Source organism: Anopheles maculipalpis, chromosome 2RL (genome assembly GCF_943734695.1).
Source record: "Anopheles maculipalpis chromosome 2RL, idAnoMacuDA_375_x, whole genome shotgun sequence".
NCBI classification, from domain to species: Eukaryota; Metazoa; Arthropoda; class Insecta; order Diptera; family Culicidae; genus Anopheles; species Anopheles maculipalpis.
In genome coordinates this window covers 10291772-10435950 of record NC_064871.1, presented here as the reverse complement: position 1 = coordinate 10435950, position 144179 = coordinate 10291772, and the positions used below count along the sequence as shown (strand labels likewise).

Here is a 144179-nt window from a genome sequence, read left to right as displayed (position 1 = left end):
AAAATTCTTATTCATTGTAACATTCTGGAAGAACTACCCATGTGAAATACAAATGTTGACCGCTGTATGTTGTCAGTTATTCCCCTGACTGATCATTTAAAAAACTGAACGAGTAAAGTTTCAACGAGTAATCATCTGATGAGAATATAATACAGTATGCAGAGAACATAGTTCTCTCTTTTCTTGTCCTAACGACCTCTAAGGTCATGCCGGCGATCAAAAATGGCTGCCGATACCATGTAGTAGGTTAGACAGTCCTCCCTACGACGGAACGGTCCGGATGCCGTTTTAAGACCGCGAGAGAAAATAAGAAGTGTTCGTCAACTTTAAAATACTGAGCCAAAGAGTTCTTCAGACTAGTCCTTTAATCATGTATCGCAACAGGTGTTTACTGGCCTAACTCGGAAGCAATTTTCTGGACTGACTCGAAACGGGATGACAGTTGTTTCACAACACTTTTAAATGAATTCACTGAACACTAAAGATTCTATCGCAGACGTTTAAGAAAGCTTCCCTTTAAGAAGGGAACGATCACAAGCTCCAACTCCTTTCAATAAATACATGTTCTGGAGCATGCTTAACAAAATCAGCGTAAAGTTTCAAAACAATATCTTACACAATCTTTCGAGTAATTCGATTTGCAAGTTATCCTTTCTACCGCTTTCTCTCCTAACTGAAGTATAATATTTATTAGTTTACGGAGTACGCCGTGGAAAATAAACACCGCCAGCAGTATAAGTTTACGAAAACAATTTTAATACGAACTATAAACAACAACTCCCGGTATCCAATATTGGACTGCGAGCTATTTCAAAACAAGCCCAATGACGTCCTTTTCCTTCACCGGCGTGTACAACTTTATTCCCTTATATTTACAAGTACAAAACCGTTTAGCACAAGCGGCATTCGCCGTCAACGACAGGCCGCAGACGGAATACCGAAAGGAAGTGTCACGAGCAAAAACACCCCACCCAAACAACAGACCCGGTAGCATGTCAGCCAAAGTAGGCCTCATCAAAAGTTCCACCAAACCTACCAAAAAAAAAAATCCAGCCAACTTTCTCCAAACCTACAACGGCCACGGCAGTCTATTGAATTGGTTTGGATTAGAAAGAATAACAACGTGCGTTACAGTGGGCAAACTTGGCGCTCGGCACACATGCTTGCTCGGAAAAAGGCGAGCCAATTTTCCTACCCATATTCGGTTAACGATTTGACATGAACAACCTTCAGCCGTACGAAGACGTACGACGGCAAAGGCCTCTCGGTACGTATGCAAAAGCGATGAGCGTTAGTTTTCAATTTTGCCAGTTTTTCCTCACCAAAACCATTCCCAGCTTTCGCAGTATTCTTCCGGACACGTCAAGCGACACACAAGAGCCACACAAACACACACACATCAACGAGGAAAAAAGCAACGCTCCTGTCTGCCTGTCTGCATTGCAATACCCGAAGTTGCTGAGATCCGGTTGAATTGCCAATTTTTTGTCTTGCCCTCCGTTCGCTTTCCCGTCCCGAAAAGTGCTTAGTCGCTGTGCAGAAGGGTCGTGAGCATCCTTTCGCCTGTGTAGTTGACGACTTGCCGTACGCGAAACTTGCGTCTTTGGCGTTATTGGTGGAATGTAAAGCGGATTTGCCCGATAACCCAATATTGCTTATTTGTGTTGATTTACTCAAGGCTCATCCGGTGTTGTGGCTGTGGTTCGGCGTTTGTTGAATTTCGCTGCCGACGATGGTTGGTCGCCCGCACACACATACGTATTGTCCCGTGGCTGTTACGGAACCGAGTCGTCCAATTGATTCCTGATTTCCGAATTTATTCATTTATATGCATATTTGTCTCACGGTGATTCCGACGCTGATGAATGAGCTACATGAATGGGGATTGTTGCCGTGGTTTGAGCGTGTATTGCTGTTGCTTGTCATCGTTCATCATCGACTTCCATTACATTTACGGTGCCCAATCAAACGAAGCCACCTTTCGGAATGATTCTTCGCAATAACTTTATTAAATATGGAACAATCAATTGGCTTTTTTCCCGTTGTTCCGCAGGCGATGATAAATTGAAGCATCATGTTCCAAGAAAAAGAAAACCCGTGGAAAAAATATTAACAGCACGGTGTACCTGTGATTGATTTAATTTAAATCATGGAATAAAATTTAAACACACTTCGGATAGCTTTAGTTCAACAAATTGGAGCGTAAAACAACGATAATGAATTTTGTGGGAAATGTTTCATGAATTTTTTCTTACAATTGTGCTTCAGGTATAATGCTCAAATTGTTCTTCTTGTGTTTTAGCCATTTTCATATTAAAACTAACATCCAACAACCTTTAAATCAATTGTAAACTGAAATTCCCTTTACGCCATCTAAATTTCTTAAAGAAATCTTAACAGCAATGGTTGCCGAATACAACACCAATAAGATCGCATCGAATCCATCTAATTTGAGTGGAATCGCTGGCTAATTCCTCTTCAATTATTTTTACTAAACATCTCCAGGGCAACAGATTAACTCACACAGTAGAAAACACTCCAGATAAGACTCACAGTCTAGCCGTAAGTGTTTGAAACACATTCATAAATTAAACTGACGCCTTCAAACCTGTCGATATTTGTCACCCTCTCTACCCGACCCGAAAGAAAAAAAAACAAACATACAAGCTCACACACACACACACAAACTGGAAAGAAAAACGTGGAAAAATCGAAAGACAATGCCGTACTCCGAAATTAAGATCGTACCATAAATCTTCTCACCACAATGCTCCAGCTGGGCGATTGTTTTCTGTTTCATTTCAAACAAAAGTGAAACATTCCGTATACAAACATGGGGATCATCTTATGTGTACATCTCCTCTCTCCTTCCTTCCAACCCCTCGACCTCCTCTCCCTCAACCCACTTTCCTCACCAGTACGATCGCCGGTACGAGTCAGATTATCGTCATCATCGTTTGGCACCGGTTGTGTCTGACAGAGCGTGTAGAGCATTGGCTACGGTCGCACACATGTATATTTCCAGTTTTCCTCTCGAGAGCTATAGGATTGTGGATACACACTACCGTGCAGGAGGGAAAAATATAATCCTGCTAAATGTGATCGATTGTGTCTGCTCTAATCACACGTTCGTGAGCAGAATGATGATATTAAATCCATTAAAAGTCTATTTCCGTGGCGCTGTATCATCGCTCTAAGCAAAGCGGACACCCTACGCAGAAAGGTGAGATCTCGGATATCCACCAGCCTGTTACGATAAAGACCCATCCATCCCATACGCAAAGGCAGGAGAGAAAAAAAGCCATGGCGCGAAGAAAAGAAGACGCAATTGAGATAACATGTCATGTGTCTGCGTGTGTGTGTGGCATGAAAAGTGGAAAACCAAATTCAAAAACAACGCTGTCGAGGGGTTTTGGCAAGGGAGGGTAAAATCCATTTTCATGCGTCTTCTGCGTGAAACCGTGAACAGCTCTACCTCTACACACCCATAAAAGAGGGAAAAGAGCAGAAGTGATCGCATCCCATGCCATTCATGCCCTAAGAAAATAAAATAACAAATGAAGTTGAGTGAATGGCCACGTGGAAAACTAAGTAAGGCTAAGAGGAGGCGGCGAAGTGTGGCGTGAGGAATTGGGCAAGGAAAAGGCTAAACCCAGCTCAGCATAAATCATCCCGTGGTAGCCGGAAGGGAAGTGGAGAAGCAAAGATTCTTCTCCCGCCCCGACCCTGTACAGAGCTCAACCTTCAGCGTAAAATGACTGGTTGGAAAACCACCGTGAAAACGATGTGTTTCCATCCATTTTCCGTGGTCTTTGTTTTACGTCAAACGCCTTCATTTTCGCTTCAATTTTCCCTGTTCCTTGCACCCATTCTCATCGGTTCGTCATTGCTGGAGGGCGTAATATGGGTGTAGCAGTGGCCCATGCAGTTCCAGAGAGGTCCCTAATGCACTTCAGCCTCTCCCGCCCGGACCGATCGTTGCCCATTTCCCTTCACGCATCGCTTGCATCGCATCGTAACGGCGCGGTAGGTCAAACCAAAAACACAACACTGTACAGCACCAGCTGATGATGATGATGATGGTTTCGCTTCCAATCACCAATCCACGGATAAGAGTGCTGCAGGGTATCAACAAGCTAGTAGCAAGCAACCAACAACAAGAAACTCATAACAATGACGTTGACGAGCATTTATTTATTTGTCTTTCGCCTTCGTTCGCCTTCCCTAGCTGCAGTTTCGTTTTAATCTATTCAGTCACTAATTTATTATCTCTCTTCGCGCCCGGAATCGGGTCGTACCGATCTTCCAAACCATCGTTCAGACGTGTATAGCAGTGAGCGTGCTAACTCGGTTTCAATTTACGATCATAATCATTACTGTCACGATGGCACAATCGAAATTGCCGAAATTTTTCTCGAATCTTAATTCTTGGCGTTGGGAAAATCACGCACCAGGCGAGTTGAATTCTTGGCGATTTTTGGGCAGTCAACAAACGAAGTAAAAACCCCCATCAAAACTGATGAACTGATGGCAACAGGCAACAGCACAGCAACTATAAACGGGGCCCCCGTTTTTGTGTCGGTTTTCGCTTCTCGAATTCTCAGCTCAGCTCGCCGAGAAGAAAAAGTTGTTTGCCAGTTGTTGCAACACATAAAACTCGCCGATTTATCGATTCAAGCTGGGAAACGGGCTTCGCCCTGTGAGGGTGAGATTTTATTTGAAACAAATTTAGCTTTGATGATGCATCGAAATGTGCCGGATGTGGATGTGCGGTTCGAAGGTGTAAAGTACAAACAACAGCAGAGTAACATAAATAATCGCTTGTTCTGGATGATTGTGTGTACGATGCGCTTCCATCCATCCATCCATCCAGAGGAATCTGGACGCTGGAAGCGCATTAGTGGCTGACTTTTTTTATGGAGTTGTTAATTGTATCGTTTTGTAGGTCGCTTCCCAACGAATTGATGCGATGTGTCTGTCAGCAGCTATTTATGTTGTACCTGTACCGGCGATAATGCTAGAACTGTGGTTTTGCGTTATCCCGAGCGAAGCATTGATTCGTTTAAAATTGCTTATTATATCCACAGGCTTCAATCATGACGTTTATGGTGCTTTGTGCTCGTCGCCGTGCGCCAACGCTTTTACAGCAAGGTCGTACGCTCGGAGCGTACCTGCAGGGCTTTTATTTTGCAAATGACACTTGAAGGCAAGCGGCGAGGTTAAAATCATCTCGACGTGCTGCTGGGTGTACGAAGGCTTCTGCCCGTACTATCAGCGTGGTTCAATTTTTCCAGCAGCTTCAGTGGTGAGCGCATTGTGCAATGCCGGCGTCACGAGTTTCCATGGCATGTGAAGATCGGTGGTCACATGTGGGCACCAGGGCACCACTTATGATGGGTGACTGACAGGACTTGCATTCTGTCAGTTCCAGGAGAGCGCCAAGTACGCGCCGTACGGTTTCGGTAAGTGTTCTGTTGCTATCGCACCGCCTGTCTATGTCTTGCTTCTCCGTCCTTCCTTCGGGGTGTCAAGCGTGTACGATGCACATTGCACGACTAGAGTTAGACAGGGTTTAGTCAGACAACGGGACTCAAAACATACACGCGTACACACACACACACGCGCGTTGCTTTACATGTGCTCCAACACTTCACTGGACGGTTGGATCATGGTACTGCATCCTCCGATTATGTTACGAGTGGAGGTCTCGTCTTCTCATCTGTCATTCCCACTCATCCCGGACACTAGCTCACCCGCTCCATAAAAAAAAATATTGCACAATGGGTATGAGTAGGAATGAAATTAAAATAAAATCAAGCTTTGATATTTTAAGTTTATCGTTGTTTTTGAGTGAATTTTTATTGTCTCAAGGTTTTATAACAGTGGAATTTCGTATCGGATCAAAGCATGGAGGCGGTCCTTTACTCATCATGAGGTCGTAGTTGTGATATATTTGTGTCTCTTAGCAATTCGTCGAACGTAGGTAGTCCCAACAAACCTCAACAAGAGATCTTTCGGACATACATCGAGCGGTGAAGGCGAAGTAGCAATTGATCTCAAAGGTTCAGAGAAGGCGGAAAAATAAAAATGCTAATTTTTAAGACAGCTTAAGACAAAATAAAAGTGAAATGTGTCTTTACAATGCTTCTTTAGACGGTGGAAGCCTTTCACCATCCATGGTAATTATATTTTTCAATCTTCAATCTCTAGGCGCCATTTTGTGCAAACATTTGCAAGAGCATTTGATCCCAACATTTGTTCCACGCACTGCCCACCATGCAGTGTTACGCTGGTGATGCAGCAAAGACGAGACAATATTTAAATTTCCAACGATAATAATGCCCCGACCGACACAGCTTCTGGTGCAACAGTGAAACGACAAGCAAGCGAGCTCCCTTCGGTGAAAAACACAACAAACGAGATCTATACACCAACGCAGGAAGAAAGAAAAAAGAAGGAGAAAACCTTTAAAAGGGGGGATGCACACATAAACCAAACGCTCCAAATTGTGTTACTCACGTTTTGCCGATACCTGTGCTGTGTTGTAGCTTTTATGTTTGTGTGTGTGTGTGTGTGTGTGCTTTTATGCGCCTCGGTTGGGAGAGATGATAAATAATTCAGTAGCCAGTAGCTGCATCGCGTACGCGTCGTTCCCGATGCTTGGGATGCAAATGGTACCCGCAAGCCGTTTAACAGTTCCCGGTAAGCCAAAAGAGGGGAAAGGATGAGAACGGCAAAGAGCGAATGCCGACACGCCCGAGACCGAGTCGTCAGAATGGAGCCAACTGGTGACTATCCCGCCCGCTTCAGCTAAGCTTGCCGTCGTTCTCGCTCTTGGCTTTGGCGCCAGTTGTCGGAACATATTGAGTGATGTTTTAATTGAAGCTGCTCGATTGTGCGTTTGTGCACTGTGCTAATCCACAAACCGACACTGTTTTTGACTGACTGACTGACTGACTGGCTGACTGGTGCTCTAGCACCAACACTAGCCACCACCACCTCCTTCGTCTCACCGAAAACCCCATCCGGGCTGTCTTGGTGGACCACTTAAGCGCACACTCAAACCACACTCAGGAAAGGATCACTTACGGATGATGGACGGGGCTTCCAAACTGGCCGAGCTTGGAAATCAACCCCCTGTTCCGGGAAATCGCACACCTCTCGAGACGGGCGAACGCGCCCGGACTGAAGTGGTCACTGTCTTTCATCTCGACACAGCAGACCTCCTCCACCAGTGCGACCGGGGTTTGCGAGGTAAGAGATCCTACTAATTAGGCACCGCTGTGCACCCGTCTTCAAAATCATGCCACCGTCACCCCTTCTTCGGTATGCCGTGACTTTAACTCTAGCTGCATCAAGTGGGACGTTCTATTAAGCACGTTGGATCAGTCGTGTGCAAAGCAAAACATAATTTAATAAATTATTTCCCTACGATTAGCCACACGGTACCGAAAGGGATGTGAAATGATTGAATTGCTGCAAATTGCACCTTATCATGCGAAACTGTCTACAGCCAACACGTTAGGGTAGGAACATGAATGCGGTGATGTGACGTGAAAATTGAAGAAAAATTTTGATTTACCAATGATAAAATTCAGAGTTATGCTTGGATTCGGTCGAGCCTAGAATCGATCGTAAAGAATCGACAGTCGAGTCGAATGGCCTGATATGATGCATTACCTACTATATAATATTTGCCACAGTCTTATTTGGAATACGCTTCAGTTGTTTGGTGACCATCCGCTGCTCGTCCGCTGGCCCGGCTGGAATCCATCCAGCGTAAAGTTACGTAAAGTAGAGTCGTTAAAACAGCGAAACTGCAACGACCGGAGGCTGTTTATTGCGGGACCCTTGGACAACAGGATTGATTCGCCGGGGCTACTATCTGGCCTTAGCCTATAGTTCCCGCCGAGATCGCTCCGCGCAAGATCGATGCTCGACGTAGAGGATCGCGGTACCCAATTCGCGGCGCCTCTGATTCGTTTTTATGTACGTGCCGTGAATCCTATATCGTCTGTAATCGTCACCATCCGGACAAGGCGCGCCCTGTGTTTTTAAATTATATTTGCGGTGTGCGACCCACTCTATGTTAACTTATCTCGTCCACGTTTATTCATTTATTGTGCACTTTTTGTATCGTTCCGCTTCAAGGGGTTCTCTTGCGATCCGTTGAAAATAAACCAAATATAATTTTTGCTATAAAAAAGGAGTAGACAATACGACGCAAGCCGTCAAATTTAAAATAAAATAAAAATAAATAAAAAAGGAGTACACGAAATACTTGAACGTCTTGACAATACATGGTAGTATCGCTTTTTTCGCAAGTCCAGCTAAAACATCCAATTTTACTAAAGTTTTATACCAAAATCTGCTATTGACAATTGTAAAAATAAACCTAGTCAAACGCTCCCTAAACTCTCGAATCCCTGAATAGTTAAGAATAACATGCGGCTAACGACCACTGGAAAGCTAAATGTAAATTAGATCTACAACCATATGATTTGTACAATTGCTGACTGCATTGCAAACGTAACCTCACGAGTAGTTTACATCACGCAACGCCCAACACAAATCGTTCCGTTCGAATTAAAAAACAAACAACTGCTGCACGTGGTTGTACGATTTGGAGTTCCTCTAAGTAAACACCGAATTAAACAAATTGCTCCTCTCCTGCTTCGGTGCGGAAATTTGAAAGTACCAGACGTACTGTACCTTCCTTCTCAATATCCATTCTTTAAACTCTTGAATGAAAATAGGTCACTGCCCGATTTGTACGACTTCTTATTGACGAGCTGTTTCACCAACACACACGCACACGTCGTGGCAAATTATTGCATGTGTAACATCACTAAACAATGGTTAATGATAACGGATGCAAAACAAGACTTCTTCCCGTGTCCTCAATCTCCATTATTCGTTACCTATCGCGACGACATTTTTGTTACCAGCTTCTTGTCCGCTCGACGGAACGCCGATTGTTGCGTAGTGAAAGGTCCTTCTCCGACAGGAAAACTGTCCCGATTAAGTGACGAGAGTGACAACAACAAAAAACAGAAACAACTTCTTCCATTAACGAAATGAAGGTTCCATTTTGTCATCAAATGATTCACGGAATTGTACTCGTTTTGTTGTCTGGGAGGTTTTTTCTTTTTTGTGGAATTAATATTGTATCTTTTGTGCGTTTATATTTTTTCTTCTGCTACATGAATAGAGAGACATTTCAACTCGCATCGCAGTACATAAACGAGCGATGAAAAGGAAAAAAAAATCTCGACATTAACCCTTCGGGAGTTCGGTCTCGGCGACCCACAATTCGTGCCCAATCGCTCCGAGGCTGCCTCGATATTGTTCGAAAACAAAAAACGCTGGCCAATTAGATAAGAAATAAATTCCAATTTTATATCGACCAATTAGAGCGATTCGAAGCGATCAAGCAATGCGGCGGCTACTGCTTGTAATATCGGGCACATCGTATACATCGGAAGCAATTAAACCCCTATCTTCATCGCCAGCAAACGTGATAGAATGAAAAACGTGCAGCTTTACCAGGCGTTTACCACCCTTGTCGCGTCACTATCGTCCTGTTCCGGTGCCGAGCGAAGAGGCATCCGGATGTGCGCCTTTAACCAAACGCGTTTTGTGGAAAAGCTTTCACCGTGTGAGTGTGTTTCTATTGGATTTTTCTTTACCCCTTGGTGTTTGGGTGGTGATGGCGTTCGGGTACGCCAATTCAATTCTTGTTCGACGCTCGCACTGCATGCGGTTCTTATGCAATGGTAAGCATTTCATCGCATGCGAATCCACATGACACAGTGCGCGCAGTCGGACCGGAAAACCACCACGTTCAACCAGGCGGACGCAGTGAAGGAATATCCGAGAAATGCTATCGGGACGAGAACGGCGAAAATTGCGCCAAAGGTCACCACCGTACTGTCGCATGCGAATAAGCGATAATCCAAAGTCTATAATAAAATGGAATTTAATCTAATGTAAATGTTATCGGGACCGAAAATGAAAACGCAGCACATACTGCAGCGAGCCGGCCAGACCATTCGTATCGCTTATCGGATAGCATAAAAGTCAGCGGGATTAAGAGAGGGTGCAAAAAGAGACAGAGAGAGAGAGAGAAGCAAAAAAAAAGCACGGGCTCGGATGGAGCGGACCTATCTGCGTGATGGTAAGCGCACGATATCGGTGCGGTGAGCCACCTGCCAATATCGAAATCCTTGCCCTGATGTTCTTCCACACGCATTTGCGCGCACCAAGATAAAAAAGCACACATATCGAACAGGATATGAACGAATGATTGGTAAGGGGTTAGAAACCTTTTGTGAAATATTTTGTCCCACCCACCAAACCATTCACGTTTGGCGATTTTTTTTTTTTTTTGCTGCTCTATCCACCCGGACTTTGCAGAATATGATCTCTCTTTCTCCCAGGGCAAGTGTTTCGTTGAAAGGTGAATTTGCAAAAATGGCCATAATGCTGGCAATAAAACAAATGTTCCCGGTTGCCCGATTCCGACAACTACTAAACCCCCGTTTTGTGGAAAGGGAGGGAGAGGGGGATGGGAGACTCCCGTTAGCATATCGTAAAACACGAACCTGCATTTAACTTGCGCAGTCAGGGTTGGGTAAGGGTATTTTTGGGTGAAAATCCTTTACCGTAATCTGTTGCACGTTTTGCTTGTAACGAAAGAGCGTTCCACTGTGTTGGCTGCAATTGGGGTCGTCCCCTGCTAATGTATTTTTCTTCTCCCCCAAAACAAGAAGCAGAAAAGAAAACGGCGAAAAAGAACATTCAAATGAAAAGGTCCTTTTTTATGCTACCGATAAATCCCGTCCCAGAATTGCTTTCATGCGTGCTTAGTGAGCTTTTAAATCATTTTTGTCGCTAGTCGCTTGTGGAAACGTTTTGCACCTGTTTGTTGTTGCGGTTAATACATTGTGTTACATGATCTTATCATTTATTGCCTGTTTTTTATACGCTCAGTTATGAACTAAAGAAAATAGTCTTTAAACAGGTCACGTATATAGTTTTATTTATTACTTTTCTGTTCATTTTGCTCCTTGTCTCAGTTTTTTTCCAAGACAACGAAAGCACCATTCTTAATAAATATGATAATGAGCAAAGTATGTCGTCATCGTGACATGAAACGAGTACTGGCTAATTGAAAAGACAAAACAGGTTGGACGGCAAACAAAGAGAAGAACACACACATACAAAACGGTGTAATTAATGAGATAACTTTCCATTAGTGTAAGCTTTTCGGTGCATATTTTTCCATTTTATGTTTTCATTTTTCTACTTTGCTTTGAAGTGCTCAGCGTTGACCAGCGTAGTGGAAGTAAATTATTCCTTCTGCACAAAGTCCTTCCCGGTGACTTGCTCTGTTCGTTTGTTCGCCTCCTTCCTTATTTTAGTGATCGTGAGCAATTATTTTCGCTAAATTTATAATTCCTTCTACATTGAGCTCGAGGCTTCGAAGCGCAGGGAGGACAAGAGTAAGGAAAGGCATCGATTTCCACTCCGTTATCTACCACAGAAGAAAATTGTCATGTAAGAAGCTGTGGAGAGGTAGCATCAATACTCAATAAAAGAAAAAAAAGCTATGCTAAACGCCTTCCCTAAGAGTTTCCTAGTCGATCATTGGGTTTGCTCGACTGTTTTTGTACTTCCTGCTTGGACCAAGACAAGACTTCACTTGGGTGGAAAAACTTTGCAGAAAATCAAAGGAGTCTCTTTCAAGTTTTTCTTTCCCGGCTCTTTTTTTCTCTCTCTCTTTCTCTCTCTCTTCCTCTCTCTTTCTTTTCTGTTCTCCTTTACCGAATGGTAATTATCCCTTTTTTTCTCTTCCTCTTCGTTATCACTTTCAGTTTTGTGCTGATCCTTAGAACGCAAACGCTGGCCAAGACAGCACCACTCGATGTAAAGTATTATTAATTATGCTTCCTGGATGGCTTCGGAATATTTCATCCGCAGGCATACCGAGGATGTAATCGGATGTCCGTGCTATCCCGGTTTCGAGCTGCATTCGCTCGTTGTTCCGATTGAGAAATCGTACTGGTGCAGGAATTTGAAGGGTTTGTCTCATTTTCTCCATGCCCTAATCCAACCTTGCAGTGGCCCGTTCACCTGGTTGAGTATTAAAATTTCGAACAATGGATCTTGCTGTCCCAGGGATTCTTCACTCAATTAACCTTCAACAAGCCAAACCGATTGAACTAGTTTAGCGCAGGGATGGGAAGGAAGGAAACCCTTCCTATTTTGGCTGCCTGAGCAAAACTCTGGACTTATTCGCTACCTTTATTCCTGTCCATTCATCACCACTGGACCAGCCGTAAGGTGTGCCCGTACATGCTTCTGCTCCTTTTTTTTCCTGGTGATGGGGACAGCTCAGGTTTTCCGGACACATTTGCGGAACTACAGCTGGCACCTTGTTCCGGGCACACCGCACACCGTGCGATGTAAAACAGCTCAGGCATGAAACCAAACCTTTTACCGATTTCGTTCTTCATTTGCTCAACCAAAAACCATCTGGGAACTATTTCCGAAAAATCCCCTTTCAATTTACAACACTCGAACCATTTGTTCTACAGCATCTAATTTGGTATTCAATTCCCATCGGACGGGCTTCAAACCGTCGTCTCCTGGCAAAACAACCGAAAAAAATCCTCCTCGGTGGTAGATGTAGGTTTTTGGGAAGAAGATGTCACACTTGCCACGTGAGCCCGTCGTACCATTTCCCATTTCACTGGTCGAAAGAATCCTGATCAAGCAAAACCTCCTCGTACACGTGCACACACACACACACAAACAGGACTCTGGTGGTGATCCTCGAATGCCTTCCGAGCAACATCAAACAATGTGCTGGTAGCGTTGTGTATGTGGGTTTTTTTCGAACCAGAATTTCATTCCAATTTTTGCTGGCCAACTCTTGTCGGTTTTGTAGTACAACGCTACAGGTTCCGTTGGTGAAGGATGCGCCTCACCAATCTATCTGCTCTCTATCGGTTCATATGTTGCGAGGGTTGTTATGTTACCTCTCCTTCACTCCAAACTTACCCGTTCAATTGATGAATTCCACCTCAACGTCTTTCTTATTATGCTACGACTTAAGGAACTCTTCACTTCTTGTGTTCCTTCTTGAGTGACGACGAACAGAAAAAAGGCGAAAGAAATGGGAACGGTAAAATCCATCATGGATCGAAATGTTTGTTTAGGAAAGCTTTTTCCCTTCCTTATTCCCACACACACATACACACACAATCATCTTCGGTCGAAAAGTTTCATTGGTTTGTTTTTTTTTTTTGTGTAAGCATCAGGAAAGGTAGAAATAGTCGTTACGTTACATTGTAAGGTCCATTCTTGTGCTGCTTGCTATGTGTACAGGTGGTCCAGTTCCCGAAGAATGTGTTTAGGAATCTTCTTTTTAATTTCCATCATAGATAATATTAAGAGAAAAATCATTTTTGGTGTCTATGAGGCACTTGAGCAAGAGTTTATTTAAATTCTAGACATTCTGAACCTAGGATTTGGCTCTAAGAGGCTTTAGGGAGACTATTTAGCAAAGAAATTGCCGTAATTAATTGTTTATTTCCCTCCCAGGAAACTTAGGCCTGATTTATATGCATTATTGAAGGCTCAAAGTTTATTTAGACACGATTAGATTAAATACAACTCTTTAAGCCAGAAATTTTTATCCAGTGTTGCGTGTTTGTCAGAAACATCAATCGCAAATCTGTAAGCTAGAATTTAGACAAAGCTTTATATTTAAACCGTTAACAAATTATCTGCCACGGTTAGATCTTTGAAAGAATGTTTTCGTTAGATTTCTATTCAAAAACTTCTCCCAATTATTATTTTTTGTCAAGCATTCTAGTATAAAACCACAAAATTCGACAATATCAACTCTCCTGGCAAGTAATCTTACGAAAAATCTCTAGAAAACCTACAGACCAATACTGCCATCGACAATCAGACCAACTTCCATCCTGTCTCGAGTGCTGTTGAGGTGCTTCTAAGTCCATTCTTTCCGAACGATTCAATTGATTCGAGAATTTTACTTCACCACACCAACACGATCGAATCATCATGACCTCTCATACCACGGGGACAACCTAGTCCTCGAAATCAGATCAATATTTGGTAATAACGTTATGATTTCATTTACCTTAAGCGCTACGTGAGTTTTATATTTGATAGACTTCTTAAGATTGCAATTTCGGCTGAACTCCTTCGGAAGCATCAACATTTTACTCGGTTCGCTGGTAACACTCACTCTTTCGTGGAAAGGAGAGCAAAAGACATGAGAAAAAAAAAACCCTCCGAAGCCCAGAACGACACAACTCGATTGCAATGTGGCCAATTACTACCGAACAGCTCACCATCATGTGCTTTAATCAGTTTAAGAACTTTCCTCTACCTAGGTGACTTCCATCTTCTATCGGCAACCGGTAACGGCAGCCATTCTTATGGCTGAATAACTAGTCCAAACTTTAGTCATCTGCCGGCACGGTAAGGCCGATCCCTTCCTACCAGGCCCTTCCTTCCCCCCGTTCCACCCGATCGATGGATGGGCATCTTGAGATTTGAATTAATTAAACTTTTACGCCACGACAGATAAGCACTTCGCATTCACAAGTGGTTGAAACTTTTGCTTCCGGTAGCGTCGTGGACTACCACCACCACCTGGGCGACATGCTACGGTATTGCCGGACGCCGGAGTCTGACATCATAAGTTCGCTTGCCGATGATGGCGCTGGAACCGGTTGTGCACGGTGCTTTAATAACGTTTTAATAACAATTACCAATTCCACTTTGGGGCGGTTCTTTTTTGTTTTTTGCAAACGCAGTATGGAAACGGTGCAAAGAAGCAAACAACACATGTCGTTTGGAAAGGCAAACAAATTTCTAATTTATTCAAACACACGCGTGAAGCACCTAGCCAAAAAAGAGGAGTTGAACAGTTTGTTTTTATTTTTGTTCAAAATTTGATTGCATTTCAATTTTGTTTGAGTCAACCGCAAGTGGCATGCAGAACTGCAACATTTCTTTTGCTTGTTTCCTTTTCCTCACAAAGTTTACTCGCCATTGTATTCTGCAACATTCTGTGACGAGCTTGCTCGGGGCGATTGGTCGTTTTCTTTGATAAGCCGGTGAGCATTGTTAGTTAGTTAGAAGAAAATGGCGAGAGACGTACAGTTAGTTATAAACCATTTTCGATTTGAAATGCTTTCTGTAGGATGCAGCGTGAATAGGATTTAAGACTCTTATTCATTTTAGTCTCATAATACACTCTTTCATAGTTCAAAACAACATGGTCTAGAAATTGAAAACCACCATGCGTCTCCATTGCAATTATAAAGGAATATTTTTAATATTTTTTTTTAATTTTTTGACGATCCACTAAACAAAATTATCAACGAGATTTGTTCCTTAATATCAAATGATATCTATGTCTATTTGTTAACTTCAATTCCCATTTGTTTACATGAATTTTTGGCGCATCTCACTATTTTCAAGACGTGCCAACACTGGTTGCATGCATAAACAATCTTATCAAAACACCAAATCCAACCGCTCATGAACCCTTTCTATATAAAGCCATTACTTACACTTACTCACCATCTGCTAGTTGGCGTTGTACGTTGAATTATCATACGTTCCTTCCCCCCACGAAACGGGCAATGTAATAGGCGCGACACTGTCTAATGGATTTTACATGTTAAAGCTACTCTAAGATTTCGCCGTCTTGTAAGACCGTAACCCCTACACCAACAGCAGCAGAGCTTATACGGCACGTAAGAACGGAATGATAACAAATTGCTTGCATTAGTAAAATGTATGATATTTCCACCAATTTAAACCTTTCTTTTCCAAATCTACAACACTTTACACTAGCGTAATTCACAAAACAGCAAAGTGTTTCTCCAGCTAAAAGCTACAAAAAATAACAAATTTGTCAAAATCCATGCAAATATGCTGCTTGCTCGATCCGGATCATCGCCTCACTATAAGCTGCTAACAAGATACACAAATCTCGTTGTAAATCAAATATCCTTGCGCCTGACAACGCCACACTAAAACCAATAACTATTAATCAACACAGATAGATAAAGCAAACAAAAAAATACCAACACACCCACATACATACACACCAATTCCCATCCAATTCGACACGAATGTACGCTTAACAAAACACAACAATTTATCTAACTTTGCAATCTCGCTAGTCAGCCAGCGAGACGCGGCGCAAAGGCGAAAACAAATACAAGCGAGAAGACGAAAAACGGAGCCGAAAAGTGAGAGAGAACAACAACGAAAAAAAAAGAAGCACGCAACAGCAAGTTTTCATAAGTGTTTTTCCCTGAAAGCGATACAAGCTCGGCATCCCAAACCCCCGTTGAATCATATCAGTCATCATCAGCGTCACTTTCACCAGCGGCAGTAACATCAGTTGCCTCCTCCGACACGCCGCACACGGGGTTGTCATCTTATCTGATTACAGTGGGAAAGCCGGTTCCGTCGAGTTGTACGACACTTTCAACGCTGCCATGCCTGACTGACACCACCACTTCCCGGGCTGTGGATAGAATTGTGGAGGCAGTGTTGGAAGGGTTTGTTCACGCGGTTTCCACTACGATTTGATCCGCACGATGCGTTCTTTCACTCTCGAGTGACATGATATCTGTGCTTTGCGTGGTACGGCAACTCTGGGCTGGGAAGCAGAATATGTATGTGCGGTGTATTAGCATTGTAGATGAATTTACAAAATCCCTTGTCAGCTTCTGCTGAGCCACTAACTGTGTTGGGCTGTAGCTGAGACACACTCGCACTACTCGATCGTATCCCACGCTAGGCGGACACGTTGTTAGAGACAGCAATCGTTTCTTCCCGAGCGATTCCTAGTTCAATCTTACCTAATTGCTGCCTTAAGCTTTAGATTTGCGAAAACTTGTGTTTTAAGCGGCAAACAAACATACGTAGAAACTCAATACGATTAGCAGTGACATAAGGAGATTTCAGTTTTCGTTTCATAAATGTAAACATGCAAGTGTCACACCGTTAGTGGAGCATGCTCAAGCGCATCAATTGAGCTATTTTGCTCCTTAGACTTCATGACATTTATACTTATCTACCATCCCTACACAATACACACCAGTAGACATGCATTATTCAGCATCGTTGTAATGACAGTAAGCCAACAGAGGATAATTATTCCATTGCAGCCTAACTTAACTCGTTTCATTGCTCAGCTGAGTATAAGAGAGAGATAATGAGAGCAAGAAAAAGGATAGCAGGATTGTAGGAAGGACATTTTCCCCTCAAAAGCACCAATTCGAAGGGACCCATTATTCTCCTATCAACCGCGTTTCGACTGGACGCACACATGCCCGCGCCTAATGTCTGAGAACTTATCTTTCGTGTGTTGTGAGGTTTGCTTTTAAAATTTAGTTACCAAAACTCTGCACCCCTCCATCCCCGAAAGACTCTCAGACATGATAAAGCTTATTTATGAAAAACTTCCCCTGGTCTGTCGAGCTGCCATATCGAGCAAATGCTTATTTCTGCTCATTGTACACGCAGAAAACTACTGGCAGGAGGACAATTCTTGCCTTTTTGCGAGATAGCCAGTTTGATGTTTACCATCGTTTCGAGCAAAATATGCCATTTCTTTCCCCTTCTTGTGAGCTGTTTGGCTGGAGAAGGAAAGGGTTTGCTAAAAGTTTGCCCCAAAATTTTGGCTCCTTCCCTCTTACTGAGCTGCTTTAGTTGGGCTCCTCGCATAAGGTCCAGGAGTGACCTCGCTTTCATTGAAGATACCAGAAGTCTTCCCATATTCACAGCATGTGTGTGTGTGTGTGGCTGTATCAGTACTGCGAACTGTTTTCATCACATCGTAGTTGAGACACTTGCAGAGCAGAACCACCCTGCTACACCTCACAGCAAATGCTCACTCGGCACTCGACATTCGCCATCTTTTTCGGTATGTCGATTTCATAAGTTTTAAGTGCTTTTCAAAGTGATTTTAAAAGCTTCCGGGAGTTTATGCACTCCAACTTTCCTTACCCATATGCATGTGTGTGTGTGTCTGTGTGTGCCCGTAAGCTAATAGAATAGTTTTATCAGTTTTCTAATCTGCCAACCGACCGGTTGGTTTTGTCCAATGTGACACACACACACACACACACACACACACACACACACACACACACACACACACACACACACGCATGTATACGCACAATAGAAAACGGGGTGACTGCATCATCATCATTTCGACAACACCGATCCACAAGGATTCGCTGTGCTCGAGTGCGATCAAGAGTGCCGACTATTTTCGGATGGGAGCGTCCAAAGAAATCATGGTGCCTTGGTGTTGTGCGCTTACTGTTGTGTTATCTTCATACCGCTCGCCGGATGGAAAGCACTTCTGGATCAGGGAGTTTCGTATAATATACTCGTATTAAATGCTATTGCTCATTAGCTAATGGATAATTTCGGTTTCCCGATTTTGTGTGTAAGCGTACACTCTCGTACATACACACACAGACAGAGAGATACATTCGTATGGATCCTCTAAAATTCTAGTGCACCTTTTGTATGTATGTGTGTGTGGGGGTATTTATTGGCAAGTGTGGTGGAAATACACATTTCATTAGCAATGCTATGGCAACTAGCGCGCCACAAAATCCAAGCTGCTGTGTACCATGTGCGGTCGGTCGTTATCATCAGCATTCGCGGCATAAAAGAAGCTTTTGGCCCCCACCGCACCGCACCAAATGGCCGCTAGGCAAAACGCAATATTCAAAATTAATTTCACTCACACTTTTCGCTACCCCCTCAGGGAGGACCTTCTCCCCGTTTTTTTTTTTTTTTTACTTCCCTTCATTATTTGCTCAGTTTGCCCGAGCGAAGCCCGAGGGTGAGGATTCATCCCGTAATCGAAAGAAGGTAAGAGGTGAGAAAGAGTGAGAGTGAGAGTGAGATAATTCCATAAATGATGCTTTTTGCAAACGCCGTATAGAAAGTTCGCCATTTTGCCGGGCAAATTATTGTCCCCTCCATACATAAAGCTCTTCGAATAATTGTGCCCGCTCAGCTGTTATGGCGGGGATGTGCCACGTGGCCCCGCCGTAGCCATTTTTATTTTCGTACACGATCTTTCTAATGAATTTATGTTGAGTGAGTAATAATCCAAATGCCTAGCTGATAAGGAATATTGCATCCGCTTGGTACAACAAAATGATTGTTAGTTGTAACATACCCACCCACCCAGCATCCCTTTGCGCCCATTTCCCACTGTTCCCGTAGTGCGTCACATCGTCTCACAGTGTGATGATCGTAAACAATTTCACCAAGGTAATTGTGTTATCTTGATATGCTTCCCCCATTTTCGCAAAGCAAAGGCTCTCCCTCGGATGTTCAACACACTCACACACCTCTGCTAAGCGCCAACGTACAAGCGAGCTGTTTGTTAAGTCCACATTATTGCTGCATACTCCTATGCTGCACGTGCGTACAAATGTCCATCGTCTGGACCGAAACATTCTTATCAACCAGCTACCAAAACCCGTGCTCCCTGTGTTCTAGTTGGAAAAGCGAAACATGCTCGCAACCCGTGCTGTGCGATGTAATCTGAATACGCCCGGTACGCCCTTACCGTGACGAGAACCTGTGTGTGTGTGTGTGTGTGTGTGTGTGAGTGTGTGTGTGTACAGGACGAAGCACGTGTTCATGTTCTTTGCCTATCTAACCATTCGCAGCCATGTTCTCCGCCACCGGTACAAGCATTTCAAACTTTAGCATTGGTCCTGTCCTGAGCTGTGCTGCCTCTCATTCACTAACCGGGGAGCGAACCGTGTTCCCAGCGTCACATCGCAAGACGTCAGTCGTCGAGCCTTGGCTGGACCGGTCCATTTGGTGCTACACTCGACAGACTGTGTTACTTTGCTTCACAGTTCCATTTTCCCTCCATTCTAGGACCAACTCAGTGCCAGTGTCGACTTCTTAGCCGACCTTGATGCAGATTGGGGAAGGAAACCTCAAGAGGCGAGAGCAGCAGGAACAAAGAGTGTTAAGAAAAATAGCACCACATACATCTAATAATTTATAATAGAAAGAGTTTAAAAGCTTTATCTTGTTATCCAACAGCGGGAATGGATGTTGCTCTAGCAAACAAAGTTTAATTTTTATTTCATCGATCTTTTTTTCTTTTGGCTCGTTTTTTTTTTTGCTGTCCATTTTCCGACAAACAGCACTACCGTAACTACTAGCTCGTAGCTGCCTCGGGCCACTCAACCCAATGCAGCCAGCGAAAGCGGTGAGAACTTTCCCCGTTTTGCGATTTTCGAATCGCTCCGAGGGTAACCAGTTCCGTCGACCAGACCAGAAGAGTGTACACACAAACCGTACACGTTTCCCACCCGGTACCGCTTATCGTGCTGCCTTCCATCGCCTCACTTTCCCCCCCTTATCATTACCGGATCGGAAGCGGAGAATTTTCCGACTCGTCTTACGGTTTACCGACTTTGCTGCTGCGTTCTGTTTTTTTTGTTTTGTCTTGTTTCACTCTTCACCTTCATTTTGGTTCCTATTTTCTCACGATTTGTTCCGGGTTTGCGCCTGACGGTAAAAACTTTTCTTAATCCTTGCATCCCAAGGAACTGCTCGCTGATTGGGGGCGGTTGAGGAGAAGGAGGGTGAAAATGAGGAAGGGTATAAATCCCCTCCAATAAGTGAAACGGGTAAAAGAGTAAGACAATAACGGATTACAATTTTTCAACAGCTTTCGCTTGTCGATTCTGGAGCTTTTCGGTTTTTTTTTTGCTTTTTATTTTCCTGACGAACTTAACAGGAATGGTGCAGTTTCCCTATTGATGCACTCGGCGGCAAGAACAACGAGGGGAAAAGAGGATTTCGAAAACAAAACACCGAAAGTCATAAAAGCATTCTCTTACATTGCCGTTTTCTTGATTGCATGTCATCGATGGGATTGAGGTTTTTTGTTCCAGGTGGCGAGTTAAGCGATGGAAAATTGCTAGAAACACATACACACTTGCAAACATATCGAAGATGTTTAGTGTTTTTTTATCTTCTTCCCAGATGTTTATAAATTCTACAAAACATGAAATTTGAGGGGAAATCCAAATACAAACACCAATCGGTTTTAATTAGCATCGTGATAGACGTTTAACAACGAATCTTTAATTATTTTTCCAAACTCCTGTTTAGCGTTGTACTGGTTAGAGATTTTTTTTAATGCTTAGGTTGTACACCTTCCCGGAAGGAAAGGTTCAGTTTGATAGACTTTAATTCCGAGAAGAATGTATGGAGTAGGGACTTTAGATGGGAACACTACACAAGTATTTGGAAGTCATTAAATACCTATAAATCATCTTGTTTTCCTTTGTTATAGCTTACTTTTGTAAAGATTCCAATCTTATTCAGCCTCTACAACTTGATTGCGTGATTGCGAATTGTTGGATCAATTTGAAGAGTAGCATATATCTTTAAAAAGTTTGAAGCTAAAATCACGGTTTAAATATGTTATCAATCGATAAAATATAAAGCTTAACGTTTAACTGAATAAAAGACAGGAGCGGAGCTGTGTAGAGAAGCTGTCCTTGCATTCAGTTCTTTTTAGAGGATTGAATGTCCCCCTACCCAAGGTAAGGCCTCAAACCTCCAACATGCCTGTAAGGGATATTCCTTCTGAATGTCCAAAGTCGCCTGGCCGACTTGCTCCGCCGATGAACATCGTAAGTCTTCCTACCAAAGGTAGGGTCTCGATGTCTCCAGCGTCTCCAACCTGGGAGGAAGATGCCTGGACAGTCTAACAAAAGAAAGATATTGGTTCTCGTTGCGATTATAAAGCCGAAATTCCGAAAGCCCGAAACACGTCCAAAAACTTCTTCTTCTTCTAGACAGCTTTGACCGAATAAAAGACAACTGCTTTATAGAGATATCTTTATATGCTCATGTAGATCAAATACTGATTTAATTGCCACAGCCACCTACTGTCTGTATCAACATTTCGAATTTCAAATCTACGCTCATTAGGCTGTGAATGAAGGCTTTTGAAATACATTTACTGCAAACCAATCCAGACATGAAAGGAGATAAATTCATTAAACAAATTGCTTGCAACACATGTGCGCTATCATCATTAATAATTTTTTCACTCAATTTACCCCGTTTTCCTGGCCGTTGACATCATAAGTATTTGACTGCTATTAGCATCATCACGCGCACAATATTTATTTGTCTTGCAGTGAGGCGTTGTAAAGCGATTTCGCGGTACTTGACAAAAAAAAAAATTATACAACAACATTTTCCCGCAAAACTCTAATTATGAAATCATGTTTTTCTAACCCTCACACACACACACACACACACACACTCTCTCGTGTGTACCACTCATCATCCCAAGCAGTGAGGAACAAGCGTCATAGTCATCTGCGTAAATTTGCAACCATTAAAGCGATCGCTCGACACGCCGGCAATTCATAATGTCAGATGAGGTAGCGTATGTGCGTGCGTTGCCATCGCACCTCGTCAGCACATTCGAAGACGTCAGCTTCCGCGGGCACATCACCTTCAACCACAAACACGGCGAGTGCGAGGAACCAATTTAATCGTACGCCCGTACATCCCTTTCCGACCCCGTTTTTCTTTGCCACCGTAAACCCGGACCCGACCGGGAAGCGAAGGGCTTTTCATCATTGTCACACATAAAACGAAACATGCGTTCAACCGGAAAACTCATAAAATATTCAAACAACATCAATCAACCAGTAAACACACTAAATCAAATCGATATACCGAAAACCTGGCAGGCTGGCTGGCTGACTCGATGGCTGAAGAAGCACACAACCAGCATGCTTCTCCACCCAGGATGGTGGGTTGGCTTTGCTTCACTTCATTATAAAACATGCCCACCCGTTTTACCACTATGCCTCCTGCCCACCCTCTAGAACCCTTGAGGTTCGCTCCTGTTGCTCCGGCGTATCGCTCAAGGTACTAGTCGTTGACTTTGCTTCTTTTGAAAAGTTCATCCCATCGCGCTCTCCCCAAGGGGGTGCACTGAGCCATATCAGAAGACGCAGACACAGTGCGTGTGCCTGTGAGTGTGCAGAGCGGGGGAAAGATTTCTCGGCCCACCCACACAACCATTCCATCGAGCTAGAGATTGCTCTTGCCCTCAAGTACTGGAGTTTGTTGTACCGTGTGTGACGAAGTAAAAACGGATTCCTTTTGTTTGCTCGTTCTACACTCCTTCACCGAGTGAAGAGTGAACGAATCAATCGAAGGAATGTAAATTATTGATCTTATCCTTAAGGGAATGCGGAGGGAGGATTGAGAAATCGGTGGGTGGAGAAATCAGGAGTGAAGAATAAAGCAAATGCCACACAACACACAAATTAAAATGCCTCCTCCCTGGGAAGCGTTTTTCTCTCTGGCGCGTATATTAAAAGTTCAACCACACTTGAAACCAATTAAGAAGCACCACATATGCGTCATTGGTTCTTTTTCTTGTGTGTCTGGTGGAGGTGGGAGAAATTAATTCCACCATAGGATATATAAGTAGGCACATAGACACACACACAGTGAGCATAAGCAGACACATGCCACACGTGCGTAACGATACCGTGAATGGGTACGAATTTTAATCAAATCAATTAATCAGTTCAAAGTGAAACTGACTTTAATATTTAAGGAAGGGTTTATTCAAATACATGGGAAAAGATTCTTCACATTCTTAGCATTTTCAAGACGCATTCTACAAAAATATTGCAAGCCGGGTCTGAGTGGCTTTACACATTATTTTATATTCTTTGATCTCTTTCAGGGCCTTCACGACCAGTTGCTACATCGTATCTCCGCTACAGATTGATTTAACAAGGTCTTCCGGTAGAGATTTAATAAGTTGTTTCTGTAGGTTACTGTTTAAATCTCTTTAAAGTCTCTTAGATTGACACACATTGACAGCAAACCGACCGATTCTAATAGCTTACAGAATATTTTTCACGGATGTCTTGACACCTGGTTTGGACAAGATTAGCTACGACAAAACCTGCAGACAGAAAAGTCGATGATATCGATGACAATATTTGCTTCTCTAGAAGGTCCTATCAAGCACTCCAAGCTATTATAAGTGATCAACAGGACGTGTCAAAATATTTCGAAATTCTACCCTCAAGAATAGAATGCATAGTGAAGTAATATATCCAATTGGAGTTCCTCGACTATTTTCACTAGGTATGGTCTTTCCGGTTCGAACCGGTTCATGAAAAAAGGGAGGAGACAGTACTGCTCCCTTTGTTAATTTTTTTTTTTCTTCAAAGTAGTCTGAGTACTTTATTATATTTAGCGTTCTTCTTAGATTCATCACTCGAATAACACAGTAATTTCTCCTTCTTCTTCTTCTTGGCTTTAACGACCTCTAAGGTCATGCCGGCCATTGAAATGTCTTACTAGACTGCCGATACCACGTAGTTGCGCGGGGAAGGTCTGGATGGGATTTGAACCCCTTTCCTGCCGTTTTGAAGACCGGCGCCGCTGTCGCCTGGACCACCGAGCCGCCTCAACACGGCGATGTCAAGAGGGGTTTTAAAGGATTTCAACGATATTACACTGTCACAAATATTATATTACAGGTATTTCTAAATTTTAGAGATATTTCACTCGAGTCTCTCATAAATGCGTCTATAGCTCTACACCGTTGCTGTCGTATGACTCAAGACGACTTCTGTTTGGTCTTGGCTCATAAAGAGCTTTCGTTGGAGATTTCTTTATCTTGCTTATGATCCGTCTGGCTTTGGAAACGCGACATACTGTGCTCAGTAATAATGGTTTACTTCTCTTGTGTTTCAGATAGTTCAGTCCCGTTAATTTTCCTTCGATTTGAATTCCTCTTCATCTGGCAATACGGCCAGGCCGTCTTACAGGCAACCAAAAAAAATCCTCTTTATCCTCCTATCCCTCCAGTTTTTGTTCTTTATCTCAGGTGCCTCTTTTCTTAATTCTTCTGTCCGCATTCTCACACTCTACACAGCAATAGGAACATCCAAAACGCAAGGAGAACAAGTCACTAAGGTTAAAATTCACAACGGATCGACGGGCCAATCAATGATACCGTCCCCAAATATCAAGTGGTTGAGATTGCAGACCGGATAGACGCGCCGCCAATGACACCGTTTCCGACGAATCGAGCCGGAACCAATTTTAATTCCAATTCATGAAATTAATTTCCTTTTCAACCACCAATTATAATGCAATTTTTCTTTAAAAAGTCCTCGTGGAAAAGGGATTCATAATTTCCATTGGTCTTATGTCTTCTGTACATGAAAGTTTCAAAACTGAAAGGATTCTAGTTGTAGCTATAGCTTTTGAATGTATTATTTTTACAAAGCTTGAGCCCCACATCAGAAACCTGATGGAAAATTTCCATCAATATTTTCTGCTGCAGCTCAAAAAACTAACTTTGTTTCAGATATCTAATTTTCATCCATTTCAAGCGGTAACAACGAATATTAATGTAAAACCAGGAACCAGGAAACGTGTCCACATCACATTATTGACAGGTATTTCTCCTCATTTTAAAATAGCTTCTGCTATAATAGATGTAAAACAGCTACTAAAACGGAAGGATATGCTGTGCGAGCTGCACCATCCCACCGCTGCCCAACACCCAGTAAGCCAATCCAACTTTTATGCGGCCATTTTGCAACTCCAAACCCATTGCTGGGAAAATTAAAATCAATTCACTTTGAATTCTTTCCCCGTACCGGTGGCAGCCAATCTCCTTCTTGTTCGGCACAGTCACCATCGCCCAACACATAATTGTCCATTAGGCATCGTTAAAAGATGGAGTTGAAAATTGTTCTGCCAACCATGGCAGCAAGCGGATGGGAAATATCCATCCCGGCATAATGATACCGTATCCAACCGCTCGCCCAACACATTGTATGTTGCCGTATTCACCAAACTGCTGGCTGCAGCTACGGCTACACACATTTATTCAAATCGTATTCATTTTATACTGCCGAGAAGACAATATGCTCTGCCCCGAAGGTAAAAGCATCGCATCGGCATCCGAAAGCAGCATAATGTTTTAAGGAGGACATTTGAAATGGAAAAAATGTGCGCTAGCAACGCTCCGTATCGGATAGCTGCCGGTGCGCGTTTCGCTGCGTGTGAAGAAAAGTCCTCCGGCGCTTTCGCTAGTGATTTCCACCTCAAGTAGCCACCGATGAAGGCATCAAGAGTCGTCGGTGCGCTCCAGTGTGAAGCGGAGAAGCGAAGAAACAGAACGATCCACTAGCTACTAGGTGCCAAGGGTTTCGGGAACCGTTTTTCGTTGGTTCTAGGATGATGGCGATGATGATGACGGCAATACTTGGGCCATCGTTGTATCGTATTCGTTCGTTTGCTTTTTTTTGCCCCGATTGCCCGAAAGACCCACCAGGGAAAGATTGGCAAGCAATAACTGCTTTTTCCACACATACACACACACATACACATAAGTCGTGGTGCGGGACACTGGGAAAGAAACGGGCTTTATCCCTGTCTCCCATTATCTTCTCATTTCTCAATAGCCGATGTGTTGCCCTGGTGGATGAAGCTCCGAGCTGGGAGCTATCAGTTTCCCTGCACCGAGTGTGAAGTTGAGCGTGTGGCCTACATCGTTTGCTGGTACTACCGATCTTTGTACGTTTTATAGCCGGGTACTCGGGGCAAAGCATTCGTTCTTTTTTATGTTGTGTTCACCGCTTTCTAGGGCGAATGAGAATAGGCACTACCTAGCGGTAGAACCAAGCCGGAACTGGTGCGGCCAACCAGGATGTGGAAAAAGGAAAAAAAATGTTTATCGGAACCAACTGCATCTACTGCCCGGGCACACAAACAATGTCGATGTCGCACGGGAATGCTTTCGTAACCTTCATCACAGACACACACAGCCGTGCTAAGCAGGTACGGTAGAGGGTTAAAGAGAGTCTTGTTTATATGAAAATAACGATGGATGTTAATAATAATGTCATGTTCGTTGGGAAGGCCAGCGACGTCACCGAGATTCCCGATCACCTTGCAGTAAAGCAAGGAAATGACATCAGTTTCAACCGGTTTTTTTGACTCCATTTTCTCGTTGGTGTATGTTCAATTGCTAGTACTACGCCTAAATTACAATGTGATGGATGTAATAAAAATGCAAACGCTTGTTTTGTGGCAATGAAAATATCGATTAATGTACAAATGTTAACTAAAACACATCCATTAGCAGTCTCATGACCTAGTCAAGTCACTGAAGATTCGCAGATCCAATTCACTGAACTTTGAGGAGCCTAAAGATTGTAGAACTCGTCATTGTTCTTCAACACAACCGTGGGCAAAAATCGTCTTGAAGCTAATTAAGGAGGCGTAAGAAGTACCAAGTACCAAGACTATGTTCTAAGATGTTCTACTTAGTTTTGGCTTCATCTTTTGTGACAGGTGACTCTTCATCTTTGTGGTTGTCAATACTAACGTCACTAAGGACACCTGCATGAACATGAAGTAAAGATTTGGTCAATCCGATGTTTCGATATCGCTTCCCCATTCTTGTGGAAAGCTTGTGTTACACAGCAGAAGTTCAAACTAATGATGGCGATGTCCGATTCACCTTGTCAGATGACCAACACATACTAGTTATTTAAAGTCCCGTAGAATGCCCGGACGGAAGGAATAACTAGCCGCTCCTAACATGGAAAATAGACCCTAGCTATCATCAAACCGCTCAACTGTCCTCTAAGTATTGTATGGCATCTCTCTAGTATCAGGACAAAGAGAACCATGGCAATAATTGCTTACTTACGTACTGAAATATCAGGCGCTACAAACAGACCGCTTTGCGGTCTTTACCTGCCGCTGTAGAATCCGCTCACGGTCCCGCGCCGTCGTCCACCAATCCGTTATCCCGGCCTTGATGGCGGATGATTCAACGCCATTCTCCCACCTCAATCTGGGCCTGTCACGCCTCTTCTGTCCGTGTGGACGTTCAACAGGACTTTCTGAGCTGGGTCGCCCGGTGCCATGCGTATAACATGGCCAGCCCATCGGAGCCTGGCGAGCCTAATTCGCTGCACGACGGTGAGGTCGTCATAAAGTGCGTACAGCTCGTCATTGTAGCGGCTCCTCCATTGTCCTTCCATACATACGGGACCAACGATCCTTTTGAGCATCTTACTCTCGAACGCGGCTAAGACGCGGTTTTGGACAGGGTCCACGTCTCAAAGGCGTATGGGAGTAATGTGACTATAAAGGTACGATACAGTCCCAGCTTCGACCATTGCGACGGATTTTTTTAGGTGAGATGTTTTCTCAGGCTGTAGAATTACCGGCTGGCCGCCAGCATCCTAGCGCGCAACTCCGTCTCTATGCTGTTTTCGATTTGACTTTTGATCCGAGATAGGTAAAGTTTTGGACGGCTTCAAATTTGCGGTCACCTATCAGTATATCACCCCGACGTAGTACCGGATTTCTTATTAGGGTCGCTGATGGTGCCGCCTTCAATTTCTTCGATTAACGAGGTCTTTGCTTCGTTAATCTGCAACCCGAGGTTTTCTGCCGTCTGCTCAATCCTTTTGTAGGCCTCTGCTAGCTGGGAGAGCCGTAAACCAATGATGTCTATATCATCAGTGTATGCCAGAATCTTTGTTGACTTATAGAAGATGGTTCCTGGTAGATGATGGTTGGCAATAATTACTCTCAGAAATTCAAAACTTTGATGGAATAATTAATTATTTACCTCTTCTAAAATGACTTATTGTAAATTACAATTCAATTCAAAATTCAATTGAATTCAATTCAAATCCTTCTACTCTCTGCTCGGATTTGGAAAAGTGTTGAAAAGATTGGACTTTGCATAATAAAAATATAAAACTAAATAGCAAAACCCCTTACTTTTTCATCCAACTTTTGACTTGTTCCTATCACTTCGATCAAAACAAAATAATAGACTCTACCGAACAGTCCCAACTTTTCCCTTTTCTTTTCCCTATTCTCACATTCTCATCCCTTTTAATTCGAAATTTCGCTTTACCAAAAACAAAAACGACCACATGTGTTTAATAGGCCCACTACTTTGCTTTGGGTAACACAACTTTCATCCCAGCTGTCCCAAAGGCGGAAACCGAACGAACCCTTTAACCCGTCCCCCTTTTGTCTTTTCGATCTATATTTGAGGTTTTAAATGTTCGTTGCTGGAAAATGCTTTCTGCCCCTCCAAAAAAAAAACCCAAGTTGACACACATGCACGAATGAGTGTATGTGTGCTCGAGAGACAAACTTATAAACATATTAACAACCTCATTTCCAGCAGCATAATGGCGGTGACTAAGTGGGATGTTGGATCTTTCGGTTCCGTTCGGTTTGTTTTTGTTTCCCTAAGCACTCGGGGATGTTTGGAACGAATAGATGAACAGTTTGATACTCTTTGCTAAGGTAGCTTAACATCAGCTTCATACAGTATGTTGCGAGACGATCGCGAATTAGCTGTCAGAAGAGTGCTGACAGAACGGAAATGAAACATACGGCACAGGATTTGCCGAGTCACTATCCGTGCCTTCGTCTTCTAAATGACTACTTATAGTCCGCGCTTTTAAGAAGTCTTGCTTTTCAAACACTTCATAAGCCAATGAACAAGACAAATCTCGTTTTTCTCTCTCTCTCTCTCTCTCTCACAAGATGCAACAATTTATCATCCGGATTTTGCAGCTGTGCTCATCTAACTTATGATGTGCCAAATGGCCGTAACTGTGGCGGATGGTTATTGCAACGCTTGCACGAATTCACAAACACACACAGACACATGCAAACACACTCATACAAATCTAGGACTATTATTCCCAGCTAATTGCTTCATCAAAAGTAAACAAATTATGCTAATCGTTTCTCCCTAAGTCGGTACATTGCTTCACTTTTGTGTGATGGATTTGCATTCAAAGTGGGTACCTGTCTCTTTGTGTGAGTGTTTTAGGTTTGTTTCATATAACTGTAAGCGATTTATACATTTTTAAAACGCACAACTTTAATCGAACTTCTCTACCGTACTGTACGTACGCTCATTAAAGTTTACCCCACTGGCCCACAGTTATTGACGATCTGCAATCGACAGCATGTACGGACACCCACCACCTTTCAAACCCATTATTCATGCCTTTGATTTATCCTCATCAATTAAGTTTTTCCCGGTGCAAAAGTCCGTGCATTTGTGGGAGCTTTACCACCGGTAAGCCACTACCGTTGACTGGCGGTAAATGCACCCATGCACTGGGGCAAAACTGTGAAAATTGAACCCGAATCGCGTACGCATATTTCGCCAAATTGTCAGCATAAAGTTTAACCCAGCGCCGGGTGGAATGGAATCCAAGGTTGAAGGGGAAGGGAGCTGGAAACGAGCGGGGCACGTAAGCTGAAACTTTCTTACCCATTAATTTATTCCATGTCATATTTAAACTTATCTCGTATTTCAATCGTGAAAATCAGCATGTATTATTCATTCCCACCACGAGCACGTGCTCGTCCGCTGTGCGAGATTCATTCTTCAAACTCCACATACGTGCGCCAAGCCAGTTGCGAGCGAGGAAGAATGAGGTGAAACGAGAATACCACCAAACGGGCGGCCGGTAACAAACAACAACCAACCAACAACAGCAACAAAAAAAAAGCACAGGATTTTCCCGAAAAGCCGAAAAACTTTTTGATTCGTGTAATTATTGTTTAAATAATTTAAGTTGATTTCTGAACATCACGCGAAATCTACCCAAACCCCAGAAGGAGAGAAGGAGTGAAGCAAAAAAAAACAACCATGGGTAAAAAACGAAATCTGTGTGAAAAACCTGTCCTGGGTTGTACGTGAAACGAGAAACAAATTTCATAAATCTGGCATGAAAAAAAGGATACGAAATTCGACAGTAAAGGTACAGGAGAAAGAATGAAAAAATTATGATCAATGCACAGTGGGCAATAGCCGTGAAAATGCGGAGATAAAACTCGGATACAAGTTTGATTATGTGTAACAATGGAGAGTGGTTGAATTCTTGCAAATTCAAACTTCAAGTTTTTCAAAACTACTTCATGTGGTTCTTTGTAAAATACTGAAAATAAAATAAAAACAAAATTGATAAATTATGTTTTGAATTGGTTCTTTTTTTACCATCTGTCAAAGTGTTTGAAGGTACTGGCTCAGCGCTGCCTTCGTATCCGTCACGTTGTCGGCTGCTGGATCTATTACCTTTAGAAACCCATGCCGCACTCTTGCCCAAGCCAGCTTCATAGCCTCCCTTCTCCTCTTCTCCGTCGATGGCCTTTACTTCTTCCTCAGACCTATTTGACTTTTCCCTCTCCTCTGCCGCTATCCGTGCTCTTCTTCACTCCGCATCCTTTAGTCTACTTAACTCCTCTTGACCTTTTTTCCTTTAGCGTTTAGTTATTTAGCTAGTTTTTTAAGAAAATTTGTGTATCCTTTGGTAGCCAAATGGTACAGTGAAATAAATACAAATAGAAATACATATTTTTACTCAGAAAAAATCTCTTATTTCACAGAATTCATGTAAATAATTCCTCAGTTACAGGGGTTTGTTTTTTTCCAAACATGTTTTGTCATTTTTAAACACTATTTCAAAGTGTTTTAATAAAATTCGTTGATGTTTTGGCCTTGCATTTATTTAAGTATTTGCTTTCAGAAAATGCATTTGAATTTTTATAATTATTAATCTGTAAATAAAGAAGTTTATTATACAATTAATGTGCCCACTGTGTATGGCCCAACGCGGTACGTTGGTGGCTGGGAGTTTTCATTCCGATTTTCCCCACAAAACTGTGTGTGTGTGTGTGTGTGTGTGTGTGTGTGTGTGTGTGTGTATGTGCATGAGTGAATTTTACACTTTTTAATATATATATTTTGTGACATTTTTTTTTGCAGCTTTTGGTTTCTATTTCTTCTTTCACTACTTTTAAGTTTTGGTTTTTTTTTATTTTGCTGTTGTTAATAGGCTTCATTCACCTCATCTCACTGCACGTGCTGTACGTCGGAGCGCATTATTTATTGGAAATTAAATGTTTCATAATTGACTTATAATATGTGTCGCTTTTATTTTATGCTTTCTCCCGATGTGTGTGTGTGTGTGTGTGTGTGTGTGTGCGGGTGTGGGTGTGCTTGCCATCATTTTCATTGTCGGGCGTCGGTACGTCCTTCTTTTCGTCGAGCGCCACGATGCGCTGGTAAATCCACTCATCCATCCTTGGTGGGCTGGTTTTTTTTATTGTACGTATTGCTCATATTTCACTCCCGAATTTTCTGCCACCCATTAACCTCATCCCCAACCACACCAGTTGGAGTGGGCTTGTTGCATTTTTATGTCTGTTATTTTTCCTCCCTCTTTCTGTGCGTGGAAAACCCGTCTCTGTCTCTCTCGCTCCCGCTGTTTTGCTGCACTTTACCAGATGTACTTCATGATTATTTTTGTTTCGTTGTTCTGTTCGTGTTTTCACATTTCCTTTTTAATAAGCTGCACAAGTGAAGCACGGTGTTGACTACATTTGTGCCCAATCGGGGGAAAAAAACGGGGGAACACATTTTTCTGTTTTTCTCGCTGAAATGCCCATTCGTTCATTTACAGCTATTGTGGGAAAAGATTTTTTTGTTCACCGTGCTTTGCATGTTCATTACAGCGTTTTCATAATGCCCTTTTTTTCTCTCTTTCGTACGTTCACTCACAAAACGGTTGGGAAGCAAATAGGTGCAATAGTTTTCGGAATGATTTCCTTCCGCCAGTTGATCATCGGCTTCGGTTCGAGCATTGGATTGAACATTTGTGACAAACGCCATCCTGTTTGGTTGACGTGCTGGTGGTTGTTGTATATCAAAGCCGTCTGATCGACGGTATGTCTGGAAAATGTGTCTTCTGCATTGCTTTTTCTTTGTCCCTTTTCCAATATTTTAGCAGTGAAAATGCTTCTTTTTGGTACATTTATTTTAAACCATGACGACTGTTTGCTGGCACTGCAATATGATACAGTTTTTTTCTTATTGCTTTACTGATACACACACACACATTTCCAATCATCACGGCACGCTCATGGACCGTAACGGAGTGGACTACACAAACACCACAAAAAAACCGGGCACGACGAAATGGGTGCCACACATCGAAATGAAAGTTATTTATTATTAAAAATTTATATTTATTGCTAGCTCAATGATTCACAAATTAATTCGATTCAAATAATGCTCATAAAAGAGTAGTATCGGGGCGTTTTCATTTTTATTCTTTTGCCCGTTCAGTACTCAGATGTTCGGATTTTTTTCGTCCCTTTTTTGTCACCGCGGAAAGGAATGTATTTGAAATTTTTATTTTAACCTCTTACTGGGTACCTTTTTTTAGCAGACCTGTATTTTTTCGCTTTTTTATGACACATCAAACCTTTGCCGGTGTGTGGAAGTGTCGCTTCATAATGGAGTTGATTTAATTATGATTTTATCATTATTTTCATTGCATGAAACAATTTAAATTGTTAAAGCTGTGCCGTGCAGGCAGAAAATAAAATTGGAAAATGTTTGAACAGCATCGAGGCAGTTTTTTTTATTGTACATTATTAAAGCATTTTTTGATCAATTAGATTATTGGGGAATTCTTTGTTGCACTGAATTCTTTATACTTGGAATAGTAAAATATTTAGTAGGCCTCATGTGGTTTATTACGGTACAGCAATATGTATAGACTAACTGCAATTTTGCATGTGTTGTTTTGCTAAAAAAAATAGCTCAAAATGCTTACACCAAAACATTCGTTCACGACAATACGGCGCAAGCCGTCAAACTCAAAACAAACTAATAAGTTATTCGTTAAAAAATATTGTAAAGAAAACTTTTGCTTGCTAATGGAGACGCCCAGTGCTTTACAGTCTTCTCGTGGCTGTTTACTTATGGAGACGCCCAGTACTTTACAGTCTTGTTTGGTTAGGTCATACTAATTTTAGTCATTTAATAATAGGAAAAAATTATTCCTAATTGTTATGTTCGATGAGCTATTGGCAACGGAAATGCGCCTATTAATTTCGAAGAAATTGTTCTATTTTTATCTGCTCTATTTCGATTAACGATAATAAAAACTCATTATTTAATTCCTGAGAGTTCATTCCAGATAAAAACTATGGCATCGTCCAAAGTAACTATGTATCTGTAAATCAAATCACTCATAATATGGCCAAAATAACCATGCAAGACTTGATCAAGTAGAAAAGATCTAAAGTAAGAGATTAAATTACAATTAACAACACTTCAAACCGATACTACACTTGGCCCCTTCAAAAATTTCAAAAATCACAAAACTTCTATTAAACCAACTTCAAAGCATCAGATTCGTCGTACCGGCACAGCAGCTTTAAAAGTGAAGACCCATTTGCTAGCTATTCTGTAACCAATGCTGCATATTTCATAAACAAAGAACACCCCTGTTTGCGGTACACTATACGCCCTGTTAGAATGATTGCTTTTCAAACGAAAGGACAAACTACAACGCTTCAAACACCCAAACCAGCCCAGTGTTGCCTATTTTTGAGCACATTTTTCTTGCGTGAAGAGCGGCAACCGAGCTCACAATGGTTGGCATATATTTTCATTTCAGACACACCATTTGCAAAAAAAAACCCTTTTTTGTACTATCCGGGATAAAAGAAGAAAGAAATAAAGGCTTCTTTAACATTCACTATACCTCAACCTTAAACCCAGACGGTGCGTACTGATTCTACGGTCGACTAGTGTGATGGCAGCCGGTTGTCGGTTTGAGGTAGGACGGATATGTTGAACGAAAAAGAGTATCAATAGAGTTTTATTTATTAATTTTACAATACCGGCTCCCGGGCTGGTAGAGCGAATCGTAATTCAATCGTACTAACAAACAAACAAACACAAAAAAAAAAAAACTTCACCGGCTGTACCGAGTTCGGGGAGATGTGGCAAAACGGCATCCCGGTCGATTCTGGCCAGCACGATTCCATGTTAACGGGAGGCACGTCCAGAGAGGCACTGAGCGCATGGCGGCAAGGGTAAGGATACGAGCAGGCGACACCATGGTGACATTTCAAAACGATCGTTGTTACCTTTGTCGTCCACACTGTTGTCACCGCCATTGTCGATGTAGCTCGGTATCATTCCGGCACTATGTTTGCGTCAAACGTTGCCCCTGCATCCAGGCCGATGCGAACAGGAGGTTTGGGGATGAGTTGAGGTTGATGTGTACAACCGAGGAAATACAATCATGGCACAAATGCTACCATACACGCACACACACACACACATGGAGAAGGCAGACAGAGGACTGTAGCTGTAGCATGGATAGAGGCATGTTGTTGGAAGGTTGTTTTGCGCACCGAGTCCTTGTAGTGGTGACACCGTCCGCGCGACATCGTCCACACACCCAACTGCCAACAGTTCACTGCACAAACACTCAACTAACCGTAAAAGTACGCGCTCACACAACAAACACATGAGAGGTGCAATCCAGTAAAAAGGCTTCGGGCAGCGTTCGGGTCTCGGTTGTTCCGGGATCCGGAGGCGGGGTTCCGGAGTTCCGAGATTGCAGGACAAAGTAGACAGTAATGCTGCAAAATCGAAGACACATCAGGCCGGTAAACTTCAAGGAATGCGGTGCTACAAATAGCGAAGCAATGGAAACTCCAACCCTCCAACCACGGGGACCACACACTCCCCATCCCAGGATTCCCGGGGAAAACAACCCCATCGAGTAGTATGTTTAAGGAACGAATCGACAGCTTTCAATAAACAGAAACCGTGAATGCAAATTTCAATTTCATCCATTCGGGAGTGTTCCTCCTCCCCGTTCAAGCCGTTCCTCTTTGCTGAGCTATTCTTCCATTGTTTGTGTTTCCCTTTTACCAACATTGTTTGCACACCAGCGGACACAAAGCAGGAGGTACGAACTGATGCTTTGCCAAGTGCGCGGATTGTTCCCCACCGTAGCAACAAATGGTCTGAGCTGAACCTGAGCACTGTACCGTACAAATCAACGACCACCACACTCCAACAAGCACCCCTAGTCGGCTACTCTTATGGGACAAGAAAGGCATGAAATTTGCATCCCAAGCCGGACGGTATGGTATTCGATCTTCGTTTCTCTAAACACACACACACACACACATACAGCACACAAAACGCTTTCGGCCTTGAGTCAACAGCTAATGATGGGGAGGAGAAAATTCAATCATCCCAATGAACACAACCAGGTATTCTTCTCCGTCACAAGAGAGTGAAATTGGGCACAGTGATTGTGAAAGTGGGAATGATCGAGTTCTTGCCACATCAACGTACAGCCCGAAAAATAAAACTCCTTTGATCGCCGTACAGTGCAAGTCAATTGTGCTAATTGTGAATCAGTTTCATAGAATCAGTTTTGTGCAATGAGGCATCACATTTGAGCAAACGCGACCGAATCGAAACACGGTGATATAAGCTCTTTGCAGCAGTAGGTCACACAAGTCACGCAAAACCTTGCTGTGTTGTTTGTCTGCTAATGTTCGTTGTTCAAAACACTTTTAGATATCGTTTGACTGCATGTGATGTGTTCTTGAAGTTTTGTTTTAAAATCAGCGTACTCCGAAACATCTCCCTTTTTCGGCCAATTCTTGCCTAAATTCATTGCTAACTAAATATTGATTTAACTAATAAAAACTCGATCCTGCCGATTGAAGACCGTTGTTATCTACACCATTATTCAGCCCCATACAGGGAATCCCAAGGATATTTGATGTCCTTTGAGAAACCGTCAAAAAACCTTGGGACAACATAACAATTATTCGAATAATCGATCATCAACCATTGGAAAAGCGTCACTAATCCTCAGGATACTCTTTAAAGTGATCTTCGGGATACTCTGTGGGCAGACCGATAGTGACGCGACGTAGTTATCATTGACGTAGTTATATTTTTGGCAGTTTTAATTAGAACACTGTGAACTGGTATTGCTAGAAGATGTCAACGAGATCTTAATACCTTTTCCCGAATTTTACTTTGTTGTTACAGGATGTTGTGGTCCTCGTATCGTATCCTTTCAAACTTCACCTTGTGTCCAACATCCGCCATACTAGAGAACTAGAGCGAGCATATTAATTGGTGATGTACCGTGCATTGCTATTCGTCCGGATTATAGTTTAGATAGCTCAAAGCACTTCCCGGCACTTCACTACAAAAATTCTCTTTCGAATCTCATTGATGGTTTCAGTCCAAATCATAGCATCGTACATTTCATCGGACCAAGGTATCACAAGCATCTGTGAAATCTATATCTCTGTATATCTGTATGGTTGGATATTTGGAAAGGTTTTCACTTTTTGGTCAACACTTTATCCCGAACTTTATGCCCTCAACACTTCCCAGCAGTCCTACAAACTTGGCTAGACATAACGAATTCCAAGCAATTAACCTTGTCTGCAATAGTTCAAAAGATTGGACTCAAATATTACGAATCGAATCCAAACCGAGATTCTGTGCGATGTGTGCGAAAAGGACTTCCAACCTTCACTGTACCCATGCACGCAAGTAAGCAAACAGCATATCGATTTCGATTAATAATTTCACCATCTTTGTAGGAGATTTGCAACATTTCCACTCTCGATACAGGCACCATGCGCTGCAAGTAAACGTTCGTTCTTGATAAATTCTTTAGCTTAATCGATTCCAGACAACTGCACTGGCACAACGTCCTGCCCCGCGTCCCTTTAAACGGGATCAGGTTCAGGCGTCGGTTGATTGCTTTCATTTAAGATAAATTCTGTGCCCAGAATCTCGCTTTGAAGCGAGCGGTTCTACATTTGATATCGCGAATACCGCTCACAATCGCACACCTTCATTACAGTGCGATACAGTGGAGGATGAGAGAGCCTCGAAATGGCTCGAAGCGTTTTACCTTGAGCCCGCCTGCCGGAATATTGGCAAAATTAATGAAAATACATTTTCAAATCGAATGAAGCACGAAAGTGAGTGGGATGAGAAGCCATCCTCCTCCTACCCAGCTACCTCCTCCCCTATACATTATTCTTTACCTTCAATTCCCGGCCCCTGGATGGTTCCGTTTCCGCGTAAATTAAGCACCGAACGTTTAGAAAGATATCAGCAGGAGTAAGTTACCTCAGCCCTGCTCAGCAGGGTATGGCGAGCTAAATAGGAAGGAAGTACAGAAGAGCAAAAAAAACCTTTTAATCCCTATCAGTGCGCCGTTTTCTCCACGGATCCTCCAAGCTTTCAATTCCGTGGAAATTTTTTTCCCCCTTCTTTTCTTTTAGAAACCCGTTTTATCTTCCCTGTTGCCTTCACATTTTGGATGCTATTTGATGAAGCTGCTTGCTTGCTCTTTTTGTTGGTTATCTACTGTCGCATGCCCACTCACCAGACAGTATTGTCCGCCGAGGTGTGTGAGATTTTGATTTCTCCTTCCTGTTTCTTTATTTTCGCCAAGGACGATGTAACACGAGATTCGCCTAAAAGCCTCATCTCTCGCCTAGACGGTGTGCTCGGTAAGAGAGCTCATTTAAGGACACTATTGTCAATCGACACGAGCGTCCTTTCGCGTTCGGGGGCAAAGCACACCAAATTGGAGCCAAATTTGGCCCACGGCCTTCGTCAAACTCAAAGCGAGAATCGAAGCGACGAAGATTATTTGCCGAAGATACACAATAACATAATGGAAGACAGCGAGTACATGCAACAGGGAAAATAAACTCCAACCACCATCCACGCTTACACTCGTCCCAAATTTTGATTCAAAATAAAACAAAATAAAATAAAAAGTTCTTCAATACGGCTTTGCGCACGATTGTGAGTATCATCCCGTCGTCTTGCTTTCGACTGCTGCTTTCAACAGTTGTCAGGGCCGGGAACAGGGTGCTGGGAACTTAAGAAACTCATTCATTACATCGTTTTCCGTTCCCATCCGGGGCAGAAACCAAGACGCTTCAATTACGTTTGCTTTTTCATTTAAATAATATTAAGCCAAGCTCATCTGGCCGTGTATCATTCCGGATTCATTTCGACGCACATTTCGGGAGCTTCTGCTAATGGTATCCCCCGATCGCATCCGGAAGAGGCAACCAAACGGAACGCGAGCATATCGTCGTCGTCACGTGCCGGTGGCAAAGTTTATTTATAATGCAACACTGAGAAGCCGGAGCGAGCAAATCGCTGACGATTGCCTGGAATGACGCCTTTGCCGTAAAACTTCAACCGTCAGAGTGCTTTAGAGAAATTCTGGGAAACGTTTACAAGCTCGAATGTTTTTCGCGAAATGGTATAAATAGTAACATATGCGAAATACCTCTTCTCTTCTGGAATCAATTACTGACCATTCCATTTCCATAAGTCGAATACGAAATATTGAAAGCATTTTTAGGGAATCTAAAGAGTTTCTGCATTTACAATCCTGCTATTTCCTGTAAGCTCATCAATTTGTCACAATTAATACGTGTTTAATTTAAACTTTGGCGTCCGCCGAAAGAGTTTATCATTACCATCGCAGTTGGTTGTTTCCTTCCGAAATTTCGGCACTGTAAGCTTAAAACCAAGTAAAGTCAAAAACAGACACTAGCAAAAGAACTCCCTTCCATCGAGAAAATGGCCAATAGAGGAAAAGGAGTTAACAGTTGCAACAATTTTGTTGAGTTTCCAAAAATTTCCCAAAAATTGTGATGAGCTAAGGACAAAACAAATAGCCAAAGTATCTCGACTTTCACGGAATGGAACTAATCCCAAACTTACGGCGCGCAATAATAGAAGTGACAGCAGAAAAAAAACAGGGACCGAAAATTCGCGAACCGCACGAGAGTATTAAACCGATATCCATTACGTTATAAAATCAGCAACGAACAAAACGTTCATCTTCGGGGGGTTAATTTGCATGCTCATGCCCTTGCTGAACAGCGAAGAAAAAAAAATCCTCCAGATCCCTTTATCGCGTTTCGCGTCCCAGGGTGCCAACCGAAACTGATCTGAAATCATTATGAATTAGACGCCGTTCCTGCTTAAGTAGCCCTCTAATTTGTTGCCCTTGTGTCCTCTCTCGAGTTGGGCGTGAGGGTAAGAGGAATTGTGGGCTTTTTTTTTTCTCCCACTCCAAACTAATAATCAAGGATTTGCCATCCTCTCCCAAAAAGGAAAACGAGTGAAAGGATATCAGTATTTGTGGATTTGTGTGCGTGTTTCTCTCTCTCGCTCGTACTTATTCCCACCGTGAACGTGATTAAACGATAAGAAGGGTGGGCGCCCACCAGCTCCGGACGGTGAAGGTGGTACTATAAATGGTTCCTTCGAGTCCTTCCGGAAAGAAGATGATGAACCGTACCGTAATCGGTCGCCCCATTTCACACTAATACTTCTTCCGATGGGAAAAACTCCATTTTCTGCGCGTGGCACAGTGGCATGAACGAAACACACCACCGTCAACCACTTATCGGACCACTCGCGATGCTACCGAGTCTTCCGAGTATTGGGAGCATTTTCCTTTTCTTTCTGGTTTCTTTTTTTTTTCGAAGATGATACCTCACCACCTCACCAGGACATTTTCCGTTCGGTGTCATCGCCCTTTCAGAATTTTGCTTTCCCCCAGGCGATAGTACACACCGTTCTGATTTAATTTGTTTCCCACTCCGTGCACTGCCAGAACCAACGCCACCACCGTCGCTACTCTCAGAATCCCGGGGTGACGTAGTGCCACTGTCTCGGTGTCCTTATAAGCACAACCAATCGAACCGGCACCGTCTCTTCACCGGGCGGAGGACTAAATAAAAATGAGTTTTAATTAAAACGCTCCTGCATCCGTTCCCACCTGGTGGCTACTATGCTAAATGATCACTGTTACTGGCATCGTTCGGGAAACCACCTTCCGGTTGAGTGCTGAAGAGCGGTGGCATATCATGTCACCTGAATGGGATTCTCGCCCCAGATGCGGAAGTTGGGCACAGTGAACTTGAAACGGTGAAAGAACGTCTCCACCATCTTATCGATAACCTTACCACCTTGTCTGCCTGTTTGGCGCTGTGCAACAAAATCACAATGCAACCGTCGGTGGTAGTTCGTAAGATCCCGAAACAACAGACCCGTACCCGTTGCACCCGGGTTGAGCTCTTTTGCTATCGCTAGCTACCATTGTAATTCTTCGGTCTCTTCTTTGAACTTGATTGTTGGTGCAGTCTTTGCCATTTGGTGGTCTGGTTTGATATGCAAAGGTGCTACGGGTTACATGTAGGTGAAAACTAATTAATTTGTCATGGAGAGAGAGAGCAAAGAAGACAGAAAACTGGATTGTGTAACCGTTTCTATGGGATGTTTAAGGATTTTTACGATAAGCAGAGGGTGGAGATGTAATTTATTTTTTTCTCGAATTTAGTACATGGAAGGTATCTGTGCGATCGACCCGCAATGGATCATCTGTTAACAGCGCATTTTTGGAGAATCAATGATCCTACTAAGAATACGATGTGTGGATGTGATCATTTATAGTTACGCGATGAGAAATTTTATTTTATTAATGTCGAAAAAGACCGTATACCGACGGCAAATGCAAAAAGGAAAGAAACTTACAGATTTTTTTTAAATTTGCTTCAAAATTTTGAAACGATTCAAACCATTGTAGAATTACTACGCATGGCTACTACTCAAGAGATGGCGCTGTAAGTCATGTAATGCTAACCGTTTTGCCAGTATAAATCTAGCTTGTCTGAAGCTACTGAGGACCTATAGAAAACATCAACAATGTTCAGGTAAGTGTAAAATGTTTCTCTTATTATTGTGTGTCGTTAAATATAATAATTACTCTTGCGATTTGTTGCTTTCTACCAAACAACACGACGAAACAACACAAATGTTATTTGACATTTGTAGGGTTCAACGCTATACGTTTGCAAAAATACATTTTTAGCATTGTGTGCCTTGTAAATCAATTAAATACACACATGTTTGCACATTGCAAGGCATCAACGTCACTTGACTTTGGTTTTCAATAGTTTTTAACCAATAAACTCGTCATTTAAAGTTTTTAAAAATTAATTCCTTCGACGGATTCGCTCCCAACTGTCGATCGCTGAGCAACGGAAATGACAGCCCGTCTGCCGTTCATGCGCTTCGTGCTGTCACCAACACAACCATCGCACACGCTGCTGACAGTTCAAAAGTTGCTTTTTCGCGGACCAAACCAGGCAGTGTTTCCGTGCACCGCAGGTTGTGTTTTTTCTCACTTGATGCGTAGTTAAAGTTGCACGGTTACAATCATGAGCGTGAGTAAAACAATCACCGAAACGGTTACCAGCAGCAAAACGGCATCGGCTGTGATCGCGGCCCAGGCACCAGGTGCTGCAGCTAGCACCTCACTGCCCGTGCAGCGCCCATATGGGAAGATAGTGCTTACACTCGAAAACTGTCTGCTTCCGGAAGTGAAGCTCGATCAAACCCCGTCCCAGAACGATGGGCTCGATCGGGAGACGGAAACGGATCTGCGTATCCTTGGCTGTGAGTTGATCCAGACGGCTGGGATTCTGCTCAAATTGCCCCAGGTAAGATACAGAGGGGTGATTAAGTTTCATAAGCGCTTCCGACGCCATCTTGTCGCGTGCGTGCGTGTGTGTGTGTATGTGTATACGGTTGTGTGAGTCAGTCAATGTTGCACACATGAATGAATGTCAATTTCGTCATAAATATGTTATATTTGTTTTATGAAAATCCTTGACGCCGTACAGCATTAATTAGTTGAATAATTCACTTTCCTGGAGCGTTTCGCATGCGAAAGACCCTAACCACCACTCTTGTTCGAAGAAGAGTTTGCTACCATTGTTTGCATGTCATTGAAAGTGTCCTCCAGCTGCTTTGTTCCGAATCACGTTCGATGGTGGTGATCCGATGGAAAGCTACAACCAGTTTTAACAAAATTTATTTTCCTTTTAGGTTGCCATGGCGACTGGGCAGGTTCTGTTCCAGAGATTCTTCTACTCGAAATCGTTCGTGCGCCACAGCATGGAGGCTACGGCGATGAGCTGCATCTGTCTGGCGTCCAAGATCGAGGAAGCCCCACGACGGATACGGGACGTGATAAACGTCTTTCATCATATCAAACAGGTCCGCAGCCAAAAGTAAGTATCCTGGGGGCCGATCCGTACGATTCGGTACCGTCATCTGTTCCGCAAGCAACACATTTGCTGCTGCTGCTCGTTTCGCTAAGCGACTTCTATTAACTTATTTCACTTATAGTTTTGTAGGTAAGACGCAATCTTACTCAAAACTCTGTCTCCATTCTAAAAGCTAAGCCAAGCCAAGCTTTAGAAACAAAACAAAAAAAAAAACAAAAAAAAACAAAACCTAAAAAACAAAACCATACAAAACTACGGTCTGAACAGAACAAAACAAAACCAAACCTCCCTCTCTGAAACATGCGTATCCGGGGGGCGCTGGGCAGCGACGAGTACCCAAGCCGGCCATTGCCATTGTAAGCGAGCGCTACCGACTGCGAGCCAGCGGCCAGGTTAGTTAACGAGAGTGTGTATGTGCGCACGTAAGTGTCCTTAGCTCGAGCCAGCACCATCGTTGAAGCACCAGCCTGCTACATCACGTTCGGTGCAAGAGCAGAAGGAAATTCGCCGTATATCCCACCTGGCACAACGTGGCGTGAGGCAGGTAAAAAGCCTCGTGTAAAGAGGTCACCACCGAAACTGGGAGCTGGAAATATTGATCCATATTCGATGACCATACACGGTCCTTGCCTTCACATCCATCCATCCACCATCGGTTCGGAACGGTCGTCAGCGTCGTGGGCAGCTCGAATCGAATCACGTCACGGAAGGCGGCCAAAAGATCCCCTTGCACTCCGGCACGGTGTAATGCAATGGTGCGAGCGCGTACAATGTCCAATTGAAGAATGGGAAGAACAGGAAGAGCAAAGAAACAAAAACCAACCAACCCAACGGATGCGCAACACCTGCTGGGGGGAAGGGTGCGACAAATAGTAGCAGATTCCTACTACTACTACTGTGTGGCCACTTGATCTTGTTTTGTGTTTCTTTCTAACTTCTCTCTTTCCCAATCTCGAAGCATAGTATGTTCTCTCTCTCTTTTTTTCTTTATGTTTTTTTTCTTATTACTGAGCCGAATCACTACCCCCGTAAGTAAGAGAAATGCTGGTGTGTGTGTGTGTGTGTAGCGCCACCGGAAGAGGGAACGATCTAGCGGCTGACTGGGTACCTCTCGTGTGGACAAATGATTCGGCGCCCGACCATGGACAGTGACCCGAGCAGTGACCGAAGCGTGTGGCGTATGGAAATGGGAGGAAAATTGGCTGGAAGAATTAGATCGATATTTTCAGCACCGGAAGTGTACAGTCAGTGTACGGCCAACGCCAACGCCGACCTGGCCAGAATACAGAGAGCTACAAGATCGCCAAATACGGGAGTAATGGTCGACAGAACAAAAACTAACGTATGAGTCGCAGATGCGACTATTAATGTGGTTTAATAATAAGCTTTTTAAGATATTTTTTAGTCCTGTTTGGTTTCAACAAGACTCCAACTGGAAGATGATCGGAAATGGGGAAATAGTGTTGTGGGTGTGTATGTGGAGAGAGCTGTTGGTAAGTTGGCAGGTAATTAGGCCTTCTCGATGGGCCACCGAGCAACGCGATACTCACTGATTTACACATATGAAGGATGAACTGGAAGGTTATGTAAAATCTACATTTTTGTTGTTGTTTTTAAATAGTTACACAAAAAAAAAACAATATTTCTTACTTTGGAAATTTTTATTAACATCTACAAAATTCATCAATTTTGGACGAGAACAAGTTTTGCAAGCACTGAATGAACTAAACCGAGAAGAAACCCCGAAACATATAAAGCTGGATCCATGTCCGGTTTGGTAAAAGAAGAAAAGCCGTTGCGACTGGAAAAGCGCGTGCAATGAGATGCGTTTTTGTTTTGTTTTGTTTTGTTCATGCAAATTTCGGGAACCACTTGACGAACGTGGTTCCCGTTTGAAATAGTTACAACCAAACTAGCCTATTTGGCGCGAACTAAAACGCGCGTATAGCGCGTTGTGTTTTGTCTTGCTTTTCGTTTTTCTTTCTCTCCTTACCCGTTTGTTTTTGCTATTTTTCTTCTGCTTTTCCTAAAAAAAAAAAAAAAACACCGTATAGGCCCATGATACCGATGATACTGGACCAGCACTACATCAATCTAAAATCGCAGGTCATCAAGGCGGAACGGCGTGTACTGAAGGAGCTCGGCTTCTGCGTGCACGTTAAGCATCCGCACAAGCTGATCGTGATGTACCTGAAATATCTCGAGCTGGAAAAGCACCAGAACATGATGCAGATGGCGTGGAACTTTATGAACGATTCGTTCCGAACGGACGTGTTTGTGCGCTACCAGCCGGAAACGATCGCGTGCGCGTGCATTTATCTGACCGCGCGCAAGCACAACATTCCACTGCCGAACAGTCCACCGTGGTTTGTGATATTTCGCGTCAGCGAGGACGACATGCTGGACGTTTGCTTCCGCATTATGGCACTGTACAAGCGGGGCAAACCGAACGCGGAGCAGCTGGAGGAAGCGGTTGAAGCTTTAAAGAAGAAGTACCAGGAACAGCGCAAAAAGGATCGCCCGGAGACTAATGCGGCGGCGGCAGCGGTGACAGCACCGACCGTCATAACGGTCGATCGGAACAATGGATCGCACAACGCTTGGGGAGGTTTCATTCAAAGAGCTATGCCATTGCCGTTGAACTCTTCGGGTAATGCGGGCACAACAAACAGCTCCGGTAGCAATGCGGCAGCAGGAACAGGTGGCGTTGCTAATAGTGGAAGTAATGCAAATAGTAGCACCACCGGTATAAATAACAATGAATCCGATGCAGGACAGTTGGCCGATGGGAAAAAGTCACGTTCTCGATCGAAATCGCTATCAAAATCATCCCGTTCGAAGTCCCGCTCACGCTCGGGATCGCGTTCCGTGTCACGGTCCCGGTCTCCCGGTACGCGGTCCCGTTCGCGCACGTCCCATTCACGCTCAAGGTCCAAAACGCGCACATCGAGATCGAGATCGCGTAGCATTGCATCACGGTCACGGTCGCGATCACGATCGCCCCGCTCGCCTCACTATACCACCGAAAAGAGTGGCTCTAGACGGACGTCTAAAAAGTCGCGCCATCGCTCAAGGACACCGGTGAAGGTGTCTTCGTCTGCCAAAAAGAAATCATCACGCCACTACACATCCCGTTCTCCTTCGCCTGATACGCCTCAGGAGTACAAAAAGAGGTAAGTGTACATAAAGTTGTTAATAGATAGAAGAATTCTCATAAAAATCTCTTTCTCTTGCTAGTTCTAGTGATAAAAAATACGATCGTCGGTCTGGCAGAGAGGACAGAAGCAACGAAAATCGGTACACCAACGGTTCCGATCGCGATCGTGACCGTTCGAAAGGAATGAGCAACTCAATGGATCACACAAGAAACCGTGACCGGGATAGAGACCGGATGCGATCCGACAGTGGCAAGGTAGGTGGTAGTGGCGGTGGATACGATCGGGACGATTACCGGCGTAGCGAGAAAGATTATCGAGGCAATGGGAAGCATGATAAGTATGGCTCTAGTCGCCATAGTGATAGCAGCGGTCGGCATCGTTCGTCCAAGCATGAACGCGAACGATCGCGAGATCGTGATCGGGATCGCCGTCGATAGGAACGCCAAGAGCGTGTAGGACGATTTCGATCATACCACAATCGGTACGAACTTATGCTGCCATGTATGTACAATAAGTAATTTCATCATTTCGTTCTACTATTTCCCAATAACCGTTACAATAAGTTTTAAAAGCATCCAACAATACACACACCCTTTACATCAGAACATCCACATACAATAGGCCTCTCACGTAAGACTCAATTGCGGTTCGATCGGAGTCGACAAGAGAATTGTGTCGAATTTTAGCTTTAATTTTATTGACACTCGTTAGCCCACTTACATTACCGGTATTCCAATAATGTGTGCGATTTTTTCAAACCATTTTTTTTTATTTTTTTACAATTGTGAAACCGTGTGCGACACACACACACACACACACACACACACACACACACACACACACACACACACAGAGATGATAAGCATAGGAAAAATGATTCGTTCACTCGTAAACGTTTACGCTAGAACTGAAAATGGAAAGCGTTTAAAGGTGAGAGATGAGCGGCAATAAGGAGATTGATCTAGCACGAAGGAAGAAACTTGTAAAAAATAGATTAATAAGAAAAACAATAGATTAATGCAAAACAAAAGGGTTGCAGAGAAGTTAGTACATTGGAAGTGTAAATCTAAGAACAAACCAGGTCCTCATACTCAGCAGAACGAGGACCAATGAAAGAGGGTTCAAATAAAATAAAAAAAAGTTAAAAATGTTATTTACAATCTTACATACACATGTAATAATAATAATCATTCGCTGTTTACGAATCCGAATTTAGAGTTTAGCAAAGTTAATAGCTAGAAGGTATGGCGTCATCTTTTATGACTTTTGAGACTGCTTAGAACAGAAGATGCCTTGGAAGGTGTCATACGAAGCGCGGGGCCAGACAACGACATCTGTGGCACGATTCTCTACCGGTCTCTTCAATTTATTGGCTTCGCGGATGATATTGATATCGTTGGCATGGCGACAGCGAAGGTGCGTGAGGTGTACATCCGACTGAAACGTAAAGCAGCAAAAATTGGATTGATGATCAATGCGACGAAGACGAAATACCTGCTTGCCTGAGGCTCTGATCGCGTGATAGAGCCCGAGTGGGAAGCAGCGTGTTAGTCGACGGCGACAAGCTCGAGGAGGTAAAGGAGTTCTGCTTTCTTGGGATTTTCATAACTTCGAATAACGATATCTGCAGCGAAATCCGGAGACGCATTGTGACTACTACGGCCTTTACCGTCTGCTGAGTTCCAGAAGACTTCGAGACGGCACGAAATGTGAGATATATCGCACACTGATTCGCCCGGCGGTCCTATATGGCCACGAGTCTTGGACCATCCGTGCAGAGAATCCAAACGCTCTGTTTGAGCGACGCATCCTCCGGACCAACTTTGGCGGTGTGTTCGAGCGTGATGTGTGGAGGAGAAGAATGAACCACGAGCATGTTGAGCCATACGGAGAACCGGACATCCTGACGGTAGCAAAGACCGGCAGGATACGATGGCTGGGGCATGTTATGAAGATTAGGTGAAGAAGATCGGGTGCCTACATGGATGGGAAGCTGACGCGCTCTTTAAAAGAGCAGGTCAACATGATGGTGATGCATAGTTGCACAATAAGAAATCCTACGGAGCATGATTGAACAGTTATCGATGGAATAGTATCCGAAAAGATAAAAGCAAAATTTTGCGATTGAAGAAAACAGACGGCTTTAAGAATTATGTGTGCATTTTTGTAGGATTTTTGGAGTATTCTAAAATAGTTCCACATTCCTTTGGAGAAATTATGGCCTACTGGATGCTTTGCTTCTTGAGTCTTGCCTACATAATGTTCTACAAAAAAAAAAAAAAAATAACCAATTGGCTAATGATGACCAAAAAGAGGCAACCTCCTTGAAACATGCAGAAAACGCTAATGGCCGTTAAAAACAGCGTTGCCCAAGCGGTTGCATTCCATCCCAACAATTCATTGCAATTCTTGGTAAAGGTGGATTTGTTTTGCTACCATACAGGACGTCTTCTTCTTGGCTTTACTACACCTGATAGGTCACACCGGCGATCAATCGGCTTACTAGAATGTGATGTAGAAGATTACGGAGATCTTCGCTAAAACCAAATTAGGTTCTTCTTACCAACTCCGATTTTATCAGACAGACAGAAGTTCAGAAACGCATAAAAGCACGGTTGTGAGGGATGATGTTTCAACCCCAGATGAAACTCTTTTAGACGAGTTCAAGAAGAAGATTCTCGGAAGGATTTTTGGTCCTATCTGGATTGGGAAAGTAATAGGTAGACTGATCCTGTCATTAGAATGGAAGACTCTGCTTATTGAATCATTTTAGGTCCATTTATAATCTTCCGGCATGTTGTTGAGATTGTTGATATTAATGAACGTCTACAACTAAGCGCTCTTTGATATTGAATTGAATTGAAGATATTGAAAAATATCTAAAGGATTGCAGCGTACGATAATTCGATAAGTTTTATGTATTTTTCTTCTACCTAACAATATTATAGAATATCAAGAAAATCGGAAAAAAGACACAACCGTTCGCTGTTCGTAGTGATTGTTTATTATTTCATGAAATTCACTGTAACTATATACAATTTTTTTGTGTTATTAATCGAATCATGCATGTACTTTTCCCATATGTGGTTAATAGTGATGATTGTTGTTGTGAGTAAGAACGCTCCGAATGCTCCACCGGCTGTGCCTCGCATACATGTGCGTGTCCAAGCTTACTTTTTGTACGAAAAGACAAAAATCGATAACACATCCTATTGCGATAGAATAATTTAAGTCACTACATCAGAAATAATTTAAAAACTGAAGAGAAGTACAGTCAAATAATAGAGTAATAATAATAGATCGTTTTGTTGTGCTTTTAACTAAACGAAACAAAAATATAAAAATCATCTGTGTTGTGCGTTAATTTTTACTGCTTGGCATAATTTTTGTTACGTTTCGATAGCTTTCTCTCGTCTTACACTTTCTAACAACGACTAGTAGTGTTTTCTTCGCGTTTTCATTTTCCATTTCTACTTACTTTTGCTTAGTTTTTTGTTTAATTTGTTCAAATTTTTGCTTAAACGTGCCGTGGAGAAAGGAGAAACCTTTTGAAAGATTCTATTCTGCTGGTTAGTAAAAATGCAAAACCATTTCCTACGTTTGAGGTTACATGTTTGTCCTGCTTCAATGTGTACGTGTACGTGCTTCACAATGTGAGGTTGATATTTTGATATAAATTTTCATAACTCTTTTTTGTTTTATTGCTGTTTTTACTTAATCTCACTGGATCATCGTGTTGCATCGTATGGCTTTCGATGAGGCACGCGCGGGTTTCATTTTTGTTTTGTTTTTATTTTTAACTGACCTTTTATTTGTTGTTGTCCATAATACTTTCATACTTCTACACGATAGTAGTACAATTCAATTTAAATGGTACTGTTTCCAAGAGTGTGTTAGCTTCGGTTCGGTTCAGTTTTCGTTAACAATCATCGTTAAGTGCAACGCGGTAAAATGTTATTTCAGCTACGCGCGTTGCACTTAGTCGTTCGTTTTTTTTTTTTTTTGTAATGCAAACAAAAGAAAAGAAAATAATTTATTTCTATTAACAACGTCCTTCTTTTTCCTACCTTTGCCAGCGAAAAGCACGCAAAGCGAAAAAAAAATCATACAACTATACGCGTCTGTATGTGTGTTAAACAAGGATTTGCTTACTTTTGCAAAATATATATCTTTCGCTTCCGAAAAGAAATAATTAAATTAAAAAAAAAACCTTTTTTTCGTCGAATTTAAGAACACCAATTGAGGAAAAAGGAAACCAATTTTCCAAACGGCTTTTTGTGCTAAACACTTAAGGCAAGAAGAGGGCACCGAACACGTTTTCGACAATGTTCGTTGCGTTGTTAATAAAAGCGTGTTTGTTTTAGTGCTAATTGTTTCGTTAGTTTTTTGTTTTCTTTTTAAGGCATACGCATGCTGCAACAGTAGTTGAACGTTTAGAAAGGCTCGACATCCACGACACTTTCGGATATGCGAATGATCGTACGCAGTAGAAAAGGAAAATTCAAACCAACTTTGCTTCCGGTTTTGTAGCAGAAAAGTGTGAGTGTGTTTTGCATATGTGGGCGGCCTGCGAACATTAAAAATGCTTTTGCCCGGGGTTGTTTTCCTTTTTCTCTCACGTTTCTATATTTCACACAACTATCAAACAATGTTTTAGTTCCTGCCGTGGGCTTTTTACTCGAAGGCGCCCCCTTTCTGTGGTGGAAGGTTAGTGTTTTCCACGAGCTACGGACAAAATCAAAAGCCCTCGATCGCGTTCTAGTCGCCGAGACCCGTTCTAGAAGAAATAGTGTATACAACGAGCTGATTGTGCGTGATAGACGTTAGACGGGTAAGCTGATGTGACTGTTTTTGCTTCCAGGATTTCTTTGTTTTCAAACACATACTTGTAAAACATGCACGACGAAACTAGGGTTATTACACACCAACGGGGACTGTGTTATCTTCATCCCCAGGCCGTCACTACGCTGTATGGCTAAATTATAATAAGTAATAATTACACAATTACACAATAAAATTATGGTAGTTGGCGGTTGTTTTGCTAGTGTTAACGTGTGTGGCGCGCGCAGACAGAAACCGAGAGCAAAAATAATTTTACCATCCCGGTCCATTTTCTTGCGTTTTAAAACAACGAATTAAGTATTTTAGTATCCTTTCTTTATAATTATTGCACCTGTGCGCATTTTACTCTGTGCATGTTAAAACGCGTCCTGATCTGGGGTTTTAATAATGCGGCGTATGTGTGCGTGTGTGTATATATTTTCGCTTTCTTTTATTAGTAAAATTTACTTCTTCGTGACGCACTTGTTATTGCTTTTTTTTCCTTTTCTTATAAACGCTTCCGTTCATGCTTAGACAGCGATAGCGATGTGTGTATGCGGCCTATTAGATTGCTCTGGTAACTGCTGGCTGTTGGCTGGTACCGGTGAGCACCTTGTTGGCGAACTGTATGATGGCCGCCGCCGGTTGCGTTGGTTCCAGCTCGCAGAACACGTGACACTGGTTGTCTGCCGACGAGGGCGATCGCTTCGCAACGAACGCGAACATGCGCCTAAAAGGAAGAGAAAGAAGTGATTTTATAAAAGTGATCTTGAGAAGAACGCTAAAAGGATTGCTTACTTTGAAGCGGGAATATCCCCGGTGGTCGACTGAATGCTCCATCGACGGTCGTCTGGATCGAGCGCACAGAATGACACATTGTTCGATGGATAGTGCCGTCTGTATGGAAGAAAGAAAGGACATGAGTGTTAGTGGATCACTATTTTTGCAAGGCATTACTCGATAACTGTACCTAAAGAACAACTGTCGCGTGTTGTCGGTCAGTGTAATTCCCTGCAGAGAGGCCTTGAAGTGCACTTGCGTTGGTTTCGGAAGCGGTCGTAGCGCAAGCAACGAGCTGACTGCCTTCCTTATTGCTTGTGGTCCTGTTTTTGAGGGAAAAAAGAGCTTTTTCTTAGTACACGATGATATACGTAAGCAAGCTATAGAGGAATGTACCAACCTGTGAGTGACTCTGTGTCGCAGGTGAACAAATATAGCACATTGCAGGCTGCACCTTGCTGAAGCAATTGCTGCTGCGCCGGTGTCTGATGCTCCATTTGTTGAAGGTCCTGTAAAAACGAGCGAAAAACAACGGTTAGAAACCATTTTTGCCTGCTCCCACAGAAGGCGCAAGAGCTGCTAACGAAAGCAATACACTAAATTGCATACTTTTAGGCGTGTTATGAAAATGAATTATTTTTTGCTCTAATTTTTAACTACCGGTGTTCGTATTTTCACCGCCACAATCACTTACCATATCGGGGATGATCAACCGACACGGCAGGGCTAGGGGCGTTATCGAATGCTGATACACCAGCGCAGACAGTGAGGTGAACACGGGCTCATTGGCACAGCCCTTCAACCGGACGCCGCGGATCGTTGGCTCCACCAGGAAGTGTCGCACCAGCTCCTCACTGTTCGGTCCGGTGTACTGGACGCCGGGTGGTGGATGATTTACCTTCACCACCAAACCGTACGCGTTCGCGAACGTGGTCGAATCGCGCACAATAAACGTGCCGGGTGCGGCATTGCGCAGTAGGGCGATCGCTTCCTCGCGGCTAATATTTGGCTTGTACCAGTATTTGGATGAGTCGCGGGCAAACTTGACAAACTGCGGGGCCACCTCCTGCGGTTCGCTGTTCGCGTTCGAGGTGGTTGAATTGCGGCGCGATGTGTAGCAGGAGAGGGTTTCGTTCTGGTTGACGATCTCTTGCGTTCGCTGGTTGCCAGCACTGAACAGGTCCTTGCTGGAATTGGAGTGAATTCGTTTACTATTGGACTGTATTTCCATACCGAGACAGAAGAGGATTCCCACATGTACGAAACAACATTGAACAAGACCATACATACAAACACACACACACATGACATTGGGAGAGTTAACTTGTTTTTAGTTGCATTGCTTTGTGGAAACGATAAATCCTTGTTAAGGGTTAGGTACTGGCGCACAAGACTCCTACTACTGCTACTACTCACTCATAGTAAAACGTACATCCCTTGGCCCGTTTCTCAAGGACCGGTGCAACGCACTGAAAGAGGGATGCTTTGGCAAGCGCAAGCTTTTCGAGATGTTTGTATAGCACATTTTTTCTGCAATCTCCCAAGGAATTCCCCGAGGCAAGGTAACGGTTCGAATCGGAAAGGAATCGGTTAATATTCGAAGGCCAACTCTGTACGTCTACACCCCCTCCACATGCTTGTGTTGATCGTGTGTTATTGGATGTTTGTTTTGTTTAGCGCATGAGCAAGTGTGTTAGTCGAGTGATATTGGCAACGATCCAATATGCAGAATGGGTCCTCCCACTGATCAGTTGATGGGGGATTCGTCGTGCAACGCCCATCCGATGGCTAGAATGTTAGCGAGAGTGTGAGTCTGTCTCAGAAGAACATAGAATTCTCGAAACCGGAACACCCAAGAGTTCCGAGAGTGCACAACACAACTAACGAACGCAAGGGCGTGGGCACGAATTGCGCCCCGCTCTACTACTAATGTGCAGCAGCAATGGATAAGTTAAAGGCCTAACCTCACGTCGTAGGTCGAAACACTGGATTTCTGGCTTCGTAGCGACCAAGCGGAGTTATATCGTCTGGAAAAAGCCCAAAGACCCGCACACCCACCAAACCGCAGAGAGGAAAAAAGAGAGAGAAGTAGTTGTGTGGTGAGGTGTCGTCGTCTGGTGTGGTTTTTTCTCTGTGTCTGACTGACTGATACCGCTGGCCGGGGACACACTATATCCCACTCGTCCACCTTGTACTTACCGTTGTGATGTCGGACTCTTGGGCGGTAGAGCGGGACTGGAGGTACCATTGCTCAGCCCGTACGGTGTGCGTGGCGTTACAGGGAAGGCCGGCGTTTCAGGGCGCGGTGATCCACCCATCGGTGAGTTGTCCGGTTCCGTTTCCGAGCGGTACGATGAGAAAGATTCTTCGCGTGCCTACAACCAGACAGAGAGAAAATCACATTACACAATGGCCTACGAATTTCTTCTCCGATTTTTGGATCTGATTCCCAAATTGATGTGCTTCTTCATGTCGCTCGCGTTCTTAAGTTTAATGGGGTGCACTGTTAAACATTGACATTAGTGAGCTTTTGGTATGGTGTGATAACAGTTGGCAAGAGAAATCCAAACAAAAAAAACGATGTTTTTACTAAAAGAGCGTAAAACATGGAAAGCATGCTACACAGGCCCAAGATGGAGATGTACGGAGATTCGCAATCAAACAGCCGCGTAACGCTCGCCAACAGGCTAACAGGAAGAGTGATATAATCGTAGAGCGTTTTGTTGAACGTTACCTGATCGCACCAAGAGATCGCATTGCTGCGTTCGGATAAGCTAGGCGAAATGGATGAGATGGTACTGTCGGTTTCGGAAGCAATGCGTCGCACATGGTTATTCATTAGTAACGGATGATGGGGATGATGATGGTGATGTTGCTGCTGTTGCTGTATGTTTGGAGAGCCGTTCTGTGACTGTTGCTGCGACGACTGCTGAGCAACTCCTGTCTCGTTGCTACTTCGACTGGTACTGCGCTGTACTTGGCCGGGCTGTTGGTGGTGACCATTGCTTAGCGTGTAACCACCGTTCACCAACTCTAGCCCGTGGGTCGGATACAGACGATAATTGCCGTTCGCGGTATCAGCGGACGAGGAGGCGTTCTGATGTTGCTGATAGTGGTACAGGTTGCCATTGCGCTGCGTTTCGCTCAGATCGTACTCGGCCAGATTTGCCAACACGTCTGAAAGTTCGCGCGAAGGATGAAAGTGAACCGTGGGCCGCTGTTCCGGATAGCACCCGTTGGTGGTGTTGGTGTTACTGTGACCATCGATCTTGGCCAAATGCTCCTCCGTAACGTCACTCTCCAGTGCTAGTGAGGCGAGCAGCTTGTCCAGCGCAAGCTGCCCATGCCCCATCACATTCGCGGTGGAGGCGTCGTTCGCATGACCATTCCTTCGCTCAATGCCGGCTGCCGGTGGTTGAGTGACCGGTTTCTCATCTACACTACCGTCCGGCGAGGACAGTTCCATCGGTTCCTGTTCTCGCGGTGCTTTGTGCCCATTTCGGTGACAGTAGTCCGACGTTTGATGAAGTTTATGATGGTGGTGATGATGGTACGAGTCGATTACATGATGGGTGTTGTTGTGATTAGTGAGACTTGGAGCACTATTAGCGGACATGGAGGATGAAGACGAGCTGTTGGTAGTTACACTGGAAGTAGTAGTGTTAGGGCTAATGCATGCTTGGCTTTCCACGGTTTGGGTCGGCGGTTCCGACGACGCAACGGACGCCACAGCCGCCGCACTGTTGGTTATTTCGTTTAGCAGGTTATTGAGCTTTTCGCAGTTATCGAGATTATTCAGACTGTTTATGTTACTGAATATTATCTGTTCGGACTCCTAAAAGAGGCGCATGGGAGACACAGAGAAAGAGAAAGAAAAACAAAAAAAAAAACAAAATGGCGTAATGGAATAAAAAGTCAATGATGAAGTAGCGATTTTGAGGGTAAAGAGGTGGTATGAATAGAAAAGGAAAAATAAAACGGGGACACACAAAATTAAAGCACACAATTTTTTGTTAGTATCAAACCTAAGCACAACATACAGCTTTAGTTAGTAGACTCACACAAACAAAAACATTATATAAATGAGAAAAATGTAATAACAGTCGTTAGGGGAATTGGAAAAGAAGTTAAATGAAGATAGAGTCATACAAGTAAGACGAATAAAGATAAAGAAAAAAAGGTTGGTAGATGTTGGAGAGAAGTTTCTCATTGGCACAGCTACAGCAACGATGGAAGTAGAAAATCGTCGAGAAAGAGCGAACCACAACCGAAGAACAGGTACGTTGGTGTTAGCAGAGGTTTGTGGAGTTACGTAGTAAGGTTGGACGGATGCCACGGGCACTGCTGGGTTCACAAAATTCTACACAAAACCTACCAATCGAACCTGTCCGTGTTTCGGAGTTGAATGATCCTGCTCGGCTAGGGACAGCAGTCCACTGCTACCGTTCAGGCTGCTGTTGAGCTGCTGCTGCTGCGACTGATAGTGAGCGCCATTGCCGTTGGTGTGCCGATGCTGTTGCGGTGGTGTCGCCGCATGTTGCTGATCATTGACTGGGCTACTGGCCGCACTACTACTTCCATTGACCGTCTGATGATGATGATGATGATGATGGTGCGTGATCGATACCGAGTTGCCTGTCGACGGTGGTGCCGGTGACGGGGACGATACCGTCGTGTGCGTAGACGACGGCGATGGTGAGGATGCTGTTTGTGCTTGTGCAATGTGACCGTGCGGTGAGGCATTCAAAATGGACATTGGTGCATTCTGAGCATACCATGGTAGGTGGGGTGCAGATTGTAGTTTTCGTGGGTTACGAACGAGTCATACATGTGTGTGATGGATAAGATATTATGGTTGAATTGAAAATCATAACTCATAAGACTAACTGCTAAGTTGCGTAAGATCAGTCAAAGCAAACCAAAAAAGTACAAAATCATTCGCTCCAAAAGGGCAAGCCATCTTAGTCTATAAAAAAAATCGGTGCACATACGCACACACCACTCGACACAAGTGTTACTAAAATTTCGAATTTCAAATCCCAAATTTTTGGCAACCCATTTTTAAACTACTTTCCCCCCCTCCCGATAGTACTCACCCCAATTGTCTGGAGCTTCGCATTTTCGTGTGCTCGCTGTACCGCCACAAACGGACGCTCCGTCGAATGGGTCCTGGTGGTCGTCAGGGTGTGATAGTTCCGATCGTTTCGTACCGGCGACAGTGTTTGGCTGCGCCGATGCGTTGTGCTGTAGACGTTTTCGCCGGTCGGGAATGCCGGACTGCCGTAGTTGTAACTATGTGTCGAAAAAATGGCGGATTTAGTCGAGCAGGAAAAAGGCTCTCGCACTCAACCTTACCTAAAACTATTCGAATGTTCTCGCCGCTGCTGCTCCCGGCGGGCTCGTAGCTTTTGCTGCTGAAGTTGCAGCCATGACTGACCGGATATGCTGCGAAGGAAGGATATGAATGGATAGTTTCGGATTAGAATTAGCACCAGCAATCCCTATTAAAATCACATTATGTCAGCAGCTCAAAGCCTCAAATCCATTTCAGACATCGAATGAGAAAACTCTCTCCACAGTTGGATGTATTCCAAAAAATGTCTTGCAAACGTACATGAAATTGGAACCCATTGCACACAAGCAGTATTATGCGGAGAGAATTCTTTTTTTGGCACTCATCCAGATTAGTTTTTTTTTTTTTCAGATACCCTGCTTTGATTTACACACATTCCAAAAATGAAAAACCACCCTTCAACATGAAAAACCTTAAATTCGTTGTGGAATTTTTGAGGACAAGTAACAATAACATCCATATTAAGACAAAATTATTGTAGGGAACTTATTTGACAGATCATTTTGCTTTGCGGAATGCATACCTTCTGGAGAAATAATAAATTTGTAGGTTTTCGTTTGTTGTTCTCATTGACAGTCTATTGGAATGTGTCTGATGAGCGAAAAATTTGCTCAACATCCCCAAATGGGACGTAGCATTGATTTCACATTCACAGTACGCGGCTCAGGCACATTTTTATGTTTCGAAAATCAGCTCCAAATCAGCCCCCGGTCGGCCGGTTTTCATCTTTTGGCAATAAGAAAGTTGTGCAGCACTTACACGTACACATTCCGTGCGTTCGGAAAATCTCGGTCCGTGCAAATGTGGAACGTACCGATACCGCGCCTTGCACAACATAAAATAAAAAGAGAGTAATGTAAGGTAAAAACGGAACAAACTCCCTCCGACGGCAGGCCACCGTAAACGGCAATTGATGTCAACCGGATCGGAGTCGATGCACGAGATGCTCTGCTCCAAACTGGGCAGCAAGCAGCAGTACGATATCGGACGATGATGGACAATCCGGACCACAAGAGAGGTCTTATTGCCTTTAGGAATAAAAAGGACAACATGGCATCCGTTATGATTCGATCCGTCGAGTCTTGTGGAGTGAACCTCGGTATGGGGATAGGAATGTGGGTACTTGTTCACCTTCTCCTTGTCTTGCCGATTGGCATGATCCCGTGATTATCGGCCTCTTTCTCTGTTTTGCTCTTTGGAGAGGAATTTCACATCCACAACAACCGTTCGGAACGCTCCTCCGAAGGTCATCTATTTCCCTGTGGGAAAAGTGACCGCGCCACATCCGGGGCCGGGATGTTTGCGCACATCGTTGAAGCAACAGGATCTTTCGTCTAGCACCCAACCATACCCAACAGTGTGTGTAAGCCTCTACTGTGAGGCGTAGAGAAAATAGAAGGAAAGTACAAACAAAAGCAAGAACTCTTAATGCAAAAAAGCGAGAGCAATAGGGCATTGGGGCACATTCTACAGGTTACGCAGGTTAACTGCCTGCGATCGTGATTCATTCATGCCGCTCCTATGAGGTTCTTGAGAGGGAAGACGAGGTTGAAGGATTGGACGGGTGATTTGCACTAATTTTAGCGAATACAAAACCATAAAACGAGCACAACGCGAGTGGTCCGCCGCGTCCTACTGGCGCATGTGTAATTGTGATCGGATTAATCATCCGGTACGCGTATGTGGAGCGACACTTGGGAAAAGGCAGACGCGCTCGTCTGACGACTAGTTTACAGATGTTGGGACGCGTACTGATTGCCATCAATTTATTTACAAGCAAAACCATCAGCTGCAGCAGGAAGAATAGGAGTTCCAAGAAATCTGCTAGCAACCGGAATCTGATGCTCTGTAAGTGTTTAGGAAGACACAGAACCTCCCCACGGAGCAGCCAATGAAGTACGAGGACCAACGCGTAGCGCCTCAAGAACGATCGAATAAATTTATCATTCTCAGGGTGAAACGTGGTGAAAACGTTGGTGTAACATAAGTTTTGCCCACACCTACATCACTCGATTGTGGCGGCACTGGGGCGTAAACAAGACGGAAAACAGTAAACCCACGCGAATTCTCTTATATCCACCATCCAATACACTCGCGCTGGGGAGGAGTACGGATAAGTCAGCGGAAACGGTAAAAACGGATGAGATTTCTTCGGTGCGTCTATCAACCGACCTGACCGACCGTCCGATCGAGATCACTTCCGAAAGGTGGAGGTGACTGTAAAGTACAGATCGTGGAATAGTATATCTTTTACGCGATCGTCGCCCACCAATGTCCGGTGGCCCTCAGTGACCCATCCTTTCGGATGATTGCGCGTTCTGGCCGGTTTTAGAGGCAACTGCGGATGACGATGGTCATCGCTGGGTTTGTTTACATTTTGAGGGGTTGGAAAAAGGAAGAGGGAAAATGGAGTTAAAAATAGTAGAATAGCGCCCCCATTCGGACGGTTCATTTGCGTGTCCTATCTGTCTGTCGTGTGGTCTCATTACGTTTGACGCGACAACAACATTTCGTCATTCGACCAACTCTTTATTCCAATGTTCGAACGGTCAATGACAAGACATCCTTCTTTACGGCCAGTGGTTGGCAACTTGTGATCACATCACAAGATCAGAAGTTTTGACGATTCATTCCCCAAAATATGGATGACCTAAATTCTTTGTAGAGTATCCACAAAATTGATATCAAGAATTATTTGATGGATCCGCCTCACTCTTCTTTACACGTTTCTTTCGCAATCCTTGTAGTATTAATCACCCCAGGGACGCTACACCTTGCGCGGATCACTGACACGCGTGTGAGGTCAAACCAGGTACGTACGTTCATGGTTAAAACGTTATTATTTTTACCTCGCGCAGTTACCGTTGCATCGTTTTTAAAATAACCTTTTGCGCAACCAGTAAATAAAGCACACGCGAGATGGATTATGTGTGCGGGTGGAGTACGCACGCAGCAACACAACACGTTTGTGCTCCTGTTATACGGGTGTGGGATGTACGGTTGGAACCTGGATCGCGTCCAACGCACCACAAATCTATGCAATTTGCCCACACACTCCATCCCAGTGTACTACCATACCGGGAACAATGGTATGTGTGCAAGGGTGGATTTATTGGGCAGCTTGTGATTTTTGCTGTTGCTACGATCGATTGGATCTTCGATCGATGGCATTGTACGGGCATAAAAGATGGATGCAATAAATTTGAATCGTTTATAAGTGGGACAACGATTTCTTAGCGATCAAAAGCATTGGATGGGTGAGAAGAAGCACATCATGATTAAATGAAGGAAGGTTCAAATACACTCAAAATGGCGCGGAGTGAAGATGGTCAATTATCTATTTTAAAACAATTTGATGAATGACAATGACAAAATGAGTTTTTTAAATAGGCGTCCCACGCGTTTTCTTCTGACATTCTTCTCTAAGAAGAAGAAATGTCTTCGCAATTTCTTAAGTTTCCGACCACTGCCTTAAACGGTCTAGTTTTGTATCAGAAAATATACGAAAAATATTAAATCAAACACATTATTCGCCAACAAGATTGCAGAAACCAATGAATCACGTTCCCGATCAGTCAACGTCCTTCGAGTTCGTTACGATCGCCCACCTCATCAAGGACTCTTGCGCGGTGTGTGAGCACGAGCTGAGAATCACTTGGTGTCATTTCCGCTTTATAGGGGTTTTTTTTTCTTCTTCTCCACCTCGCGCTCCACGCAGAGGTAGAAGATTGTTGCAAAGCAGGTCTTTACCTAATTTGGGCTGGTCTGGAGGTGAACCGGAACAAGGTGCTGTGAAGCAGCAAGTGCGCTCGTCCGTAATCTAATCAAGGGCGCACAGTGAGCTCCCAGTTTGTTGCTGCAAGTGCTTAAGTTTTTCGCTTTCGTTGACGTTCAAGGATGTTCAATGACCGGTACCGGTAAGGAGTGCAGCAATGTGCGGTACAGGGGAAAAAGTCGAAGGTCGGACCGAATGTTGCGGCGATGGTTGGCGCCAGGCAGATGTGATTCTATAATTAAATGACCATAAAGCATTCATGATACACGGGGATTATTCACCCAGAATGAGGTGTTTCCCTTAAATGTGATCGTATTACATGGGTCGTTGGGTGTAATGTAAGCCGACTTGAAGTCGATCGATGAAGTTACCATATAGAGAGTGAGAGATAAGTTGAGCGGTATGAAATGCAATTGATGATCAATAGAGACTTCGCCTCGTACAGTTTATCTGGCTATTAAACGTTATTGCTACTTGACGTAATAATGTGTCCCACTAGCGACTACGCTACGTCTTACGCTGGTCAAATCAACCATTACAAAATGCCAAACACACTGGACATGCATCCACTTGCGCTGACCACAATCCAGTAGCCCTGCGCTGTATATTAGCATTTACCATTTAATTGGCCACTTGAACGCACCGATAAATCGTCAATTGATCCCATTATGTTGTGATCGACGTCGACTGTACGCAATCCAAACCTTTCATCCATGATTGGTATGAGCGCGCTCTTGTTTATAGAGGGATTTATTTTAATTTAACATACTAATTTCGACACACCAGTACGCGATAAATAATTCGCGTCCCATTGTGTTTCATCCACAGCTTCGTTTCCTGGAGACCTTGGGGTAAATACCAGTTTCACGGCGATATAGGAGCAAATTAGTCGCTTCTTTAATCCGAACGTGCACAGCAGCAGCAGCAGCAGCAGGTTAAAAACTTGACGAACAGGCCATTCTCAATGTCAACCCTGCGGGACTGTGTGTGATCGTTGAACTGTTGTCTGGACCGGACGACATTAAAGAGGACCCATTTTCTCTGCTACTGGAACCCTGCTTTACTCTACCGACGGTACCAAGGAATAGTTTTCCGCTGTGTCTACTGATGGGCTTAGTCGAACGGGACCTAGCAGGACCCGTTTGGCTACGGGAGCGACATTTGATGACAGATGGCGCCTGATCCGATCCGATAGCAGTCACCGTCATACAGACGAACGAATCAAGCATTTCGTTACGTCCATCACCCCCGTGTTCGCCCTCGTTGCATGTGTGCCAATCCACCACAACCACCAGTTGGAACGATTGACGACCGGTGTGTATGCCGCTAAGCCGTCAAACACGGTGGAGAAGGGCGGTTGTGATATAATGTTGCTGCGGCGGCTCAGTAGTTCCCGCGCACTCGCCTAAACGCGGCATCTCACGTGAGTATTATGGGTGCTACACACAGCAACGATATCGCACTAACCGAAACCATCTCTTGATTCTATTTGTTTTTGGTGTGCCTGCTACAACCTCCCCCTCCCCTTCATCGTGCACAAAAGATGCCCATAAATAATGGCGCATGTGGCCCCTGCGCGGTTTTCCCTTTTTGTATTTGCAAGGGAAGCTGGCGGAGGAAAAGAATACAAAATGGCAAACCGAAAGGGGTTAATGCCGACGCAAACTCGACGGCTGGTAGGATGGATGGGTGAGCGCTCGAGATCGAATTAATATCCGAAATCCATTTTTGGGCAAACCCCGGAGGGTGGTTCGTTTGTGACGGAGAGCGAAAGAGCGCTCGGAATGCCCTAGTCTAGGCCACCCGGGGCACGATCTCGGTCTCGATCCGCGAGAACAGGCTAAACGGACCAGCGCTCTTCTGCTCGATAGTAACGCCTGTAGAGAGTTCGCAAAAGTCCCAACAGAGTTCAGCGGGATGATTTACGTCTGTTTGACGTTTCGCTTAGCGTACGCATTGGAGCATTGGTTACACATGAGCAGACAAAATCCTGATACTTCGGAAGCGAAATTGGCTGCTGGAAATTATCTTGCCAGGGTTATTTTCGATAAGAAAACAACAACACAGGACACAATGTAACGACAGGAGTGGATGCGTTGAGTGCAGTAATGGTTTGTTTGTCATACACTTTGACGCTTGTGATGCAACGAATGCATTGGATAAACTTGCTGATACAAAGTATGCTATTTGTGGGATGCTTACTCTTGACAGGGTACTGAAATATGCCGTAGTATACCTGTTATCTCTCAGACGAAATCAGGTTGTACAATGTGGCACACTTGTGGGCTTGTTGGTGAAGAGGTCGTCGTTTGAAGAGTAATTATTGGTAAAGCCTTTTTTAAACCCTTCTGAAACAGGTACGCCACTCTGCACCATGTACGTGACCTTGCCATCTCATAGCTTGTAGCTTAGGGACCGCCAAAAAATTACATTCCAGAGATTATAATACGTTGCTCACACCTTGCGAGTTAACAAGTCAAAATGGTCTAAGCAAATTTCAATACAAGATTACCGAACATACCGAGGTGTTATCTGGCAACTGATAAGCCATGCAAACAACCAAAGGTGATCTAAAAACGCAAATGCCGCCTTACGTGAACCGTTTATCAGCGTCCGGAAAGGCAAAAAGAAGTAACAAAAAAGCACCACAGCGTGTCTAACAAAGGAAGGATTTGTTTGTGCATTAAATCCGCTTCCTGTCTCCGAACATACCTGTCACAAATAAACGTTCCAAATTTATGGATTCTTCTATATGAGGTGCTGTTAGTATTGAAAAGTTGTCCCATAACTTCATCCCCGAGGGGGTTAATGACGAAAGGCGCCTAAAGAGCTGTAAAAATGCTAAGCTCGCGTCATTTTTCGGTGTTCGGTTTGCTGTGTAAAGTTCATCAACCGGTTTGTGAGGGTTTTTACTACTTTTTTTTTGCGAACGTCGTATCACGTCCACTTAGACATCGTGCAAAGTGCCCTGTGGAGGCGTCACTGTCAACTACTAACAGTACGGGACAACCTACACAATAGCGTGCGCGTTCTCTACATAACCTGTGTGCGGTTAGCAGCTTCTGCTGCTGCTTCTAATGGCGTCTGCTTCAGTATAGAAAAAAACTCCTCTCATGATCAGCAGCAGATGATATCGTCGGAGATTGGTTACCGATTTGGCGATGATGTTTTGGTCTGTTTTTTGACGAACCCCATCGTATGCCAGTGGGTTACGCGAAACCAGCTGATAGGTAGGTGCGTTTGCGTGCGCACAACAAAACAAGGCACGTCATCGTTACCGATTCCTATCGAATCTATGATGCTCGATCTATATATCGGTGCCGAACTGCGTGGGATATCCGCCGTGCTTGGGACAAGAATTATCGATGGACATATTTAGAATTTTTATGAATGAATTCCCGCAACCGCCAATGCCAAGGTGAAATGACGGTTAAGCATTGGTTCGGTGGCGCGTGTGGGACGATGAGCGTCGTCAACGTGTAAGTCCATTGCTGCCCATTTCCGGACAGATCGAGGCGTCAATCTTTTTGGGTCGAAAATCGAACACTACCCATCGCCGATGACAACGCCGTCGACGTGCGCTTTGAGCTGTCTAATTAAGCAAAAAAGAACCTGTTTTTCGGACGATCGGCATCGTTTGGTGTGTTTGTTCGGAACGGTTCGATCGTAAATGCATTCCGAGTGCAGCCGTGTTTCGTGCACCAAACAACAAAGAAACGCCCCAACAGCGTTGTTGGGTGATGCTGATGGGGATGCAAATATTTCTTTGGGTGCACTTGATCGCGGGTTCGATCGCGCCTACAGGTTTGCCGCCGCAAGCGGTCAGGTTCGTTCAACTTGCTGCCTTTTGCGCTGCCTTTCGCTAATGAGCCGATTTCGACAGCTATTTCGACGGGCAAGCGGCGAGCCATGGCCAGAAGGCTGTTCTTGGCTTTCTGGGACCGGTCCAGCAGGATTGTGTTGGAGAGTGAGTAGGCGCGAATGAGTCGAAAGTCGAACAGTTGGACAGTATGATGTCATGCGCAAAAGGTGACATTGTGTAGTGTTTGAGGCTGAGGCTTTTATCTGCTTTCTGGAGCTGAGTGTTTCTTGAAAAGAAACACATTTTTAAGTGGCCAAAGTTAAAGAATTCTTTACAAAACTCACAAGTAATTTAAAAAGAAAACAAACAAGGTGATCTTCAAAATCAATCACTCAATAAAATCATCCGCGCACAAAAACACACCTTTTTAGGTACGTTCGCTCCCCCACCACACACGTGTTTTGATATGTGGCCAAAAAACGTCGGCTCGCAGCCCACGGTTGCGGTTTTCATGCGCATGTCACACTCTGCGCTACTTCTTCTGCTTGCCCTTAAACGTCCCGCCCACGCACATACACATAAAGACGCTATGTGCGGCCATACTTGATCCGCACAAAAGGTACCAAAGTCGCGCCGCCCAACCAAGCAAATGTTTATTCTTCATCATCGTCATCATCATCGTCCAAACCTCCATCAGCTCTATCGCTACCCTCTAGGGGAGCTTCCGGTCGGGAGGTAAGAGAAGAAAAAGTGTGGTAAAACGTTTGCCTAACCTTGAATTTAACGAAAGCAGAAAATTTGAAAACTAGCGCACTCAGGGTTCCTCTATTTATAAATTCGGCTTTTTCCCAAACCCTCTCCCGATCCCCAAAACTCATGGTCTGGCTGCCGTACTCATTGGAAGACGATGATGGGGGTCTGTTAAAAGGGATCACAGGGTGCGGCAACTAGAGATGGGATCGTAAATAGTTTACCTCACTGCAGCACTTCCCTCGCAAGTTGCTTGGTGCTTATCTCGCGCTTGACGCAATTCGCGTGTGCCGTTAGGACGATTCAATCAAAACGTTTGGCAAACATAGAAGCGGACAGCATTTGGAGCCCTTGAGACCAAGCAGGCAACATTCCAGATGTGAACACTAGGGTTGAGTTGAAAGTGAAATTTCTATCAATTATCCTAGGGCTCGACCAAAACGGACGTTGGACGCCATGTCGTAACTAAGCGACGCAGACTTCCAACATCCTCCCAGGTCATGGGCGTTATGTGGTGCTCTGTACTCGTCTGGATGGAATGGTACGTATTTTTGGAACACGTCGTGATGACGGTGTGTCCTCTCAGCAGGGAGAGTTCACATGGCCAAGGACGCAAAAACACACCGCGCAGGCAGCAACGATTCGCCGCGGTATTTCCGCTTCGCTGGGCCGATCGAATTGCTTGTGGCGCACACCTGTGTCGTTCCCCGAAAAGTGTACCTAGCCATTACTCATGCCACACGTGAAGGTGCGAATCTTGCTGTTCCACCCTGGTGCGAGTGTGTCCTTCCGTGAGGGTCTCTCGAACCGTTTGCTCGGTTTACTGAAGCTTCTGCTTTTTACTTCACATCTCACTGTTGAAGATGAAGAGGTGGTCACACTGCTTGATCGTCTTTTTGTTGACATTGTATGGCGCACGCATAAATTAATGAACTCTCCACTCCCCAGCACACATACAACACACACACACAAACACACGTATCCCCCACAGATTTATCCACTGTTTACAAACGCCAATCGTGAATGCAATGAAAACGGTTCCTTCTGCTATTCGGTTCACATTGGCCCACTGCACGTTGAATATTCTTCCACCCTTGAGACACACACACACACACACACACACCCCGATCAGAGGAAGGCGTACGTGTGGACCCCATGAAGGTCGCTTTTTAATTTCACTCGAATTTAATTATAGGATCACACAAGTTTTTCTTCGTTTCCCGGGGTTCAATGTTCTAAGTTCACAAATGCTTCAACCGTTCGTGAGTCTTGATCACCGATTCAAGGATGAAAAAAGGGATGTCACTTTTAGTGGCGGATGTTGGATACTTACCCTTCGTTGGAGAACTGACGCCCGAAGCTACCGTCCATGGTGTTGGACCGCTTGAGCGGTTCGTGGGCCGGATATCCGTTGGCCGCTGGGGCCGCACCCTGCGTGGTGACCGTTTTCACCGTGTGATGCTGCTGATACGTCCACCGGCCATCACCACCGTTACTGTTGTTGTTGATGGTGTCGCTGACCATGATACCGCCCGTGCCCCCACCCGGCGACTGATCGCCGATCGTGTACTTTTCACTGAGCACTTTTTCGCGCCGTTCGCGCAACATTTCCTCGAACTCGTTGCGCGGCAGGGTGGCCGTTTTCCGGCCGGCCGTTGGCGTCCCGAGCGCCTTCCGCACCATCGACGGGCTCGACAGGCCCGACTGCATCTTGATCATGGTGGCGGCCGGCGGATGCTGCGGTGCACCGCTGGCCGGTATGTTGCCGTACGTGAACGGGCGCGAGTCTTCCCGCGCGTGGTACGGTATCTGGCCGCCGCTTCCGCCACCGAGCAGATCGTCGTCGTCGTCCGAGGTAAACCGTTCCGATGCTCCCGTGGTCGACCGTGCCGGTCGAGGATACGCAAGCGACTGATGCTGATGGCGCTGCACGCTCATGATGAGCTCGCGCTCCGCTGGCGTCAGATTATTGTTATTTATATTTTGCAGGTCGCGTTCGCGAATCGTGCCGCCCGATGCGTACGCACTCAGCAGTGGCGTTTCGCGACCGCTCTCGCTTGGGGGTGGCGTGAGTGTTGTCGTCGTGCTGGACGTTTCGTACATCAGGAGCTCGCGCTCTTTCGCGGCGGCTGATGCTGCTGCTGCAGATGGTGAGTAGTCACTCACCGTTAAGGGCGTACGTGAGCGGTTGTCCTCGCGCGCTGCTGTTACCGGCGGCAGCTGGGCCGAATGCGAGCGCTTGATCGTGTCGGTGTTGGTATTGACGAAGTGATCGTTGGGATTCTGGTGATGATGATGGTGATGATGATGATGCTGCTGCTGCTGCTGGGGTTGGTGATGGTCTGTTTGGTCTGCTTTTTGGCCAACGTCCGGAATGCCCTGCACAGTAAGCATCATATCGGACAGCAGGTCGTCCAGCTCCCGATGACGATCATCTGGAAAATTGACGCAATAAAAATAAACAGCGTAAGTGGGAGAAATGTCAGTCAAAGACTTCAAATGAGAAGTTCTTAGGAATCTGTTGACTCAAATGATTCGGAATTAGACTTCAAAGACATTCTCGTAGTAGAGTTTTGTGTGAACGAAATATGCCTTTTTTCGCTTTTTATCACGCAACCTATCGCCTGCCGGATTTTTTTTTTTTTTCATAACGTAATATCTTTCTTTGCAGATACAAGAATGCTGCAAAAACAACTAACACACTTCAGCAATTTCGATACAATTCCTCCACCCCCATACCCATATCCCAACTATAAACTCTGCACACCGATATATAGTTTTTGCCGTCAGAAATTCAAATTGAAGTTGACAGGTTAATTGGACGGTCGGTTACATGGGGGAGCACCTAGCAATGCGCGGGAGCCACTAGTTATTTTTTGTAGTGACAATAATCCGGCACGTAACGTGTGGGCAGCCGATGGAAAATGAGACACCATTTGCTCTGCCTCACTCGCAATTTCAAATATCTCCATTGCACAGAGCCGCCGAAAGCAGGGTGACTCCAAAGGCTTACGAAACCGGAGTACGGTATCGGAATCAGGTCCTGCGTCACCTAAAAGGGCGCACTGTATGAGCAGCCACTTTTCGCACAACCACCACGGAGCACGGGATGTGATCACCAAAATGTGAATCTAAACGATACGAAAAGCGCAGTGTCAACCGTAAACGCGCCTGCGAAAGGGTGCAATCTACGGGACAGGTCGCAGTCGAGACGCCCCAAAAATGGGTGAAAAAAAAATGGAAAAATCAAGTAGAGCTGTGAACACACCATTTCGATGGCAATACCCATTTACACCGCAAAGCTAGCGAAAACCCGGGTTGGTGGCGGTGGAGCGCTTTCGAAACACGGTACATGTAATTAAAAATCGTGAAATTATTCCAAATATGTGGCTGCGAGTGGCGTGCACGAAACGGGACGAAAACATCACCATCCCATCCTGGTGGTTCACATAATCGATGTGAAGCCAGTCAGAGTTACGGTGCACGAAGAAATAGAAAATTGTATCTTGCTAAAACGACACCCGGATCTCGTGGCGTGCTGCAAAAAGGTGAGAAACTATGCGCGAGAAAACTCCCCAAGCCGCGCGTGTGTGTTGATTCGCTCGTCAAAACTTCATTCCAGTGGTGCCGCCGATGTGCACGCAGCAGGATGAATTAATTTATGCATTCTGTCCAAGCGATCCTTAAACGGGGCTCAAGCTTTATGGATGTGCGGCTGGCAGCCTTGAGGATTATGGTGGCAGGCGATGAAAAGCGATGATTAGTTGCAGTTATGATTAGTATCAGTTGTACTCTAGGTGTAGTATCAGTTCTGTAGACTCAGGAAAAATGATTTTTGAGGTTAAATTTTGGAAGAATTTCGTTTGATGAACTTCAGCTATTACTGAGAATTCTTAAGATCGTTGGCCTGGATCAACTACAAGGCTCAAGCCCTTGGTAGAAATATGTCTTTAGAGTAAGCTTATATCTGGCCGGTACGATCTAATCGGCTGGTCGTTAAGTCAAAACTGAAGTACTCAGTAAAAAAATGGTCCAGATAAAAGAGACCCAACACCCTACGATTTATTAGGCATCGTTAAGTTTAAAATTGCAAAATGATAATAACGTCAACGCCATTTTAGAACTCCCGACAGAAAAAACTAAACCTTATTTCTTCAAAATTTAATAATTCATGAAACTGGGGACCATGCCCTCTACGTAAAGTTGCAGAAAAGTATGATTTATGTTATATCGCACTAAGGTACTGATAGAAAAAGTACGCTAAATATCACCAACAGTCTGGTATGTGTAGTTCGATGTGGCAGCAGTCAAACGGTGAACCCTTTTCTAATAGAGATTTCACTTTCTTCCACTTCCATCCAGATATAGATTGCGTCCCTTTTGCACCGTTCACGAATGCATCCACCAATATCACTCAATCTGGCCGTACCCTCTACCGCACCGAGGACAGTCTCATGAGGGACAATGCGCTTCACAAAGGTGTTTATCGGGTGGCAATGATCGACACCCGGACACATACCCACACACACACACACACAAACCAAACCAACAACCGAACAAGGTACACCCGTACGTCCGAAACGTATGCAAAAGAAAAGTGGTGAGGAAAAAATGAAAGCCCTGGGATCCGAACCGGTACCACCAAACAACGGTATGGGAGAACAAGGGGGCGACCGGGCGTGCGAGTAAGAGAGCCCGTACCGTACACATTCCATTCCATTTGGCAAAAATGTGCCCAGGTCCACCGGACCACCATTTCCAAGAATCGATGAAAATCACCACGCGGAAATAGGTGACATCTTTTTTCCGAGCGCGCAGCATGGAATGGAAATAAGGACAAGAAGGCAGGACTGTAAGGCAGCAACCGTTCCCGCCTGTGTCGAAACTGTATCGGCACAGTTAATCTGTAAAAGGTGTGCTGACTTCTTTCACTCCCGATGCCCGTTCCATCATGCGTTCCACCCAACGAAGCATTGGCGCGAGATTGATTTCTCTTATCGAATTGGCCCGGCAGCCGAGCGGCAGCGAGCGAGATGGATCCACGATCATGGAAAGGTAGTTACATAAATGGACGTGCGAGATCATCGATCGGTTTGCAGTGTTTGCCAAAGGTGCATTTGATTGTGTGGCCTCCCGGTGAGAATACGAGTGTAGCTTGTGACGAGTACCACCGCGGTGGTACTAGACAAGCTCCCATAAACGGACAACACACGGGAAGGATACATCCTGCACACGCTTGGACGCTGCTGGTGCCTGAAAGTCTTTCACCGCTCATGCACTCAGCGTAGCCCAAGCGCATACTGTTCCCTTCCGTAGTGTCTTTCGCGTGGGGAACACACTCTCTTTTCAATGCCGGAAAATGGAAGCTTGACTTTGGTGTGGAGCTTGCGGTAGCGTACCCTACGATAACCACATTCAGGCGTCCTTTTACGGTGCGGACCAGCTTTCAGGCCGTCACTACACCCTCTCCCCCACTACCTACTGGAATCTCCCAACCCCAGGCAGAAGAGCACGGAGCAACGCAGCTGGCTGGCGGAAAGTATGCACGGTGCACCTACCTTGCGGACTAGCTTGCGGACTCGGAAAACTTGACGGCGAAACGCTCGATCCCTGTATGCGACCTGAATTGCCCGAAATGTCCGAAAACGATACAGAGAAAAGAAGACAGAAGAACGATGTGTATGTCAGTACGCCGCATGAGCATGTCGAACGAGCGATCGAAACTTACGATTAACTGGGCCACTGCTCGAGATGCCCGAGTCCATGGACACCGTCAGCGGACTGCGCACCGACTCGCGCCCATCAACCTGCGTAGCGGAAGGCCGAACCTTGCCACCAGCATCAGGCGCACCCGGACTTTGATACGAGCTGTAGCTGCTGTTCGCACTGGTGGACACGGCCCGTACGCTGTTCGCCGTACTCTTGCTCTCGTTCCCGAACGCGGGACTTGCCGGTGGCGGTGGTGCCACGGCGAACGGTACGGGCGTACTGCGGGGCGTTCCGTTGTGACTGAGATAGATCGAGTTCGGTGTCTTCGAACGTTCCGGCACGGGTGGTGGACCGGTGCCGTTCAGCAGTGGCGCTTTGCCGTTGCTAAACTCGGCCGGCGGTGAGATGAGATGCGGTGCGGTCGGAGACTTTGGGCTCTTCAGTATGGTCGCGTACAGTGATCCATCCAGCGGACCCTGCGTATGGCCGGACTCATCTGGTGAATATAGAACGAAGGCGAAAATGTTTTTTTCACTACACGCTTGTCAGATTGTTTCGGGAAAAGCACGCATACACAAATATAAACACACACACACACACACACACACACACACACACACACACACACACACACACACATATATACAGAGAAAGAGAGAAAACACGCGCTAAATCTATGTTAATTGAAAGCTCTGCGGTGGCTTAAACGAGAAGGAACCTGCCAGCGGAACCCACCGACGAACACTGACCCGACGAACGCCGACACCGAGCGACGACCATCGTACACCATTCCAGGGAAACACGAGCCCACAGATGGCCACAGATCAAACACATAACAAGCATCATTATTGTTATACCCGGCGACCTTCTGGTGCGTGTGCGTTTTTCCCTCCACGGATTCGAAATCGGTCCTACTTCCAAATTTGGTCTACACGGAGATCTTGATTACCTTCCTCCCTTGTGCGGCTGGGTGGTGACGGTGGTGCGAGCGAGAATCAAGGGTTGGAGGACGCTAGTGAGGAACGCAGCACAAGCTGAGAAGAGTAGGGCGAGCGCAAGAGGAGCCAAAGCAACAACAAAAAACATAAGTCAAAGTGTGGGATAGCATTGCCAACAGTCCGAGTCAAGTAGTAGTAGCTGGGAGGATCGCAAAGAGAAAACTGTCCGGACATTACGAACATCACACGCTTTTGAGACGATACGTAGTGCGGATTATGATCGGCGCCGGAGAGTTATAGTATATTTAAATAGAGTACTCGGGATCTGAGATGAGATCGCACTTCGCCGGTAATCAGAGACGAGCGTGACAAGACAAATACGGGTACTGTTGTTCCTGTTCCAATTCCTGACACATTCAGCATAAAGAGAACCTCGAACCAAAAAATTTAACCTTCCCAAAAACGAGTTTAAGGTTGGAGGAGCTTCTCTCTGGGTAAAAGAAACATGGGATGGCGCATAACTAAAACACACAAACACGCAAAAATCAAATCAAGTGTCAACAGCAGGCATCTCAGTTGTTGCCGCACCGTTGTCGGTACGCATCCCGACGAAAGTGGACATAATTGAGAATGATTAAGTCGATTATCGATGACAGAAAAGGAATAAAAGCTAGCAAGTTGTGAAGCTTTAGGAGAAGAGAGATTGCAGACAGCCCCTTTAAATCGTCGTTCGAGACTTTCGTTTGATGTGTGCGACATTCAAAAACACCAAGCACGATCGATGCAAAAGCTCATCAAAGCCGTACTTGAGGTTGAAGAACAGTATCAGCTTACGATCGTCTTGAAACGTCAAAACATTCTGTACGTCTGTACGGCGCACTTGATGCGATTCCACTCGAACATGGATCGTCTTGGGAGGCCTTCGCTTATGAAACTGTCGATCCGAGCGTGTGTTGGGACGCCATTTTATCGGCAAGAATCGATTCTTTTGAGATTGAGTCTGTCAAGCGATTGATTAATTACGGAACGGATCGTTCTAATTACACCTTTTAACATGGCATGGCGGATGATTTATAGCGCTGTTGACTGCTGTTGATGCATTTCTTCTTTACGCGGTACTAATAATGAAACTTTTGCGTTATTAAAGGCGTGGAATGGTAAGCTCGCTGTATCGAAACAGGTGCTCTTGTGAGATAGGCAAAACAGAGTGCAAATAATGTAAGCGAAACGATATTATTAAGCGGAGTATTTGGTTTTTTCTTCCAAATTTTCTCCATTGGACGCGGGACAGTGCGTACAAGTTTGCTGCAGCAGAAGGGACCGTGCGAATGCAGTGATGGTAATTAAGCATCCAAGCGAGCAATATATTAATCAATTTACCTTGTTTGGACCAACCTAGGACGATATTGTGATGAAGTTTTGTCGCAACGCGAAACACACGCACACGAAATATCAGGTAAAAGACGGTACGAGTTTAGGTCGAGCCCACCAACGATGTTCGCCGTGCCAGTTGATCGTTCCACCGTTACGGATACAGGGCCGGAACAGCAGCGAGAGGCAGAAAATTTAAGTTAGAAAATTTTGATCGAAATTTTGTGCGTTCTTGTGGAAATGCGTTGCGAAAAGGAATCATCCACTTCCCGGTGGGTTGATGGGAATTTATAGTTGATTTTAACTTATTAGAAGCGCCTATTAAGATTTGATTATTTGAATTTCAAAATGCAATCACTTGACGTGAGAGACTTGAGGATACAGACGCACCGAGCTGAACCGTATAAACGCACAAATAAGACTCTTTTAATGGAGCAAAGTGTGATCATCTGAGAGGTAGTTTTTCACTAGTTGTCACTAGAGTCAGCCCTCCTACCCTTTTACCGAACCATTAAAGCCACCAAACGTGTCCGAGATGTTCGTTTGCAGATTGGTCAGAGGGACACGAGCCTTTAAACTCCTGCCTCTCTCGCTATGAGCCTGCTGGTGGGTTAAGATCAGCAAAACGAACGGTGCTTGCATGTTTGCGCGAATTGTCACCTGGTGTCTGGTGCGACCTTTTCCGATTCGGAGTCAGCCCCAATCAGTGCACCAGGGATTCGTGCAAAGTACACACACACAAACACACGCTCTCTTTCTTGTACTCTTGACACCATCGTGGTCGGTGGATATCTTGGACGGAATATCTTGGGCGACAACTTCCAACGTGCGGCCAAGCAGGCTAACAGACGCGTGGTGCGACTTTTACACGGCGCACTAGTACACGGCGCGTAGGTGTGACTGGACTTTCGCCTGAGCTACCACAGCGCACCCAACTTCCAGTGATTCGGAGTGCACAGTGGTTCGCATGGTTCTGCGGTACCGAAATAGAATACCTTCTTCCTACGAGGGTTTTGTTGGTGCCTTTCAATAAACGGATTGAACCAGGCTGTACAACTCTTTGAAACATTTATTTGCGTTTAAGCAGTATTGAAAGTGTTAAAGGCAGATTGTAAGCGAAAGGTAGCCAAAATTGGATTCAAAAACAGCTTAAACCATTCCCTCTACATGAGCTCTACGGAGTGTGGAATGTATCCGCAAATTATTCAACCATTGCACATTGCTCAACAATAACAAATCACATCCTGGCGTAATAACAAGCGAACCTTTTGTTCATACTGTTATTTATAGAATATTGATCCGTGCGTCGACCATTAAAGCCGGCCAAATGTTCCACACATGGTACAATATGGATGCCTAATGAAATCATCAGTCCACGCAATGGCTAATATTAACTCTAAGTAGATATTCTTTTTTTTAATTTGGTTACCTTTTTCTTGAGAAAATTATTAAATTTCTAGGCTTAGCTTATCCACTCTCAAGAATTGGTTTCCTTACAGCGAAGCGCTAGCTAAAAATTTATCGTGATAACCAACTGTTTTCCCGAATCGACAAGTGGTTTGACGTCACAACCTCACAACACGGAAAGTGTTCGTGTTGTCGCAACATAAAATTTTGATTCTGTCCCTATTCCGGCTACTGAAAATAGACACTCACGCAGCATAAACGATTCCTATTGCTGCTTCTACCTCACCGTGTTGCTCTGTTGAGCAGGGCGAGATTTCACTTCAAAGTTCACCAAATCAATGACCAACAACATTTACTGACCTTTACACTAGGCACGAAAAATGTGTATGATCGATAAGAATCTTTACAGTTATCTTAAAAAAAGGGTGTGAATAGAACACTTACACCGTAGCATTTTATCGTCGTTCACCACAAATGGCACTCACGCTCCCTTTTACTGTGCTACACTTTACCGATCGAAAAGCAACCCCACCGTCCACGAATGAATCACTACCATTGGTTTGCACTCCTGCGTTATCGATAGCAAAACGGTGCTCCGTTTTCACTTAACCAGACATTTCAGAAAACCCGTTCGTATAAAACAACTGATGACACATTTGGATAGTCCCCTTGTCACACACGCAACGAGACTGGCTGTCTGTGGCATTATCTACACCGGCTTCCTTCACGTTACCGTCACATTCACAACGATCGCACCACGTTAGACCATTTTGCCCATTGTACACCGTATCGTATACCCCCGCTAAGGCAGACCGGGAGCGGATGACACACTTTCGAATGATACAAGCCGTACCGCAACCAGAACGCGACTAGGGAGCTACTCCCGAAAGAAGAATTGTGCAGCAACGCAGCGAACACCGGCTGCGAGTGTCAGCTGTGTGCGCACACACTAGACGAGCGGGAGTTTTCCTCATGCGCACGATCATGCCGGCCTCTGGATTGCGTACAAAGCGCATCATCGGTTCGGGCACGAAAATGGGAGAGTCAACGCACGAGTTTTCCCTAACGCATGGCGTTGCGTGTGCCGTGGGGTTTTGTGTTTACAAGGCGAAGCATGTGTGCGCTAGCCTTCCTGATTGTTCCTGCCTTATGTAGTAGTTGTGTGTGTAAACATTGGGGGTGAACAGATTAGAAAATCTTAAGTCGGTATGTAGATTATTTAAAGTGTATTAATTCGCATAAGGATCTATGCGAAATTGTATTACAAACATCTGCGCCTAAAGGTATGCAATTTCATATTTTAGTACAGAGATTCAGATAATCATCATTTTCAAATGAACGTGACGCTGAAAATCAATTTAGCTTAATCGTGGAAAAGTTTAAAAGCCATCTTTAGCTAATCAGAATCAAACCCGGCCTTACAAAACTTAACTGTTTGTTTTGTAAAGCATGAAAATAATAAACACCTGCTATGAATTATTAATAACACTAAACAACAGACAAGCAACGAACCGAACCAACACAAAGCGCCGGTGAAATGTGTTTGAAAACATCCACACAAGCCGCATTCTAAATCTAACCTATTTGGTGGGCGTTTCCAACGTTTATGATCGCAAAAAAAAACCATCAAAATCCATGATGCCTAACATCATCTTCCTTAGACCCGCTTGTATGTGGTGTACGGATCACGATGAAGCAATCGACAATTCGTTCTAATCTTGGCATTCGGGAGACGATGTAAAAGAGCAGAGGAGAAGCTTCGGGGCCAGTAACTGGAGCGTAACATAAATGTGGCGCGGAACTTCCAACGATGCACTGCTTCGCTGTTTATTTGTCTATATGCTTTACGGAATACCTTGTTGTGCATGAAATCGATGAAGAAATATGAATGTTTTTGCAAAATATTGCTTCGATACATTATAAAGCTGCCTTCTCGATGCAAGGTGTCCGCTTGCCTAACTGATGTTTACAGATACGATAAAACTAACCTATCGATAACCCGGAAATCGCGTGCAGAGAGAAAAGGGAAATAAGCTTTTATCGATTTCTAAGTCAAACTGATGGCATAGATAAAAGTCAACAAGAACCCACCGTAACGCATCGGGAGCCGCCACGTTCACCACACCCCTGCTGTGTTTTTTTACGTACTCCCAACAGTGCATGAAGGTTATGCTCGCTAAACGGTCCAAGGCCGTACGAGCGATAATCTTCTTCGCCATCATCATCATCATCACCATGGTCTACGCTACTGCTGTCGCCACACCTACACGATGCGATCATAAAACAATCAATCAATAAATTAACCTTTTTCGCGCACAAACACTAGCATTACCGCCGCAGTGTTAACCTTTCGCGCTATTTAGTGCTCCAATAAATCGATCGTAATCATCGGAACACCGCAACGCAAGCTGTTGTTTTTTTTTAAAGAGCAGCTTACTAAATTGTTGTTTGTGGTATGCATCCAATGCCTGGAGTATTGGAAAACTAGTCGCTGGTAGTGTGTTATTACCCATTTAAGCATAAAACTGCAGCGTCAAACGAAGAGAAATTACACTGCCTTCTGCTACTATAAGCTAATTCAACGCACCGTTGGGTCAATCTTTCATCTTTCGCTAGACACAACATACTAGTTACTTTAAAAATATATTCTGTTGTGATTATGATATGTCAACTACCGAAAAACTCTGCTACGCTGTGTAAATTTATGGCACAGAGAGTCTTAGACGGAAGAACCATTTCTACGATACGATCATAATCTGTAAACAAGCAAAACGCCTGCCATTAATGTCGCTCGGACTACTTTTCGGTTTGCGGTGACGGAAGCACACCCATCCAAACGCACTAGTTTTTTTGATCACATTGCAAACACCAGCTGTTTTAGGTGCCTACAAAGAAGTATCACGTAGAAAAGAGTTTATCAGACGCACACACGCACTAAACGAAATGGTTAAAGTATGTGGCGACGATTGATGAATCACCGTCAGGCCCGTACGTATCAGGAGCCGCACAGGAAGACGCGGACACCCAAAATAGCGCCCTTTTTCACGGGGTTTCTCGGACGAAGCATGGGTGAAACGTGATGGTTTTCGGGTGACAAAAATAACTCCCTTTTTGCGTACACCACTAATAAATCAAACGTTTGTTAAATAAATTAGAGTGAATTCATTGTGCGCACGCTTGTGTGTGTGTGTGTGTGTTTTTCAAACTTTTCTCCCCAAAAACGGTGGGCGTCTTAAACGATGATTTGCTGCATGACACAGTCAAAAGATCAGATTTCACTCTTTGCATCCATACCCTCGCAACACAATAAAACAACAATAATTGCTGTAATTGTATCGTGTCCATTCGGCGCTGTAAAGTGCTTAAAACAATGTCACCCACCGGATCAGATGTTGAACTCAGGTGAATCACACAATGCCGTTGAGATGGGACCGGCGCGGTTTTTTAAATGGTTGCGATCAAGCGATCTAATCGTACACTGATGGATGAAAGCTATTAATGTTGCCTTTGTTTATATGTTGTTTTCGTGAGCCAAACTGCTCTAGCTGCCAACCGGCTGTGGGAAGTTGACAGGACATCGGAGCGATGAAACAAATAGGATGTTTATTCTAGTAGCATTATGAAACAAGTGTTGGGTACTACGCAAATTGTTTTTGTGCTTTTTTATTGTGTGGGAGTAGTCAGATGTAAGCATCGTTTACTTGTACAAGAGATGAGAGAACTAAGCAAGGGTTGCAAATGTTAACACACTGTTCTAACTACATTGAGAATAAAAAAAAAGTAACAACATACTAACATACTAACAAAACTATATAAATTACGCAATATTATTATACACAATACATCAAATCCTTTTGCAACTAAGCGCTAATCAGTTAATCGAAACATTATTAGCACATAGTGTAGCGTTTTGTTTCGAACATGACGCCGGCATGAATGATTGTTGTAGCGTTTAAAAAACGATGTACGTATTTAAAAGCAATTAAAAGCAGCTGTTTGAAATGCAACGATTTATCTGTAAATATTTTGTTTGTAACAAATTGAAAAAATATGTTTCAAAACTGTATACGAGTAAACGAAGGGCTTTCCCTATTGCTACATCACACACTGTACAATTTATCCGCCGGAAAGTATGCAATGCGCATTGCATACACCAATGTCGACTTTTAGTACTACAAATCGTTCGAAGGGGGAAAAATATAAGCGAAAAACACACACTCACCCTCGTTAATCGTTTCCAGATGATCGCCATTCTCCGCGATCGGTTCTATCCTGACGAGTGGATCCTGGAAAACGAGAATCATGGGCCGTTCGTTTGGTACGGTGTCGAAACAGAACGTCATCGTATGTTCCGCCGAGAAGCGCTCATCTACAGAAAGAATGGTGAGTAGAAACGGTTACAGTTTTAATTCTCTTGCGTCCAAAAATTATCCTCCCTTAATCCTCCCCACCGGCTTACCTTCGCACGCCCAGTCTAGATCTCCCTTTTTGAATTGTACTTCCTTTTCGGTTATGGCACATGTGTGAAATTGCACGGACGCGATCAGCTCCTTCTCGTACGTCGCCTTGTTGTTATTTGGTATGATCTGGTAGCACCGCACCAGGATGTCACCGCGCAACCGTAGCGGGTGCTTTATCTCGTAGATAAAGTGCCGCGTCGTGATCGGTATGACGTAGATGTCGGACGTGAAAAGACACCGGACGCCTTCGAAAATTTTAATGAAGCTGCGCCACTCGCTGTTGACGGTTATGGCACGATAGTGCAAACATGGCGGAGATTCGACCCGTATCGCTTTCAGGAAGAAGGAGGACGAATTCAACTTGATCACACCCGACAGCAGTCCGGAGAAGTATTGAATGTATCTGTACCAGGGTAAGGAATGCGAATGGTTAGCTAATACTCTTCCGCGAATCCGCGCCAGTCATTGTTACCTTTTGTGGGAAGGAATGCGCAGAGGGTTGGCAAACGATTCGAGAAACTTTTGCATCGAGAAGATGTCCAAATCCAACCAGGTGGGTGTTTTGCGACCACTATCCGTGCTGCCACCGGGCGAAAGGGAATTCTTCGAGTGACCGCCAGCCTGCGGAATGTTCGAGCCGCAGATTTTTTGATACTGCAGGTAAGCGGCGATCGCCGTCCCGAGCCGATGTTTATCTTCCCTGTAAGGATGAGGTATCGAACAAAAGTGAAACACGTTAAAGAGTGTCCAACCTCTTAATGGTGGTTTGCTAATCCTATCGAATGAGTGGCGCTTTTTTCGACGTTAGACTTTTAAAGCGGGACACGAGAAAATGCAACTCATGCTATAACCGTGTCCATTGCTTTTTCGTACGAAGCAACAAAGTGCATCAAAGAGAACTGCAGAACTGCAGATCTGGGCGCGTTTCGGTGTGTTATAAATTTTGACACGTCAATTTGCGATACGTTTCGCTCCATCGATGTGTGCTGTGCAAAGAAGATTTCCGTTGGAAAGATCGTTATTAGGATAATTATTATTTACTGATAATGAAAGCACAGTGCGACGGCCATTCACGCGAAACGCATCATTAAGAAATCGATTTAGGCGTTCAGCTAAAGTTATCGGAAAACGGAATGCACCAAAAGGGGAGTTTAATAACTATCAACTTGCCGAATGACCCGACAGTGCTTGTTCGAGTTCCAAACACTCGCTGACAAGTGAAACCAAAACCATGAAAAACGGTTTCCTGTTGTGTTATTAAACGCAGCAGCATGGTTATGGGTGGAGAGAGTACTTGGGGTTTTTTTTGAATTTTTGCAACTTTAAGATAAGTGCAAATTAAAACGTTTCGCAACTCGTTGGGTGAGAATTGGATGCTCAAATTACACACTGCTTTCAACGTGGACAGTGAAGTTTAATGTGCGATTTCCTGTTCACATATCGTTTCACAGTTTTATCACACCGTTCAACTGGGTGTTATCTTTTTTGACATAAATTTTTTGGCTTAAGTTTCGGTATGCAATCTGGAGTTTAAAATCAATTTTAAAATATCGAAGGATTCATCTACTAAATAAAACAATTCAACATTGTGGCGATTGCATACATTCAGGCAACCTAAATTCAATTCACATGCAGGCAAGAAAGGGGGTTAATTAATTTGCAATATAATTAACAATCTGCATTTAAAAAAATTAAATTAATTTAATAATACCCCTCACGAGTTAAGCCAAACGCGGCCAAAACTCTATTATTATAGCATACGAAAAATTACAGCCCAAACACGTCTACCGTTAATCATAACTCACGTACACGTGAGTGTTTACTCTGCTGCCAAAAATACAATTCCACGCTGCACATTTCCTAACACAACTACACACACACATAACACCGAATCGTTTGAATATGATTATAAAAATCATACGCCCATTTCCGCCCCAAGTTTTACGGTCTTCGAGCCTTTTTCGCAACCGCAAGTAATGTTTCTTTTCGCCTCAAGGGCCGTACCAATCAAACACGCTGGGAAGGTTGGTTTTGTGCACCGACACTAGCTTATCACTTTTCCCGCTCCGGCAAACAGTTTACAAATGCATGCCGGGAAATTGATTGGTAGTGTAAAAATAACATCCCATCGAAAAGATTTTGCTTTAAAAAATCTATGCTCATGCATTATTTATGCCGCCACAAGATCGCAAACGGATTTTGCGAAAGTTTTGGCTGTACGCTGAGACATCATCCCACCGTTGCCGTTGCCGATCGATAAACATCGCACCGAAAGCGCCAGGTCGAGTGTGTTTTGCATGTTGCATACGTTTTCTCGGCGGTGGAAAACGGCGGCAGAAGAGACAATACACGCAGGGCCAACAAATTGCCGTGTTGTTTCTCGTTTTGTACCATCGCCGACGCGCTTGACGATCGGATGACCAGAAGCCATCCAAAGTTTCAAGCAAGAGAAAGAGTTTCTGTTGTTGGCGATGGAAGAGCGCAGGGGGCATTGATTGACCGGCCAGCCCCGCACAACCGATGTTAATATTCGGACACTGGCACGTTTTCCCGATTCGGAGATTTGATTGTTGTACACTGGCAAATACCATCATCATCATCATGATCGGCGGGACCCGCCGATCGTACGGAACGGTACGCACGAAGCGCCAGTCAGTGTTCGTGCGGCGGCATACCGATACGTCGCGGTATGGTTGACTTTTCGCGGACGGAGCAGGAAGAGCTAATGTTGCCAACGGGGCCCACAACAACAGCAACGAAAATAACAGTTGAAAGGAAACAGATGTAAGCCAATAAGCCGGCATAATGCACCGCTGCTGCTGCCGTTGCTGCTGCTGGGTGCATCGGGCGGTACAAGCACGCATAAATACGTTGGTGCCTTTAGTTGTGCGGCTTTTGAATTGGCAGTAAATATTCAAATATGACACTCCGGGGCCATTTTATGCTAATCGTTGTTCGTGGTGTTTGTTTGGCGTTTGGGTTTTGTAAATTTTTGCTTTACATTGTCCCGCCGTGTACTTCAGACTTATCGCTTGTCGAGTGGGTCCGTCACAGAAGTTTGTCCATCAAAATGCGCAGAGCTAAGAGCACGACAAAAGCCCGTTCTGTGTTTTGAAAACTTTTCTTTGACAAACTAATCAAAGCGACAATATTGAATTAACATTTTATTGTAATTTAACGAGCTTCTGAGATATGGAAATGTTGGTTCTAAACCTCTCAAGAATTAGCTTCATTCCATCTATTTTCATTGATAGATTATTAAAGGCAGTTGACCACCAGCTTCGGGCAAAAGCCTTGCTAAGCGGCTTTCAAATTAAATTCCGGTGGCTTGGGTAAGCATTACTCTTCCCCGACGGGGGGAAAACGGTTCTTGGCCTCATCCAGGAGGTTAAGCACTTTAGACAAGTCTAAGATGATAAGAAAAAAATAAATAGATAATATGATGGAAAGGGCATCCACGATCGGTCGTTCTGTTTGTAGAGAAAACACACCACACGCACCCAGGTTCGTGCGTTCTTTCATTTTCAATATTTTTTTTTTTTGCTTTCTCTCCGTCTCTCGATTGCTTCAGGTTGAAGGGTTCGAACCAGTCCACAGCAAACCGATCGACATTGCTCGCCATGGTGGTCCTTCTCAAGTGGACAACGTGAGGAACGGAACCCTTTCACGTCGTGCCGTCACGCAATCGCTTTCCCATCGAAGTTGACGCACACAGTACGTGAGTGTAGGATTACCATTCGATTACCTTTAAACTCTGCCGAACAACGGTCAGAAACGGCCAGGTAGAACTGCCCTTACCCAGCACAAACACACAGTTAGCTCACCTGTCCTGCAGTACGACGATCTTTTCCTTGCCGCTGCCCAGCCAGGAATCGATGTATTTGCACAGCTCGCACAGCTTCTCGAGCGTAATGTTGACGAGACGCGACTCCAGATCCAGTATCCGGTAGTTCTGGAAGTGAACAAGGGCATGAAAATTTAGAAGCGGCCCACAACGAGCACAAAGATGTTAGGCAGGGTGTTAGCTTCAGAATCAGACAAACTTTCGGAACGCAACCATACACAAGAAGCTTAAGCCTGCCGCTTCCTGTCAAGTGTCTTACAAACAGCGAGCGCGAAACGAAAGAACGTTAAGCTGGTGGCATTTAATTCAATTTACTGCTTACCTGCTTATGCTTCTGTTCCAGCATGCTGATGAGTTCGCGCTCGTGCTCGTCGGCCGGCAGCGAACCGTTGGAGGCGTGCGGTGACGATGATCCATTCTGAAGCCGCCGGGCCGGTAAGGTTGACGCGAGTATCCGCTCGGTGACGTAGTTGAGCCGCAGCGTTTGGGGTTCTTCCGCGATCCGTGTGACAGGATACGAGTGATGCTGATGTGGCGATTGATGCTGCTGTTGCTGCTGTGGCGGCCGGTTGTAGTACGGTTGAAGCGAATAATTGTGGTAGTGGTTGTTATTTACATGGTTCAGGTTGGTGGTTGGCCTAGGTTGTTGCTGTTGCTGCTGATGCTGCTGACCGTTGATCGCATGCAATGGTAGCTGAAAGGGGAGAGGATGTGCGAATAGAAGAACAAGGTCAGAGACAGTTGAAAATGCCGAAAACCTGTGGATGAGCGTGGCGCCCTAAAGTTTGGAACACAAAACGTTTTAGATAACGATCTTTATGCCCTTGAGGGCGCTCGTATTCCAGTCCAGCGTTGCTGTTGTTGAAGTCTGGCTAGAATAAGTGCTTTTAGCATCGGAACCCTATCTCCAAGATACAGATACCGTGACGCATCGTAATATTTTCCATTTTTATAGATTTATGACCCACTCCATCATCATCATCAGCTGCGGAGATTGGGTTTTTCCGATCGTACATCGAGATCTCACAGGCCCGTCGTAAAATGTCACGTATGCGAGCGACGCGAGTTTGAGAATCAGAAAGAACCCGAACCATATCTTCATCGAATGTCGGGGTTGAGCTATATCCGATCCGTATTCCGAAGTCGGTTCTTTTAAATGCCAATCATAGAAACTGTAGCCATATCGCTGGGTGCGTAAGACTGCTTTCCTAAATTGAGCATCCTGACCGATGCTCCATTAAAGAGAAACCAAACCACAGCCCTCAGTTAAAACGATTTGCTTGCGATTATAGATTTGTAGTACAGAAACTCGGAAGACAAGCTCGGACTAACGGATCATTATCCCAGTGTCTATGTTATGGTCGAAACCGAGCATGACCCCAAAATAATGATCGATTGTGCCTGGAGTGTTGTGTCTTCGAGTAGGACGACTAACGCACAACGATGAGCGTTGCCTTCCTCCACCGCGCCGCCTTCCAAAAGCGAAAGGAAGCGCTCCAAGGAAATTGAAACGCAATTTCGAACACAAAACGAAATTGAGGCGAATTTATTTGATCAAACAAAATTGCCCACATCCTGCCGCTACCTCAAATTTGAAACTCGTCTTGGGAAGGGTGGCACGGATTGGTTTGGAAGAGGAGTAGTCTCGGTGGACCCTTCTACGGGTACGCATCACCGCTTAAGTGACCGGCTTATGACTGCTGATTCGCCAGCCAGCAAATCGTTCGATTGTGAATTGCAATGTATGATAAATGAGACGTATGATGTATGGCTACTTTAGCCGGTAGTTTGCGGAACAGTGCGCTAATGAGCTCGATTGTTTGTGCGAGCAGAGGTCCAGAAATTTTTGGAACCCGCCAAACACCAAGATTATTAGCCCCAGAAAGAGGTTCTCTTTAGAAGGGTATTTGGGGCCTCGACACGACGTCTCGTAACGTGCTGGTGGGACGATTGGATAACATTTACATTTTACGATACTTTGTTAACCTCCATCATTCTTCCAGACCATCAAAAAGTATTCGCTTTTTTTTTCGAGGAAGCATTTCGCGACCTTCTCCTTCCCGGGTACTTGCTGGAACTATTTCATTACCATAATTTATAGCGTAATGTGTGAAACACGGTTACAGGGCGTCATAAACGTGCACAAAAAGGAAGGTTCGGCTGCTACTGCTTCTTGGCATGCTGTTTTAAGCACATCTGTACAACAGGTAACAAGCGTCCAGAGCATTCACGAGGTACCATAATATTATAACTTTATTACTGCTTGTTATCTAACCCTAATGGGAGTTTTTGTTTCGGTACTACAAAACATTTCTCTTCATTTCCAAATGAAAAGGAAGAAATTATTCAAAAAGTGACAGACACAACATTCAGCCCTGTCTCGTGTACACAAGAATAATTTGGACGACCATGTTCGAGGTCAACGTCAGCAAGCACCTTGACATGTTTTCTCTTTGCAATTGTCCACCGCGTTTGTCCTCCGCGCCAGGGAGACGACAGAAGGTTGCATTTTGCAGTACGTTAAGAAAGTGAAATCTCAGGCCAAACGTGATCAGCATCCCGTAACAGCGTGAGGGAAAAAGACGGCACCGAAATGTGGTGCATCAGCATTAGTGGCACGAGTTGTTTGTGCTACGTACGGGTTGTGTCATGCGGAATTGTGCATGTAAATGACATGATGAAGGTACGTGATCGCCCAACCGTGTTTCCATTTTATTCCGGACAATCGGAGAGCAGTTGTTGTATGGTTAACGAAAGATAGAGATTTTGCGTAGATCCTCGAGGAAGTTGCACAAAGACAATCAGAAAATTTATTTAAAAAAAATCGTTGCTAAATCATAACATCCAACAGTTTGAATGCTGCTGCTTCTGGACTTATCTCACTGAAAAGAAAAGCTCTTTTGATGTCCTCAAGCATTCTAATGACATTTTACAGTTTTTCCAAGCTAAAGATGTGACGTTCAAATAACATAATAAGTAAAGTGCAGTTTGAACATATATGTTCAAATTTAGTTTTAGTCGTGTGATCTCCATAAGGCAAAATTGACTACATTTGCCATTTCTGTAAAATTTATTTGACCAAAGGCGGCAAGTCATTATAGGTTGCCCTTACTTCTGGCCAAACAAAGTTGTCTAGAATCTAAAGATAGAAGAAAATGATACAAAATAAAAGAGAAACCCGCGCTCAACCCGCAAATTAATAGATTTTACCCTTTGCAACCCCATACTAGAATGTTATGTCTGCCTGTACTCTCACAGCTCCAACATAGTCTACTGAAATTCAGCTTAATGGCAGTAGTTTAAAACTATACGAATCACATTGTCTCCGAATGGACATAGACGTCGCGGTAAGACGTGTGAAACTAATAGCACCTCGATTTAGAACGATCTGCTGGCACATTAACGCCATGCGTGCGCGCCATGATGATGTCGTTAGGAGGGAACAGCTCTCTTGCTAGAAACTTTGAAATTAAATATTACACCAAATGATGATCTGTATTTAATTACAGCTTAAGACTTGTGCTCGTAAAGAAGCAAACCTAACTATCTAGCTGTGTGAAAAATACGCTGAGCTTTGATGTTTGAGGTGCAGAGTTGTTAAGAGTAATCAAAACATGAGGTCGTAAAACAAATCGCTTCCATAAAATTCCCCATACACCGGCTACTACTTACTGAATTGTACTTGTTGATTGCCTGCTGCTGTTCCTCTTCGCGGCCATTTTTCTGCAAATAAAGAGTAGCAAAAAGAAGCGATATTAATCCTTTATGTCACCGTCTCGCTTGTCACCGGACAGGTGGTGCGTATGATGCAATCAAGCGGATCATCCTGCACAAATTGATTAGAAATTATGTCAACCTGTTTCGTTCTCTCTTCGCTTATGCACCTCCATATTTACACTTATCTCCGCGGCTACGATCGTTTCGCATGGAAGATGGTAGAAAAGCAGCTATATAATACAACCCAGCGATTACGACTGATCGCGTCGTAAATGGTACGGAAGAAAAGAAAGAGAGAGAGAGAGAGAGAGAGAGAGAGAGAGAGAGAGAGAGAGAGAGAAATCTCGCTAATGAAGCTAAGGCGCACGGTTAATAATACGAAATAAAGTTGCAATTGCAATAGTGGATCGAATCGAGAAACTGGCAAAATAAGCATACGCAAGCGGAAACGCAAATCGCGAATGAAACGGAATTTGCGTGACAAATTGTAACTTTTAATCGTCTTCGTCTTGAAGGTGTATTTTATGCAACAAAGAATTGACACGATGGAGAGAAGAAAATGAAAGAAAACTTGCAATTTATACAATGAAAGAAGGCAGTAAATATGCAATTTTATATTGTGCCTTTTAATACAAACGAAAAAGATTCATTTAAATGCTACCTAAAACCGTTTAAAATGCGACTTCTGCATGCAGAAGAATGTTTTCGGCTCTTTGATCGTGCGTTTTAGTAAGATTTGCAGTTCATTATAAAGCTTCAATCCTGCCGAGAATTCTGTGATTGTTTGTGGAAAAATATGTCCGGAACGCGCGTTTTTCAAATCGAAAAAATAGTTCTTTTACCCATTCAGCATTCGTGATTCACGCATGTAATTAACGGTAATGAATGTCTTACTTAGTGGTTATGCTTCTTTCATGCTTTGCTTGTAGGCTTGTACTCGTTTGCCTAAAAAAAGAATTATTTCGCTTCTTTTCAGCAGCATTCTCTCTGCATGCTGTGCGATCTTAACGATAGTTGCTGCAAATTTAAACCACCGAGCAGCGAGGCAGTGATTCGTTTACATTTTATTGCCTACCAGGCGCAACATAAAATGCAAAAATCCTGCAATTAGGCACCGCAAGCAGGAGAGTACGCTTTTTACTTTACGATTTTGGCATATAAACAAAACAAAACACAATCCCGAAAAGTAATAAAACGAAAAAGCGGCATAAACATTGCCGAAAACGACACACGAAAAAAAAAATCCGACTGACAGGTTTATTGATCCTGACCTGATCATAAAAGCAAGTTAGGTCGGCGGTATGTCGCCTGCACGGTACATTATCGAGCTTTTGCATGCCGAGAGTGAACGAGAGACAGTGAGCAACTATAAGAAATGGGAAATTCTTCAACATGTACGGGTTTTGTGCAGTTCAAGCATAAACCTGCGTACGTGTAAATGGCAAACAGCCGCTCCAGATAATAAAAAAAAAAACCACGATCACGAAGACAAAAAATATCACTTTTTTAAAGTTACGATCGCGAACGATCTGGGCAAAACATTCCGCCCACGAACTTTGTGCACTTTGAGCCATGGAATGTGGAATCGAATGTAATCTCTTTCCTCGGCTGAAAGGCTTCGGGGGCCGTTTGTCCGGGCCAATAACAAAAAATCCACCAGCAATATATTGCTGAGCACGAAAATTGCATTTTTTTTTATTCTTGGTCCAACGTTGTCACACGCAACCATTTCTGAAGTCTGGAAGAGGGCTGCTGGTGATGGTCGGTGATCGAAATATCACACTTGCATAAATCTTTGCTCAAAACAAAGGTGGGGTAAAGTTATAAATCAGCCTCACCGCAGGGCATTTCCGTGCATGCCGGTGTATTATTTTTGGAAAGAAGAAAGAAACGCGGAAATTGGCTGTGGAATTTTGGTGGAATTAATGTTTTGATGAAGAATTTTGGGATTGATGTTCCTGTCAGCAATTACAGCGCTGCATAAGAAGTAATAACAAATTTGTAACGAAAAAGATCAGTTGCGAAGTTGTTCACGTGTTAAAGGTGATAAACAACACACAAAACAGCCGTTGGAGCAATTAGGACTCAATGTGCAGCTCTCGACCCATTAAATTTGAAATCTTTACTAAACGGAGTTGAAGATACTAAAATCTGAGGGTCTAGAGTGTTATAGAGTCCTTAGAGATTAATCCGGATATCGTACAAAACGTGATCTTAATATCTCGGACATCTGAATAATAACCTCTGGAGATTGTAATGAAATCTCAGAAATAATTATTCTGATATACAAACTTTGAATATATCAAAATCAGAGAGAGCCTACGATTGTGTCCTTAGAATTTACTCCGGAGGACGTTCAACAAGTTTTCTCAATGTCTGCTGGATATCTTGATAATGATCTCGATAATTCTTTGAGGATCTTTAAACCATCAAGCTCTACAAAACAGCTCCATCTATTCATGAAACTGTACACACCAAGCTTAAGCGAGCGTTAAATTCTTCGCGAGAAACATATCCCACACAACCCCGTGCAAACGAGAACGTGTCTCTCATCGAATGTTTTGCATAATTTGAGGAATCGAAAGTTTCCAATGTTGTTCTTCCCATTAACCTAACGGTCACGCATGACATCTTGCGACCAATGTCGCTTGAGCCTCAGCCAACGCTTACATCCCTTCCCGCACGTAAGTCAATTAGCTGGAAAACAATCTACAAATCCGCGATTCGCAGTTCGATCCCTCTGGACAGATCGTTGCGAGTGGTGTCGTTTAAGGGTTATAGGGGAAGAAAAAACAAGGGTGGAACAGATTTCTTTGGAAGGATCATCGTACATTTTCCAGGAAAAAAGATGCATGCAGCACCGTGAACGCAATCCGATGAAGGAACGTCGCGACGGAACAGCGTGGCACTGTTGGATCTTTCGTCTCGTCGTAGTGATCATCGTACATTCCCTTCTAGTGAACACCGACGAAACCACACGACACACAGACTTCAGCAGGCGTGTGTATTTCAATGTCCGGTGATGGCACTTTTCCACCCCGGTCGCACATTTATTGCTCGGTGCCGATTTTCGCTTGCTCAGGCCTAAAGTTGATATGTTTCCATATTCACGAACCGCGCTGCTGGAACCGGTGCACCCGGGGAGGTAAGATTTCGCGTCGCTGTTCTTGCACTTTTTTGCGAACACGGTCCCGGTGCGGTGTCCCAGAAAGGGGAGAAAGCTAAAGGTGGAGCTGGAAGTGTTGCCTGCTTGCCGCTCTAACTGCTGCCCATAAATTATTCCGAGGGCCGCGGTCCGACGATGTCACACTGGAGTGAGTACGTGCCGGATCATCAATCCATTAGAGAGCGTAGGACTCGTCGGTGACACGAGGACGATTGGGTTTATCGCTTATTTGCTTGTAAAAATGGGCCACAACACCTCTAAATCACTAGCTTAACGCAAAACGACAATTCGCTGGCTTACTGCAAATAGACCTCACGACACAATTTATACAACACTCGCGCACATCCAAATGAACCACACAAACACATCGAAAACGATAGGCTGCAAACAAAAAAAGGGATGGATAAAGCAACATAAACAACCAGGAAACAAGGTTGTGTCTACTATTCCGGATTGGATCCGAAGGTGAGTGGTGTTCGAAGTGACAATATTCGCACCTTTCGTAAATGGCTATGCAAATGATGTGCTCAATTTGATCAACATTACCGGAACCCGGACCGGACCGTACGTAATGAGCTAATGAAGCGTGCACAGTCACACCGAGTTTTTATGTTTTAATGCTTTGCTTTAGGTTGATTATTTATTTTTAAAATGCTTAGCTAATTTTCTTTTTATTTCCTTATAATTCCACATTATTTAACACTTCTTTCGAACCTTCAAACCGAGCGTATTTGTCTGTCTTTTTACCGCATAATTATTCACGCACAAAAATGACAGCAGGAAAACCAAAATCTATTTACTGCACGCCCCACAAATGGCATGTGTAAATTAAACGGTCAAAAATACACTTTTGGTGACATTTTGCGGCTCTTCTTCGTGCTTCTTGTTTCTGTTCAAACACTTTTGCAAAAGACGAAAGCAAAACCACATAAACAAATCTCACGTTACGATGTGTCTTGACGATGTCGATATGCGCGTACTTGTCGTGTCTTTCGTTTGGCTTCTTTTTTGTTGCATTTTTTACACAAGGGGGGGGGGGGGGGGGAGGGATTTTTTTTTGGTTGCAAATCTTTTGGTGTATTTTTCCTTGCGGAAACTGAAGCCGAATGACATCACAGCACCGGGGTCCAAATTTAGCCATTTTTTTTCAAACAGATCACAACTATGGAAAAAGGAATCTACAGCGTCGTAAAACGAAGATCTACGATCTAGGGCAGCAACACAAGACACTAAGCATACGCATTCGCATCTTTACAAATGGCAAGGGGGGTGGCCGACGTACGCAAGAAACGCGTCCGTTTTTTTTTTTTCAAACAAGTGCCCTCGATAGGAACCTTCACCGGGGTTGGAAAGAAGCAAACCGGCCGAATTAGCTGACCTCCCTTCATGTTGGCTGAGCTAGAGTAGAAGAAGAGTCCATACTCTTTTTTTCTGTACACCAAAGAAAGCGTTTGCCGGCCACCATCAAAAGGTACCGATCGGTGCCGAAGAACAGTGTCTAGTGGAAAACGTTGTACATTGCACATTGCGCTGCTATCGATCGTAATCATCGTGCTATTAATCACTTGTAACATTTGACCCACTATCGCGCCTCGGAACTGTACATCTGCCCATCCGCGAGAAGAGAGGATTATTAGAGGGATTAATTACATTTTATTAACACTTCCACTATTTACACCAACCAGAGAAGAGCACCAAGGGTGCTGTGCAAGAAAGCGAGTTGTGGCGGATGAGGCAATGCTGCATGCAGGCGTGATTAGTACGCAAACATGGCGATCTTTAACAGTCGCTTTGGGAAATCTTGAGTAAAAGTTGTGTTCAAACGCACACAAAGAAGCTGCTGGCCATTTTTAACAACACTTCAAAAATCACCCAACCCAACACGCGTGCCCCTCAGCAAGGTAAGTCTTCATTTTCAGAAGCACTAACTGTCAGCAAACAGACACTTAAAGCATTATATACACAGCGCATCTGCTTCGCTTTTTTTGGAGACATTTTCGTTCGAATATGCCACAGACTCACAAACACACACACGAACACCGAATCTAATGCACACATCACACAATTAGCACACCATTAGCACCCCGTTAAGGCGCTTAGCTTTTATTTATCCACAAGCCAAGACAACTAATAAGTCCATCCAGCGCCAGGGTGTACCGTCCAGTGGTGACGACGACCGTTGGGGTCAACATTGCGACAGATGCAGCAGCAATGCAGTTCTCTGCTGCAGTGCGTAGTAAGGAGTGCTCCCATGCCGCGTAGTAAGGGGCCGCACAACGGACGCGACCAGATTTGGCGTCCTTCCAAACAGACGCCCCGAACAACTCACACCCAACCACACACGGTCTGCGCACGTTTGGCGTCTTTCGGACACAATTGAGTAGAATTTCTATTACTTTAACTCCATTCCAGTAGATCAATAATTCGTATGCCAAGAGTGGATTTAGTACACACTGATCGTGAAGTAAACAAATGAAAGAAATCGTTAGAAACTGAATCGTAACGGGAAAATTGGAAAGAAGGTGTCTACGCGCTAGGACATGTACAACTGCACTGCGCTAGGTCAAACAGGAGATTCGTTGCCTTTTTCCCATTGCCGAGAGTGTCCTCGACATTGCGTGCGAGAAGGACAACTGATACTGTGTACTGCACAGTGGATGTGAAGCATTTTCTTTTCAATTTGTAACTTTAATATTTGAAGACTTCCCATCAACTTAATCTTCTATTTAAATAAGATAATTCATCCAATCTTTTGATGTCAAAAATAAATATCTATCTTCCATGAAAAGAGACGATAGTTACATAAATATGCTAATATTTCTTCGCTTAGTTTCATTCGAGTTTCTTCCAAATGGATCACCCTGTGTACGCAGAAGCACGCAAAACGGCATCAACATACCGGCGTCGGTTTGTTTTGACGGTTTGGAAAGCATGCGCACGATGCAGCTGGCTTGCGGTTTTCCGCGTCGACCTAGTCGTCTCGCTTTCTTAGACGGTGTAGATAGATAAAAAAAAATTGTGACCGATGACATTAAACACACAAGTCAGGTCTGCGTGTGTGAGCGAAAACATTTTCTCACGCGATAATGTCAAGGATGTTCGAGGGCCGTTTCAAAAACTTTGGAGAGAGCAAAATGGGGGGTATCCCTATGCTCGGGAAAGATTGTTTTGATAAGCAAGCTTGAGAGCAAGAATTTCCCGCCAAAAGCTGCACGATAATAAGACACCTGTTGCATGTCTCATAGGAATTGTATATTATGACGTTCCACAGTCTCTGTGTATGGTCAGGTCTAGGGAGACTTTAATATTCTTAAGTGTCCTTGAAGCCTTGGTTCCATGGCATCTCGTGCGTTCATTCAATTGATGTCTAGGCTTAGGTCTATCTCTAGCATATAGGGTAGGTGGACTCCAACGACATAGATCATCTTTTATGGTTTTGTGTGGAGTACGAGGCTGCTCGGCCTGTGTTGTTGTACGCAGTCCAGGCCATTGGAAAGTTGCCGAAAATTGCGATAAGGGACCTGTAGGGCACCTGACAGTTAAGGCAGCATTCCGAGTCAAGGAGTCCATACCTACAGCTCCAAGAAGCGATGCACCGGATATGGAAATGGACCCTTACTGTTTGCAGGACTTTCCTCATGGACTACGTAATAATCGACAATGAAGCATCTGAGCACACACATAATAAGGTGTCTTACCATGATAAAGACCCTCGCTTTCAGCATATCATAAAGATAAAGTGTCATTTCTTGGAGGATGAAACATGTTCCAACTGAAAAGACTTCTATCTGTAAACTAGTCTTGGGCAACATCTGATATGGCCGTTCCTCCCCAATAAATAACGTCTTGTTAGAACTACTTCCGATCGTTTAAAGTTATCAACATATCTACAATCGAAGGTTGTAACATTTAACTATAAAAAGCCTTGTCGATTACTTTTGCCCAGATCCGCGTGGCGTAAAATATGCCGCTCACTTCAGACCTCAAGCTCATTAGCGTAGGGAAAATTAAAATGCAATCAGCAAATTTGTTGCTGTTGGCGGCACGTATCAAACGCACGATTGGCCGATCCGGTGCAGTTTATAAGCGCGAGAGCACACCTTCCACCACCGATCAGGCAATCAGAGATGCGGGTACTGAGGACCGGTCTGGTTGTACTATTATTTGCATAGCAGCACGCAACACCACCGCACTAAATCATATCCCATCGTAACTGGGGAGACTCGCGATAAATAACTCCCCTTAAACGAGAGGTTAGATGAGTTTGCACAAGTTCCTCAGTTCAGATGTGTTTTATTTTATCCAAGCCGCAATCGCGACCTACTCGATCAAGGTGTAGTGTGACTTGTGAGGTTGCTATCTCTAACCCCCTCCAAGATTCAAGATCTAAATACTTCTTTCGAGCGGTGGAACCGATGCACCGGCTAGTGAGGAGCATGTAACACTGCCACTAATTTATGGCATACCGTCGCTAATTCACTATTGATGTTTACGCTCCGTTTTATCAGCTGCCAGTTTGTTTTGTGCGAGGCGTGACAGAACGCAGGCCGAATAGTTCAGCAAATGCTCTCTGGACTAAGCGAGACGAACTGGCAGACACAAAACTGGGCCAGCAGTCAGTGTCTGGTGTCAAAGCGCGAACTGTTTGCACCAATTAGCTGTGCTTAATTGATCGCTCAACTGTGGACCACGATAAGACTTCGCGAGGCACTCGGGTTGGGGATGATTTAAATCCAGTCCCTGGTCCAGCGTCTTGCTCTTGCTCGGCCGAAAGTGGACTAACCACACGCCTGTATGTCTGTAAGGCGACGTCTATGTTGGTTGCTTATTTGAAGCCAAACTTGTTCCACGCTTCTGAACACCCGGGCCGGGTTATCTTAATTGATCTGATTGGGAAGCTTGGGGTTGGTGTTTTGTAGATAAGCTCGTACGTGCAGGGGTATGTGCGAAAAAAAATTGGTTTCGCCTTTCGGAATTCCTTCCTTTAGGAGGGGAAGGAAGCGGATTAGCATATTTAGAAACACACCAATTATGCATATGTTATGGAAATTGATCGATGATCCTGTTATGATTGGTGACTGCTCGATGTGTGGATGGTATGGTAAAAGAAAAGGAAAAGTTTGCCGAAATATGTTGTTAACGAATCAAACCCAAAAATTTGCCTTTATTACGACCGAAAAAACCCGATAAGATTAAAAGGCTGAGACATTTTATATTTATGTAAATGGAAAAAAAGATTACCGTAACAGGTGTTTCGGGAGTCGGCAGTGAGAAACGAAACATATTTATTAGTCCTTTAAATCTTGCAAAAACCTTTCAATATTTTCAAGCATTATTTTCATAGCCATTTGATATTCAAATGAGCTTTAAAGGTTAAATCGAACATTTTCATCATCCACCTCCCCGGTCGTCATTATTAATGGGTGACAAAATGGCGCGCTGCATGCATCCCTGCATATTTCTTTGCCTTTTTGTTTGCGGTTTTTCGTTTCCATGTGTGATACTCTCCCAGAACACGCCGAATATAGAAGAAACGAACCGGTTTTTAAAGCGAATTTATGTTTCTTTTTTCGCCAACGTGGTTCCCGAGAATTTCTGAGAATTATCTCCGTCCGACACGCTCCTTGGAATTTGGGCAACGACAACGATTTGTCGCGCATCCAGAAGGGAACCAAACCCGAAAGGAAGCTGAAGAAGGGCCATAAACAACGCCGATGTGTTGTGAGCAGTGAGCGCGACATTTGCGGTGGTGTCGTTGTGTCAACGCGCCCGGATGGATGGATGGTATGTTGCATTCCAAGGGGGACGTCATGCAAACGTACACAAACGACGCTGTTGTCGTGAATGTAGCAAGAGAAAACGAGCGATGATGGTGGAGATGCACTTCGATGACCTTGGGCGATGATGCGCGTACTATACCCCATATCACCTGGTGCAGCGCACACCACTGTCAAGGCCACCAGCGTCATCGTGTTTGTTTTATTCGTGACGGTGGTTGCTAAATGGAGATGCGGATGGCGTTGATTAACGCGCTCATTAGGTGTCATTCCTGCATCCAACTGAAGGGAGCAGCTGATCGGTACCGTCATGAAGATCTTCAAGCTCACGTACGTACGGAACAGTAGAAGGGATGATCCTTCATTGTTTTAAGTCAACCATTTTGTAATGGCGATAATATGTCTCTTCCCTTTTTGCTCGAGGATTTCCCCTTCAAGGTGATCAAAGTTGATCGCGAAATTCATCGTCAAGTACCTGTGAAACCGTGGTGAGGCCTTTGATAGGCCAAACCAGACAAACACACAAACCAAACGGGGAAAAAACAACCTCTTCACCAATTCATACAACCGTTTCGCTTGAGATTGTTTGATGTTGATGTTGAGGAATCGGTTAAGTGCCAAACGGCCAACAAGTGCACATGGCCTCCTCTCAACGCTGATTGCAAAAGCCACCAGGGCGCGCGTGTGTGTGAATTGACTTAGATAGTTGCGCGCATTGTGCGCATGGGTGCGCGATAGCGGGACCTGTAGCGCTACCGGAATTTTGACTCATCACTAAAAATAGACACCAACCCGATTCGCGAATGGTCAGAGTGCCAAGGCGCATCAAGAATTAAGCGCATAAACCGATTGGCGTGTTTCGCATGTCGGCGATTATCATTCTGCGTTCATCTGCGTGGTTGTCTGTGGTGTAAAGTTTTGGACAAGCACGACGAAAACGCATTTTCCATTCTTATTTAATTTGTCATTAGCTTTACCTTCTTTTAGCACTTTTTTGCATTCTCTTCAAATAACAGACAAATCGTTCGTTGGTTCCTGAAGCTTAGAGCGTCGCTTTGCTTAGTTGTGGTGCAGCAGTCCTCACAAAATGGTAAACATTTTTTGGAACCGAAGGACACAAACGTCGGGCGGGCTGTGTAGAAACCGGTTCCTGTTTTGCTGGCCGTAACCGTTGTCATAATTTTTCGCTGTCAGATCGTTAAAACCGATTTTGCATAAATGAGCCGCAAAGGCGCTGCTGGGTGACCAGACCTCACCACAAAAACCCTGCATAAAGGCTGCATGTTCCTACCGAAGCGAGAACTAAGATTTTTGCAACTTGGCTGCAGGTTGACACCGGTGTCGTGTCATCCCTATGCTACCCCCCCGGTGATGGTTTGCAGTTCTCAACTTGCCTGAAACGACTTCAGGCTTCTACGGGCAGCGTGTGCCTGTGGGAAGACGAAGATGAAATAAAAGACTCCTCGTCCGGGACACTTGCCGGGGTGTGGATGATGTTTAATGCAAATTTATTTTGCTATCTTCCACACCGTTCGCACTTTCGCACCGGAGTAGGGTTGCATCGGGACAGTGGTTGGTGCTTTGTCCTTCGGGAACGTGCAAAGGAACCTCCACCCGAGGAACCGCGGCATCCCGAAGAAGAGCTTGACATCATCACATGAATGGATTCTTAAATGAGACGATTTTTCAACGATCTTCCCCTTTTAGTTGGACCGATATCACGCGGTTCGATCGGTGAATTGACTCCGGCTGAGACGAAAAACATGCGAGACTCGTGCGTACTCGGGGCAGGCGTTATCATGTTACGCTGGCGTACAAGTCAATTGCGACGATATTGACATGAAAAATGGAACGGCTCATGTCCAGCGACAGCGAAGGAAGCGCAAAGTGCTTGGGAAAGGATCGCTACAGGCTATCCGGGCTCCGTTGCTGCTACTTGTGTTCTCTGCTATAGGTTCTGTGAGCTGGTTTTGGCTTCAATCGCGCAAAATATTGATGTCCATTCGATCAGATAATCGGTAGAAAATGAATCCAGAATATTGCAATTATTGTACATAATTCTAGAAGAATATTCTTCTATAAATATTGCAACGATGTTTTGACCATTGAAAGCAAGAGCAAGTCTATAAGGCACGATGCTCGATCATGCCATCAAATCAATTTTGGGGCAACTATTTATCAGCGCAATGTCATGTTGCGCTGTCAACACACTTAACTCACGCACTATCGCACGCATGACGGTGTGATTGATAGTTCCCGATTTGAGTCACGCATAACGCTAGACTGTGTGTAATGCAATCAGCAGAAGAAAAGATGACGCATCGAAGAGAACTGTATTCAAATATTTTGATATCAGTTTAAAAGCTATTCCGTTTTTACTTTGATGAGATATTGATTTGGAACGCCCTTATGCTATTTATATACATAGAATCACTTCTAATACCCTCCTGAATTTTAATACATCAATGTAGAAGCTAATAAAAACATGTTACATACCTCCAGGTGTGTTTGCAACAAAAAGAGATACCATCATTTGTATTGAAAGACGTCGATAATCGACAACATTACACCTATGCGCTACGCTCTAGCACCCTGCAGCGACACAATCAGTAAGGTCATTTATCTCTTACCCTCCCATCCCCTGTTCTACCTACCCCGTAAGCGTCCTGATCCGGTTATTTATATAAAAAAGTGATAATACATTGATATCAGGTTTCGTCGCCCTCAATTGGATTACGTTTCCACCAAATCACGATTTGGCTCAGTCCTCCATCCACTTGTCCAATGGTCCGTAGTCTTCAAATCACCCCACCCGCTTATGACCCATGACATTGCGAAAGTCGTTCGCAAAGCAAAACGCACTGCCACGACACTCAACATTCTATTAGCGCGATCGATTCCGATATGCAACCTATTCACATGCCGGCGTGCTTCACCGCCCGCTTTGCCATAAACTGGTTTCGATACGACGCGATTATGGTACTGCCTGGCAGGGAGCCCACCAAGGTGCGCCTTAATCAAGAGCAAACAAACAACCTTCCCTTCCAGAAGCCCGCTGCGGTACGCCGCACAGACGCCCAAGCGACAATTAAAAGCAATTATAATCGTAAATTAAGCCTTCCCTTTCTTCTACCGCCGGGCGCGTAACAGGTAACGTGGCCACCCGTACGACCAGAAAAAGAAGCAGGGTGGCGCTTTTTTTTTTTAATTTATGCTAACACAAGGCTCGTGTGGTGCCCTAAGAGTGGTGACGAAGGTAACTTCCGATTGAACGGACCTAGCGACACTATTTGCTGATGTGACTGTGACGGAGATCTTATCTAAGAGTCACTCGAAGAAGTCATGCACGGCCTAATGAATGGTCATCCGAGCTAATAAAAGGCATCACTGATGGCACGTGAATTTATTGCTGTCACGCTGCCTTGAACGCGTAGACAACCACAATCCTTCATCAAAGTGCGACACCAGCGCAAAAGGGCCGATAGCACAACGCTAATGCTAGTGATTTGCAAGCGTCATCTGCAGCTTTTAAATGGTACCAAGATTGCACCCGTCGCCACAAAGCACTGACATCACTCGGTATGATGAAGATTGTTGCATCTTGCATAGATCATCATGACCCATCGCGACGTATCTATTCATCTGGAGCAGTAGTTAATTGGCTACAAGTTGGCCCCACGCACACGCTACGTTGGACAAAGGGTTACGTGCGGTAACGTTGCAAGCTGACCTACGCAGTACAAATTAATTGCCTAGCATCATAACGAGCGATCGTGTAACGATAATCGAACAAACACGGCTGAACTGTCGATCGCCACGAATAGTAGTCGACACGAGTGCTAATAGTAACTTCAAACAGGCGAGCATTATGGAGCATCATCTCCCAGCTAGTGAGCGGCCATTAAGTGGAACGTGAAGTCATCGGTTTCACAAATAACCTGCGCCGGTAGCGCCACACACACACACACGCGCGCTCTGACCGAATGGAAATGAGGATAGAAGAAGAGCAGAAAAAAAAGATTCCAACATCAGAGCGCATTCACCGCATTGACAGCAGCTGTCATGAACTTTTGACACTTGCCATGTGCCCGCGAGGACCTAAGGCAAAAAGCGCTGGACAGGCGGATTTCGGAGCTCATTTTTCATCTCAACCGTCTCTAGCGATGGCGATGATGCCACCCAGCAAGACAAATGAATGGGAATCAGGCTGGGTCCTCAACCCGTGGACAGGTTGCAAATTTGTTGAACAAAAAAACACAAAATGTCTACAAGCAAAGCGTTTTGTTTTGCAGACAAGAAATCGCGTGTCGGTGTGTCCCTCTCGTCGCTCCACCTGATACAACATAGATACTGTAAGGGGTTGAAATTGATCATATTTAAATGTCAAATTACGATCCCCACCAAAAAAAAACTGTCCATCATGTTTGCCTTGCTTCGAAGAATCACGACGAGCGAAGAGTGTCATTAACCTGCGAAAGAAAATCCAATTTCAACTTCATCATTGCTTGCAGATCAATAATTCAAAGAGTGAGAACCGGTTCTAAGGCAGGGCATGCCGGGTATAGCTATCAATCATTGATGACCACCACCATCACCATTGCGCTTGGTAGGGCATCATCAGAATGCCACACCCGAAAACGGAACCGATATCCCAGGTCCACGTTGGGTAACGACCTCGCAGCATAAGTTTTGCACCGTTCGTGACACCGTTTTTCACCCAGCTCGGGGGTTTTTATCATCTTCCAACGAATGACCTTGTCGGAATGCATAATATCGAAATACTTTGAAGCAAACTCCTGTGTAACGCCACTCCATTTCACCGTTTTCCTTCCGCTTGGTGCAAAATCTGAAAGCAATCAACTTCCAATAGGAATGTCCAAAGCCCTTGGAGGTCGTGGTCCTACCGGGGCACAAAAAAAAACGACGCTTCTGATGAGCATGACCAGGCCCGTTTGCCTGCAAGCCAAATGAACGGAAAAAGCTGAAAAGCTTTTAAAATCAAAACATTATCAAATGAGCCTCCTTTCGCGCTGCCTTAAGAGATTTTCATAAAGGCCAATAAAGCGGCAGAAAGAGAGTGTGGAAGAGCGCGCGAAGGTGTGTCCATTAAAACTCATCAGGGCTAATGATTGGGTCGCGTGTCGCACCACGTATCCCGCTCCTATTCCCCCACTAACCTGCAAGAGTAATTAAGCAGTGGCCCTTTAAAAGTGGGGAAATAAAAATGGAAACCATTTTCCAATCTCTGCCCACCGCACCTCGGCTGCCTCTCTCAGTGGTGTCCGATGGGAAAATGGTAATTTGACACTTTCTGCGGTAAATCCACTTCCTAAAAAGGATCGTTTGTCGTGTGGGCCCATCACACTGTTTCCACAAGGTTGCAAGCATTTGAAGAATTGATGCAGAACATTTGCAACAGGCCTTTTAAAAAAAAAAGAAGAGCGTGACCCGGGCTTCCGAGGATTGGTTCGTGAACTATTTAATGTGTACAACCACCACCATCTCGCGCTTTGCGGCACGATCTTGAGCAATGAGGTTTCCTGTTTGAAGTGACTCATGGTGGTGGAGTACCCGGCTTCTGACGGGATCTCCTTCTTATGGATTTAATTTATGCTAAAGATGGCAATAACGGCTGGCACGGTATCTCATGTCTAGCCATTATTGGATACGCCATTTTTGCACAAACGTTCGCACGTTCGTTTGTAATTTGTTTTTCAATTCTCGAACGGAAATGGAAGAAAAGATTTATTGATCGCACTCTTGCTTGCAAAGTTACTATTTTTAGGTGTGAATTCACGTGTACTAAGCGCTCTCTGTTTGTTGCTTCGTCACTTTAAAATTGACTAAAAGTGTTTTCTTTTCACGGGAAATCAATATTTGAGCAACTGATGACTCAAAGGTGCGTAGTTTGATATTGCCGAAAGCAAACGACCAACGACACGTACTTCGGCCGAGTAAGTTGATAGGAGTGTATCATAAAACCGAGACTCTAGATAATTACAATTACACACGGCGCTGTGTGCTGAAGCGTTTGCTTCATCTAGCTGCCTCTCTCACAGCTCGTACTACCAAGCACGGATACCTGGAGGCTAAATATTGAAACAAGCGAATAAATCACCAGCTCCGGACCTATCCCAAAAAACCTACCGCCCGAGCGTATGGGTCAAATCAAATCAAATCACTATCATTAGCTCGTACGAGGTGAGGCCGGCCAGTTCTGAGCAATTGATGCCGCGCTTGGTGGTGGGAAAAAACGTTTAATAATATTAAAATGAGCTGCGATTGGGATTTTGAGAAGGTTCAAGTCTCCCTCCGGGGGAAGATATTGAATATCAAGCTCATTAGATTATGCAAGAGTCACTTTTTTGATGCGCTGATGTGCTGAAAGATTCATAGAAGATGGTGATTTGATGACAGTTTAAAATGGAAAGAGCGACACAACGAGCGGGAGAAGGTTAATTTGCTACAATTATTCAAAGTTATTCTAATGATATACTTGAATAAGCCGTAAAGATGGGACTGTAAATGATGTGAGCGTTTATTTCTAGACGATATCCAATACTTGCAATGTCTCTCGACCGAAGTACTTGTACATTGCTTAGATCACACAAACATCGGCTAATAGCACCCCGAAACATCTGCTCAAAAGTGAGCATCTTCATCGAATGGAATTTGCATCTTAACTGTCTTACATTAACCACATCACCTACTCTCAGCGCAGACAATGTTGGCCCTCATCTTCCGATTGCTCCCGTTGTGGCCAGAGCGAAGCCAAACAACATTACAACTATTATTTGCCATCTAAGCAACTGGCCAATTTCATCTTCAAACCTTGTGGATTTTTTTCAACTTCGAAACCGCTTTTACCGATGGGGAAGAGACCGAAGAAAGAAAACTTAGCGGCGCCGCTTGCCCTAGAACAGCATGCTCATGCTAGAAGCGAACGATTGGTAATGGCTAAAAATAAGTCCAAGTCATGCTAGAGCAATGTGCGCAAATAGCTGCTACCCCACAGGGATGCTGGAGTTTCGGGAATGAAAGGTATATCTAATTAGCTTGCTACTTTCCAGACGTTCCGAAAACGTGTTTCGTGCGTAGCGCTGTAAAGTGATCTTTCTTGTATCTTTCTTCAGGAAGGTGCTTGGGTCAGGTACGATGCGATATGCCTGCTCTCCCTTCAGTTACATCAAATCGCACACAATAGAATAGATTTGTAAAGATGGCTGATAGAAAGAATAGATTGTTAATTAATTTTTAAGACTAATCAACAATTAGTTTAACGAATTCATACAGCAATTCATCTTGAGGACACTCAGCACGCCCCTTTCGTAGGGCTGTAACTTACAACCAACATCCCCTAGGGAAATGGAACGTAAGCAGGAAATAAATCCTCATCTTCCAACCGGAAGCACACAAACCATATTTCAGCAACGGCCCTGCGAGAGTGAATTGGCATCATTAGTTCGCCGAAGACCTGGCAATGCGCTAGAATGTCCCACCCCAAACAACCTCAACATTATCATAATCACTATGCGCACACCTGGACACCACCAATTCCGACCGGTAGATTAACGTGAATGGTACCGTCTGTTCTGGGCTCACCTGGCCATAGCAAGATGGTTGGTTGGTTGGTAGGGTGGGAACGCATGACAGTAGTTGCGGGTTTTCACAATCAATCCATCAATGGTAAGCTCAGGACACGCGAGTCCTTGTCACGTTTGTCAGCGAAGGAAAAAATAGACATTCGCGTGCGCGGGTGCTCATGTTTGCGATAACTAGCTGCCTGCTGATGCCTTGGCAAATTCTAACCAGCAATTGATTGATGAGCTGTAGGCTTACACGGGACGAGAATTAGACGCGAACCAATTCCGAGTGTCAGTGAGACACGTTGAATTTCTGTGTTGTTTTAAAGTTGACATTGGTTTTTCGTTGTCACCATTTGTTTCACGCTTTTTCTCACTGAAACAACAAAAAGGTTCGTTGGCGCCTCGTTTTGGGAATGTTGGGAACGACGCTTTGGAACACAAAAAAAAGGTCGATCTAGTGAGGATCGTACGCTATCGCTTATCTACATCGAACGTAATGCATATTCAAGGACAGGTGCTGTAAACGATCGAAGGACGTGCCTCGCTCTACAAGCTTCTTACGTAAAGATCTCTAAAAGCACCAAACTCCAACAATCTTGCACACACAGGTAGAAAAGTCAAAAATCCCCTTGGGCACAGCTAGGGATTCGGGTATTCCAGGAACGCACCAGGCCAGAAACGCTCCCTACGCGCCCGAAACGACGCCTGTCTTCGTTAGCGCTGCGCGAGGATCAACAGACAAAATGTTTGCCGTGTGTCATAAAATCATAAATTCATTTCCGTTCGTATAAGCTTCCGAGAGGGTGTGTTTGCTTCTTTGTTGTAGTTATGGTAGCAAAGACCGAACTTTAAAAGGCAGCAGATATTTAACAACAAAAAACTCAATCTCTGATGATTTGTTTTTTCTACTCGATTTTGTGCTTTTTTTTTTGCATAAACTAATACTAATGCTTTCAGCAGAACTGGGAGTGATTTTTTTGTTTCTAAGTTACTGATCAGAAATGTGTTTTAAATCAAGAGTGGATCTTAAACCATACGGGGTGCGTTTTCCGGATAACTTCGAGAAGGAAATGAAGCTTTAGTGAAGATTAATGCTTGACTCAAAATGAGGTATTTATTGTTTTTTTTCCTCCACGGCTAAAATAAATAATTAATTTTACCAACAAAGTTGCAAACAACCGCATTATCAAAAATCAACTTTGTTCCTCAACTAAAACATAAAAAGTTGTCTTGAACTAACAAATAAATATTTCACATTGTAATTACAGTTTCGCGAACAACAAAAATCGTCGAAGAAGTTGGAAAGAACCACAAGACAACAGAGTAACATTTCAGCAAACCTTTCAACCACTTTTATGCAAACAAGAAAAACAACACGGAGCAAAGAAACACAAAACACACAAGCCAGAATAACAGGCAAAACTGTTAAAATGGCACGAATGACAACATCATGGGCCCCGGCATCGGCGGTCAACTGAGCAAACATATTTTGTTGCGTTGCGTTCTTAAAGACAACGGGGTTACGACGGAACCTTCCGAAAAAAAACCGCACCTTAGCAACCTGAAAGCAAGAGGAACACGTCGCAAAGCCAAGTCCCAAATTTCCGTGAGGCGCTGAGACACACTGCTACAGTCAGCCAGTCGTACAGCTAGTTTGGAACGTGATTTGCATGGTTTATTAGTATTTAAGCGTATCGAGTTTTTCGTTCTCTTCCTCAAGTTTCGAAAGATCGTGTAGCTTATGCGTCACAAAATTGTTTGACCGCTTGGGACATTATCGTATGGGATTAGCTGCCCCAGAGGCCCATCACCCAGCACAGGGGTGTTCCCCTTAAAAACGTTTTAAAAACGTTGTGCGGTTGAAGATGTAAAAAGTCTTCATCTTACGTATTCAGTCCCTTAGTCTACCCACAAAACCATGCGTACGTGTGTATGTAGAGAGACGTTAAAACATAATTTGTGCTTCTTGGAAGTTGGGCGAATCGTTTTCACGTTTTGTTTTGTATAAAATTTGACAGGTGTGATTAATTGCGCAAGGGTTTTTTTGGGGACCCTGCGACTGGGGCGGTTCTAAGCTGATTAAGCGGCTAAATTGCCAGCTTCAGAATGGGATGAGGGGAGAGAGGGAGGGAGTTGAGCTCTGTCTTTGTTGGAATGTTACCATCCAGCCCCCAAGCGATGGGTGGATTAAAGGGAAACAGTAGCTCCAAGAGTTGGCATGTCAAAAAAACATCCACAACATGGAGTTGTCATTGCTCAATAAGAAAGGAAACGTTTGTTGAAGTTCCTTGCCTCCCCCGTTTTCGCTTGGGTACGCTGGCGTCTCATTCAACTGACATTAATTAATTGAATCACATACGCGTACAGTACAGAGGATTGCGAAAACAAAAAACGGACAAAAAGGATCTCTTTCACATTCACACGCATCTGAGCAACGAAGTCATCAGTTGACTTTAAATGGACGGAATGATGGCGGCTGCAAGTTGGTTGTATCTCGTTTAAGTCAAAAGATGTATCTTTGCAAACAAGCAAAAAAAGGGGAGAGCAGATGAGATAAACACAAATTGAATCCACACTTGAACGGAGGAATATCTCAACTTCGAAAAAAAGGTCTCAGAATTGTCTTCCAATTACGTCATCAGTAAACCATGGCTGCAGCGGGGCACATTAATTCTTCTGGAATATTGTACACCATATGCATCGCAACTGTTTCTCTTCGCAAATTCCCCAAGCTAACCACCAGATCAAGAGAATTCAAGACTGTTTCTTTACGAGCCCGATACGGACTTGCGTCCGGCTGTTTTAAGACTTGTGGTCCACCGCTAACGCATCAATGACGCGACGCATCCCCATATATACACACACACGCGCGCGTATCATGCGGTAGTAAAAGTGATTAGTAGGTCAGTGGTCTGTTCTGACAACCACGATCTCTAGTGGGTGGATCCCCCCGTCTCTCGAGGGAGTTTCCAGTTGTACTGCACATGTCAGGAAAGTGGTACCAATGTTGTGCTTGTTATAGACAAACATCTAACCACCGAGATCTAGATCGATGGTGTACGTACGATCGTGTTGCTCAGTAGAAACATGGAAAACGATCGCATACATGCGCGGATGACGTATTTCGTTACTGATTTCCATACAAACTAGCGACAAGAATTGGTGAGATGCATGCAGTTTACGAAAATAGTTCAATATTTTCCTAAAAAACACACCCGGCAAATGCATCACATTTATATTCCCGAAGCACGCGCTGTGTTGAGGGTTCGTGCTCTTTGAAATGGTGTAGAATAGGTTGAATAATTAAATGCATTTGCTTGTAAATAAACAGTACAATTCATCGTCCCGGTATGCGCCTCGGTAGCCAATGTAAACAAAAGCCGTCTGCCAACGGAACATCAGTCATGTTCCGAACGGATCGAAAATGCATCTCCCCGCCCGGTTTTTAAGGTTCCCGGGGTTCCAACATGGTTGACATATCTGTTGCTTTCTAGTCTATTCGTTCGAGCTGGATTTCGAGTTCGTGGGTTAAAAATTAACACCCTACCGACTCGATCGGGAGATCCCTGCCGAGTAAACGATCTGTGATGATGATGATGCGGGCGCATTCTCAACCGTTCCGTGCTGTTCAATTCCCAATCAACCGTACCTTTTTCAGCGTGCTGGAAAGACTGAATGACTGCGAGTTGACTCTTATCATGGTGAGGCTGGATGACTCGGACTGGTGTGTGGTGACTTATGAGCTGGCCGGCCCGTATGCTTCAAACCGAAACCCCCTTTTGCTGATGATTCTCGGCGGATTATTCTTCACGCGAGACGTGAAGTTGCGAGAAGCTGGGTTCACTCGGGCATTGGGCTCCGGGTGGCGGTTGTCTGGACGAATAAACGCTGGCACTCTCACTGCGCTAATCAAGCAGCACCGTTACGGGCAAGTGTATTGGGACGAATTGTGTTTTAACTCCGCCTGACTCTGATAAGCATTCCAACTGCCCGTGTTGTCACTGATAACCGCGAACGAAGACACTCGGACACGACCGGTTACTGGTGGAGTATTCGCGAACGCGTCACAACTCGGATCGATTGCGCTAGTGCTCGAAGTGTTTCGAAAATTGATTTTTAGCCCCGTTTTTACTTTTTTGTGGCGATTTTTATTTCACCACCTCGCCGTGAGCAATCAACTACAATGACACACACTCACGCACGCACACGTAGGGACGTTTGATAAGGGTAGTAGCATATCGGGCTAGAAAAGGGCCGTACAGGACAGGATTGATTGGTACGATAAGGGTTGAGTGTACACTTAGTGTGGGATATTTGGGTAGGAAAAGGGTTGTTTTCACGTTACATGAAATTAGTTGAATCACATTAGAATTTGGCACTATACACACACAAACACACATCGATAAAAAACCACATCACAGACTAATGGACGACGCAAGCGAAGGAACTAACCACTGGAATTGGTTGTGCAGAAATTCAGAATCACTTTCAGCCAATCGAACTGATTTGGCTGCGTTGCGCGGTACGAAATATCCACCGAGAAGCTTCACACTAGGGCAAACACTGATCAGCGAATTGCAGGCGATGAACCACAGAACACACACGCGATAGAGGGAAAAGAAGCGAAATTCACACAAACACACACATACACGCGCGCGAGAAACACTACACACTAATTACATGATCTAGGGTTTGGCGAATTTCTTCCCAAGCTGCTCCATCTACGAGCAAAAACCCCATCCACAACACCGTGAAGGGAGGTCAGGATATGGGCCTTAAAAGTCGCGAAACGAGCAGCAAAATGGGACACGCGCGCGGCCCTACGTACGTACGATCTGTTCAAAAGTTCCTACGCGAATGAGAGCGACCGATGCGCTCTCGCGTTCCGTCAGTGGCAGGATGTGTTTCAAAGCTTCTCCGTGATTCCCCCTTGCCAACGGCAATGCTTGTAAAAGCAAGAGTATCAAACCCTAGCGGTGTAGAGTCAGTGGACCGGAATGGAATGATTATTACAATCAAACAAAATTAGTTTCATTATTGTGATTTTTTGCTCATAAAATCAAATGTAAACAAACTTTGTTGTATAAATAATGGCAGTTTTTTTTCCACTTGCTACCGTATCATAATAAGGAAATATTTGAAGTTTAGTTGCATTTGAGGTAAACCTTCATATTTTTATTTTTGGCTCGATTGCAAAAAAATGGTACATTTTACCAGGTTTGAAAAGAAACTTAAATATTTACAATTTTCAATTTTAAATTTTACAATTTTTAAATCAAAAATACATTTGTTTCACATTTTTGTTTTGCTTATTTACAGCGAAATAAGGTTTTGTTTATTTTGGTTCAGAAATTCATTGCAATTTGTTAGTCTCAGTGTTTGAAAGTAAATAGTAAAAAGAGGGGAATCTTCTGTGGTGCTCAAGGGCGTAAGGGGAATTGTAGGATTTATATGTATCTTTGTTCCATGCGTAGACGATCGGTGCTATTATAAAAAAAAACACCTCCGCAATTTTTTGGCGTTTTTGGTCTTTGACAAAAGCAGATAAAAGTAAAAAAATATGGTTGGCAAAAACAAAAACTCAATTCATTTTTCCAACAACTTTAAGTGCAGTCCAAATTGAAACAATTCGCCAGGAAACTAAGAGCTTATTCAAATGAGAAAATCATTTCACTTTCTATGTTCAACTTGGTATTTAGGAACAGTTTAAGGAACTTATGGACAATCTCATGTTTCGATCCTCGCTCGATCATTCATCCCATGCATGCATTCACAATATTCTGCAATACTTTCGGGAGGATTTTTTTAATATATTTCTTTAGTAAAATAAATACTTTCATAATTTTTTTCATTCTCTGGAGATAAATTCAACCAAATTTGCAATCTTTGTCCGTAAGAATATCAAGCAAACTACACCGATCGTAAGTTCGACACCTTTGGCGTAGGGCGATCAGGCGTTCCTTCTCCGCACCAAACGCACCACGCATCCAATCTTTCCTAAACCTTTTTCCATCCCTATCTCTCTCGCTCTCTCACGCTCTCTGCCGTTTGCCTCACGCTTTCCTTAACTCTTGCGCTACAAAAAACCAATCCCTATCCCGCACATGTGTTCCGCTTAACGCCTGGGAAGGCCTCCAAGCCGACACGTTTTACAACATCGATTGAGCCTCCAAAGATGAGCCTCTTTTCGCGGATCGGTTTCATTGCCCTTTTTTTTTTTTTTGCTCGATTCGGTGTTTTATTTTCTCTCCATCCTTCTTGTGTACGTCTGATGTTGCTTCGGCGGCCGTGTGTTTCTGGCGCGGAACCGCTGGGCTAGGGTTTTGTTTTTTCGGTGAATTTGCCAGTAAGCGTTGCGCCGCACTCGGTCTGCACACAGGTTTGGATCATTTCTTTTAATGGACGAAAGTTTATCCATGGGTCCGATGACAAGCAACCAGGCAACAACGGCAACTGAACGGGACTGTGCAGAAAACGCAACAGAACAAGAAAAAAACCGCTGACCGCGATCATGTTGAGCGTGTTAAGCGAGGGTAGCCAAGAGAAAGATAGAGAGACGGAAAAGAAACGAAGAGTTTACGGTTCTTGCTGACTCGGGCCGTTCTTCGGAACCATTATACGAGCCAGTGTAACGACGTTTTGCAAAAAAAAAACGCACACACACACATACACAAATACAATACTCTTATGTCGCAACCCCCACCCTCACCAAGGGTTGGATAAACTCCTTCGTAATTTTCTTTCTTTTCCAATCTCCACTTGTTCCGTTCTATTGGCGTTGCCCTACCAGCGTCTAGAATCGCACACGCAAATCGCTTTCTCACGTGCCCATGACACTTTCCACAGGTACGCGCAAAACAGCTGGACCTTTTTCGCGCAGAACGAACTGCGAAACGATCTGGCTAGTGGAGCAGAAAAGGGGAGATCCGATGATGGAAGAGAATTCCACCAGAAGGTATGTACATGTTAGGACGGCGTCCATCATCCGTATGAAAATACTTTGCGTGTTGGGTTTTCGGTTGGGAATGTTTTCTTTACTTCGACTCTTGTCGATGAATTCTCCAGCAGGATTGATAGCAGCCAACAGTCGATCTCAAGTGGATGGGAAGGCTACAAGAAAGAAGCCTGTCGAAATGATCGAGTGGCAACTCAAAAGCGGGCTGAAGCATTTACCCTTCGCAAAACCGTGGTCTTTGCCGAGGACGTAGGAAAAAACCACAGGTCAGTGTGGCGATTTTGAGTGAATGGAAGAAATGTAAACGCGGCCATTCCTTCCTCGCACCGTAAAAAGGTAAACAAATGTGCTTGGATCAAGTGTTTAACTGTAATGACTTCTTTATCGCGGACTTGCTGCACGTGAAATGAATCGTTTCGATACAATGACTGAATCGCCAACCAGCTAGTATGGCACGGTTAATTGCGTTGTAAATTGTACCTTAGTCACATATTGCACCCTCGAAAGACGCTCGATGTGACGACGGTCAAGGGCGATGAAATGGGACTGTATTTGTGTAATTTTCCGCAGCTTCTAAGTACATGCATATTGGCTTAAACATTTATTTTTGCTGCCCCAAACGCAATAAAAAGGACTTTGACTAAGCTGTTGATGCCAACAAAGCAACTACAAATTATTGCGGGTGATGCAGAAACATACGACATCCGCTATTAATAGGACGGAAAGACAAGAGATCATCTCGTAAAGTAAAATTCACTCTCCTCGCCTCTGTCCCTCAGAACAGCTGTTCCGATTAATAACCGTGCTGCTACTGCTGCTGCTGTTGCTGCTGTCTCATGGCATCGGGTGGCTTTGCGATTCTCGCACTCGGGTATGGGGCCGGCACGCTGATTCATCCTTCAACGAGGCGCCTTTTTTAACGCTTTCAGCTGGCAAAGCAAGGATGACAGCCGATTCCACGGTTCGCTGATTATCGATTCTTCCAATCGAATAAATAAGTAAACAACACCGGGCTGAATCAACGAAGCTTCCTCGCATATCGAGATGTTGTCCGGTGCGTTGTAACAAGAGCTCAGGTCAGAATGGATTCTTGTGCTCTATGATTTATGTCAAGGCCGTACCAACAATACCGTTTGAATCAGAATTGCACAAATCTTGCTCGGATGTGGAGTTTGCTATGGCTTGCTGATCGCCCTATGATCATAGGACCAACGCTCCAGGCGACACGTTAATGCATTGTGATGGATGGCAATGCCAGGAATGGAATGGACTTGCCTCTCAAGACAAGATCTCACCAGAAAACTGCAAAACACGCAAGACTTGCTGCACACCAACCGCCATTATTGGCGAGCTAGAATTCCACCCCAATGCGGATTTGTTTGCGAGGATCACAACCTTTTCAGCTCCATCTGGAACGCATAACACCGCTTATAAACCGATCTGCATCAAACTGATGCATGCATGAGATCATACACAGCGGAATGATTATTCCAATCTGCAACTCATCTCACACGAATGGAGAGCGAATTCCTTAAGGGCGATTCGACTCTACAATGTTGTCCATTAGAACATACTGACGATGACACTGCTCTTAACTGTGTTTGTCTGACATGCTAACGCCCACAATTCAGCGTGTGGGAAGTAAAAAACTGCACTCTTTCGCTCCCACAATCCCACACTACTAACTACTAACTCCGTGAGCTGTGTGCCACTTTCCACGCGGTAAAGTACTTCGGGCGATGGTGAAATTACGAATTCACGACTCCACACCTAATCAATCATCTCTCCCGCTCGTGGATGGGATGGGAAAGGTGGGTGGGTAAGTTAAGTGGAGGAAATTTTCCTCCCACTCAGTTTTTTGGGCATCTCTTACTGGGCGCTGAATGCTACTGAAGACAAAATGAAATTTAATTATTTCATTATATTCACCTTAGTCGGACACAAATGGGCATCGATGGGTGGGGCCGTTGTCATTAGGATATTTTCCCAAGTTTTCTCACCCAAATCTGCGTGCTGGGTGTGTGTGCGTGTGTATAGCATTTGGCAAAACAAATTTGATTAGCAAAGTTGTCGAAACAAATTGGCGAACCTTCTTTTTCTCTTAATGTGAAGATAATGTTAATGCATAAATAACGTAAAAAAATGCTCAACGGGTAGGCTAGTACTGGAAAGGGACTTTCTCTCCCTGGGAGGCATCTTTAGGTAGATCTACTGTGGCGTATTGATGGATCGATCTTTGCCTCCAACATAACCCGTCCGTATCGAATCGATTCTAATTACAAGACGTTGTCAAAAGCGTACACAACGCACAACACACACTTTTCCGTCCACATCTGGTTAGCGCTGTTCATGTCAGCTAACAAGACATTCTTTCTGTGCCACACAAAAACCGACTCCTTGCTGCCCTTTCTCCTTATGCAGGATTTGAGATTAATAATTCAATGTTTTTTCTTCAACTCCGCGAACGGTGATTAGCAAGCATCAAGACTTTACGACGACAGGCAGCCGTCATAGCGTTTTCATCGGCAGGCGCATCATCATCATCGCATTCTTTCGCAAAGCCATCAATGTGGCGAGGAAAATGCACGGTTAGAGTTTGGTGTGCTCCTGTCAAAAATAGCACGAGCCAACGTCAAACAGTGACTGCGAGGACGTTGGGGCTCGCGATCGCCACTGCCGTCCCGGTCGAAGAGTTCCAGGGAGCGCAAAAGGCGAGGACTAAACATCCGGATTAACAGCCAACATAAAAGCCACATGTCAGCGGTAGTGTACGATGAATCAAAATGATTCAATCAAAATAGATTATACCGTGGTAGGAGATTTTACTTCGCCGGTCCGTCGATCAGGGTTGAGCCTTTGAGTTGAAGCGTATGAAAGTTCACTGTGCTTACCGTACTAGGTAAATGAATACTCCCGTACTTAAGGTAACGGAAGAAGAGACACATAATTACACCAAGCCACACCGAAAGCAATGCCCAGGATGCTAAACGAGGTGTCTAGCAGCATTTTATTGCACCTCGAATGCCGCGAATCTCCCGCGGGCGTAGTTGCTGACCATGATTAGACACAGTCGCTCTTGGCCTTTTCTGCAGAAAACGGTGTGCAGTTAGTTCGTTCAGTCCAACCCACCTCATAAACCGGTAAAGTAGGAAGGGTTCGATCTAATCTTTCACTCGGTTCTGCCAAAGGTCGTGCTTTCAAGATTGGTTGCCGAAAGCGAGTTTCGCGTTTTGATCGGTTCATAGAGGCTGGACTCTCGCAAAGACCCTGGCAATCTAGCCTTGAAAGGCATAAACAGAATGTATCGTCACTGGCCTGGAAGCGAACGGTTGGGATGAGAATTATTACTCAATCGAACCGCTAGCTGGAAGCAGGTTCCCTGCGGGATGGAGCACACGAAATTATTTTACAACACTCATTTCCAACTGACCATCCTTCTGGAGTGTGGTGTTTGCTTCCCTCCTAGAGACGAGAGTAGCAAACAAAAATTAAGGTCACGTGAAAACGCTAAACATTGGAATGTGAGCGAGCGAATGCAGGAACAGGAAAATAGATTTACGACCATCATAAGTATTTTAAATCATTCGTAATTCGCAGCATCTTGCAGTGAACCAACAACTCGTTTACTGGGTAAACTCTGCCGAGGTGTATCAGCAGACGATTAATGCTTTCCAATTGGGATGGGGTGGAAGAATATTGTGAACACGGTGCTGCCGCAAAACAAATGGTTGCACGCAAGCTTGTAAAAACGTAATATAAAACAACCTCCGAAGAAACCTAGCGAAAAGTGCGAGATCGCGAGTAATCACAGCTGACAGCGCACCAAAGGGGAGAAAAAACACTGCCATTCGTGCATCGTGCATAGCGGGATGATAGGACGGAAAGACATTTAATGCTTTGGCTCCACCACCATCCACATCGGGCAATTGTACAATAAATTATAATTCTGTCAGTTTATTAGTTTTCGCACATTTGTGCTGTGTTGAGTGGTGAAGAGTGCCTTCGTGAGTCCTCCCGCGCCACGGTGCAGGTGAAGCACGCACCCGCGAGGACATTATCTTAAGTGCGAGATTCACCGCGTGTACGCTTCGGGGTGATTGGGTGCCAAAGCCAACGATTTGTTTATCACCTCTAGGGGTCGTTCGTGAGAAAGGTGATTGCAACGCACGGTACGATCACGAATACGGTTCGTTTTACAACCAAAAAGCCACGAGCTACTGGCAGTAGGCAAACGCGAAGATTCCTTCCGCTTTTGTTGCGTAGTTCCCCGTTTGCTGGTAGGAGGTTCGAGGAGAGGTTAGTTTGATTAATTATTTGGAAACCATTTTAAAACACTGACCCGGGTAAGCTGACGTCATCGGTGTGAAATGGCGATGATGACAGCTACATGATGGTTATGGTTGGGATTGGTTTGCACGCGCATTAGTTTGGTGCTGGTTTGGAATGTCATAGCATAAAAATATCCATGACTACGCCACGAAGAGCAAACTAACCGTTTTGCTCGGCTGTGAGGCATTGCCTCGATCTGCTGATGAGTTAAGATCTTCCTCCCATCGTCTGCTTTTGAAATACTACCAGTACTGATCAGCAGTTTAAAGATCAGCTCAATAAAATTCGATTCGATTGGATTGAACACACTCAAGCTTGTGCTCGGGAATTGTGTTTGATGTTGCGTCTGCGCTACGGTTAGCGGATGACGATGATGCAAAGATTTTCCAATTGCAGTACATTACCTGTTCACACAACCTGTTCAACTCTTGCCGCACACATGGAGGAACGAGCCTAAGCGGTCTCAGCTGATTAATAGTCCACTATCGGGAGGTGCATCGACGAACGATTCATTCCACTTACGGAGTGCGAACTTGTTAATAGGCTGGCGCTGTTGGTGAATGTGATAGCTTTTACGAGACGTATGCTAATCGGTTATGGCGGTAGCGGTCATTTTTCAATCCAGCGAACCTGCCTGCTTGCAGTGCCAATGAATTAAACATGTCTATTACGGTCACTGCACATACATACACACGGTTTTGTACAGTGTGTTGTTGCATATCAAAACCATGCACAACTCTGGAGCTCTGGATTGGCAAACGTGTTAACATTACCGTTTTTGAATAGATTTATCGAATATTGTTATTAGCAACGACAGTAGATGCATACCCATAATATTGAACATGTTATGGATGCTGTTTGTTTACTTACAAACTGTGCTTATAAAGTCATTGGAGTCACTCTTACCTGAAACGAAAGAAGAATAAATTGACCAATTATTACTTTATCATGATCGACATAAATTGGTATAATAAATTTCTAAAATGTTGTATTTCATAATTCACAGCTACAATGTATTCACAAACTTAACATCCCTCCAGAAACTTAATCTTTTAGGTTTATAAACAATAATTTCGGTAATTTAGAGTAGTACTGTCGGACAAACTGAAGACAGACTTAGGGCAGCCAAGAGTTTTTATTTTAATCTTTCCATTATGTGGACATAAGTGCATTTCAAATTTTGTACCCAAACAAGCTTCTTGTGAAGATATACGTTACAATATGAGCTCAAAATCAGAATTCACTTAAGATTCACTTTTAATAAATGTACAGTTTGTATCAGAATGCCCTAAAGCAACGGATTATGTCAGCATTTTACCGGATTAGCCACGAAATACTCCTCGCCGAACTAATCTCCGCGAACTCGCTTTCCTTGTGTATCAATAAGTGTCGTGTAGTTAGTTGTAATCGTAAGAAGGGCCTTATCTTCAATTACTACACTCTTGACTCCCGCCTACATTCGCGCGTAACACTACTCTTGACTCATCAATCCGTGAGTAGTACACAGACGTTGTGAACAAAACATATAAGCATAAAAAAGCATATAAAAATGAAATTGATACATTTGAGTTACTACTTCTACTCCTAAAAATAATATTGATAATGGATGAATTTAATGCAGTTTAAGTAAAGCAGCTTTCAAAGTGATTTCTAGCACTATTCCTGGTGACTCCAAGGTAAATAAAGTACTCATGGTAGCGATTTATTACAGGTAAAAACAATAAATAAATCCAAACACACGCTTTCATTGCGACTGTGCCAAATTGTAGCACTCGTGGCAACCAACACATTTATCATGCATAGAAACGTGTTACCTTTTGGCTTGTTTACACATGCACCATTAGACGGCGTGCAAGAGCGATTCGAAACAATCCAACAATCCGTGCCGGTGCGTGGGTTGAAATGGGGTTTTAAACCCTATTCCCTCTAATTCCCGACTCCGATTGCGACAGCGTAAATGTGTTTGGATGCCAGAAGGTCCAAGGAAGTTGTGAAAAAATTCTTCCGATGCGGGTCGCTTTTCGGTGGCCGAGGAATGTGCACGCGATCGTATGATGGTGGTGTTGCTGGGCGATCGGACGATATGTTAGTTGCCACGACAAGAGCAATTGATTACACACATGAGATGCAAGAGATCTAGAAAGGGAGCTAGAAAAACAGCGAATGAACTTGACCGCTTGAAACATTGGAAATCTTTGCTCTCGGTGAATGGGAAAACCGTTAAATACGGCTGCCATTATCCCGTCTTTATCCCGCATGATGAAAACTGCTCTTCCTTGCCGGATGTGACTGACTGGCTGACTGATTCCGTTCCTCCCCGCACACTGGTTTCCCGCGCTGTATTAAGCAATCGGTTGGCATAATCTTAAGCACGGTCCGGTGTGATTCGTGTCGTTTTTCACCATTACGCGAAACCGCGCAACCACCACCGCGCACACATTTACCCGAAGGTAAACAGTTAACGCACTTTAATCAACCAGTCAATCAACGAAGCTGCTGTTGCTGCTTCTGCTGTAACCGCTTCAGGATCGGTGTTGGTTCTCGGGCCTGTTTCTTCTGTCTGGATGTTGCACAAAACCGTCCAACCATTCTGCTATCGGTTACTGACAGCCGTACGATGTTCCATTTCCTTCACGGTGACCTCGAGAACTCGAGAACAGTTCGGTTTAATTCTGGCCTGCCTTGTCGGTAGAGCACGCTGCTTTGGAGTGTTAGTATCTGTGATCTCTCGAGGTCACATGTTCTAGTGTTTGTTTGTATCGCTGGCTGGGTGATGCCATTAAAGAGTGTAGCAAGTAGCACCAGGCAGGCAAGATTGTGCAAACGTGCAAGAAATTTAGGGAAATTTATGTCTATTTCCTTTAGCAACTGACGATTTCTTCCTGTAGCGATGTAGTTAGAAATCAAAAGCGGTCTAGGAGTAACATGAAATGTGGGATGCAAAACCGACCCTAACCGGATTCAATCAGTAGCAAACAAATCGGTTAAAAAATGCTTCCAAATCAACATCCGTCATTCGCCTAAAACGGTTTTCCCGTGCGTTTATCCCATCCCTTGAGGTCAAGCACAAATGACACTCATTATTCAACACATCTTAAACACGACCAGCTGAATCGGTTATTATAAATCACCAGCCGGTTTCTGCTTCCATTCATACACGGCTGGCCATTCTACGGCAGAACGAAACACCATCGTAACCCTTTCAAAAGGAGAAATTGACCTTCGGATTAATTGTGGCTTACTGTGTGTGGCTGTCTGTCTGCTTGCCGCTACGCGCACACGGTTGCTACCGGAGCTAACTACGCGTGCCACCCATGGCGAGATTCGAATCTTACCACGCACACACCACGAGCTGGAATGTGGTCGCAATGTGGGACCCCACGGACGTTGAGGTCAGGCAAAAGTAGAACAGACAGACCAGCAAATGCATGCGACCGGTCCACGCTCGTGTACCGCGGCATGCACTGCATTGCATATATGCCAAACGATTTATCGGTGAAAATGCGGGAATGTTTGGCATGAACCCCCGGAGCAAAAAACCGGACAAACCGAATGCGATTAATGTGTGTGTGTGTGTGTGTTGGGATTGGGTTTGTTGGAGTTCCCGTCCCGGGACCTCCTGCAATGTTCCAATGAGTTGGAAAAGTGCTTGCAGAAGTTAGGAAATTGCTAGGATGCAGGGAATTAAGATCCTCCTTTTTAAGTTTATAATTACTTCACCAAGGTGCTCATGCTCTCCTGAGCATGCATATTTCATTAGAGGATTTTCTAAAAACAAGTTGAACATCTCCTCTTCTCGTTACGGATCAGCGTACAACTTCATTTGCCGGGTGAACTGGGTGTAGCTGTGTGAACTCAAACCCGTTGCCTGTTAAACGGTGATCAATTTAACGATCGACTCGAAACCTATTTGATAGCACCCATGAAGTGACATTAATGGACGTCCCTGCGTTTCTTTTCCCTTCCCTTACCGGGCCAGAGGCAACTTAAGGGTGGGCAAACCGACCTCCAACATTGGCATCTTCGATCCCGTTTTATGTTCTGGCGCTCGGGAAAAAAGCCAATACGTGTTTTCGAAAGAAAAAAAAAACAACCCGTTCGTTTTCGTACTCCTCACAAGAACGAAGCTATCGATCATGTTTTTATTTCGCTCGGTCGTAAAGTTTGAAACCCACTGCCCACTATGCTGACGTATACCAGATCCGCCAGTTTGAAGGAAAGAGCGCGTGAGCCATTTCCTCTTCAAACTTCAGCTGGATTCTGGTGGAGTTCTTGGAGTGACTAGCGATCCTACCTTTGCCCTGCTCTTAATACAGTCGTCAAACGATTTACGGCCCCATCATTAATCTGCGTCATTTTGCAGGTTTTACCATCCTGGAATGTGATTTTTTTTTTTTGGTAGAAGTCAGAATTTTATTCTACCCAGGTTTAACCCAGAAAATAAAACTGCTGGTTAACGTCGAAGAGACGGAATACTTTTCACCCGTGATTGCGGCTACGATCTGATTGAAAACTCTTGTACGATTGTTCCGAAAAGCCCGAAAAGATGTTGATTGCAGGCGAGAGAGTAGCAACAACTAAGCACCCTACACACGGGACGTTCAATCACGAGCGTCGGGAGCTATAGGGAAAGCTTTCCAAACTTCCTTATTTGACTCAATTATTCCTGACCATTCCTGACGGTGCTGCAAGGGGGTAGGAGTAAGGCTGACATTATGCTGCCCATATTTGGAAGTATAGAAACCGCACATCATCACTACCGTGTGCTCTCTTACTAGCGACGACCATGACCGACGGATAGTTTTGTGTGTCCGGGTAGGGTAGGAAAAGAAAACAGGATTAGCTTTAAAAACGAGTTGGTCGGATGAGAGTGGCACGAACTCGAGTGGTTCGCCGGTATTCAAAGAGCGTTTCCAAAACCGACCACCGTCGTGGACGAGGTCGTCGTCAAAGGTCGTCGAGGGTTTGGTTGGATGGTTGGTGATGGCGTCCACCCTAGGGTGAAATTGGCTCAGCCGTTTTAGAAGCAAAGCTGCCGCACAAAACTGTTACTCACGCAATGAACCTTGGTTTGCTAAGAGGATCGATCCACCCAAGAGGAATGGTGTTGGTTGGAACAAGCAAGCTAATCTAGGTGCTTCTTGATCGTGAATCATACAGCTTTAGTGTATGCTTTACGCAATCAACCATCTTAAGAAGATGCTAATCAAACTGAAGGTCTTCAAGGTGAGATCAGGTTAAAAACAAACTCTTCTTCATGATGATGTAATGTAAACTTTATTATTACTCATACTTCTATCCACAATTACCATAGAATATTTCCCAACAGATTCCAACATACATTCCCATCAAGTTTTACCTATCGGACACATGCGAGTAAGGAATCTGCAAGCTATTTAATCTTCCCCCAATGCCATTCAACCCTCCAGGGCTGGAGAGTATTATCGTGCGGAAGGATTTCAAAGATCCCACATAACGGTGTCGCTCCAGCATCAGAGAATGCCGCCAGTTTGGATCAACCGACGCATATGCCAAGTACATTCCAAGGCCCAGCAAACACGACCGACGTTCGACGTTTCGAGTCCAAATGTGTCAATCAGGTGCGTGCGAGTACACGCGGCCAACAGCTACTGAACCCTTCTCCATTCTCGCTTTCGCGTTACCGTGGTGGTGTACTGCGTTTCGCAAAAGGATGCTGCATAGATCGCTAGGCTCATCAGTCATGTCATGCGGAGGCTATCGGATCGCTATGAGATATCCGTGAAACGGGAACCTTTCTGCCTGATCTGCCCCACGCGATGGTGTGACGGTCAAGTTTATCGTGTAGACTGCGGTGCTCGTGTCATGTTCAACCGTTGTACAACAACCGACCGGACGATTCCGGACCGTACATCGACGAGAAAGTGCACGATGATGATTTATTTAGTAGTAATGGTACGCTTTACCGACTCAGCAACATTACTGCGTAGATGCTTTCTACTCAGGCTTTTTTTTGTGCAAAAGCAATAATTTTGAGGTCGAAAATTTTGTGCTCAGCAATTACTGCATTCAGGTGTGCCCCGGGAACAGTCCCGTAAGCCCGGGACCAAAGGTCACGAACGCAAATCGTGCTAGACGAACAGCGTCAACACCCTCGGTACCCTATTGAGTCGAGAACTTGCGGCGCAAAAGCATCATAAATCCGACCGCTTTTAAACCAGACGATCATGCATTATCATTCAAGCAATTTGTTCTACCCAGCCGACACAGATTGTTGGGTGAAATATGTGCAAATAACTGGGGCCAGGCTGCAGCGATGCAGCCGAAGATTGACGGGCTTGCACCGTCATCGAGGTGACAACATTAAATCCTTCGGTTGGGAGCTGCGGAGATTGTTGTCCGAAGGTCTAGTGCGATGGAGCGTTGCTAGAGAGTACACCTTTTGACATCGTTTGCTGAGTGCAAACTGTGTTTACTTCGCTGCGTTGTTTGCAATAAACTATACGGTGACGAATCAAACGTGACAACAAGGGCGAAGCTGTTGCCGTTGTTGAGCGGTGAAGATGTTTCCTACTTTAAGACAGTAAGAAATGGAACACAGTAAGAACACGAAGACAGTAAGACAGTAAGAACATTCTTTGAAAGGTCACAGCTCCAGCATCAGTATGGGTGTCGACTCCTTCACGCGACTCCCTGGTGGGAATATTATTTTACATGGCTACTGGTATCGCCCTGTGGGGATTCTTCTCTTCTGATCCCGCTGAGAATCGCCGATACGATAAGAGAGACGAGGATTCCACACCAGCTCCACACCGAGCGAAACCAGGTTTTGTATTGATGCGGTGGGGAATGAAAACTGTCATGCAGATATAATTTACGAGTCTATTAACGAAACAATCAACCAAGACGAGACAATAGCACCAGAAGCAAATAAGATGGTCGCAGCGTTTTTCCTTTGGCGTCTTCATTCGAAAGACTCGCTGATACACCAACGTTCAAACGGCAAACGAGCTGCAGATAGCTTCCCTGTTGCTGTGGGCGGCTGCCGATGTTTACTAAAGGCTCTAGCCGAACACTTGCAGAAAAAAAACCTAACGAAAAACTAGATGCACGGATAGATTAAAATCCGTCTAAGCTGCTTCGTTGCACCGAATGCCTGCCAGTGTTTTGCCTGCCTTTTGATGATGCACACGAGTGATTTAAAAGTGACTATAAAGAATCCTTAACGTGCATAGAAAACCAGCGAGTAATATTGTCCTGTTTGATCAGTTGATAAGCGAGACTGAAAAGTGAGACAGTAGCTGGGCAGAAGTAAAGCGTGTTTTGATGTCTGATTAAATCACAAAACAACCCAGATAGCTATCGGGCGGTGGCTATTTGTTGTGATGTCTACCGAAGCAATAGAAGCAAAACTTTTCCCATGAAGCTTTCGTTCGTACGCAGTCCGTATTCGGGAACGGGTTCTTAAACGAAACCACCCGGGTGTCCTTGAGTGGAATGAATTGACCATCTGCTTGATATCGGCGAAACGGTTCACACCGTCGTGTAGACAAACTTTGAAGTATCTCATCTCCCCAGTTAAAGTCTTCATCGGGCGCAAACAATTGTCAGAGACTCAGCCTTGATTCATTTGAATAATAGATGTAAATTACAAATGGATAGCTTTTCGGGGCTTGGGTTTCATGGGTTGGGAACAACAACAAGGAGAAACTAGTTTTGACATCATCGGAAAACAACGGACGCTCCTTCAATTATCACACACACACACACACACACACACCTGTTTTTATGTCTTGTCTAATAAAGAAGGCGTTAACTATACCTTTTTTGAGCTTTAAAGACAATCTCCAAAACTATTTCATCAAGTCCAGATTGCTTATTATGAAACCTTTATTTTTAGACACGTTTGATTGAGCTGTCATATGCTCAATAAAGCGCAGAAAGAATATTTTTAGCAGCGGAAATATTTGTCCGTAAAATAACTTGCGTCATAGCATCACAAGTCGACTGTCCAGTTCTAGCTAACGAAGCGATTCCTCCGATAGAAATATTTGGTAAAATCCCATACAAAAATACATTCTTCCAATCACACTCATATCCAATGGTTTTTTGAACAACCCATTGTTTACATAACTCTTTCCGCTCCTAGGATCCCTCAGCTCCACCTCAGCTGACCAGCTTGCCAGATTTTTTTTTATTGATTCTACAGCTGTGAGCTGTGAGATTAAAAACATAAAAATACAACTACATACCAACACGCACACTCACAGGCCGAGAGGAAGAACAAACCGAGCGCAATAATGCACACAGTACGATGGGTGGTTTGGTCCTCACCCAAAACGTTGGTGATCGATTTGTTCCGGCCGCCTAGACATACTGCCCAGGCAAACATGCTTCGTTGTGATGCTTTTTAATGCCCGCACGCCATCTCTCGTTGCGACTGGGATGGAAAACAAACATGCGTCTTTTTTTTCGGTGGGGAGGTAGTTGAGCGTGGTGTATTCCCACATCTGGTTTCAACCACTGCACCTTCTTCACTTTGTCGGAGAGTTGCGAGGGATGCTGTGTGGAAGATGAGTTGGAGCTTTTTTTTTCACTTTACTGCTTATGATCGGTTGGTTTTTAATGTTCGAACACAACCAGCAAGCACGGGTTTTGCCTTTCAGATGCGTTTCCGCTTCATGTTGCGGGCTAGATTGTTATCAGAGTTTCTATCATGACTGGAACAAGAAGAGTCAGGGTGAGACTTGGAACAGGGAATAAGGACGCTTGGAATGTAGATCTCCCTTCGAGGGACTCGATTTGCCCGATCGGCTCTTTCTTTGACTCTTGCCTTCAAAGGCCTCATGAGTGGGCCAGTCGGTCAGTGAATGGTCAAGCCCAAGGCTAGCCGTTGACCAGAGCAAGCGCCAGTGTGCACTATGCTTCTAACCGTCGCTGTACGATGAAAATCGTGCACAATACCGTACCGACCTGCCTAGTGTCTAGAAAAGGTGGTTGAAGGAAAGTGATTAATTTCAGATAAATTTTCCATAAAGAAGAACGACGGTTAAAGTGCCTCTAGCTTCAAAGCCGCGAAAGCGGCGCCCGAACGGTGAAGACAATTTAATTTAAGTAAAGTTAGCATCGTTGGCGGGTGGAAAATCGCGCACAAAATTGCAACCACCGGGAGGAGAAAAAAAAATAACGGCAAAAGAAAGGATGTCCCGGCAATATGCACAATGTTTTGCCGCTATCGGTGGGTTGGCATCACCGGGAGACCCAACATAATGGGCCGGTAAAATCAATCGACGCTTTGTGGTGGAAGGAAAACCCAAGAGTTGGGCGAATAATAATGAGTGAGTGGCTTTCCGTTGGTGGCAACAGCGAATGAATGAAGTTACGTGCTTATTGTGCCGTGGGTGTTGAAATAGTTAGAAAAGGAGCGGTTTGATATAAGTTTAATGGGAGAAGTGATTTTTCCTTATGAATTTCATTGGTTTGAAATTATTTTCCTGATATTTGGTAGAAGCAAAACAGGACTTCAAAATATAGTATAATAATAATAAAGTATAAAAACTTTTTAGTTTGGATTTATATCAAATAAAATTCAAATTATCCATTCTTATCTTAAATAATATAACAATTTTGTAGCACTTATTATAAAAACGTATGTTTTCCCCCAATCCCACTGTCTAAAGGCAAAATATTTATCCAAGACACCGCAACGAAGCGTTTCAATGTAAGCAGCGCCATCTGTGGGAACTGTTAATCAATACAATCGTTCAAAACGCTTCATTTTAAATGCATTGCACTGCAGCTTGATTCCACCAAGGAAACGCAATCTCCACATGCAGTAATTTCATTCTTTATTATGTTTTATTGAGCGTATCAACGCACACATTATGTTCTTCTCCATTTCATCACACAATAGATTTTCAATTTTAACACCGACAGGCCAACAAAACAATCTATTCTATTATCGTATCAAATAACACCAATTCTCGTTCTACACATTCTTCTTCTACGGTCCGAAATGGATGTCCATTTTCAATAGTTACAAATGCGCCATCGTGTAAACGAATGTCTTAATGCACACACACACACACACACACACACACACACACACACACACACACACACACACACACACACACACACACACACACACACACAATATAAACTTGAAAGGGTCCACTTGTGGTCATTCGGTGCGTGTGGAAGGAATTACATTAAACCGGCACCCCAAGACATCCATCGACCACCGGCAGACAACGCTCACGATCTTCATTTTCGTGGAAACACTTTAGCGCTTCATTTCGGGCCACCATAAAACCCCATCACTCTCTGATGGATCAATCTGCCACGGAGCGCGTAGCAGTGAATACTGTGCCGCGCGGTAATAAGTTGTCCAAGAAACTGTCCATCAAAGGGGGCGTCGACGTCATGTGTCACTTGATAGCCGTTCAATTTCAATCTGTTTGAAAGATGAAACAACCAAAAACAACCCGCTTCTAATGCTGGAAGGACGATTGGCTGACCATCGGTTACGGTCGATACGGTCGAAAACCGGGAGAACCGTAAAAAATGGCTTATCAATCGCGTGACCGTTGACCGCACCCTGTTGTTGGGAAGCGGTCTGCTGGATGGGACATGGGAGCTATTTTTCTTTCAGCTCCCAGTTGTTTACAGGCTAGTAGTAACATCGAACTGTCAAACCGATGTCAATGCAATGTTTCAATTTAGAGACTTCTTACTCAGACCGAGCAGATTGATTGGGGAGCAAACCTTCGATATCACTGCGAAGAACATGCCCAGCGTCTTGCCGGACTTTTACAATACGCTTGCGAAAGGTAAACAAACCCCCAACATGTAACATGAGCCGAGCAAACTGTTCACCCGTCGGCCACAGGTCCGTTTATGATACCTTACTTCACACACACACGCGCGCACGTACCTTACGCAGCTCAACCCGAGCATACTCGGTCTCATCTAGGTCACTGGCGACGCTGCTGGCGGTATCAGTGAAATCGCTCGTGTCACTGAACTCCGACCCGACCAGATAGCACGGTTCGTATGGATACTGTTTGCGCCGAATCTGTACACCGGGCGCCAACATTCGCTGCGGTCCGGACGGTTCCGCCTGCGTCCCATCCTCGCTCCGCCCCTCCGTCCCGGGACCGATGCTTGGTGTCAGCGTACTGACAGATTCTACATCCGAATCGCGGCAACGATCCGGTTCGTTGGCCGTTTTACACCGCAAATCATTATTGTTTGCCTCGATCAGGCTCGATCGGAACGGTTCCACCTCCGAGTTGGGTCGATGATGAAAGTCCACCGCCACCTGTATGTCCTTCTGCACACTGTCCGGCTCGTCACTGCTGATAACACTGAACGTTCGTGGCTGATTGGTGGACGGGTTGAGGGACCCATTCGCCGCACGGCCGGATATATCACAGACCTGCACCTTCGTTTCATCTTCCTGCCTACGGTCGTCCTCTTCCTCTTTGGTTTCTTCCTCTTCGCGCGATACCTCCTCCACTGCCTTCAGCTCCAAGCTACGCCGGTTTTTACGCTTCTCGGCGATTTTGCTCTGACGGCGCGGTATACCACTGCCGGCCGGTTTACGCGTATCCTTCGCCTTGTAGCTGTTGGGCTTCTTGTGTTTGCCCAGGATCGACTCCTCCGGGCTATCGATCACCAGTGCCTCATTGACGTCGCACCGAGGTTTCGGCGAGGATGGAGCACTGCTAGGTGAAGTTTTCTTCGGTGAACGCTGTATCAGACCTACGACGAGTGGGAACGCGTATAGTACGCCACCCTTGTCCAACTGCTGGAAGATGAGGTACGAGGTATCCGTATACCGCGCCTTGCGCTGAAAATATTGCGGAAGAAAGGCCTACGTGTTATTGGGAGCCTTCAGATAGGGGTTTAGAGGGGTCCACAGAGTCCACAAAATAAGAAAAAATGTTCTGTACTCGGCGTAAGGGGAGAGGAAGACTGAAAATGAACCACAAATCCTATGCTTACAGTGATAAGCATCCACCGTCTGTTTACCGTCGGAGCTTCTGTTGGCCCATTATCAAGGACGGGATTTGCGAATTGTGAATGTGCGCCTCAGTGTAACATGTGTTCCGCTTTGACCTATGGTTGTGATTTGCGTGTATACTGTTTGTGTCCCACTAGACACGATTAGATCCTCCAGCTGTGCTAGGCGTAATGTGACACTATCTTTATGAGGACAGATGAGCTCATGGCGAGCTGTCACAATATGGAAACAAAGATCCAGATTCTTCGTCCACACAAGTCCCAACAGCTTTGTTTGCTGTTCATGAGCAGCAAACATCATAATTAACTGCATACTTGATGTACGATTGTGTCCATTTGTGCAAAACCCATCCTACGTGCTAATTCGATTGAGACTGGACATGTAACTGTCCGAGGGCGCCTTCCGATGAGCAACTCGATGAAAGCAGGAGTTTATCTTGTAGTTAAAATCGTGCGCCCCGTCTCGCTGCCCGTTCACAACACCCCGTCCTCAATAATATGTGCCAATTTAAGCAAAGCGTCTCCTGCTTGAATGCATTTCCCATCGTTTAGTATCTTTTTAACTACACTGACCACACGCACGACGCCTGTTTTTTTCCTTCTTTCTCTCGTTCCCTCTCGCTGCAACATCGAAACATGTATCATTTTCTTATGCTGCGTTCCCCACGTTGCAATGGGTGATCCCTACCGCGATGCATTCCAAGATGCGGCGCGTAAAAAGAATTCACATCCTCAAGTGAAATGTCCACATGCAGACGCACGGGAAGAAAGGGTTTGGCAAGTGCAGGAAACAGGAAAGAAAAATACTTTATTTAATGGATTTTGGAGTTTGCTTTCGAAACAAGACACAATTTTCTTCGTCTTGTGATGCACTCAGCCAGCGTTTCCTTCTCTTTATCGTGATTCCATCCATTCAAGGGAACAACCAAGGCCCTTACCTTTCTCACGAGTTAAATACATTCGCTGGATTTCGACTTACAAGACTTGGTGCTATGTAACCACCCAACTACAAAACGCCTCCGGTCAACCTAGCGCAATTGTCGATTATCGATTTTCGAGGTAAAGTTCAGGCTGCCTCGTGATGGTGAGGCATAATTTTCTAACATAACGCACGATAATGCAACTGCACACTAGCGTGACTCTTACATTTGGAGATGATTTTAGTCACCGACGTTAGCGAACACGTTTGCGTGATTGCAAATCGAATGTGAACGCCACGAAATGACCATCTTTAGTGGCGTTGAGTAACGCCGTTTAATAATTGCTAATTGACCGTGTTTCGGGAAGGAAAGTTTGCAGATGGCTCGTTCATCATGGCTGCGCCGTCATGACTTTGTGCCTCTTTTAGTTATGTTTTACATCACAACATACATACGGACCGGGTACTTTATCAAATCGGTGTGAAATGAGTAGTAGAAAATCCCACACAGCTAGTAACGGAAGCAGATGAACAAGGTTTCATGCTGCATGTTAGACAACTCGGCCCACTCTCTGCTCCAATCACGCCCAAAATCTACGAACGATTTCTTGTATTTTTAGAACGAAAATTTAAACGATTTCCGACGATTAAGCGTAACCACCCGGCACAAGACTCCCGTGAGCTGGGACGCCCGAAAGAAGATACAGTCGGGATCGTAAAGAAATCAACATCATCGTCACCATCGTCGGAAGATGAGATGATCGTCGCCTTTCGACCCCACCAGAGAAAGGTAAGGAATAACGTCCGGCGTCCGCACGCACGCACACAAAAACACGGAGATATACATTCGAATATTTACACACCGCACATCCCGATATCTCCTCCTCAAGCTTCCTTCCCAACCATTCGCAGATGCATCGAAAAGTGAATGAACAATATTTATCTTCCTCGAAGAATGAAAAAGACCAAAAAGCTCAAACCTCACCGAATGTAAACATATTACCGACATTATTATTATCTGCGTTTTTCCCTCCCCTCTCACAGGCTCACTATTCCGCTTTTCCCATCTCTTCAGTTCCCGGTGTAAAAAAAAAACGCATCCACATTCTCGAGAATTACAAACGTACATACAGCGAAAGGAAAAGCGCATCTGCGCATAAACCCCGAGATTTATGCACTTTACCGGCTGTGTGTGTGTATGTACCACGCACATTACAAATAATGCAATACGGCTTCTTGTACCATCGTACCCCGTTTTTCACGTTTCAATCCTCAACGCAAAGGATGAGCTAAACAACAAAAAAACATCCAAAAAAACCGACTCAAAAATCTTGCTCGCCCGCGACTAGGCATTAACAGGGCGAGAGAGCATTTAAAACTTCCTTTTATCTTGTTTCGGGTCCGTGTTCATCTGTTTGTCTCGCGTGCCCGTAACAAGACATTTTCGGTGGTGAGTGGTGCGGCGGAGAATTAACTTGTTGAAACAAAGTGTGAAGTTAATAAATTTGTAGGTTTCCTGTTTCTTTTTCTCCATCCGCTCGGGCCCTGGTGGGCCCTTGGAGCAGACACACGCTGCAGTTTCAGTGCATAATGTTTTCTTTATCATAAAAATGATTTTATTTCCTTTTTGGGAAGTGTTCTTTTTTTGAGAATAATTTAGGGAGAAACGATGCTAGAAGGAAATACTCGAAAGGGAATGATTACAAATTTTCCATCTGGGTGTTGCTTGCAGCCATATCTTCATGGCACTCAAGACATTTGTCATTAAAATTAAAGATACGAAATATGAGTGCAAGTAGTACTGAGCGGCCTACACTACACAGCCAGAGATACAAATTTATCATTTCATCTTTACAATCCAAAGAACCGATCAGGGTTGGTCGGGAAATTAATGTAATTTTTCCCTTTTTAGTCCCCTTAAGACTTAAATGCTCGTCTATTAATGCCTTAAAAATGCACATACGAATCCAAATATTATAACAAACAAGCCGATTACACTACATTTTTAAAGTACTAGAGGTGAGTGTACGAATCTTTATCTCATCCATTATTACAACCAAAAAGTTTATACTAAAAATGTCTAAAATAGATTGTAAAAACATTCTTAACTGAGTAGGAAAAATTGGTGTTTAAATGCCAAAGATATTTGAAAAAACAATCTGTTCTGGTCCAGTTCTTATTTCGCTCAGTGTAGAATTCATATCTGACAGTCTCGGTGGTCTGATAAACCGAGAGTAAAGTGTGAGCGCTTGTATTAAAAATGATTGATGAGTCGGCTTGGCTTTGGCCAACGTTCTAATGCTGCACGTTGTAGTGCCAGCGTGTGGACGGCTTCAATGTAAACTATAAATCCCGCATGACATTAACCGATCGGTGCCCGATGTTTGGATAGTGTTTGAAGGTTTCGTTTGTTGGAAAGATGGATTGTGGTCACTTGAGTTTGTTATTCTTTTTTGTTTGATTGCGGAGAGTACAGTACATTTTCTTTTAAAGTGGCTCAAAGAACCGCGCTAATTTCTTTCTCTTCTCCAACCCCGCAAAGGTAATGATATACTTACCGAAACATCCATTATTTTTAGAAGGCAATATCACAACTGTCACTACGCTGATAGTCTTTCAAAGGCAACATTTTCGATGGTAAGAAAAAAATAGCACACAAATACACTTCACTCTGGTGTAGCAAATGCGAATAATTGTTTCAACTCGTTTTTAGGCACGTTAACACACACACACACACACACTAGTTAAATCACTAGCACGAATAGAGCTGTTAGTTCGGATAGGGGAAAAAACCAATTAAATCAATAAACTACACTTTACACCTTTTTGCCATTTTTACGGGTGATTTTGTATCGAGCTCAACGTTTTCCCTTGTCTGATTTAGCAACAATTCAACCAACCATACTGCAAGAACTACACTAGGCACTGGGCCTCCCGGTTGAGCCAGTTTCGCGTTTGTTTCGTTGCATTTGCAGGCACAACACGAGCACAAATGCATGTAGGAGGCACGAACGCGAATGGTGTGGGTTTGTAAGAGACTTCCGCATTTTGTGGGGGATTTTTTTGTTGTTGTTCACCATGATTCAAACGCTTTATAAGATACACAAGTCGAGATGGAAAGCAAGAAAGAGGGAAGCACACATACACACACATACACGCACACACCGACAAAAAAAAGTCCCTAATTTGCCTCGATCGATTAGCATCAGTAATGGATACTGTCAACTTGTAAATTCATCAACGGGACGGGATTGTTTGTCCACCATCTTTTTCTTTTCTTTTTCTGGTCAACTTTTACTACCGTGCACGGGAGGGTAGACCCGCGGTTTGGTGCACCGTTTAGTGGTTTTGGCGTTTTTTTTTTTGTTTCATTTCGGAAGGCTCTCGAGTTTCTCCCATGCAAAGGAAGAAAGAGGACAACGGTTGTTTAAGCGACGAACGCCTCCACGCTTAATCTCAGATCGTTTGTAAGATCACCTCTAATGTGGATTTTTTTGTTTTTGGTTTTGTTTTTGTCGTAATTTCTGTTGGCCACTTCGAGGCAGCAAACCGACAACAAACCGACCGACAGCACGGGAAATGACCGAAAGTGGGTGTTTACTGTGTTGACTGATGGGTTTATGAGAGTGGCACTTTTACCACCAGTCGGGTGAAATGTTTCATTTTGTTTGTCATTTCGTACCACATATTATTGTGAGAAGACTCGTCGGTTGAAGCGGGGGTTTCGAAAAAAAAAATAGCGCCATTGCAGTAAAATATTGAAATTGGATTCCGTATCACGCGCGATTATTAGTGTCTACTGCCAAAGGCTGTGTGTGTGTGCGCCCTATTCCCGACAAATCCTAACACAGCTCACCACACTAACCGGTAAATCGTAAAAGTTATACCCTTTTCTCGTTCCTTTCGTTCCACCTACCCACATGCTTTTCCACCCATCTCCAAAGAACGTCCATTCCCACACAGGCTAAATGTGTCGAATGAAGCTAAATTTAGGCAGACGCGTACGAAATGCTTCCGATGCTGGCCAAAGATATTCAGTGTGTCCCGCGCGTCTAATTTCCGTCGTTACCGTCGTCGTCGTCGTCGGGGGAGACTATTTTTAGGTGGAAAACCACCGTGTGCGCTTTGTTTTCCGTACATCAGACAGAAGAAAAAAAAACTCCAATCTCCAAACCCCCAAAAACCGACGGGGGATTTTCACAAGCTGCAGAAAATTTATATGGTGAGATTAAATTAAGTAGGTGAAGCGGATCTTAGGCGCCTCAGACGTTAGAGAGCATCTCTTATAGGGTGGAATAAAAAAGGCTGAAATATAGTCGCGCTTGTGACTTTCTTGGTACACGAACTACACTGAAGCAGTTGAACGTTTCTATCAAAACGTTGTAAAGATGCACCAGGGTTAAGTCATCCGCTTCTGATCAAACATATGCAAAAGCAACACTTCAAAGAGTTTTCTACCACCGCCATTTTCCCGTACGGTTCACAACACATTTCGCTCATCGCGTCACCAACCTGTTACTCTTCTGATTCTCCAAACACACAAACTCGCACACTTGCTGCTTCGCTTCGATGAATGAGAACGGTCATAAAACAGCATCATACTACAGGGTGGCGCGTTGGCAATGTCGGCGGCGAAACGACTAATCAAACGGAAAAAAAGAAGCACTCACACGGCGATACGTCCGTACCGGGGGCGGGCACGGGTGGTTTTAGTGTAATGAATACGAGTGCCTGTTACATCATGGCAACCAACTGCGAATGGCCGTAGTAAGCCTCTTCGCCTGAACGATTATTAACTTCACATTCCCCACACACACACACACACACACATACGATCGCCTGGATGACGGATGGATCTTTGCCGTCCTGCTGTGTTTGGAGCACCACCACCTAAGCGGATCACCTACACGCTCTGGGCAGACCTTCAAGATTAATCAAACCAACCACCACGGACGGATGGCCGGGGAAAAAAGGCGTTATAGTTCGCAATTAGACACACTAATCTGTACAATTTCGGAGCATCCAAGAAGTCTAGTGTGGTAAGAGAGTCAGCGTGAAGTCATCGAAAACTAATCGCCACGCACTGCGACGATCGCGACGATTGCGCGTACACGCAGTGGCGGCAAACAAGTAGCGCCTAGAGATGAATGATGTCACTTTGAGCCAGAATTACCCGTCAGCTTCGTCATCTTGAAATTATCATCGCGCAAGCATCAATCTTCTGCATACGAAATTCAACAGAAACTCTGACAGCCGAATCCAATTAGCCGGTAGAGCGTGGAGTGTGGATCTACTAGTGGCCCGGCTATATTGATGCAATCGAAACACTCCACCGGGTAAGTATTAATTGATATTTCAAATGAGTTGAGGATGAGTACACTGGATGAGGGTGGAGACGATCGAAACCCGATCGCTAAAGGTCACTCGGTAGGTCAGATGTATTACAATGCTGATGGCGAAGTACAAGGAACACTCCACCGACCGTTCCCCAGCAGTTCCAATTGAGTTGGTCACATTTGTTTAAGCGATCTGCTGTCCAATGCTCAACGAGGTACTTCTGCAATTAAAACGGATATTATTATCGCCAACGCTTAATGTCCTTCCCGCGAGCTCTCGGGACCGGGAATCGGTAGAACGATCAATGTAAATGATTGTTTATATGGACGGTACAGTTGTGACTCGGCGCTTTCTTCTCCTTCGTGCATCGTGCATCGGCGCGATCTTCAGATCTACCGTATTCAATTAATCAGCGATCGCACATGCTGACAAAGCCTGACAGTTAAACGCAGATGAAAGTGGTAAGGTGAAAATCACCCGGAACAGCCATTGCGCTGTGTCCACTTTAGCACGCTCACCGGAACGACGGCTGGCGTAGTGGTGACAACCATGCTCACGACACACATTAAATCAGACAAAACAGAGCTCGATCGCGCGGTTTTTGAACGGCTTCACGCTCGCGACATTTGCAATACAAAAACCCTCTTACGATCGATGAGCTGTTTGTCATCGTGATAAGTGGTGCGGAGCTGGTGAGTGCTACTGGCAAAGATTCAACGACGTAGTTGCACTCTTTAAGCTGTACCCGGGCAACTTTACCTCGGGTGAACGACACATCGCCGCGCTGTGCAGAAGTACCTTGAGCGAGGTGAAATACTTTTGCTAATTACTAGACACTAGCATGAAATCCACTATCTCACGTTCTCATTTTTATGGACCAATTTACGTCGGGCGTGATGGAAGCCACACCAGTGTCACCGGTCGCTACGATGGCAAGACACCGCAGGAGGCTCTCCAAAAACACTGGCCCCCTTGTAGTAGCCATAATGTCTGGACCGCAGCCCGGTGTACGATTACAAACCGCAGCCTGCTCACCATCACCACCAAACCGTGTATGACAGCTGTAAGCGGCATTACGAAACGTCACGTAGCTGCGCCTGTCTGTCAGTAAATAAGCGCGAATACTAAATAAGCGGAATCTTCTCTATCGCACGGGACGAGACGGATGGATAGATCGCCTACCGATTAGCCAATTACACGTGCTGCGTGGACAGAAGCTTGAATTACCTTAGGCTGACCCCGGTGGGCTTCCGCGGCCCAAGCGATCGACCGACAAGCGCAGCCTGTTGTGTAAAGATCGCAAAACGGCCTGATCATTCTACCGCCCGATCATCAATCGCGATCATGAAAAGTGCCGATTTGTTTGTAAACAATGTACCGCCCGGGTGTGACGACCCGAAGCACGGTCGTCTGGGAAAAGCGGACTTTCCAGCAAAAATGTTTGCAACAACAACCAACAGCAGTGAACAAAAATTCCCCCCCATAGCTGAGTCGTCCGGTTGGTGGCATCGCTTGTTGGGTACGTCCACACCATCCGTTTGATGTGTGAACGTTTTAATTTGATTTGTTTTCATTTGTGTTGGGCACTTCCGCCATTCTCCACCCTGCCGTAGGTAAGATTAAACGGGATGAAGTTAAGCAGTCGCCGAAACCTTTCTCCCCTGAGAAGAAGCCTTGCTGATGCTTGCCAGCAAACGATGTGATGGAAGGGAAGGCTTCAATCAGCAACATTGGAGCCAGCAGCCAGCAAGTTGTGCTGCATCAGCACGAAAGTAACAGCAGGCCAATGCAGCGACCGTCGAACGAAACGAACGAAGCTACGGTGAAATTTATTGAGCAAGATTCTAATTGAGATAGGGAGTCGGTGCGCAGGGATGGGTGAGTGTGCTCAGCGCTGTTTGCATTCACCAAATGATACTTCAACCCTTGAGGAAGCTTCCACCAGCACGATGCCACCCGCTCGGAACGGAACCATAAAATTGCCATCGTTTGCTCGAACGCGAACTCGGACGGCATCGTGCAGCTCGCAGCAACCGAAAACAAACGGATCTCTTTATTTATTTTGAAATTGATGATCATTAATAATTCGGTATTATTAAAGTTCATTTGCTTTTCTCGTTGAGCGAAGATCACCCCGAAACTTCCTGCGCAGCGTTTGGCTCTTCTTGGTTCGGCTTGGAAAACAACTCTGTCTGCTTGCTTTGCAAAAACTTATGGCTTCACGACTCTCGAACAACGGTGACGCGGTTGGGGGGGGGAGGGGAGGGGGGGTTGGTTTGGCTGGAAACAAACGGGTTTCCGGAAGCCCTCTAAAAAGGGAAGTAACGGCGAAAAAAGATCCCGCTTCGTAGGTACGGGCGGTCGCGAGCTGTACTGAGAGCCCGCCATTGATAAAGCTTCAATTATTAATCACAATCTGGCACGCAAATAACTGTGATGTGAGAGAGTGGCTTTTCCCTTAGTTGGGGCTCGGTTGTAGTCGTCGGTTTAGGTTAAGTTGGTCAGGTAACGTGCTCTTCCGGTGGGCAACTGAGCTGTTTTTATTTAAGGCAATGGAAGTCAGAAGCGCACTTTGGTTGAAATGCTACCATCTGCAGCTGATGTCAGAAGGGTTGAAGATTATCTTAAGAAAAAGCTCATCCATTAGACAGTTAATTGTTAAAACAACAGCCTCGATAGTATAAAGCGTGAGATCTGCGGAAGCATCTCACCAGGTATTGCTGCATGTAGGTCAGTCTTAAAGATTTTCTGAGAGTAATTCTTTAAGATTTCTTACAGAGTTAAGCCTCTAGATAAGATCTAAACGATTCGTGGTTTGGACTTGTCGCAAGTTTGTGTGGAGCACTTATCTAAGCGACGATATCTCAGACTATCTGGTCTCTTCTGTCCTTGTGAACAGAACGATGTTACAAACTGGATTGTCTGATGTCATTTTTATGATGCAAAGACAACCAGATTCCGTCTAGTTTCTTGGTTGAATTGGTTTAATGGATTCTTAGATCATTTAACACTTAGTACAAGCTTAAGGTACCCTAAGTTGAATCAAAATAAAATAATAGTAGATGTTAAAGAGCTGTTTGCCAGCACAGAAACAAATAAACGTAAAATTACTGTTCTTTTGGCACAAGCAACTACTAGGCTACTTAAAAGATCTTGTCTAATGATTCTGCTATAAAAGATTCTTTGTTTCAAAACATGATTCATGAGCGGTTTGCTTCCACAGATTGCCCACTGTAGCGTCATTTAGAGAAAGAAGACAGTTAAAACCATCTGCTCGAACTTCTAGCAGCGATAAAGGCATTCACGTGACCCATTAAACTTTAACATTCAACCTAATCTGGTAAGATGAACGATTCCGAAGAAGAATATTGTGTCTTTAAGCGTTTTTCTTCGCAGATTGCCACTTACTCCCTTAAAAAGTCTCATGAAAAATAACCACATTCTAACGATGAAGACAACGTTGAACTATCCTTAGCAGCCATTACAAGCAGTTACGGATTCGTTCTTAATGTCTTCAAAAAGTGCAAAGGGTGCTTATCACACCGGCAAACAAACACCAGCAAAATTCCCCCTTTTATCTACAGCAATCCCACTTCATTGCGCCAAAAGGCGTCCGATAAACAGCGTTTCCCCTTTTTTTACGTCCAGAGCGCTCGGCTATCAAGAAGCAAATAATTAAACTATCCTCTCCGACGATTGCTCCACCGGTCAAATATTTGCCACCTTTTGCCAAGTTACGGTTTGCGTCGTAAGACGCATTCTGGCAAGGTGACTTGCGAGCCACGAAAGCAGCTGGGAAAATAAGCACGCGGTTCAAAGTATCGCGTGCAAAGGATGGTCTTAATTAAATTAAGTCCACATCACCCTCACTCGTTGGAGTCTCGTAACTGGTGATCTTATCTCGCACGGTGGCTTTGTGTGGTACTTTTGCTCCGGTGGCTTAGCGACCGGGACATTCCTTCAGGCGGTTGCTAATTTTTCAGTTCGTCGTTATCATTCGTCGGTAGAAATTTCTCAAAATACCACTATTTAACGACATTTGATTAATGTGAGCGAAGTCTAGAGAGGTAGAAACCGAAGAGGAGCGGTGTGTCATTAAACTACAATCGGAAGTGTTGGAAACTATCCCTGAAACAGCAGAACATCATCAAACACGGATGAATGGATGGATGGTTAATCAGCAGCTTTACGTTTGAAAGCAACTCCGTCTGATATCATCAAAGAATCGGCCCCTGGTGGTTTGTTTTGAAAATCCATTTACCCTCAGAAACACCTGTCAAGCTGTCATCCGGCTGTCAATCATTCGGCATCGGATTATATATTTGCACCACCAATTGGGCGTAACGAAATTATTGCTAATTGGCCAACCCCAGTGCTGGTGGAGGCGTGTTACGTTTTCACGTGATAAGCATCAGACCTTCCAAAATTGCTCATGGAAATCTCGTTTGCTGGTAAAAAGGGAACTGAACCATATCATAAGGCAAGTTAATGAAACGATTGCAAGGAACTATTTCCGCTTGATAAGCCTCTTTAAACGTCAAAAAAATGGCTAATTTGAAACTAGTTGGATAGAGTTTTCCAATCAGCTCTAATGCAAGTTACGATTATCATAACTAACCAGTTTTAGCTAATACAAACTGCTGTGAAGAATGAAATCGCTCCTCCAAGGAAGGCATGACAAAACAAAAGTCAATCAAAGCCCGCACGATCGAGTGCCACTTGTTACATGGTAACTCCAAAAACTAGTCAGCTAGCTTCGAACCGCCCCTTATCTACCACGCACTAATGAGCTGGTTTCAACCGCAAGGGTCAGCAATGCTCTCCAGTCTCCCGAGTTTCCTTCCCTGCTGCACTCATATTGTTTTGTTGCATTATCGTGAGCTGTCAACTCCTTCCACCATTGCAGCATTTCATATGAAGCTGATCGATGGCGGCTATAAGGCGTTTTGGGGTGGATAATTCCACGACCCACGGTGCGGACCGACCTGGTGCGGAACCAGCTGCGAAAACAAGCGCCGCATTCGTCACCACAAGCGACAGCCTGTGTGGGTTTGCTGTCGGTGGTCGTCCTTGAGATTAATTAAAATGAGAGCTTTTCTTATCCGCTCGCTACTGGAGTGGCGAGCTTTCGGAGCCAAGTGGGAACACTACCAATTCCTCTGGTTCGCCGGTAAGCATAGAAATTCATTCACCGCTACCAGACAACTTTTCCAAACGGGTAATGTGTGATGCGTTAAAAAAATATCACAAAAATAGACAAACAAATCACCTCGGAACTCGGCATAACTCGGCATTGCTTCGGGAAAGCTGACAAGAGTTAACGTGATGATGACGACGACATTAACTACCAACAATTTCGTCAACAACATCACATTCATCAACTCTGCCCGTATGGAAGGGGTTCATTTTTTTCGCTGTTGGTCATCACCAGCTCAACCACCTCATCGCCAGAGTTCCCGGACGAGTGTATAACAAATACGAGTGACCTAGCGGAGTGTGTGTTTACAAGAAGTTGGAAAAGTCAACAGCACATGCCAACGCTTTGCCGGTAGCCTCTTATGCTCTTCATGGTACTGAAGCAACAGTACAGCAAAAAAAAAAACACGCTTGTAACCATTGTCCAAACAGTAGCAGCTAAATTGGAGAGATGTCAGGAAGGTTGTCCTCGTCCTCGGTACAACCGAACCAAAAATCGTGCCCATTGAATCGTGCCCCGTGCAAAACACTAAAATTATTACAGAATGGAATGAATTCCAACGCTTCACCAAACTAGGCCAAAACGGGGTCTTTTGGCGTGATGTGAGGGGTGTAAAGCACGCGCCATTTCATCCACCAAATGCTCTGTTTGGATTGCAATTAAGTGAAAATTCATCCTTACGGGCGTTTGCGGGACGGAATGCCCACCCTATGGCACTCGGTGCAATACTCGTTTTGACTCGATCGAAATGCAAATTGTGTCTGGAAGCGTGCCACAATTCTTTGCTCCTTCGCTGCGTCCAACCTCACGCGATAGTTGCCCCCCCGAGGACGGATGCGAATGTTCCGTGTGGGAGATGGAGAAATTGACGTTTCTGGCTGCCTTTCTGGTGGGCCAAATGCATAGAACCTACGTGTAAGGGTTTTCACTTCGCCCCGAGCAAATGGTGATGTGCATTCTCCTCCTACACGCGCATACCGGCTACACCCATCGATCATCATTCATGCCGCGAGGGATTTTGTAACTTGAAACCATTTTTCCGAACTCGGGGTAGGTTTTTTTTCCGGTACGAACACATTTTCCACATCCAAAACGTGCCTCCGCGCCGAAAACACCAACCAATCTAACGTGACGGAACGTGTTGGACGATCCCGGAACTGTGGATTGTTGGGTGCGATCTAAACATAACCTACATTTGATGCTGCTCGGTTGATGGTCTATCGAGCTCTCCCTTACAGTCTGGTGCACTTCCGAGTGGTCAGTACTTGAGCCAGACAGACGGTGTGTTTCGGCGTACGCATGCCTCGTAGAACGCGCTTTGCACTCGCACACAAAACCGTCGGGCACACACGGTAGCACCAGCGAGCAGGGCTAGAAAATTCAACCATACATAATTTATGTGCCACTGTAAACATATCCGCAAAACCATCCAACATTCTGCCGCATCCGACCTGTCTGTCGGCGTCCTCTTTTTTTTTTTTTTCATCCACCAGTTTCTGGCGGCTTTCAAGGAGCGACGACTGGCGTCTCCAAATCTCTCGGGTTTTAGTGCAGCACACGATAAACATTGTGATTAAAAGTTCTTTGGCCCTTTAGACCTTTCGTGGTGTGGGAAGCACGCGTGGCAGGCAGCCGAGAAATGCAACTTTAGCTTCCGAGTGCTTTCATGCCCCAAGTTGACGAGCGGCAGAACAAGTTATCTGGTGCAGTTGAGTTGGTTACAAGTGGCCTGCATGCCGTTAACCAGATGCTACAGAGGGCACACGATGAAGTGCCGTACTTGAGAAGAGAGAAAAATAAGATGGAGTTTACTATTATTTCAGAGATTTTTACTAGTTTGTAGTAGAGTTTGTTCATGTTGATGTAAAACTCGTAGAAAGATTTTTCTTGGTCGGCAAAGCACAAGCTTGCTTCAAGTATGAATAGCGAAAACGGAATTAATAGTGTAGAAAGAGCAAACAATTCTTATTTTCTCCATGCTCGTACAGCGAAGGTTATACCATGATCGGTTCCTACCGGTACGAAGCTAGATAATAAGAGCAATTTCGTTAATCATACTTTAATGAACCTTGAAACTAACACTTTCCTAACAACAACGGCAAAAAACCTCAACTCACCAACGATTCGATAAGGATTTTTGATTTTCTCCTACTTCAACTATACGCACACAACCAGCACTTGTGGACGCTCCCTCTAGCCGGAGCCGGATACCGCCAGTCGGGTAAGGTGTACAGGCGCGAGGGTTGTTAATTGATTTGGAAACTTGTTTCTCTCCGCGGACTCCACACACGCAGACTGTTTTATTGTGGTGAGTTGCGCTTAAGTTCTACCAATGATTCTTGTTGGTAGCTTCCTCACCGAAAAGAAAGAAATACAGAAGGGCTTTCATGATGATTTGCGGGCGGAAGTTAAAGGTTTCACCTTGGAAGAGGATTGTTAGACATTGGGAAGAGGCGCAACATTCGACCGAAACGGTGAGAAATCAGTGTTAGAGTCTCGCCTAGCATCGTACAACCTTATCGCATTTTGTTCGAATCGTTATCACCCATTCGTTGGTGTGGCAGCTCTCACATGTCATCCAGCTGCCGGATGGGTATGATTCGAGGAGTAGTGGTTATCTATTGCAAGTGTCCTCACTTTCAAGGGACTCTGGGTGAGTGATGTAATACGTGGCGCTCGTTTGATGTAGAAGAATCTCCCCACACCCAATCTCTTAATACGTCCTCACTTTTTTTCTGGGTCAATCAGTAGCGGTACCAGTGTCTAGTTTTAATTAGCATTACTGAGCCGTTGTGGTTCAGCCGTAGGAGCATCCAATCGCCCGAAAGGTCTTAGAATCACGCGCGGCAAACTAGCCAGGAACTAGCGACCAAAACGCATCGATTTGTCAACGGTTGTCTGGCCGGGACGGTCGGCTCAGTCACGGTGCAATTTTTATCCAAAGTTCACCACGAAGCACCACACACATGAAAGCGTGCCGCCCGCAAAGCAGCCGTGTCTTTCGCCGAAAGAAATCCTCGAGACGGTTAGCGGTGCGTGCCCATTAGGGTCAGACCCGCGTACCACGACATGACTTTGTCACTCTCGCCGGTGACAGTGCCGGCACGGTGTGTACTTTTTTGTTGTAAACCTGCTCTTTTTTGCATCCTTCCCGTTTTGGGGCACCCTTGATCAGTTGGCACCTTGCTCACGTGCGCGCGAGGTTCGTGCAGCAGGAAGGTTCAGGTAAGTGTTGCAACGGCTCAACCGGGAAGCAACAAACCACGCACCAAGTGCCAATAGTCTCATTCTAGGAAGCATCTTTATTTTACTGCACACCACAAAAACTCTTGGCACAAAAGGCAGCCGCATCCAATGCTGCACCAAGGCGTGCATAGTGAGAGAAAAAAAAGATGATTTATGGTGACGTGACGGTTTTTTGTTTAGTGTTTTATTTTTCCCTCTATAATCTTCAAGTTTAGACATTTGAAACGACTCTGCGCTCGACTCTTAGTTGCTGTGTGTACGGTACATTTTACAATGAAATAAAAACCAATACACAGCAATGGACATTGTACATGCCTTTACACACCTTTAGCAAAGCTGACAGACTCGAAATCAAACACGTGCTTACACGCGAAAGTGTTTTAGCGTGAGCCGTCGGCCGTCGATATACACCCTTGGCTAGCAGTAGCGTACGTACTGTCAGACAGCCAGAAGTGGCCGCGATTTCTGTGCGATAAAAATAGAACACCCCCAGCGAGAGCGAGAGAAGGTGGACTTCAGCATTTATTTGGTGCTTCGATGCGTTCCGTTTGGTCCGTTTTTAGCCGGACGCAAAAGTGCATTTGGAAAGAAGCAACAGCAAAAAAACATGATCGCAAGAACCATAGAAGCATCATTAAAATCAATGCCCGGGATTCAAAAATTCGAAATTTAACACCATTCGGAAGGGAAGGAAATATGAAACCTCGCACCAGTCTCAGAGCTAATCTCTCGCTCGCCGAGTGCAAAGTCGATCGATAGACGTGTTTTTTTCTTCTGTATTATGATTATCGAATGCTTTGCTTTGTCTGGTGGTAAAAATGGTTTCGAAAACTGTCCAAAAAAAACACAACCCAACTGACCCAACTCTGGAGAAGCCCACGCACGCGACAATGCGTCGCCGAATGGAGGACATAACACTTCGGGTGGGTGGGATGCTTAGAGATCGATACCACGATATGTTGACCCAACATAAACATCATAAGCGTCTCTGCTGCTGCTGCTGCTGCTGCTGCCCCGAATTTCGGATCGTATCCGATCGCTCTCGATCACTTTCGATGATCGGTGTGTTTTTACTTTCTTTTTAAAAAAACCTTCCCCCATACTCTCTTCTTTTCCTGTTTAAGCTTTAAGCTGAGGTTGTTGCAGTTGATAACGGTGCTCCTTTCTTGGTTTTTCTTTCGGCTTCCCATCTCGATCTTTCAGTATCTTCAGTGCCCGCGCGATCGGCAGGGTAGCGTTTTGCGAAAGTGGGACTTTCACCCTTTTGGGGCGGACACTTGACTTCAGCGTAGTCAACGATGCCTGTTTTGCGGAAGAATGGTAAATATATTCACCCAAAGAAAGAAACACACAAACATTCACGTACACACGCACATTTCAATCGCAGCCTGACGCTAACTGACGCAATTAATCACGCAGCTGTCATAACGCCTGTCGACGCCTTGTCAGAAAAGGGTTTCGCGCTTCCTTTCGCACAGGAAACACGAAACCGAGCGAGGGGGTGAGAACGATTTCGCGATCGAAAACTCGTCAATAGCGCGAAACACGAATGGTGCGATCATAACAAAACGGTTTCAGAACGCTTAATCGCACACGCACGCACGCAAAACACAACCGCTGCAGACACGCGTTGGCATTATTTGCGCATATTGTTGTGTATTGGAACAAAACAGGGGGGGGAAAGAAAACAATTAAGCAGCTCGTCACCAATTACACAACAGCTAGCATCACTTTACACGGCAGTTGTTTCCGAAACCAAACGATCGATAGCGTACCGCGTGCACGAGTGTCACAACACATTACACAGCAAGAGGCTCATTCTCGCGGGCACACGCGGGTATCGATCACTATCGATAACGATAACGTGCCTGCATGTAGCTGGGCGATATGTGATTACACTGTTGCGTTGTCGCCTTATCACACACTACCTTGCGGCGGGACGGCACACACAGGCTCACCATTTACACCAGCGACGCGGCCGTGTACACACGCTTATCAGTGGAGGCGCACGAGCTGGTTTAGCCGATCTTGCCAAAAACATACCGCGCGGTTCACTTTACCTAACAGCACACACACAAACACACATTCACACTCATACACAAATTTCTCTCTTGTTCTCTTTTCCCCGCGGTGTGCGCCCTAACGCCCCAAAAACGCGACGACGATTTACCCGCGTGCAAGCAAGTGTAAGTAGGTGGCAGAGCGCGCGCGAGAAACAGAAAAACGAACCTAGCCGCGGCAACGAATCAAAACAAAATGCGTCTCCATCGCGCTTTCTTGCACGGCGAGAGCCCGCCATAATGTAAAGAACCGCTCTCCGAAGGGATGAGCACAGTGGGACATGGTATGGGCATGATCGGTGTATAAATAAAATCAAAACACATGTGTAATATTGTTCTGAACAGGTTATGAAGACGCTTGATGGGACAGAACTAATTTCAAGAAATTAAAAAAAGGATTTTGTTCTAAAAATATTGTTCACAAAACATTGCTGGAGTTCATTTAATAAGCGTAAACTTTAAAGTGTTCGAACTTTGTCTGTCAAGTAATTTTAACTTATTAGTTCTTAAAAAATAAGCAAAATCAAAATGAAATATCAAGCACAG

General features: G+C 44.5%; 2 protein-coding genes across 4 annotated transcripts; one reads left to right on the top strand and one right to left on the bottom strand.

The window, feature by feature from the left end:
- Positions 1 to 42192: 42192 nt before the first annotated feature.
- LOC126557369 (cyclin-L2) lies at positions 42193 to 46866 on the top strand. Its single transcript, XM_050213113.1, has 4 exons — positions 42193 to 42600; positions 42989 to 43173; positions 45225 to 46343; positions 46408 to 46866. Exons 1-4 carry the CDS (start codon positions 42319 to 42321, stop codon positions 46763 to 46765), a joined length of 1944 nt encoding a protein of 647 aa, XP_050069070.1. The 5' UTR covers positions 42193 to 42318; the 3' UTR covers positions 46766 to 46866.
- Positions 46867 to 51711: 4845 nt separating this feature from the next.
- Positions 51712 to 130439, bottom strand: LOC126556583 (uncharacterized). 3 transcript variants are annotated; one of them, XM_050211910.1, is made up of 22 exons: positions 130352 to 130439; positions 125784 to 126701; positions 87011 to 87061; positions 83661 to 84032; positions 83319 to 83446; positions 79967 to 80194; positions 79494 to 79897; positions 79257 to 79403; positions 71338 to 71814; positions 71168 to 71230; positions 66943 to 68044; positions 57285 to 57374; positions 57026 to 57221; positions 56305 to 56694; positions 54664 to 55764; positions 54129 to 54304; positions 53894 to 53956; positions 52624 to 53116; positions 52330 to 52438; positions 52120 to 52252; positions 51948 to 52046; positions 51712 to 51879 (listed from the first exon to the last, which is right to left on the bottom strand). In XM_050211910.1, the coding sequence occupies exons 1-22, from the start codon at positions 130361 to 130363 to the stop codon at positions 51714 to 51716; spliced, it is 6918 nt and encodes a 2305-aa protein (XP_050067867.1). In that variant the 5' UTR covers positions 130364 to 130439; the 3' UTR covers positions 51712 to 51713. The 3 variants fall into 3 exon arrangements, with proteins under 3 accessions (XP_050067867.1, XP_050067869.1, XP_050067868.1); XM_050211912.1 differs by lacking the exons at positions 125784 to 126701; positions 130352 to 130439 and adding an exon at positions 107234 to 107295; XM_050211911.1 differs by lacking the exons at positions 125784 to 126701; positions 130352 to 130439 and adding an exon at positions 89887 to 90004.
- Between the last annotated feature and the right edge of the window lie 13740 nt (positions 130440 to 144179).

Coding starts and splice junctions, on each gene's coding strand:
- LOC126557369 (XM_050213113.1), top strand. CDS start 42,319: ATGAGCGTGAGTAAAACAATCACCGAAACGGTTACCAGCAGCAAAACG. Junction 42,601..42,988: donor TTCTGCTCAAATTGCCCCAG/GTAAGATACAGA, acceptor TTTTCCTTTTAG/GTTGCCATGGCGACTGGGCA. Junction 46,344..46,407: donor CCTCAGGAGTACAAAAAGAG/GTAAGTGTACAT, acceptor TTCTCTTGCTAG/TTCTAGTGATAAAAAATACG.
- LOC126556583 (XM_050211910.1), bottom strand. Junction 55,765..56,304: donor AACACGGACAGGTTCGATTG/GTAGGTTTTGTG, acceptor CGCCTCTTTTAG/GAGTCCGAACAGATAATATT. Junction 52,253..52,329: donor CGACACAGAGTCACTCACAG/GTTGGTACATTC, acceptor CCTCAAAAACAG/GACCACAAGCAATAAGGAAG.